A 110,790-nucleotide genomic window follows, 5' to 3' on the forward strand; every position below is an offset into this window, starting at 1 on the left:
AAGGTAAGGTGGATCTCCTAAAAACCAGACAGAGACCAGTAGAGGAAAGGGATGAAGGGATGGGAAAGGGGGAAGGAGGAGGAATGTGCTGGGGAGTGATATTGGGCAAGTCATATTGTGTGCATGTACAAATATGCAACAAAAAGATCCTATCAATATGTACAACTATCATGCAAAAGTAAAAAATGTGGAAAAAGAAGTGAACAGGCCCCATTTATATATATCTTCCATAACTTTGCCAGATCACTATAGGAAAGAGGAAAAAACCTTAAGTCTGTAGTTTTCCATATTTAACTATAGTCAAAATGAACGAGAGATGACAGTGTTAGAACTTTGGATCTAGAGCATATTTAATTATACTGTGTAAAAATGCTATCCATAATTGGTTTCTTTGGGCCAAATAAGTAACAGAGACCCTCAGGCAAACAGTCATTTCCCAAGTCCATTTATTTTATTCGCTTTGGTTTCCATAAAAATGTACTAATAAGAATGTCCTTCAACCAAAAGCATTTTTTAACAGTTATTTACTTTTTTCTTTTTTTCTTTTTTTTTTTTTGGCCTGGAACACTTCCACTTATTGATAGGAGCTTATGGCAAACCAAATACCAATTACTTTTACATCTACCTCTGACTTCTATTCTTATGCATTAGAATCTTTTCTCTGTAGAACTATTGATATGATCTTTTAAAAAATCAAATCAGATTCTATCGTTTTCCTCAATAAAATGCTTTACTGATTTCATGTTTCACTTGGAATCTTTCACTTAAACTCTTTACTATGCCTGTTAGGTCCTTCAAAATCTGGCATCTTCATACCTTCCTACCTCAAATCTAATACCTTTCCCATCCTCTTTCTTTCTGTAATGTGAGCATTTTATGCTTTTAGATTCCTCAGTGCCTTTGCACCACCTGTACCAACTGCCTAGCACTCTCTGATCCTCCTCCCCATTCATCTAAGTGATGGCTGTCTCTTTTATTGGTTATCTCTTAGTGAGAGATACCATGAGCATGCAATCTGATAGTTTCCCTCTTAACCACAACTGTCAGTCTCCATCACTTAAATTTTTGGTAGCATTTATAATAATATTATTAATTATAATAATATATAATAATATCTTGATTATTTATTTATCTTGTCTACCTCATTTATCTAGTATTTCTTCAGTGTTGAGAATAATGATTTGCACTGGCCTCTGTGAGCCAATATACTCCCTCCAACCGACTCTATTCCTAGGTCATTTTGTACTTCCATTATGACCCTTAACAGGGCCAACCTTGTTTTAGAGTTATCTTTTCATTAGATTTTAGCTTCTGGAGGACCAGGAATGTGTTTTAATTATGTTTTCTCCATTGTGTCTTACATATAGAAGGTTCTCAGTAAATGTTTCTAGAACTGAATATATGCCCAGGAGAGCTCAAAAAATAGTGTGGGATTTCATGCATGGACATTTTGCTCACTAAAGGAAAATCTCAGGTTCTCAGCAGAGCTATATTTTTATTACATTCTGGCTGGGTAGAGAGGAGGAGAAATAATTTCAGGAAACATTAGTGCCATATGAGATGCTATAAGAAAAGCTTGAAAGTGATGACAATCATAGTTTTGAATCCAATGATAGCTGTAAGAGAACGCTGTGAGTAATTTTGGAATGTTTGGACCACCCCAATGTGTATTGAGTAGAGAAGGATTAAAGGATTTTCAAGTTTTATAAAGAGCTTTTCTGCTGAGGCAGCAGTGGTTTGAATTTGAGCTGTACCTTTGGCATGTTAAGCATGACCTATTTGTCCTTTGCAATATAGTTGTGGGAAAAGGTAGAAAATTTTTCAGGAATTCATTACTTGTAAAGAACAAAATCTTCAGAAAGTTAATGGAAGGAAAAAGCGATAGAAGGAAAGAGGCATGATAAATAGCACAGCTCAGTAGGCTGAAAAGAAAGATAAAGCAGATCATCGAGGTCTAAGAGTTAGGGCAGCCTGCAGAAATATGAAAGAGACTAGGACTTCCTGCTATTCTGAATGAATGGCTACTGGTTTCATTAACTAAGGTATTTTGCAACTCAGAAAGCCATCATGAGCATAAAGGTCTTCCACTCTATGACATGGAGGCCAGGCTTCCAAATATGGTTGGCCATCAGCTTCATCTAAAAAAAATTATAAAAACACAGGTTCTTGCAATTTCACAGAAAAACAAACAAAATATTTCAAATCTCTCTTTATAGGAGATGAATACAAATGCCTAAAAAACACATGTAAAATTGTTTGACCTCATTGGGAATTCAGGAAATACACATCAAAGCACTGGTGGGTTTTTTTTTTTTTGGTTTAGCATATTAGAAAAAACATAAAAAATTGGGAATATTAAATGCTGTGGGAGACATACTCTGGTATGCTATTAGTGAGTATGTAAATTAGTAAAGCTCATTTTGTATATAACAATCTGTTGGTATCTACTACATTTTATAATGCATATACTCTTTAACCCAGCATTTCCATTTCAGTGTTATCTTCAAGTTATTCTTATACATGATAATGAAGATGCCAGCAGAATGAAATTTTACACAAGTTAAGAAAAACTTTTACTATGGAAAAAATTACAAACATGGTAAGTAAACAATATAATATAATAAAATTCCATCCACCCATCATCTAATACTATTAGTAGCAATATATAGTAAATGGTCTATGTGTCAAGCCATAGGAACCTGTTAAAAGGTAGTTAAAAGGTTCCATACTTTGAATTTTGTAATGTTATTCAGCAGTATAAAAAAGGAGAAAAGAGCTTTATAAAATATATGGGTTCCATCCATATATTTAAGCAAAAAAATAAGTGAGTTACTAAGTAATGTATGTAGTGTGATACTGATGACATTAGGAGGTTCAGAGACTATGCCTAGGAGTCAGCCCTACCACTTATAGGTTTGTACGTTGATAAGCTGTGTTCCTTCTGTCTCAGTTTCCTCATCTTTAAATACAGATGTGTGATAATATTATCTATGTTATAGGACTCTTGTGAGATATCAGTGACATACCATCTTATTTGTGCAAATACATGGGTCAAAATGAGATTAAAAACTATCTATTTTTTTTTTTTGGTTATGCTGGGAATTGAACACAGGGTCTTGTACATGTGAGGCAAACATGCTACCAACTGAGCTATATCTGCAGCCCACTATTTCTCTATTTACAGATATGCATGTAAACACTTATGGAACAATCTGAAAGCATTAACACAACTGGTATCCAGTGATTGTATCTTGGGGACACTGGAATTAAAAGGTCAGTAAAGGAGGTCACTTATTTAATGCATATCATTTAAACCTTTTAAGATGTGAAGACATTCCTCATACTGGATAATACTTAAATAATCTAAATTAAAACACAGATTCCCAGGCTCTATCTTTGGGGATATATTATAAATATATCCAAAGAACAGACATAAATGGAAGATACAAGATTAATAGCAGAAACATAGCAGAAGCTGTAGAAATAGAAATTCTTGAGTATTAGACAGAAGTGAATGTTCAAAATATCCCAAGGAAAAGATCATTAGGCACTGGGAGATGTTACTGCTGTGAAAGTAACATTACTTTCAGAACAATGTGACACGAAAGAAGGCCAGGATTAGATCTAAGATTTTTCATTTATTAACCATTGGTAACAAGACTACTTTACCATTCCAAGCAAGGGAAGAATGGAGATTAAATAAGAATATACATGTATAAAATAGAGTAACTAGTTGTACACAGATATGTGCACAAACATGATGCTTAGTAGAAAACCCATGTTGTGTAAACTTGTACTCAATTCTTATGACTTTTTTCAATTATTTTATTTCCCACTTCTGAGTTCAAGATCCATGAAAATATCTAAAAAATAAAAACACATAACTTGTGCTAACTAGATCAACCTGCCAGCAAGCATTGTCCTATGTGAACCTGCCAGACAAGTAACAAAAGTAAGGACTGAAACTGGTTGTTCCTGATTTATTATCACCTAGAAGAATTCAATCACTTTATATTTAAATTTTTCCTGGAGGCAAGAAATTTTTTATATTTTATTTTTGTTTCCAGTTTCTGGAACAGTGCTGATATACAGAAGCTGCTTTTAACAAAAGTTCATTGAATGAAGAAATGACTGAATGAATGGTGAGTGAATGTAGACAGAATTATTTTTTTTTAATCTCTGTTCAAAAAAATTCAAGGAATCTCTGGAGATTCCTTGCCTGAGTGGCTGCTTTCTGATTTGAAAAATAGTGGACCTAATTTTTAGAATGCAAGATAGTACGTGTGTGTTCTGAAACGGCACTTGAATATTTTTCTACTATTGATTTTTACAAAGAGCTTTAAGAAATTGGATAACCATCATGCATCCCTTTCTAAACCACATTATACTTACTTACGTCTTATCTCTCAGTCCTCAGACTGTGAAACCCCAGCAGGCAGGGATTATTATTCTCTGAATCCATCCATAGGATTGACCATAGTGCCATAACAGTAGACTCTTGATAAATATGACTGACTGAATGAAAACATGCTGTTTAATAATTTTTATTTAGATAATTTCTCTTTGAAGTTTCTTGTTTTCATAGTGCCTTCCTCTTCAAAGTTGTACCTTCTATTGCAATTATTCCATGGCAGCATCTTGGAGAGTTCTTGATTCTCTCTGCTCAGGGCATCAAGACAGATGAGGATGGTGTAGTCCCACAGCTGTTGCTCCTTTCACAAACAATGTTTGCTCTATCACTGTGACCTAATTAAACCACTATGCTCCCACATTTCTCTGAGGACTAAGCTGAGGGTGATTTTTCCAGGCTTCTAATCTCTTAAATTGCCTATGCGTCAAAATATCTCCCCATGGCCATTATTGGTAACACCTTGAAATAACTGAATTATACCAGAGAGGAAATGCACTTGCAAGGAAAAGCTCTTGCCTTTGGACATAAAGCAAAATAGCTCTTAATACTGAAGAAACAGATCTTTTCTGCTCTGTGAACCAGTGGAAATCTAATAAAAGTGTGTCTCCCCTGGGTGTTTTACATCATTAGCATCCTGGCTTCACACTTCACTTTAACAAATAACATATTTTAAAAATTTCTCCAGGGAGAAGATGAGAAGCCAAAAATATCCTGAAAGAAAACTTTACCTAGCAACCTGGTAAGGCTGCTTCCTAGAGTTTCTAAAATTTGACTTCACACAGCAAAATCTTCATGATTTTTTTAGTTTCTGATTTTGGTATGTATTGAAACTTCTTCATGGATAAGCAAGGAGGGAAATAAGTAATGCCTTACATGTGAGTAGCACTTTATGTTTTTCCTAGTACAGTCATCATAATGCTACTACTATAATTGATCACCTATTGAATGCCAGGACATTGTACTGTTGAACATATGAACATAGAACTTAATGTCTGCTATGTAGTATTAGGTGGTACAAAGCCCATTTTTCTAGTGGAGAAACAGATTCAGAGGAGTTAAGTAATTTGCCCAAAGTCCTACAGTTAATAAATGTCTGAACCCAGATATGTTTGATCCTAAAAGCCATGAACTTACTTCATTTGGTGAGAATCTTTAAAAATTAGTGAGTGAGTAACTCTTCCTTTTAGGTATACAAATCTCCCTGTTTGTATCCAGATTTTCCCCGCTTCCTTGTTTTTCTCCAAAAAGGCCAACCTTACTACATATACTTCATTTTCCCTTGTTGCACATGCTCTGAATTCCTCCTACTCCCTTGCTGCACAACTCCAAGAGGCGCTATTCACAAGGTGTTTTCTGTAGGGGGCACCTCCTACAGTCAGATTTCGGAACACACAAGAGTTGGTGTTCCCTGGAGTTCTGTGATCACCATCTCTGTGGATTTCTTCCTCTCTCTCACTTTATTAAGAATGTTCTCCTTCAACTCTCCCATCTCTCCTTCATCATCACTCTCTCTACTGGACCATTTCCATCAGCATACAAACATGTCTATTATCCTCTGCCAAAAAGGTGAACAAAAAGAAACCCAAGAAACAACCAATCATCCTTGACTTTACATTCCTCTCTGACTTGCTTTTTCAGCAGCAGTCAATATTTACCATTTGCAAATGGTCTCCTCTCTCAGTTTCTGTGCAATTGCTCTTTCTTTGTTCTCCTATTTCTTGAGCTACTCCTTTCCTTTATCCATTCTCTAAATATAAAATTCTTTGGGACTTAATGAAAGGGTCTTTTCTTCCCTTTCTATATTCTTAAATCACCTCATCTGTTTTTGTGATTGAAAATGCCAATACTTACGAATTTATACCTTCACCCCTGGTCTTGCCTCTGAGTCGTTTTCCTCACCTGATTTTTTTTTCTCCATAACTGCCCTTGGATATCTTACAAGCTTGCCAAACTTAACATCTACCAAACTGAACTCTTTGTTTTCAGGCTCCTTTGCAGCCTTCCCTATTGCAGAAACTATCCTCATATGGCTACTTAGGCTAGAAATCTGAAAATTATTATTGATTCCTACATTTCCCTTATTCTTGAATTCAGTCCATAAGCAAGTCCTGTCTATCCTATCTCTAAAATTCCTACCAAATCTGTTTACCTCGTCATCCTAGTCACAGCCTTTGCACATTCTGTCTAAAATTCTCTAATAGTCTCTAGCTATTTCTATTTCTTCTTTTGCCCCCTTCCCATCTATTATTCATATGGCATCCATACTTCTGCAAAATGTAAATTAGATTACATTGCTCTCTTGCTTAAACATTCTAGTGACCTTCATTACACTTCAAATAAAATCTATCCCTGGTTTAAAAGGCCCTGTTTGGTCTGGCCCATTCCTCTCTCTCCAACTTCATCACAGAAGTTGTGCTCTAACTGCAAGACCCTTGTTCAGTTCAAAAGACAGAGCAGATTTTCCTACCTTCCAATCTCTAGACATGCTCAAATCCTTCCCCACCCTTGACATGGATGCCTCCTTTCTATCCTTCGGCTCTCTTCCAAGATGCTCCTTATCAAGGTTACCATTGACCTTTATGTTGCTGATAATGGCACTGACACAGGTAGCACCTCTTCCTGTTCATGTAGCAAATTTCCAGCTTCCCTAATAGGCCTTGAGTTCTTAGAAGTCAGAGATTATATCTACAATATATCTTCACATTCCTGGAACCTAGGAAAAAGACTGACATGTAATAGATGTTTAATAAATGCTTGTAAATAAATAAAGGTGCAAATTGAGACTTCTTGGGACAGATTACTGCAGTAGTAATTCAGCCCCTCAGTTTTGTACTGGACAGAAACTGAGACATGCGTGCAACATTTTGCATTGGCAATAATTGTTGTCAAAATTCTTCTGACCTTTAGTTTCCTCGTCTACTCTGTCTATACCACCATATCTTTTATGTCCCTAACTTTAAGTCTTTTTATGATGGAAGCTGCATTTACTGGTCTGCCACCTCCAGATTTTCTGTGGGTTGCCAATTTCATTAAATAAGATTTAATTTTAAACAATTTAATTATGAAAAGCTTCAAACGTGAAACAAAGGAAATAGTATAATAAACACCCATGTACGTATCACTGGTTTAAACAATTATTGACTCAGATTTTATTTCATTCCCATCCCCACCCATTTTCCCCCTTTCATTACTTTGAAGCAAATCTCAGAAAAGTTATTATTTCATCTGGGATATTTCGGTATGTATGAAATAGAATTCTTAACTGTTAGTTGGCAGCCCTTCTGTTCCTTAATGGCTTAAAAGTGAAGCATTAATTGACCAGCATGTTGCTCTTCCCCCAAACCAGATAACTAGTATGATTTTTATTTTATTACTTAACCCAAACTGGATAAGTTCTTTAGGGAGTATGGTGACAGAAATTGATGGGATTTTATCACCTATTCAGGGCCTGGCAATCAAAAAACAATTTAAACGAAAACAGACCCAATGTATTTTAGGTTTTTTAATACAATCTTATCCACATGAATCTAGAACTTTGTTCTACCTTCCTTCTGGTACTTTACTGTAATCATTTACTGTACAGAAAATTTCAAATCATTAAGCCAGCCAGACGTTAAGGTAGGGAATACTAAATTCTTATCCTAGGAAAAAAGAGCATTCTCTAGCCTAAGGAAGAGTCATCATCAGAAGGCTGGGCCTCAGGGGCGGGGCCTTGGCGATACTCCGCCCACTATCGCTCACTGCCCTCCGCCCCTCTTGCGCTCTTCTTCCCGGCAGTCCTAGCGCCCGACCCGGCGCTCCTCAAGATGGCGGCTGACAGTGAGGTGAGTTCCCTGATTCCTATCTTATGTCACTAAGTTCGCGCCTCCACGTCATCGGTCTGGAGCTCAGTTTTTTTCTTTTCTTTCCCTTCCTTTCCCTCAGCCCGAGTCCGAAGTATTTGAAATCACAGACTTCACCACTGCCTCGGAATGGGAAAGGTGAGTCGCATCTCCGGTTGCCAGTACTCTGGGCCCTGGCCTGCCCCCGCCACTTTCCTAGCCCAAACATAACACTTGTGACGCCGCTTCTGTGAGAAAAGTAATACCCGTAGGTCCCGAGTCATCCCTTTTCTGGTTAGATACAGACCTCTTCCGCATCCCGTCTTGACAAGTCCCGGCCCGCCCCCGTCGGCCAAACCCTTGACCGTGGGGCTTTTAGAAAAAGTTTTGTTTACTTTCAGCCCACTTTGACTACACCCTTGCCCACACACAAAAATAGTTGCCGAATCTACCACTACCGTTCCTATTTTCATTCTTGTTTAACTCATTTAATCATTAGCAATAAACTTCGCAGCTGCATTTTTTTCTTCTGTGGACATCGGTATTCCATTTTCAGGATGAGGCCTTTCTCAAGTGTATTGATGGTGGTCCATCTGCTACACTCCCACCATCTCCATCCTGTCTTTCAGAATAACCTTTTTACAAAGTCTGCATATGGCTTAGGAACGTTTTGATTTAAGTTTTAACAATTCAGTGGGTGATGTGCCAGGCTTCCTGTGCCTAACAAACTCGGAACAGCTGTATGAGTGGAATTGTTATACCACTGATATTAGTGGAAAGACAGTTTTGTGGAGGAGTGATAGATTAAGGTTTCTGTTTGGTATCACAGAAACCCTTCAGTTTTGTCAGTGTTGAGGTCAGTTTTTAGATTGTTGAAATTTTGTAATCTTTCTGATTGGAAGGTAAAATTTGTGAATACGTAATTAGATGGCATAGGAAAAAATATTTTTTAAAAATCCCTATTGGAATAATGATTTGACTTGCAGTGTTCCCCTGACCCCCAGTCACACTGACAAGACTATACTCATCAGGTAGTGTGTCCAGGGTCCTGAGTCACGCCAAGGGGAACCCCTCTGCCCCCCACATAATCCTTATGTTTAAAAAAAAAAAAACCCAAACTGCAAATAGTTAAAATGTAATCCAATTGGCACTTTAACTGTAAAAATAGTAGTTTAAATAGGGATAATGTTTTGGACCTAGAATTGTTGGAGATAATTTGTAGAAAAGCTAAGAAATTAGCAGATTTGAAAATAGAAAGTGGGGGGGGGAGAAAATAGGCAGTTGAAGCTTAGTGCTGGTGCTTATGGTCCTAGTTAATGGGGAAGCTCAGGAGATTAAGACCAGGTGGGCAAGATAGCAGAGACCCTAGAAGAGACGGATTGGGAAGGGGTGGGTTAGACATGAGAAGGGCTAGACATCTGACTGACAGATGAGAATGAATCTTTCTGACTTCATGAAGAAATATTTCCTATTGACAGGAAATAATTAAGATTAATATGGAAGATGAGACCAGGTTGTGGAAAACTTCCAAAGTTAAGTGAAGGAATCTACATTCTATACTTTTGACCAGTGATTCTCAGGTTTTTGTGTGCATTAGAATCATAGATTGCTTGGATCCACCTCAGAATTTCTGATTCTTTAGGTGTGAGGTGGAATCCTAAAATTTGCTTTTAGAACATGATCCCAGGTAAAGCAGATCCTGCTGGTGAGGAGACCACACTTAGAAAAGAACCAATGCTTAAAAAAGTAGTGAGAGAATCTTGATTTTTAGAATGGCCAGGTGAGGTAAAATGAAAGTGAATATCATGACTTGATTCATAGTTAGGATGGTGATTTGAGGACTGGAGAAAAACAAAGGAGAATTGTAAGATATTTTAAAGAAGATTTAGATAAATGAATTTGATATGTATGAGAGTGGGGAAAACCAAACATGGAACTGCAGTTTCTTGCCTGAAAGAATAAGTGTCAAAGTGACAGCAGTTTTGGGCCTGTTGAATTTGAAATTGGTATCTTGAAGGTAGTTAGAAAAAAGTAATTTGAATTTAGGAGGGTGGGGTGAGAAAACAGTATTTTGAATGGAAAAATGATCACTTTTCTCTGGTTATATATTTAAAATATCCTGAAATAGAATATTAAATCCTTTAGTTCTTCATATGGAAACAATTGTATGAGAACACAAAGTAGTAAATTTGTTTCTTGGCTTTTATGCTCTTGTTTGTAGAGTGGGACAGTTTATGAGAAAAAAAGTTAAGACTTTGAACTTCTTTAAAACTTGAGCTAAACAAGATTATTTCTGCTTTTATTATATATCCATAAATTAGCCTATTAAACTTACAAGCCTTTTATAACCAAAATGTTAAAATATAGAAATTACCTTTTAAAAGAAATTATGTAATAGGAAAAAAATGTGAAGTTACATATTTAGAGAAAGCTTTTTTGTCTTCTTCCTAGGTTTATTTCTAAAGTTGAAGAAGTCTTGAATGACTGGAAACTCATTGGAAACTCTTTGGGAAGGCCACTTGAAAAGGTCAGATCTATTTGCTGCTGTCTCTAAATTAGTATTTACTTTGAAACCTCTGTTTTTAAGCCCTTTGCTATATTTGGCACATTTGAATTAAATGTTTAATTTTAAAGTTATGTATAATCTGTAGATATCAAATGGCTTTTGGAAAAATTTGAATTTGTGGCAAATGATATGTGTAAGACATTTGTGAAATGTTTTTTAAATAATAAAGCTATATCTATATATATAAAATGTCATTCTTTGTGAGTGATTTTTGTTTCATCAAAAGTTTACTTTTCTCTTGCCTTATTCCTTGTAATGTTAGAAAAAATTTTTTTCAAAGTTTTTTAGTTGGTCAAAGAAAAATTGTATTTACCAACTTCTGTGTATTTTGTTTATAAGGAAAATTTTTGGTTAATTAGATATTTTACTAAATTTTTGTGTTTTGATAACCACTTCCTCACCTATTTTAACTTGTTTTAAGAATTTTATGTAAGAATGAAAAAATTATTCAATATTGAGGTAGAACTCTAATTCTAATCAAAAGTACTGATAATTTTATTCACAAACCACACCCAAATGTTGCCTCAAGAATGAACTCTGAGGAACAAACCTAGTTTTTGTTTGATTCACTGAGGGATTTTAACAATTTTATCTTAAGTTTATGTAGGTGTTTAGTATGTTAATTTCATTTGAAGTAAAACTAGTGATTCTTTTTATCATCTATTATTAACTCAATAATAGTTCAACTGCAATTTACTCTGTAAAGAACTCAATTCTAGATATTTGTAGGGATTTTTAGCTTAGAGTGGCGATACAGAACTTGAGGCTATCAAAAAAACCCAAACATTCGGATGTTTTCTTTATCCATATGAATATGAGCAGAAAAAGTAACACCACCTATAGAAATCACACATGATATAAAGATTTTTTTGATTATGTAAATTGATTTACTATATTAAATGTTTTTTGTTTAAATTTTTTTTTCAAAGAGAGAGTGAGAGAGAGGGAGAGAGAGAGAATTTTAATATTTATTTTTTAGTTATCGGTGGACACAACATCTTTGTATGTGGTGCTGAGGATCAAACCCGGGCTGCACGCATGCCAGGCGAGCGCGCTACCGCTTGAGCCACATCCCCAGCCCTGTTTAAATTTTTTAATAAAGAGAAAATGTGAAGTTCTCAAACTGTTTGCCCTATTCCACTTGAAACAAATACATAACGATTGATAAAGATTCCAGTAAGATTAAAGGGTAGATATAGCTTGGACAGGAAAAGATTTGCATTATCAAAAAAGAGAGTTGAACCAGGTATTTATAAGCCCTAATATTCTTTAATTGTTTGATTTAGGTGCATTTACTGAGTACTGCTATATGCCTCGTGGAATAAGTAGCAAACAAAATAAGGTTCATGCTGTCATTGAAGGTAAATTCTAGTGAGGGAAAGAAGTAATAAATAGATCAGATTAAAATAGTAAATTCTAAATTCATTCTGGGATTTAAATTGTCAGTATATTTACAGAAGGTAGCATACTACTAAGCATGTAGTAGAGGCTTAAGAAATGTTAGTTCAGCTGTTTTCTCCCTACTGAATAGTAGTACATAGACGTGGAATACACAACTAGACTTCAAAGTGAGCTGTAGAAACAATTACAAATAAGATTAAAGAAAGCATAAATGGCAGGGATTATTTGTCTCGGAAAAGAAAGTTTAGATAAAGTTGTAATAAGAGACTTTATGTAATATAAAGAAGAATAATTACTAATCCTCTTCCAGCTGAAGAGGAATTAAAAGAAAAAGTTTTAAAAACTTGTGGAAATTTTCAAATAATATGTAAAGTTTACAAAATAGTATAATGAATCCACAAATCCATCACCCAGTTTTAACAGTATTCTGCCATTTCTTATGCTGTAGTATCTCTGTTCAATTCCTTAACCCTACTAGATTTTTAAATAGTTCTTAAAGATAGAATTTACATACATTGTAATATACAAAATGTGACTGCTTAGTTTTAACAAATCCGATGATGTATTCACACTACTACCAAGATGAAGGATGTTTTGTCACCATTAGAAAGATCTCTAGTGACCCTTTCCAGTTAATCCCCATGCCCCCAGGTATCTGCTGTTTTTATTATATACACCATAGATCACTTTTCTTTGTCCTAGAGTTTCATATATAGTTGTCTTCTGTTTCTATGGTTGAATGAGGTAGTAGATATCATTCATACTTTTGTTCTACTTTTGGGTTTTTCTGACTACTTTCAAGATTTTTTTTTTTTTTTTTTAAAGAAACTTTGAGCTGTCTGTCAGTGATGTACAAAGATGTGTTTTCTTTGTGTTTTTTCTACTTGGGTTTAATATGGGATAAGGTTTTCAGAACCCACATGATTTCTCAACTTTATCTTGTCTTTGGTTTCAGAAGTTTAAGTAAATATAGCATTACTTAAAGCAACTATTAAAAAAGATTTTCTAAGGTTTTAGATTTTAGTATCTTGGACTTGATAAGATAGATAATGTTTCATGACATTGGGAAAATTTAGGCTATTATTTATTCAAATATTTATTTTTTTCTGCCCCATCCTCTATTTTTCTGTGTCTTGAATTATGTTTGACCTCAATACTGCTCCCAAAGGTAGTCTATCATTCTGCTAATCTCAGACCTTTTGTCTCTCTTTTAGGTTGGATACTTTTTTTGTGATTTTGAGTTTATTTACTCTTTCTTTTGTTGTCTCCAACTGGCTATTAGGTCCATGTGATGTATTTTTCAATTCAGTTGTTGTACCTTTAGGTCTATAATTTCTATTTGGTTCTTCTAATTTCTGTTTCTCTGAGATTACTTATCTTGATTAAAGTTTATCTTGGAGATATGTTTCTTTAGTCCTTGAACATATTTATTACAGCTAGTCTAAAGCCAGTTGCATTACCTAGGTCTTCTTGGAATTGGTTTCTGTTAACTTTTTATTTTTTCAAATTAAGTCACATTTTCCAGTTTTTTATTTGCTTGGCTTTTTGTGTGTGTATGTGTATCTAGTAAATTTTAAATTTTATGCTTAGATTATGAGTGAAATGTGAAGACAACATAATCTATATTTCATTATGTAAGCATAAATTTTCATTGATAAAATTTCTGTTGTGTTCCTATGAGAATTATATAAGCATAAATTTTCATTCATAAGACTCATAACATTTCTGTTGGATTCCTCTGAAGAGTTTTTGTTTTTTTTGTTCCAGCAAACACTTATTTTAGCTCGTTTAAAATTCCATTCCACGAGACGGACATTGTTACCCTAGGTACATGTATGATTGCACAAATGATGTGACTCTACTTCATGTACAACCAGAGAAAAATTGTGCTCCATTTGTGTACTGTGAATTGAAGTGCATTCTGCTGTCATGTACAACTAATTAGACCAAATAAATAAATAAATAATTTCATTCCATTTTTAATAATGCCAGCAGTGCTCTTAATGTGCTCAAGTCTCCATTGTACCTGCATGGTTTAATAGATAGTGTTTTATACATTTTGAGGTTTACTCCCTTATTGGGGCAGTGTTTTATACATTTTGAAGTTTACTTCCTTATTGGCTTCTTTCCTTCAAGATTGTTTTCACCTCAATTTTAGAATTGCCCTGCCAGTCATGAGCTCTATTCTCTGTTGACGAAATCTAGCAAAGTTTATCATCGTGCAGACCTGAGTTGTGCATGGATTAAAATTCCCTTAGATTAGCAATTCTTAGTCTGTGATCTGAAGAATTCATCTTGGTGCCTGAGAGCTTCTGAAGGGTTGTCAAGACCCTGCCTTTTCCAACTGCTTTACTTTTGTCAGGGCAAGTTTTCTTCCTATAGTATTTCAGTTGAAACAGTAGACTGGAAATATTGAATGCAGAAGCAGATATGAGTATCCTATTGTCTTTTAAGAAAAACCTATACATTAAAAAGATTTGCAAAATGTAAAATAATGCTACTCTTATTAATTTTTTTCCTGGCAACTGGAACTTTGTTAACATATAACAAGCACATTATCATTTGAAATTAATATTTATGGGGGGTGCTGGGTTTGAACCCAGGAAAAGAATTAGAAAAGAATTTTCCTGGTTTGAACCCAGGAGAAGAATTGTACATGCAAAACACATGCTCTACCACTGGACTACACTTCCAGCCCCTTCCTTTTTAATTTGTAAACCCTGGTTCCTCAGTATATCCTTGGTTTGGTATAGAGAAATGAGCTTTGTATTCATTTACCAGTTTGTCCAGCCATTTTGCCAGTAGTTGGTATAACCAGGATTTAACCTAAGTCTCACTTGCCTTTAGAACCCACATGATTTCTCAGCTCTGTCTTGTCTTTGGTTTCAGAAGTTTAAGTAAATATAGCATTACTTAAAGCACTATTAAAAAAGATTTTCTAAGGCAGGTTTTAGATTTTAGTATCTTGGACTTGATAAGATAGATAAAAATCTTGGTGGTATAAGTATGATCCTGCTTGAAGGAAAGAGGAATTAAACTTTCAAATTCCTTTTAGCTTTGTAATTTTATGATTTTATATACCTAGCAAAAATTATAAGTACTTTTTATAAAATGTTAAGTTTAGGTATGTCATGATCTAGTGGTAATAGAATGATTTAGTCAGTGACTGGCTCTTTCCCCTCTGAAAAATTCATGGAAGAAAAACCATTAACTTTAGAAGGTATTGAAATGAGTTCAGATTTTTTATACCCACTCCACAGAATCAAATGACACTTCTGTGCTTAGAGTTCATACAACAAATTTAAAATAAATTTGGACTATAAGTTTTCTCTAGTTTGAAAACTTTTCAAGCTAAGTTATAACAATAAGTCAAATCTTGGGAATGATACAAATTTTATAACTAGTTAAGTTTCCTTTATTTGCATTTTCTCAGAACATTTGGGTATTTTATGGATCATTAAAGTGAGGAGTAGAGTAATTTTAATGCTGAAGTTTTGGGGAAAACTTCAGATAGTTCTGGGCTAGTCACTGATGGAAATACAGTGTTTCTGAAATGAATAAAATGAAAGCAACATTTAGCTGCTCACAATGTTTAAGGAATAAGACTATAATAAATTTATAGTTTGTTTTTTTCCCTCCATTTTTATTTTTTTTTTTAGTATCTATGGTGTCTTTTTCTTTGGAGATGGTACAGAAGAAAATAACTGACATTTGATTTTATTTCTTTTTTAAAGTTTGGGGAGTTTTTGGTGTTAGTGTCAAAATTTTTATTTTTGTAAGATAAAAATGGCAAGAGATACCTTCAAGAGGCAGCATAGCATGTGATGAATGAGGGCTCTAAAGCCATACTGCTTGTATGGAATTTTACCTCTGATGTTTTTTTGCTTTGTGCTCTTCCAATTAATGTTAACTCTTAGGGTTTTTTTTTTTTTTTTTTTTGAAGTGGGGAAGGGAGGGTGAGTACTTGGGATTGAACTCAGGGGCACTCAGCTACTGAGCCACATCCCCAGCCCTATTTTGTATTTTATGTAGAGATAGGGTCTCACTGAGTTGCTTAGTGCTTCACTATTGCTGAGGCTGGCTTTGAAATCAAGTTCCTCCTGTCTCAGCCTCCTGAGCCACTGGGATTACAGGTGTGCATCACCACGGCTGGCATTAACCCTTAGTTTTAACCCTCTCTCTCACATGTGTCCAGGAGCTGTAGAGGAGAATATAAACAAGTAGAATTACTTAACACCTTTTTTGCAAATAAAAATTATTCATTAATCCTTAGAGCATCTAGCAATTAAAAACCTAACACCTTGTTGGAGGGAAGGGGAAGTGCTTTATGGTATGTAAAGTATACTGGCTGAGAAGGCTTAGGTTTAGTTTTAAGATAATGAGAGAGCTCTATAGACATTTTTGGATCAACTGTTTCCTAATTCTTTTCTTTGGCACAGTTTTGAAGATTTGCTTGTTATTTAGTTACAGCATGATAACTAAATATGATTGGTAAAATTTTCAGTGTGATAAGTCTTAATACACATTATGAATTTCATGTTGAACTTAAATTTGATATGGGGCATATACCACTAAAACTAATAAATATAACTGTATAAATATTTTTCTTGAAGTCTTAGCCAAAACCATTTACTCACTTATTTTATGTAATAAATAAAATGTAATAAAATGTCTCTACAACATAATTCTAAATAGCAAACATCAGTCTTATATGTGAGCTGTTTATAAGTAATTAATTTCATTAAATGACATTCTCATTTAAATTTTACCACTTGGTTTGGTATAGATCACATTTTGTTACTGCAAATGCTACAAAAAATAAAGCTGTGATCATTTTACAATTGGCAATTACATCTCCAGTGCTGTGACCCTTTTTTAGGGAGTTTGGCATACAGAGGATATGATCTAGTAACATTGGTTATAACAGTTAATTTGCTGATTTATTTATTACTTTTACATGACACATTGCCTGGTACGTCATCAGTAATCAACCATTAGCTGATTGGTTGTCTCCTCAGAACATGTGATTAATCCTTTGAACTTGTCATGTTCCTTTTGCAAAAGATAAACAGCATAAACAGATTATATTTAGTTGCTTGGAGATTTTGTTAAAATATGGTGATGATGGCATTTCTTAAGCATTATGCAAAAGGCAGAAAGTCTTTTTTCTATGTCTGGTACATTTTAAAGTAAATAATTATGTAGTTAAATTCTTCTGTATTTAGTTTTATAAGTATTTTCTTTATGTTTTGGTTTTAGTTTTTATTTTTCCCCTTTTTGAATTAATTTTCTCCTTTTTTCCTTCTGACTTTGATTTAGTAATTTTATTTATTTATATATTTTTTTCATTTCTTTTTTTATTGGTTGTTCAAAACATTACGAAGCTCTTGACATATCATATTTCATACATTAGATTCAAGTGGGTTATGAACTCCCATTTTTACCCCAAATACAGATTGCAGAATCACATTGGTTATACATTCACATTTTTACATAATGCCATATTAGTAACTGTTGTATTCTGCTACCTTTCCTATCCTCTACTATCTCCCCTCCCCTCCCCTCCCATCTTCTCTGTCTACCCCATCTACTGTAATTCATTTCTCTCCTTGTTTATTTTCCCATTCCCCTCACAACCTCTTATATGTAATTTTGTATAACAATGAGGATCTCCTTCCATTTCCATGCAATTTCCCTTTTCTCTCCCTTTCCCTCCCACCTCATGTCTCTGTTTAATGTTAATCTTTTCCTCCTGCTCTTCCTCCCTGCTCTGTTCTTAGTTGCTCTCATTATATCAAAGAAGACATTTGGCATTTGTTTTTTAGGGATTGGCTAGCTTCACTTAGCATAGTCTGCTCTAGTGCCATCCATTTCCCTGTAAATTCCATGATTTTGTCATTTTTTAGTGCTGTGTAATACTCCATGGTGTATAAATGCCATTTTTTTCCCATTTTTTTATTGATTGTTCAAAACATTACAGAGCTCATGATATATCATCTTTCATACATTTGACTCAATTGGGTTTTGAACTCCCCAAATACATAATGCAGACTCACTTCTGTTACATACTCACATTTTTACATAATGGCATATTAGTGACTGTTGTATTCTGCTACCTTTCCTATCCCCTACTATCCCCCCTCCCCTCCCCTTCCCTCCCATCTTCCCTCTCTACCTCCTCTGCTGTTGTTCAATTCTCTCCCCTTTTTTCCCCCTCCCCCTTGCCCCTCATAACCTCTTATAATTTTGTGTATCACTGAAGGTCTCCTACCATTTCCATATGCTTTCCCTTCTCTCTCCCTTTCTCTCCCCCCATTCGTCTTAGTTTACTGTTAGTCTTTTCCTCATGCTCTTCCTTCCTGTTCTATTCTTAGTGGCTCTCTTTATATCAAAGAAGACATTTGACATTTGTTTTTTAGGGCTTGGCTAGCTTCACTTAGCATAATCTGCTCTAATGCCATCCATTTCCCTGCAAATTCTATGATTTTGTCGTTTCTTAGTGCTGCATAATACTCCATTGTGTATAGCTGCCACAATTTTTTTATCCACTCATCTATTGAAGGGCATCTAGGTTGGTTCCACAGTCTAGCTATTGTGAATTGTGCTGCTATGAACATCGATGTAGCAGTATCCCTGTAGTACGCTCTTTTAAGGTCTTCAGGGAATAGTCTGAGAAGGGCAATAGCTGGGTCAAATGGTGGTTCCATTCCCAGCTTTCCCAGGAATCTCCATACTGCTTTCCAAATTGGCCGCACAGTAATTTTATTTTTTTTCTAATTTTATATTCACTGCAAAGTTAAGTTTTATGGATGAGTCATATTCTAAAATATTGTAAAAGTGGTTGTTTAGAAGCTAGGTTGCATTTTTCCATATGGAGTAATATTTAAATGTTTTTAGGGTGGCATAAAATATTAAATTTCTTGTCCTATTTCTGGGGCCATGTTCTAAGATTGTCTTACTCTTTTAAGCTATTTCTTTTGTTCATTTATTTGTTTTATTTTTTAATGTGGTGTTGGGAATTGAACTCAGGGCCTTGTGCATGCAAGGCAAACTCTCTACCAATTGAGCTGTATCCCCAGCCCAGTCATTTATTCATTTATAAAGTGCCAACTATGTACCAGAAATTTTTTCCTTATTTTGTGTTTCTCAAAACAACATTCTCCCTTTGCATTTCCTCACTTCAAGATTGTTGAATCCTTATCCCTTTGCTCCATGGTCATTTATTCATCCGTCAGTTGTAAGTATTTCTGTTGCTCTTTCTAGGAAAGTTACAACTAGAGACTCTTAGCTGTTCAGGCAATTAATCCAAACCAGATATCTAAGAAAATTACAGTAGAAGTTAGGTTTTTATAGTACTATTAAAATTAGAGTTCTGCTGGTTTAAAGGATTTATAACTTTTGGTGGTTAGAAGGATCACCACTGTGTGTATGTGTGTGTATATATACACACACACACACACACACACACACACACACACAGTGAGCTCTTTTTTAAAAGATGGTGCATAGTATTCATCAGATACTCAAAGAAGCCTGTGACCCCAAAACAGGTTAAATAAAAGCTGTTTAAAATGACTCTTGTGCCAGGCATGGTGGCACACACCTGAAATCTCAGGGACTCTGGAGGCTGAGGCAGGAGGATTGGGAGTTCAGAGCCGGCCTTAGCAACTTGGCAAAGCACTTAGCAACTCAGCTAGACCCTGTCTAAATAAAATACAAAAAAGGGCTAGGGATGTGACCCAGTGGTTAAGTGCTCCTGGGTTCAATCCCCAGTACCAAAAAAAAAAAAAAGTTTTTGTATGTTTTTATTATTTTTAAAATTAATGTGTTTAGTTTTGGTGAGAATACCTCTGCAAAGTCTTACTTGAACTTGAAATTTTGGAACAGTTTGCATGATGGAGATTGCAAGGCTATGAAGAAGCCGTAGTTTTCTCTCATATACAGAAGTGGTAATTTTTTAGTTGATGAAATTTGTTTTTGTCTTTAGCCATTTTTACTGATTTCTGCTATCTTGACTCTGAGGCCAAAAGCTTCAAGTTTTGCTAGCCCTTAAATGTTAAATGCTCAAAATTACTTACTTCTTTCCTTAATTTCTGGTTTCTACCCCATCTTCACTCCCAAAGCCAAATGTATGCTAATCTCTATCATTAAAAAATAGTTTTGTTAATTAATTTAAAAGATTCGAAGGGCAGGGGATGCAGCACTTTCTAGCACGTATGAGGTTCTGTGTTCCATCCCCCAGCACTGGGGGAAAATTTTTTGAATGAATAATAAATATTCTCACAAAAATTATTTTTGGTTTTGTGTTTTATTAAAATACTAAAGGAAAAAGAAAAATGAAATTGACATTGTTATGCTTCTAAGCATAGAGTTCCTTATCTAAATGACTAAAATTAGTCCTCCAAACTGCTTTTGGGCTCCTGTCTCGGAATTTCTTTTCACCATTTAGTTTTCAAGTTTTTAAAAGAATGCTTTTGATATTACAGAAAAATGTAAGACAAGTAAGTTAAAACTTTTACATTGTTTGGAGAAATATTTTGGAGCAAGAGATCTATCTAAATTGTCTAGAAGGTTTTCTTTTGGAGTCAGTTTCCTAAAATTAATTCTGTTCTCGTTGTCCTTTGTTGTTGTTTCAATTTTTATTTTGGAGTCCCAAATACTTTACTTGCAAAACTTAAAATACCTTTAATTGCAAAATAATGTCACCAAACTAAATGATGTTTGTATTTTAAAAAAGTGATAATCTTTGCATTATCACTTCCTCTCATCTACTTTCTACAGCTAACAAGTTTTAACAGTTTGTTCTTTTCTGTGTACATATTACATTTTTAACGAGAAAATGATCGTATTCTTTTATTACACTTCCTTTTTAAAAAAACTTTATCTTGTTGGCACTTTTGCAACATAGGACAAAAACATCTATCATTATTTTAGTGCTTGTACTATATATAGTTCATTGAATGACTGTATCCTAATGTCTGTACATAGTCCTATTGAAGAATATTTACTTTTTAGTTTTTGCAGTTATGGTATTATGATAAGGTAGTAAGCATGACTGTGTATACCTTGCATATTTGTATGAATATTTCTGTAATAAAGAGTTCTATAAGGGCTGGGGTTGTGGCTCAGTGGTAGAGTGCTTGCCTCGCCCATGTGAGGCCCTGGGTTTGATCCTCAGCACTACATATAAATAAATAAACAAACAAATAAATAAATAAATAGGTATTGTGTCCAACTACAAATAAAAAATAAATATATTTTAAAAAGAATTCTATAAGTGAAATTACTAGATCAGAGGGGATGTGATTTTTATATTTAAGGAATATAGCCATGTTTTCTGTCAAAATGGTTAAATGTATTTACACTCTCACATGTGTGTGGGGAAAAACACCAAGAACCCCAATCCTCCAACATTATTTTCATTTTATTTTTACTAGTATGATAGAATAAAACTGCCTCATTTGTATTTATATTTCCCTGAGTACTTTTAAGCATTTCTTTGTGTTTATTAAACATTAGAATTCCCTTTCTGATGGCTTATCATGTACACTCACCAATTTTCTGCTGTCTTGTTGAATTGTAGAAGAGCTCTTAATGTTTTTATGAGTGCTAACTCTTGCAAATATTTTTCTCAGTCATTTTCTTCTTAATTTGAATGTTTTTGTTTCCCGAGAGTTTATGTATTTTTTACTATGGCAAAAATACATCACATAAAATTTACCATTTTAATTGTATATAGTTCATTGGCATTAAATACATTCATGTAGTGCAAATATGTTCACCATCCATATTCAAAACTTTTTCATCATCCCTAACAAAAATACTCATTCAAGAAAAACAAACTCATATAAGAGGAATCATACACTGTTTGCCTATTTGTGACTAGCTTATTTTATTAAGCATAATGTCCTTAAGATTCATTTGTATTGCAGCATCTGTCAGAATTTCATCCCTTTTAAAGGCTGAATAATGTTTCATGGTATGTATATACATTTTTTAGTTATTCATCTATCGATGGACATGGATTACATCTACCTTTTGACTGTTTTGAGTAACTGCTATGAACAGGGGTGTATAAATATGTGTTTGTGTTCCTGCTTCAGTTCCTTGGGGGTATAAACCAGAAATGGAATTGCTGGATCATGGGGAAATTATACATTTCATTTCTTGAGGGGCTTCTATATTATTTTCTATTGTGGCTGTATCATTTTATATTCCCACTAGCAATGCATATCCTGTACAACACACTTATTTTCTGGTGTTTTAAATAATAGTCATCTTAACAGATTTAAAGTAGTATCCCAATGTGCTTTTGAATTATTAGTGACGTTAAGCATCTTTTCCTGTGCTTATTGCTTTTCTGTGTATATACTTTGATGAAATGTCTATTCAAGTCCTTTATTTTTTGTGGGGGGGAGTACTGGGGATTGAACTCAAGGGCACTCGACCACTGAGCCACATTCCCACCCCTATTTTGTATTTTTTATGTAGAGACAGGTTCTCACTGAGTTGCTTAGTGTCTTGCTTTTGCTGAGGCTGTCTTTGAATTCATGGTCCTCTTGCCTCAACCTCCTGAGCTGCTAGGATTACAGGTGTGCACCACCATGCTTGGTCCTTTGTTTATTTTTTAATTTGTTTTTTTAGTTGCTGAGCTGTAAGAGTTCTTTAATATTCTGAATGTTAATCCCTTATCTGACATGTGATTTTCAAAGATTTTCTTCCATCCCATTGGTTGCTCTTTCGCTCTGTAGATAGTATCCTTTGTTGCACAAAACTTAATTTTGATAGACAAAAGGAAAAAAGTAGATAAATTGGACTCTGTTTTTTGTATCAGTAAATCATTGTGAAATCTAGTGTCAATGAACTTTTCCTCCATGTGTAAGAGATTTATAAAATGTTTTAGCTTGTATGTTTAAACTGGATCTTTAGTTTAATTTTTGTGTATGGTATAAAGTATCAAGTTTATATTTTTAAGTAGTTAGGCACTTTATGACTTCTAGATTTCATATCATGTGTAATCTTGTTACCTTAAGATTATAAATTTGTTGTTCTTTTTTTTAGTACTTACTCTTTTAAAGAGATTTATTTTGTTCTAAAATATAGATATCTACATAGAATTAATTTTTGTGAATAAAGTGAGTCAGTCGTCTTTTATTCCTGTAGTTAGCTGTCTTTTCCCAAACTTAATTCTATTGAGTATGTTTCTTTTATTATTTAATAAGTTCCATATATACTTGGGCCTGTTTCTGGATTTCTGGATTCTGAATATTATCTGTTCGTATAAATATGCTTTTTTTTTCCCCCTGGGGATTGAACCCAATGCCTCATGCATCTTAGGCAAATGCTGTACCACTGAGGTACTTCACCAGCTCTAGCATTTTATTTTAAGTACTGCAAATTTATTGTACATTCCATTATTTTCCAAGTTTTTCTTGCAGTTTTATTTATTTTTAAATATGTATTTATTTTAGTTGTAGGTGGACATATGTCTTTTTTTTAAGAGAGAAGAGGGAGAATTTTTTAATATTTATTTTTCAGTTTTCGGTGGACACAACATCTTTATTTTTATTTTTTTAATGTGGTGCTAAGGATCGAACCCAGCGCCCCCTGCATGCTAGGCGAGCACATTACTGCTTGAGCCACACCTGCAGCCCCATAATGTCTTTATTTTACTTTATGAGGTGCTAAGGATCTAACCCAGGGCCTGGCACATGTTAGGTGAGTGCTCTACCGCTGAGCCACAGCCATAGCCCCTCTTGCAGTTTTATTTTTGCCATATTAATTTAAAAATAGATTTTTATCCACTAGAAGCTACTCATACATGCAGAATATTTGTAAACCAAGGATTGTCTTAAGTTATATTCATTTAGTTTTAAATTGTGACTTTTTTTTTTAGCCAAATTTAACCAAATGGCGGGGGCGGGGTGGGGGACCTCCTAAAAAAAAGAAGGATATCTTCTGGCAACCGTTTTTCCAAGTTCTTGCTTTTTTTCTTCTAATAAGTACTCAGTTTTGTTGGTTCATCACTTCTGAATCTTTAAAAACTTTTTGTAGTTGTAGATGGACAGCATACCTTTATTTTATTTATTTATTTTTACGTGGTGCTAAGGATCGAACCTAGTACCTCAGTGTCAAGTGCTCTGCCACTGAGCTACAGCCCAGCCCTAACTTCTGAATTTTTGATATCAAAAAATCTAATATTTATTGAGTATTTACTGTATACAGGACACTTTCTGAGTACTTTATCATCTCAATTCTCAAATGCAATCCTAGGAAGTAGGAAATATTATTATCCCCATTTTATAGATGGAAAATTGAGGCACATAGAGAAAATCAATATGCTCAATATTAATAAGGTAGTAGGTGATAAGAAGTACTCTGAGTGCCAGATGTGTTGGAGCACTACTGTAATCCCAGTGGTTTGGGAGGTTGAAGCAGGAGGATCAGAAGTTGAAGGCCAACCTCAACAATTCAGGAGGCCCTAAGCAACTTAGCAAGAGCCTGTCTCAAAATGAAAGGAGCTGGGGATGTGGCTCAGTAGTTAAGTGCCCCTGGGTTCAAATCTTGCTGAACCAAAAAAAAAAAAGGAAGATGCTCTGTGAACCCAAGAAATCTGCCCTCAGATACAGCTTTCCTTTTATGATCACTGGGATATACTATTTTCTCACTGTCTTTTTAATTTCCTCCCCCTGCTTTCATCTTCTTTGCTTTTTCCATTTCTTCTTTCTCCTTCCAGTGTGCTTAGGGGAATTCTAATGCTGTCATCATTTTATAAACCTTCACAGAAGATTTCAGTGATTTTTCGTTGTCTATAGGGTTAAGCCTAAATTGATATTCTAGTCTTCATAGTCAGTTCTCTTTTTTGCTCTTCTGCTCCTTTAAAGGAAGCTTCAGCTAAATAGGCTATTTGTTCCTTAAATTTGGTATCCATTTTGCTACACCAGCACCCTATCTGCTCTTATTAGTTTTATCATACTTATAGGCAAACTGAAATCTGATTTTCTGTACAAACCTATTTATGACTCATTTGCTCATTTGGTGTTTACCCAACCATCTCCTTAAATTCTAATCTATTGATCTCACTGATTATCTTTTTTTTTTTTGGATATAACCCAGGGATGCTTTACCACTGAGCTATATCCCCAGCCTCATTTATTTCTTTTTTTGAGAAAAGATCTTAAGTTTCTTAGGACCGCACGAAGTTTCTGAGGCTGACCTTGAGTCTGGGATTAAAGGTGTGTGCCACTGTACCGTGCTTAACTTGTTCTTGTATGAACTATTGAATGTGTAGTATCTAAGTACTATAGAGTAAATATATATGGCTTAACCTCTAGTGAGAAGAACAGGGCCATGGCATTTCAAATTCTAGCTTTACCCCTTAGCAGTGTGGTAATGTTAGGCAAGTTTTTAAATCTCTTAACCTTTTTTTAAAATATATTTTTTAGTTGACAGTAGACCTTTATTTTTTATTTATTTGTATGCAGTGCTGGAATTGAACCCACTGCCTCACACATACTAGCAAGCACCCTACTACTGAGCCACAGTCCCAGCCCTAATCTTTTCTATAAAATGGGGTTAATACATCATAGTGTTATAAGGGTTTTTATTTGTGTGTGTGTGTGTATGCACACATGTATTATCTGGCTTAGTAGCACTTTCTTCATTTCTATCCTCAGAGGCATGGATTTGTGATCTTTTTAAAAATATTTGTAATGACTTCAGGTATATGCAATTGGATTAATTAAAATCCTTGAATACAGGGCTAGGGATATAGCTCAGTTGGTAAAGTGCTTGCCTCACATGCACAAGGCCCTGGGTTCAATCCCCAGTACCACCACCAAAAAAAAAAAAAAAAAAAAGATGTTCAGTTACAAATTTTATATTTTGAACACCTAATAAAAAAAAAGAAATTGAAAAAAAATCCTTGAATACACATATAAGATATACACACATATAGATGAGGTCATATATACAGATAAGGTCATATGAATGGAATCATACTATATGTGGTCTTTTGTATTTAGTTTTTTTCAAACAACTGTTTTCAAAGTTTGTTCATATTGTAGCATTTATCAATACTTCATTCATATTTGTTGATGAACAATTATTCCATTGTATGGATATAGATAATTTGATTTACCCATTTGTTTATTATAGGAAATTTAGGTTGCTTCTACCTTTTGGTTACTATGAATAATACTATTGTTAACTTTGTGGTAGTTTTTGTGTAGATATATGTTTTCATTTCATTTGAGTGTCTATTAGGAGTAGAATTTCTGGGTCACGTAGTAATTTTAATTTTTTGTGAAACTATTTGGCTTTTCCAAAGTGGTTGCTCTATTTTACATTTCTATCAGAAATATAATCTGGATCTGTACATTCTCACCAACACTTGTTCTTACCTTCATTATAGCTATCATGGTAGATATGAAGTGGTATCTCATTTGATTTGCACTTTCCTGATGGCTGGTGATGTTGAACACTTTTTTATGTTCTTATTTATTATTAATATATCTTCTTTGGAGAAATGTCTACCCAAATCTTTTGCCCATTTTAAATGGTGTTGTCATTTTATTATTCAGTTTTATGAATTCTTTATATATTTTGAATATAAATCCCTTATGAAATATATAATTTGCAATACTTTTTCCCCATTCTCCATGTTATAATATGTATATTCTGAGATGTCCTTTACTTTCTTAATAACATCTATAGTTTTAGCTCTTTCATTTACACCTGCAATCCAATTTGAGTTAATTTTTCTGTCTAGTTTCATTTTTTTGCACAGGGATACCCAGTTTCAGATATTCAAGGTATAGGGAATATCTTTTGGATTAGAGCATGTGCTATTCCGAGTTGTTAGACTAAGTCATAAATATATGTAATATATTAGAAACATACTGTTTACCTCCTAGCATCTTTGGAACTTACGGGAGTTATTATGAATCCTGAAAAACAAACAAACAAAAAAGGTAATTCCTAAAGTACTTACTAAGTGTGCAGGTACTGTAAGTACTGGGCTACAAAGATGCATAGAACATAGATTTTGCTTTTCAATGTGATTAAAAAGTTGACAAAAAGAATAAGGTGCAGATTTTTGTGATTTGAACAAGATCCTGAGAAACAATCACAAACTGCTTTGATAAAGCAGGAATGAACATTAGATTGAATTTTGAAAAATGAGTAAAAGTATGCTAAAAGAATAAAGTACAGAGGAGCCACAGGTATGAAAGAAAGCATACTGCTGGGGAAATACAAGACTTAAGGCATCATCGTAGCACCGAGTAGATGGGAAATAAAATTGGAAAGGGGGGCGCTGGGGATGTGGCTCAAGTGGTAGCACACTCGCCTGGCATGCGTGCGGCCCGGTTCGTTCCTCAGCACCACATACCAACAAAGATGTTGTGTATGAAACTATTTGGCTTTTCCAAAGTGGTTGCTCTATTTTACATTTCTATCAGAAATATAATCTGGATCTGTACATTCTAAAAAAAATAAATATTAAAAAAAAAATTCCCTCCCTCCCTCCCTCCCTCCCTCCCTCCCTCCCTCCCTCCCTCCCTCCCTCCCCCTCTCTCTCTCTCTCTCTCTCTCTCTCTCTCTCTCTCTCTCCCTCCCTCTCTCCTCTCACTCTCTCTTTAAAAAAAAAAAAATTGGAAAGGGGTAGACTTTGTAGTTCTACCAGTATGAATACCTGGCTTTCTTGGAGGTACTTCTGATGAAACATTTTGTTTCTTGTTACACAAATGTTAATATTACATTTTAAATCCATAAAGTTAAATATTTGTTTTATGCATAATATATATGTTTAAATATAGGAATGCACAATTTAGAAATACAAATATGCATGTATGTACTCAAAAACTTTTTTTTTCTTGGTACTGAAGATTGCGCTCAGGGGCATTCAACTACTGAGGCACACCCTCAAGTCCTTTTTTTTTTGTATTTTATTTAGAGATAGGGTCTCGCTGAGTTTCTTAGGAACTCGCTAAGTTGCTGAGACTGGCTTTGAACTCTCTATCCTCCTACCACAGCCTCCCAAGCTGCTGTGATTATAGGTGTGCACCATTGCACCTGGCAACTCAAAAAATTTTACTGATAGAATACATGATTAAAAAACCTGAGAGGCCCTTATTGTAGGTTACACAAAACCATTGAGGTATTTTTTCCCATTTTTTTGGCACATTATAATTATACATAATAGTGGGATTCATCATTACATATTTGTACATGCACATAATTTAGTAATATAATTTAGTCAGTATCATTCCTCAGTATTTCCCCTTTCCCTCCTCTGCTTGCTCTCCTGGTTCCTTTTCTGGTCTTCCTTCAATTTTCATGAGATTTCCCAACTTTTCTTTTCCTTTTCCCCTCTGTAGCTTCTAAATTCAAGAGACAGCATATGACCTTTGATTTTCTGAGTTTAAAGCCATTGAAGTTATTTTAAGTGGAGGAAGAACAAAATCAGATTTGTATTTTAGGATGTTAACCATATGGAAGAGGATGGAAAGCTGGGAAACTAGTTCAGATATTGTGAACATTTCAACTAAGGCAGTGAGTGATCTTCCATCTTGCTGAGGTCTTGGTCCTGGTTTAGAATGTATCTGAGTTACCTAAAGTTTATTGAGTAGATTGACAGATAATTAAAGGACTGTTGGGGCCAAATTTTGATGGCATTTAATACTGTTGTTCTTTCATAATTGCCATTGTCTTCTTTATTTTCTTGTGGAAAAAGTATCTTTCTTTCCCTCTTAAATTTTTCTCAGATATTAAAATCTTTTTCCCCCTTTGTTCTTACCTCTTTTTAAAGCACTGTATTACTGATTTTTTTTGTTGGATTATGATTTATTTACACACAGTTAACTATACAGAACTCTGGTATATAGTTTGTCTGACAAAAGTATATACCATCCAAATCAAAATATTCCAGAAAGATTCCTTTTTTTTTCTCCAGTCTGAGGTTTCTATAGTTTAGATTTCTTTCACTGTATAGTAATTTTGCCTTTTGAGTTTTGTATATACTTTGTGTTGTTACATATATCAGTTCTTTTTATTTTATGAGTATTCTTTAAAATATTTACCCTTTCTCCTGTTGATATTTAAATTATGTCCATTTTGGACTATTATAAAGCTTTTGTGAATGATTTTGTGAGCTAATGCTTTGATAATTTTTTGATGTATTCTTAGGAGTAGAATTGCTAATTTGGGGGGTATTTACATGTTCAGTTTTATTAGAAACTGCCAAACTGTTTTCTAACATGATTTTATCATTTTATGATCCTAGCAATGTGAGATTTCAAGTTGCTCCACATTCTTTCTGACACTTGACATTGTCAGATTTTTATTTTAGTAATTCTTTTAGGTCTGAAATGCTGTCTCATTGTGGTTTAATTAGCATTTTACTGATGACTACTGATATTGAATAATCATATAGTAATTCATCATAGTTACTGTTTATGAGTCATTCATAGTTTCTTTTGCCAAGTGTCCCAAGTCTTTTGCTCATTTACAAAATCGAATTAGTTAATTTTTAGAATTATCCTCATATATCCTGCCTGTGAATCCCTTTTCAGATGTATGTATTTTGAGTTTTTTCTTCAGTCCATGGATTCTCCAATTTTAAGTGTCTTTTGATAAGCACAAGTTTTATTTTGATGAAATTCATTTTCTCAATTTTAAATTTCATTGTTGGTGCTTTTATTATACTATTAAAGGAATCTTTGTCTATCCAGAGATTCCCAGGATCCCAAGATATTCTGTGTTTTCTTTCCTGTGAATATCTAGTTACTCAAGAACCATTTGTTGAAAAGACCATCTTTCCCCTACTGAATTCCATGACACCTCTGTTGTAAAATCAAGTATAAGTATGGATGTATTTCTGGAATTGTTTTATTGATCCATTAGTCTGTACTTATTCCAGGAATGTACTGTCTTAATTACTGTAGCCAAATAAGTCTTAAAATTAGGTGGTATACTTATTTATCAAAATTTGCTCTTCTAGGTCCTTTGGATTTTCATATTAGTTGAAGAATCATTTTGTCAATTTCCACAAAATGTCTTCTGGAAATTTTAATTAGGATTATGTTGAATTTATAGATAAACTTCAGAAGTTGATCAGATAATGATCATATAAAAACTATAATGCTGTGGCTGGGGTTGTGGCTCAGCGGTGGAGCACTTGGCTTGCATGTGTGAGGCACTGGGTTCTATCCTTAGCACCACATAAATAAATAAATAGATAAATAAAGTAAAGGTATTGTGTTACGTACAACTAAAAATAATTTTAAAAAACTATAATAGTATAATAAACAAATGCTATCAGGTATAAGATTTTTATTAAGATGTGTTTTAATAATATGTAATTTTTCCTGATTTTTAAAATTTAATCATTTTCAGTTAAAAGTAACCAGTAGAAATTCTGCTGTTGGTAAAGAGATTCTTATTTGCATGTGAAGAGGGATGGAATTTACTGTGTGTTCATGATTTTTATATAGGGGATCACAAGAAAATTATTTGAGAGTTATAGTTTTTATATGTCACTTGATAGTTAATATCCAAGGAGACTTCTTTCTGTAGTTGATTTTTAAAATTAATTTCTTATGGTTGTACATGATGGTGAGATTCACTGTGGCATATTTATATAGGTATATAGGAAAGTTATGTCAGATTTATTTCATTGTTTTTCCTTTTCCTGTCCCTTCTTCCTTCCCTTCCTTTCTCTTGTCTACTCTACTAAACTTCTATCCACCTGCCGTTGGTTAGCTTCCACATATTAGCGAAAACATTCAACCTTTGGTTTTTTGGGGGGATTGACTTTATTTTCCTTAGCATGACAGTTTCCAGATCTATCCATTTACTGGCAAAAATCTTACGGCTTATTAATATTCCACTTTGTGTATATACATTTTCTTTATCCATTAAGCTGCTGAAGGGCACCTAGGTTGGCCGTAGGAGACTTTTAAAGAGCCATTGTAGTAAATCATGTTTTTTTTCATTACGTGGAGGGTAGTCATATGATGGAACTTTTAGATTAATAGATGGGAAAAGGAAAATCACTGTGGTGATTTAATAAATATAATAGAAACTATTGAATACTTTAAGGTGAATGTTTTCCTATTTTATTATTAAATACAGGGTATATTTACTTCTGGCACATGGGAAGAAAAATCAGATGAAATTTCCTTTGCTGACTTCAAGTTCTCAGTCACTCACCACTATCTTGTACAAGAATCTGTTGATAAAGAAGGAAAGGATGAAATATTAGAAGGTAAGTTTTTACAACATATTTTTAAAATCTTGACTTTTAAGACTGGTCATAATTTTGAATTATGAATTTAGTTCTCATAATTCAGCAATCTCCTTTCAAACAATTTACAATATGCGAAGTCATTTCACATTTGAATTGAGTATGAGGTACTGTATCTGAAGTAGAGAAAGAATTACAGTGCCATTCATCCTAAAATTAACTGAATTGGCACATATTTATTGAGTACCTAATATATGCTACCTTGTTGAACCCAAACTTAAATGAAATGTACATCCCAGAAGGGGAAATAAGATATTTAATTAATAGTAATAGGAGGTAGAAAGTGATAAATAACATCCCAGGGACAGAAAAAGGTCTGCTGAAGTTCAGAGAAGAAATGGTCATTTAATCAGGAGAGATCAGAGATAGGCAAGTAAGATGGGCTTTGAAAGATTACAAGAGGAATTTGTCTATTAGATAGTATTGTGTTTTGATTATATTCTGTATTTTAGAGTCAGACTGAGTGGATTAAAAGTCTTATTTTCGTAATTGCTAGTTCTTTGACCTTTCTAAACTTTGGTTACCTCATTTTTTTTCAATGAAGAAATACTATTAGAGGGTTAATGTGAAGATTTAATTTAATTTGAATCAGTGTTTCTGAGGTGAACAGTTGAATGGTATCATGGTATAAAAGAAGACGAATGAATTTGAATCGTTAAGACATTGTTGATTGTGTATGTACTATACAGTATTTTTATTTGGTTTTGATTGAAACTAGTACAGTGGTGGAAGTTACATATCTGTGCCTTTTCTTGTGTAGGAATAACATTATATTACCTTTTCTATTTTATTCTTAGAAATAGAACAATTAGATAGGGTCTGCATTTAGATTCAAAGAACATTGACCATATCACATATATGTAAGATAATTCCACAGCAAAATAAAATAATTAAACCAGAATATAAATATGAATGCTGTAGGAGTAAGGGAAGAGAAAAATGTTTGCAATTGGCAGGAGATCTGATAATAGCCATGAGATTTTTGGGTCCAGCATTCCATAGATTAATGAAAGAAACTGTTCAAGACAGAGAAATTTTAAGTGCTGTCAATTTGAGAAAAGATCATATATTAAAGGAGAAACTGTTAGAGGAAGAAGGCTTAGAATCAGTGTTTCTAGAACACCAAACAGATGAAGGGTACCATGATATAAGAGATGAATGAATTACAGTTAATTCATTCAAATAGATGGTTAAGGCATTATTGTTTGTGTGTTTTATACAGTTTTCTTTTTATTTGTGGTTGAAATTATAATAACGGTGGAAGTTACAAGCAAATCATCAGCTCTGTTAATTTAGAGATACATAGTTTAAAACTATGTTATCAGAGGTCGGAAGTTTTGAACACGTGATTTTTTTAAATTTTGTTTTTGTTTTGGAATTGCTTATTATTTTTAGTTAGGTATAATGTCAAGTCATTAATGCTATCCCATTCTTTTAGCAATTAGCAACATATAAATTTGCTAAATAAAGATACATAGCTATCCAACAAAAGGAAATATTTGTATGAACATAGGTATTTTTTGTTTTAAATTTATTCTATGAGTATAAATAATGATAATTGATGTATCTTATTATGAATTACAATTAAGCTGCTGGAAGATGAATATGTTAGGAGTGAGACACTGAGTAGAGGTTTTACAAAAGTATTAAGAGATCAGGGTGATAGAAAAGGCTGCCTGTAAGAGGTGATGTAGAGTTGACAGGTCTCTAAGTAGAATTTTGAAGAAAAGAGAGAAGGACACATCAGGAAGAACTACTAAAATAAGATTTTCTGGAATGGGTGAGGATTTAGAAGCAAAAATGAACAAACATAGGAATGACATATCTTTTTCTATGGGCTGGCTTTGTTTGATGGGGAGAGACAGATGGACAGACAGATTTTCCTCCCCTTAAATCTTAGAGCTAGCCTAGATATAAATCTTTGAGCCATTACAAAACTACACAGGCGAATAAGACATAGTTCCTAAAAAAAAAAAAAATCATAAAATCTGCCTTAACATGAACATCCTTTTTCATTATCAAATATTTTTATAGATGCTATTCCACAGTCTATGCAAGATTTGCTATGTATGAATAATGACTTTCCTCCAAGAGCACATTGCCTGGTAAGATGGTATGTATACATTTTATTCAGATGACTTTTAGTTTGTGTCAGGGAGACAATCAAGAATGCTCTCAGGTTCAGTGATTTGTTAAAGGTACTCACATGACTCAGCATCTAGTTGTACTTACAGCTGATTTATTACAGCAACAGGGTGCAGAGCAGAATCAGGAAGGGAAAAGACATGAGGCCAAGTCTAGTGGGAAGCTTTTAAGAGTCTTTTACTAATGGAGTCATACCGGTTATGCTCAATTCCTCAGCAACAAGCCATGATGATTCGTGATAAACATCTATCAGGGAAGCTTGTTAGAGGCTTAGCTTTCAAGATTTTAAATCAGAGACTGATCAGATTATATATACTCTATGGCTGGTATATATCAAAATTCTAGATTTCCTGAAGGAAAGCAGGTGTTGAGTATAAACCACATTGTTTGCATAAACAGTTCAAGCACAGTGAATGGTGAGAATCCTTCCCAAATCCAGATTCCTGGATTCTAGCCAAGAGCCAACCTTGTAAACAGGCTTGTCTAAGAATTGCAGTCATAGGCCTCCTGATAACTTTTCCCACACAATGTTTCAAAATCTAAGGTTGTTCCAGACTATGCTTCTAATGACTAACATAGAACCCCTAAATATCATAGAAAATTTAATGTGTATTGTTGGAAGTAAAATGTTGATTTCAAACAGTTATGTGATAAAATCAACATGTCTAAACTATAAATGTGATACATTAAGAGGCACATAATGTTTACAAGGTCTCATCTTTTTTATTAGTGAGTCTCTGAACTTTAATATGTTGGTGTTAAAATATATCACAAACCATCCCGAGTATGAATGTACAGTCAAGAAAGGAAATATCTAGTTGAAGAAAGTTTATATACTCACTTAAAAATTTTTCTGTTTGGTGTGAATCGATCTTTGGACTGTATGGATTGTTTTTTCTTTTAACTAAAGAGTAATTTCTAAGGGAAGGGAAAATTGTGTTTCTTTTTTTCTTTTCATTGTAATTATAGTAGGGAATATACTTTGTAACACATAAAAAAAGAAGAAAAAAGAAAACTATTTGTAAATGCATATAAACTGGATAATATTTCTGTTTTGGTACAATCTTTTATAATTATGACTTTAAACAACTAAAAGAAGGAAATTAATAAATACAATTAATTATCCATTTAATTTAATCCTTCTAGATTCTTTTCTGATATTCTAAAATGTGAGTATGTGCGTTTAACATGATTAAATATATCAGAAGACAGCAGGGGCTTTGTGCATATATGCACACATGCCTTTGTTCACCATTAATTGATCACTTACTGTTGGGCAGGTCTGAATTAGACAAACAAGTTTGATTTCTAGCTAAGATACTTACTGTCTTTGAGACCTTAGGACATTACTTAATTTCTCTTGACTTTGTTTTCACATTGTTAAAATCAGAATAATAAATAACATAGACCCTTTTGGGTAATTGTAAGCATTAAGATATAATTTCTGTTCAACATTTTTTTTTTTTCTATTTTGGTACCAGGGATTGAACTCAGAGGCACTCAACCACTGAGTCACATCCCCAGCCCTATTTTGTATTTTATTTAGAGATAGGGTCTCACTGAGTTGTTTAGCACCTTGGTTTTGTTGAGACTGACTTTGAACTCATGATCCTCCTTGCTTCAGCCTCCCAAGCTGCTGGGATTATAGGCGTGCACCACAGTGCCTGGCTCTGTTCAACTTTTTATTAGATATTTCCCAAAGCTGTTTTTTGATTCATTGTCCATGGTGAATGAATAAATGAAATCTTTCTGTGTATTAATGAAAACCACTTATTTCGTTCTTTAAAAAGAACTTTATAATTTTATTTTTTGATTAAATTTTGTTTTTTAAATTACAGAGAAACTGACCAGTGAATATTTCTCTGAATTTTAACATATATAAATTTTTTGGGGGGGAGAGGGGAGATATTGGGGATTGAACCTAGGGGCACTTAACTGCTGAGCCATATCCCCAGCCCTTTTTATTTATTATTTTGAGATGGAGTCTCATTAAGTTGTCGAGGCTGGCTTTGAATGTGTGATCCTCTTGCCTTGGCCTCCCCGAGTAGCTGGGATTACAGGTGTGTGCCATCACACTGGTTAGATTTTTTTTTTTTTAAGTACTACCACAACTAGAATCTAGAGCAGTTCTATAACCCTCTAAGAAACACCTCTTGTCTCTTAATATTCACACCTTCCACACATTCTTGTGATTCTTGGAATCACAGATCTGTTCTTGGTCACTGGACTTAAGTTTTTTCAAGAATGTCATATAAATGGAATATAAACTTTGTAGTGTACAAGCATTTGAGATTGACTTTTTTGACTTAACATGGTACCTCTGAGAGTCTTTTTGAAATTATTCTGTGTATCAGTAGTTTATTCCTTTTTATTGTTGAGTAGTATTTTATTGTAAGCATGTACAACAATTTGTTTATTCATTGGAAGATATTAGGATTGTTTGTAGAAGTTACAAGTATGAATAGAGCTGCTATAAACATTTGCATATAAGTTTTTGGGTATACAAATACACATTTCACTTGAGTAAACATCTAAGAGTAGAATTGCTAAGTCATATACTAAGTGTATGCTTAACTTTATAAGAAAATGCCAAACCAATTTCCAGACTACCTGTACCACTTTGCATTCCCATTAATGTATGAGAGTTACAATTGTTGTACATTAAGCGATGTTTAATATTGTCAGTGTTTTTATTTTAGCCAGTCTAATAGGTATGTAGTAGTTTCTCATTCTAATTTTAATTTTGAACACCACTCATATGTTTATTTTCCATCATATGTATACTGTATGATGAAGTGTCCAAGTCTTTTGCATGCTTTTTAATTGAATTATTTGTTTTCTTCCATATTTTTTCATTGGATTATTTGTTTTCTTACTGTGGAGTTTAGAAAGCTTTTTATATATTCTGGATATAAATCCTTTTTAAGAATGTGTGATTTGCAGGTATTCTGTCTGAGACCAAAGCTTATCTTTTCTGTTTCTCTCTTCTCTCTTTCTTGGGGGGCAGGGAAGATCTGAGATTAAACCTAGGGATGTTTACTGCTGAGCTATATCCCCCGTCTTTTTTCTTTTTTCTTTTGGGACAGGGTCTTAATGAATTGCTGAGACAGGATCTCACGAAGTTGCCCAGGCTAGCCCCAAACTTGTGATTCTTCCACCTCAGCTTACTGAGTATCTGGGATTACATATTTAAATCACTGGACCTAGCTGTTCCTTAGATTTGTTAAATATAGTAATTAAAAATTATTTTTGTATATAACGAGCTTTGCATTCTAAAGATAACTATTCATTGTATAATTTGTATTTGTGCATATGTATATGTATATGCATACACATATACACATACATAGCTGGATTAGATATGCTTGTATTTTGAGAATTTTGTGTCTGTGTTCATTAGGAATATTGATCTATTATATTCTTTTCTCATACTTTGCTTTTGTTATCAGAATATGCTGGCCTTACAATGTGAGTTGGAAAGTGTTCTGTTTTCTGAAAGAGATTGTATAAAATTGATTACACAAATCGTTTGTTAGGATTTGCCACTGAAAATAACTGATCCTGGAGTTCTCTCTTTTTTAGTTGTTGATGGACATCTATCTATCTATCTATCTATCTATCTATCTATCTATTTATTTATTTATTTATTTATTTATTTATTTATTTGTGGTGCTGAGAAATGAACCCAGTGCCTCACACATACCAGGCAAGTGCACTATCACTGAGCATCACCCCAGCCCCGAGTTCTCTTTTTATTGAGGCTTGAAGTAGAAATATTACTTCCAATGTTTCAAATACACCAATCTATCTGAGGGGCTATTCAAAACATTACAAGATTTATACTGATTTGAATTGGTGAGAAGTCTTGAATACATTGAAAAGATTCAGAAGGAAGTCAAGTGTGTTTAGGTCATAGTGGAGGGATTGTTGACTTATCTAAAAGATAGGCCTAACATCATTGCCACATAAGAGATTGTAGTCCTAGATGACAATATCTGACTGATATTATGCTTCTGGAAACATAGTTTTTATATTTATTATTAGGCTGGGGCATTCTTGGACATGACCTAGCCTGGATATGTGTTAGAGATCACTTTCTCTGGGATGGGTACACCTTATCAATTTCAGAGTTATAGATTCTCATTATGACTGCTGGGCTAAAAACATGGTATTCCCAGAAATAAGCAGACCTTTCTTCTTTCATTCTCAGTCCTCCTGTTCATCACATAACATAATCAGTTTTGTAGACACCTCTGTGAATCACAGAAACATTCAGCAGCTAAAAAGCTTATCTTATAAAAAATCCCAGTTCCCAGTCCCACTTCTTAGCTGTCATGCCCTATTTCCAGAGCTGATAATCCTGAGATTCTTCAGAGTCACCTTGTGTGCTTTCTTCTGCCATTTATTTCCTCCTTTGTTTCTGTCACCCAACAATCTCCTTTTTATCCTTTGAAGTTCAGCTGTGTGTTTTAAAAATATCATTATAGGTGATCAAGTATTTTTTTTGTGTGTTTTCAGGAAGAGAGTCATGTCAGTCTGCTATATTGCTGGAAGTTACTTCTAGATTTTTCTCATTTGATCTTTCATAAAGGTTAGAAAGTCAACAAGCAAGCATTTGAGCATAATTTGAAAATTAAGTGTATTAAAATTATATGTATTTCCTTTTTTTTTCCCCCCAGAGCTGGGGATTGAACTCAGGGCCTTGTGCAAGCAAGGCAAGCACTCTACCAACTGAGCTATATCCCCAGCCCATTTATTTCCTTTTATTATTTAATAAGCATTAAATAATAGAACATTAGTAGAGGTGATGATGCCTAAGTGAACTTAAAAACTTGCAAGTAGTTAGTAAGCCTGAGTACAGTAGTAAAGGGTTGAGAATAGCAAAAAATGAGAAGGACTTCACTGTACTTGAGTATTTTAGCCTCAATGTGAACTGACATGTTAAGAAGGTTTCATAATCTTCTCTTCTGTTTTATATATATATGTGTGTGTGTGTGTGTGTGTGTATATATATATGTGTGTGTGTGTATATATATATTTTTTATTGTACTTGTTAAAAATTCAGTTTTTAACATTTTCAAGGAAACAAATTGTATCATACTTCTTAACAACAGAAATTTTCACCTATAAACATTTTCTTTTAAAATTAATGCTAGTACTATAGTAACAACAGTAAAAATTTGAAAACTGTTATGGAATAGTTTTTATTTAAAAATACTAATGTATACCATGCATCTGTAGTTAGTATAGGTTGACTTTGTCAAAATGAGACAAAACTAATATTTAATGCATTTACAGTTTTCAAATTATCTTTTTTTTTTCCCCTCCCCAGTACAGGGGATTGAACATAGGTGGCACACATGCTAACCCAGTGTTCTTCCACTGAGGTACACCCCGTCTCAAATAAAGCTTAAAATAGAATTTTGACATTTATTTCAAATGCTTAGTTTTGGTAATTGAAATTTATGTATTGACCTGTACCTATTTTGATATCTTCTAGTTTCAGTTTTTGTATCCAGGATCTCCCATATTAGCTTTAAGTTCATTTAACTTTTTAAAAAAATATTTTCAGTTGTATGGACGCAATATCTTTAAATTTATTTATTTTTATCTGGTGCTGAGGATTGAACCCCATTCCTCACATGTGCCAGACAAGTGCTCTACCACTGAGCCACAACCTAACCCAGTTTATTTTAATGTTTTTTTTTTTTTGGTTGATGGACCTTTATTTTATTTGTATATGGTACTTAAAATCAAACCCAGTGCCCCATGCATGCTAGGCAAGCATGTCACCATTGAGCCACAACCCCAGCCCAGTTTGTTTAATTTTTTAAAGGACATTTGTTTAATGGGTATTTAAAAGATATGTGGGCATCATCAGTTAAGGAAATTGATCTTAATGATGTAATTTGTTGGATACTTCTCTCCATCTCTCTTTCAATACCTTTTAAAGGTTTGTTTCCTAAAGCTATCATGAAATTCATTTTCTTGATTGGTATTCCTAATGCTAAGTAAGTAGGCTTGGAAATAACACAGACTTTAGCTATAGCAGAAATTACTTATAAATGTAAATTTATAAGATTTCTTCTGAGGGAATATTTTAACAGGAAGTTGTGGTAGAACAATGAATTCTTCCTTCCCCACTACCAGACATGTCTGTACCCTAATGTAGGTTAAGTGGCATGAATATAGGTAAAGTGGCATGGATATAGGTTAAGTGGCAAGAAGGAATCAAGGGAGCAGATGGAATTAAGGTTGCTAACAACTGACTTTGAGATAGGAAGATTTATCATGGTTTATGAGAAGACCCAGTGTAGTCACAGAATTCTTAAAAATGGGAAAGGGGGCCACAGAATAGAGTCAGTATCAGAGTGATATGAGAACTCAGCCTGGTGTTGCTGGCTTTAGATAAAAGAAAAGAGTCAGTAGCCCAGAAATGAGAGTAATCTTTAAACCTGGGAAAGGTCAGAAAATCTATCCAGGTATCAGATATAACAGAGGTGGTATATTTGAAAGATTAACAGAAATTGTCCAGTCCAAAGAAAAAAGAGAAAAAAATATTAAGAGAAATGAATAGCATTTCAGAGATCTGTGGAGTCAGTGCGAAGTGTCCCAAAGCATACATGTAATAGGACCCCCAGGTAAAGAGAAAGAAAAGGAGAGATAAAGGAATGGATTCTTTTTTGTTGCCTTCAGAAAGAATAGTCTTTCCAACACTTTGATTTTGCCTGGTATATCCATGTCAGATTTCTTACCTGTACAACTGTAAGATAATAAATCTGTATTGTTTTAAGCTACCAAGGTTATGCCAATTTGTTATAGTAGCAATACAAACTAATACAGAAAGTAGAAGCATGAAAGCTGTAGATGTCTGGGGAGACTCTAATTAGAGTAGAAAACTACATTGAAGGATGGCTGGCTTTAACAAGAGTACAGATTTTATCTTCATTGCTTTGCCTTTTCAGCCTTGTCTTTGGACCTTCAGCTTCAGTCACACAAAGAAATAATAGCAACAACTAAAGAACAATCTACAATCTTGCAAACTGTATAGCTGAATACTTATAACTTTAAAAAAAATCATGTTTAGAGTTACCATTCTGAGGACTTCTAGTAATGGTGTCATGAAGTGGTTGGTTATTCTCTGAAAAAAAAAAAAAAAAGTGTAAAACTGGACAAAATTGTCCACCCCCTCCCCCCAAAACAAAAAAACCTCAACCATTACTGATCCCTTTTCCTGGGGCTGTTTCTGTCACTGTCTCCTCCTCTTTGTTATCCATATTAGTGAACTGTAGCTTTTTAGTGTGTGCTGTCCATGAAAACCACTGGCATTGTTGCAAGGTGGGCAGACTTGATTCTAACTGGGGAGCAAGAGACTTGTGACTTTGCCAACTAAAAATGGCCAACAGGGTTAGAACAAATGAAGAAGAGCTATACCTTTGCTAGGCGAAGTTTACAGTCGCAATTCAAGTGAAGTGGTGGATTAGTGACAAATTTAATGGGGAGATCCTATGTGAGAGCTGTAGAAGGGCTTAGATATACTTCTTCACATCTCTGAATGTCAGGGAAACTACATGTGTGCATCGAGCCCCAAGAAGACCGAGCATCAAAACTGATTGTGACTTTGAATGCATTCCTTAACCCACACTAGCAAAATGAGCTCAGGTGTTGTCCCAATTATTGGCTTACCACTAAGCTAGAAAAACAAGGGATAGTTCCCATGTAAGCATATAAAAATAAGAATAAAACAACTGAATAGAGAACTCGGAGGCTGTATCCTGTTGGGGAAGCAGTTTCTGCGTTCAGGTCCAGACAGGTTACTAAATACAAAGAAATTAAAACAAACAAACAACCTAACAACTTAAGAAATGTTAAATAGAACCTTATTTTGCGACAAAATGTTATCTCAGTGTATAGTTTTCAACTACAAATTACTAAATATGCAGTGAAACTGGAAAGAGTGACCCACAGTGGAAAAAGCAGTCAATAGAAACTGACTTTGGTGGGTTTTGGGAAACTCCCTGCCAGGAACTGCAAACCATCCTCCATAAGCAGAGAGAGAGCACAGACCGAAGAAAGAAGCAGACCAGTCTTATTCAAGGAAAAATTAATGAAGCAGACTTGGGTGGCAGCAAGAACAGGTACATCTCCCCACTTACAGTGCCCACCTGTCCAGTCTTCTATCCTGTGGGGGCAAAGTAAAGGAAAGGAAAAAATCACTGATGGTGTGTTAAACCATTTGGTTGCTGACTTGGTCTACTTATTCTCTGCATAAATAAAGAGATTGTGCTCCCTATAGTCTAATCAACATTCCTTAGGGGAAGGAGGGGTAATCTGGATAGCAGAAGTTATCTTGGTCCTTCCTTTGCTGCAGTCTTGCTGACAATTGATTTTAGCCTTGTAAGATCACTTTATGGTAACATACCTAGGATACATTTTCACAATAGTGGGCCAGTATACTAGATTTAGCAATAATTTTAAAGCATTTATGATAAGTACGTTCAAAATATTAAAGAAAAAAATACTCAAATAATTGAAAATGTACTAATAATGAGTCAAATAGGAATCCTTATTAAGTAGAAACTATAATAAAGAACCAAATGGAAGTTCTAGAATTGAAAAGTGTAAGTCCCTTAACATGTTCCCCAAACTTTGAACTTATTATTGTCTTTCTTTATTAGTATTTATGATTATTTTATTATTGCTACTTATAAGTATTTTATTATGTACATATTTGTGTGCATACATATATGCATGGATACACAATATATTTTTTAAGCTTATTTGGTTTTGAATTCTATATGAAGGGCAAAGGGTCATTACCATAAACATTTTCTGAGTAAAAAAATATTTTAAAAAAGTATAACTGAAATAAACTTTCATCAATTGAGCTGAAAAACAAATGAGATGGTAGGAGTGAGAAAAAGTTGGTAGACTTGAAAGATGAACAGAAATTATTCAATCCAAAAAGAAAGAAAAAAAAGTGTAGAGAAAAATGAACTTCAAAGATCTGTGGGTCAGAGTTAAGTGTCCCAAAGCATGCAAGTAATGAGAGTTCCAGAAGAAAAAGCAAATTAGAAGACATAATGGCTTCCCAGATTTGATGGAAAACATTCCTTGAGAAATCCAGAAATCTTAGTGAATCCTAAGTAGGATAACACGAAGAAAACTACACATAGGCACAGTATAGGCCCTGCTGAATCCCAAAGACAAAATTTTAAGCAGCAAGGGAAAAATTGTTACATCCAAAAGATAATACAACTGAGTTTCCATCAGAAACAATAGAGGCTAGAGGGTGTTGCAATATTCTGAGTATTGAAAGAAAAAATTGTCAACCAAGAATTCAACATACAGCAAAACACTTTTTCAAAAATAAAGATCCAATATTGATGTCATTAAACACTGCAAGAATTTATTCCAGGTAGACCTGCCTATAGGTGGTACTAAAGGGAAAAAGATGGTAACTTGAATCCACAGGAAGGAAAAGCATTGGAAATATGTACATTCAAAAGACATATTCTCTTAATTAAAAAAAAATAAGATTCCTTAAGCAATAATTATGGCACTGTATTTTTGGGTTTCTTACATATATATAACATGTAATGCATATGACAATATTAATATTACATGAGGAAAAAGGAGAGGAAATGTAGCTGTATTTTGTAAAATGATTGATTTTACCAGAATTAACCTGAACAGATTATGTTAAAGATGCATTTTGCAATATTTAAAGAACACTCAAGATGCAATTAAAAACAGGAATTGTTTACTGAATAACTCCAACTTCCCAGGAATTTTGTAGGCTCTAGGTATTTGTGTCTAAGAGACAGGTTTTTTTTAAAAAATTGCTTTTCACCACCATTTTTGTTGATAATAGTATTTATGCATATATTCTTTGTACTATTTGAAGAGACTTTGAATATATATCTAAAGTTGAAGGTTATAAAATGGTAGCATTCAAAGTAGGTAGTATGGTGCTATGATTTGCCTGTGTGAGATTAACAACACAGATGTCAATATTGGTTAATCTTTAGTTGTTGCTTTGGGTCTTTAGTGGAGCAGGAAAAATGCATTTTCAAACAACACCAAAAATGAATGGTTATTATCTTTCTTTGTTGAAGGATAGTATACTAAGGAATGTTTATACTTAAATTTAGTATACATGTATAATTTATTATATAAAACAGTTCATTTAAAAGTATCATAGTGAGATTTTTACTTGTGGGGATACATCTGAGCTCCTAATAAATTTGAATTGCTGGGCTAGTGCTATGGTTCAACTGTGTCCCCCAAAATTCATTTGTTGGAAACAATCCCCAAATTAATACATTGATCATTATTTGGAACTAGGGTCTTTGGGAAGTAATTAAGGTCAGATGAGATCATGAAAGTAGGGCTCCTATGGTGGCGTTAGTGGATTTATTAAAAGGAGAGACTTGGACTTAAATGCTCCCTCATTCTCATCATAGGTGATGCTCTCTTCCTGTTGTGGCATAGTGGTATACCCTTGCCAGATGCTGGCACCTTGATCTTGGAATTTACAGTATCCAGAATTGTGAGAAATAAATCTCTGTTCTTTATAAAGTATCAGTCTCAAGTATTCTAGTATTCTAGTGGACTTGGACAGAAAACTGGTTCTGGCGAAGTGGAACATTACTATAAAATATATCTGAAAATGTGGAAGTAATTTTGGAATTACATAATGGGTAGAAACTATAAGAATTTGGAGAAACAAGCTATAAAGCTTCTATTGTGGTGAACAGAATGTTAATGGATTCTGATGAGGACTCCAGAAAAGACTAGAGAAAGCCTGGAATTTCTTAGAGATTACTTATGTGGTCATGAACAGTGTTGATAAAAATAAGAACACAAAGGCCATCATGATGAGGCCTCATGGAAATTATGAAGAGGGATTAGAAACTGGAATAAAAACCATCCTTGTTATATAGTTGCAAATAAGTTTGCAGAATTATTTCTGTGCCCTAGTACATTATGGAAGGCATAATTTGTGACAAAGTAGTATATCTTGTAAAAGAAATTTCTAAGCAAAGCCAAGCTGCTGCCCAGCCTCTTTTAACTGCATAGAGTAAGATGGAGGATTTGTGTGTATGTGTGTGTGTATGTATGTGTGTATTTTAGTTTTCAGCTCCTTTGGATAGATACCAAAGAACATGATCATTTGGTAAGAATGTGTAGTTTTGTAAGAAATTGCCAAACTGTCTTCCAAAGTGGCTGTACCATTTCTACCAGCAGTGAGTGAGTTCCTTTTGCTCTACATGCTTACCAACATTTTGGTGGAATTTGGGAGTTCTGGATTCTGACCATTCTGATAGGTGTGTAATTGTTTCTCTAATTGCATTTTCCTCATAACATATGATGTAGAGCATCCTTTTATGTGCTTATTTGCTATCTATATATCTTCTTTGGGAGCTGCCTGTTTAGAGTCTTTGATCTATTTTTGGGGGAGGATACTAGGGATTTAACTGAGGGGTACTCAAACACTAAGCCACATCCCCAGCCCTATTTTATATTTTATTTAGAGACAAGGTCTTACTGAGTTTCTTAGTGCCTCACTCTTGCTGAGGCTGGCTTTGAACTTGCGATTCCTGCCTCAGCCTCCCAAGCTACTGGGATTACAGACATGCGCCACTGTGCCTGGCTTTTGATATATTTTTAAGTGAATTGTTTGTTTTTTACTAAAATTTTTTTAGTTGTAGATGAACAGAGTACCTTTATTTTATTTATTTACTTTTATGTGGTGCTAAGGATCAAACCCAGTGCTTCACATGTTCTAAATAAGTGCCTGCCACTGAGCTATAACCCCAGTTCTATATTCTTTTTTTAAAATACTTTTACCTGACAGTAGAATATATTTTGAAATATTATACAGACATAGAGTAAGTGTAATTTGTTTCAATTAGGATCTTATTGTGGTTGTACATTATGTGGATTTACATTGTTTGTGTATTTATATTTCAGGATAGGAAAGATTCTGATTCATGTCTTTCCTATTCCCATCCCCTTCCCCATCCCTTCCCTTCATTCCCCTTTGTTTAGTCCAGTGAACGTCTAATCTTCTCCTCCCTTGTGGGTTAGCATCCACATATCAGAACATTCTGCCTTTGATTTTGGGGGAGACTGGCTTATTTCAATTAGCATGATACTCTCCAGTTCCATCCATTTACCAGCAAATGCCATAATTTCATTCTTCTTTATGGCTGTAGTATTCCGTTGTGTATATGTATACCACATTTTCTTTTTGCTCATTCATCTGTTGAAGGGCACCTAGGTTGGTTCCATAGTTTGACTCTTGTGAATTGAGCTGCTATATTCTTAGTTTTAGTTTTAAAGAGGACCTTTTTAAAAATTTTTATAATTTGGACAACAGTTCTTTTCTGGTATGTCTTTTGCAAATATTTCCTCTCTGACTGTGGTTGCCTTTTCATTCTCTTAACAGTGTCTTCTGCAGAGCAGAATTTTTAATTTTCCTGAAGTCCATGTTATTGATTCTTTCATGGATTTTTGTCTTTAATATTGTGTCTGAAAAACCATTGACAAAGAAAGGTCATCTAGATTTTCTTTTGTTATCTTCTGGGAGTTTTATAGTTTTGTGTTGTGCTTTTTAGTCTATGATCCACTTTGAGTTAGTTTTTTTGTAGAATGTAAGTTCTACGTCCAGATTTATTGTTTTTTGCATGTGGATGCCCAATTGTTTCAGCACCCTTTGTTGAAAAGACTTATTTTTCTCCATTGTATTGCCTTTGTACTTTTGTCAAAAATTCATTAACAATTCTGTGAGTCTGTTTCTATCTCTGTGAACTAGATTCCTTTAGATACTTCATAAAATTAGAATCATACAATATTTGTCTTCTTTGAGACTGGCCTATTTCATTAACAAAATGTCTTCATGATTCTATTATGTTGTAGCATGTATCAGAATTTCATTCTGTTCTAAGGTTAAATAATATTCCATTGGGTGGATATATTACACTTTGTTTATCCATTCATTTGTTTATGGGCATTTGGGGCATTTCTGTTTTAGCTATTGTGAACAATCCAAGCATGAGAGTGTCTGCTTTTGATTCTTTTGAATATATACCCAGAAGTGGAATTGTTAGAATAAATGATAATTCATGTTTAATTTTTAAAATAAGCTGTCATATTGTTTTCCACAGCTGTTGTACCATTTTATATTTCTACTAACAAAGTGCAAGTTACATTTTGCCAGTTCTCTTTATCATTGTCAACACTTGTTTTCTGGGTTTTTGTTGTTGTTGTTGTTGTTGTTGTTGTTACTATAGTCATCCTAATATATGTGAAGTGGTATCTTACAATGGCTTTGATTTGCATTCCCCCTAGTGATTAGTGACGTTGAACATGTTTTCATGTGCTTATTTGCCATTTTTTTTTATCTTCCTTGGAATAATGTCTATTCTAGTCCTTTGTCCATTTTAAAATCTTGCTGTTTGCTTTTTGTTAAGGGCTTTGCTTTCTTTTTTAAAAAACACCTCTACTAATGTTTGTTGATTTGATGCAAGTATACTCTTAGATCTCAAGTAGATAGACCTATGAATGAAAATTAATCAATTGCTTACCTTGACACTTTAAAGACCATAATAATAGGAAAAAGATACTAAGATTCAGAGAAGGGAGTACACATAATAAGGATGAGAGGGTAGTATTTGAGAAAAATCTTTTAAAAAGGATTTGGATTTGGATATTCAGTGGTGACAATAGAGTGTGTGTGTGGCGGGGGCGGGGCAGGGGGGCCTTACAAACAGAGGAAACAAGCACAGGGAGTAGAAGGCATATTTCAAAAAAAAAAAGTTCAGTTTGGATAGCAACAGTAATAACTGTTTGGCAGTATCGATCAATGTTAAAGATGCAAATGTTCTTATATCCATCAACTTTCCATACAGATATATTTGTGGAAATAATCCACTGCATTGTTATTGCAACAGCATAAAAATAGAAATAAAGTACTAATGAAGAAGGGATTGGTTTCTTTATGAAAAGAAGGTACAGGGCCTGGAGTTGTAGCTCAGTGGTAGAGTGCTTGCCTGGCACTTATGAGGCACTGGGTTCAATCCTTAGTACCACATAAAAATAAAAAGTAAATAAAATAAAGGAATTGAGTCCATCTACAACTAAAAAAAAATTTAAAAAGAAGATACAGATGTATGTATAGTATGATCTTACTTGGAAACAGGATGGTTGTGGGCAGATGGACTATTTCTGGAAGAATGCCAATAAACTATTGATAGTGGTTTCACACTAGTGTTGGGATGGCATGTTTTCCTCCAAGGACATTTGAAGAAATGAAAACTATTTTTAAAGACCCATAGAGCTTATAATTCACAGCTCTGGGTTCTTTCAGTTATTTATTGCTGCCTCTACATAATTTTGATGTCAGGGGTAGGAGGATGGAGGTGAACTGAGAAGATGAAAATATGTTTTTTCATCTGTATTAGTCCATTTTTCTTTACTATAATAAACACTTGAGCTAGATACTTATAAAGAGGTTTGTTTAGCTCCTGGGTCTGGGGATTGAAAGTCCAAGCAGCATAATGCCAGTTCAATGAGAGTTCCCTAGACCATATCACCTTACAGTAGATGGTACTACAATGGTAGGAGCACATGTGAGAGGGAAAGATCACACGGAGAGACAGGAAGCAGAGTAGGAAAGAGGGACCAATTTGGAATCTTCCAGTAGGCCCTACTTCATAAAGGTCCTATCACCTTTCAACAGTATCACATTGTGAACCAAGCTCCTGACATAAGAATCCTCAGGGATACCCTCAAATTATCTGAAAACCATAGTATTATCTAGTAGATTATGAATTAGACTTTAAAAATGTTGATTTACTGCCCTTTGGAGTATTTCTAAAGGAAAATATTCATTAAAATAAGCCTTTATAACTACATGTCCAGAGATTAAAATAAACCAGGCAAACAAATAATGAATTTCTTAAATTTATTTAAAAAATGATAAAACATTGAGGAATGGCTAGGAGATGAATTTTCAGTAGGCAAAACCAGTCACTAACTTGACCTTACATTTTTTTTTAAAAAAGTGTAACAGTAAATTTGTGGTTTTAAATGACTTGGCAACTAAGATGTTTTTGTTAATTTGGATGCCATAGCAAGAATAAGCTGTTTTCTGATAATTTTGTGACTCCTGGGAAATATGTGTTACCAAGTAAAAGAATACAAGAATTAGGATGCTTGGTAACTGTGTTCTCATTTTTAGACAGCACATGTACATCATAGCTGATAATTATTTTCTTTCCACATTGATGGACACAGTTGTCAGTTATTTAAAGCAAGATTTCATTGCTTGCTTTCTTCTTTTATGTTGTAAACTAAGACAAAAATGTTATTTAATGATCTTTGTGATTCTAGCAAATTGCTTCTAATTTGTAAAAATATAGGATTAGTAGATAGATGATGAAAGTGCTTCTTAAAGAAAATTCAGATTCAATTGCCCCGGGTGGGTGGGTAGAAGTGAGGTGGGTAGCTTTAGTACAAATCTGACTTCAGTTCCCTATAGGGAGAATTTTGTATGTTTTTCAGTTAATAGATTTTTGTATTTTGAAATTTTCTACTTAATGCAGTGTTTGTTTCTTTGAGGTATGGCCTACGTGAGTTTGTGGTGATTGCTCCTGCTGCACACAGTGATGCAGTTCTCAGTGAATCTAAGTGCAACCTTCTTCTGAGTTCTGTTTCTATTGCTTTGGGAAACACTGGCTGGTAGGTGAACATTTTGATAAACCTAGACAATAAGCTAAAAACTATTTTTAGTGATAATTTATGAAGATAAATGACTAAATGATACTTTTTTTATTAAAAATAGAAAACTAGTATATATACTTACATATTGTTTTAATGGAATTTGGTATATAAGGACAGAATTAATAAGACCTTCTTAAAGTTCATTTCTAAAGGGAATTATATTAAAGTATTCAACACATACTTGAAATGAAGAATAAATTATGTTAGTTTTTTGCTTTGCTTTCACAAATTTAGTTTATTAAATTGTACTTCAGTATCTAATTTTAAATTTTGAGGATAAATTGAGACAAGTTTTGGAGTAACTTTTCAGAAACTTATTTTTAAGTGCTTTTAGACTCTATTCTTAAATGGAAGTATTTAACAACATGGAACTTGCTTAATTGTATTTCATTTGCATATCAAATATACTACAAGATTCAAAATGTAAACTTGCTAGAAAAAAATGTATTAGAGTGTATATAATTCATAGTATACCCTACAGGAATAATCTAGACTTTTCTAAATGAAAGGAACGACTAAAATATTTACTAACGTAGCAATATTAACTTGGGAATGTATTTATATAGCCTGTTCTTATTATTCAAGGTAGTTATGTTTATAAAGTAATCACACTGAATTATTAAAACCTGAACCATTGCTCCTGGGAGAAATACCTTGTTTTATGTTTTTTTCTGTTTATTTTTTTAATTCATTCTTTTTAGTTATACATGACAGTAGAATCCATTTTGATAAAATTATATAAGAAGGGATTATATCTTACTCTAATTAGAAGCCCATTCTTGGTGAGATTCACTTAGATATTTTCATAGATGTACATAAGAAAATTCCATCAGATTCATTCTGCTATCTTTTCTATTCCTATTCCCTCCTTCCCATCATTCCCCTTCATCTAGTCTATTAAACTTTTCTACCCACCCTATTTTATTGTGGTTTAGCTTCCACATATCAGCAAAAACACTTGACCTTTGGTTTTTAATATTGGCTTATTTCACTTAGCATGATAGTCTCCAGATCCATTTCCTAGAAAATGTCAAAAAGTCATTCTTCTTTATGCCTGAGGAAAATTCCATTGTGTATATATATATCCTAATTTCTATATCTGTTTATCTGTTGAAGGGCATCTAGTTTGGTTCCACAGCTTAGCTATTGTAAATTGTTTTGTTATAATACAAATTATTGATTTAGTAGGATTGAACTCACAGCCAATATCCCTATATTCTCATCCAGAATGAAACTTGCCTAACACGTGATTCTGTCTATATGACATATCACTGAGCTGGGGTTGTAGCTCAGTGGTAGAGCACTTGCCTAGCACATATGAGGCACTGGGTTAGATCTTCAGCACTAATAAAAATAAATAAAATAAAGGTATTGTGTCCGTCTACAACTAAAAAAAAAATAGACATATACATATCACAATTTTCTTGTACTTAGGAACACTATACCTCCAGAACTATGCTTGGATTTTAAAGATTTGAAATCATCAACAAACACACACATGATACTAAATAGATCATGAAAAGGATACTTGTTTGCAGTCAGTTTAAACAAGAAGGCAGAACATTAACTTAAATTCAGCTGAGAATATGCATTGTTAGGTGACTAAAAATTTTGGAGTTCAGCATATGTCTATAAATTTTCTGTGAGTATTGATTTTGGAGTTACAAATAAATTTAGTAAGTAGGCAACTTTGCAATTATTGAAATCTGAATGATGAGGATCAACTCTACATGATAGTGAGAAATATTTATCACAAAGTTGATTTAATTTGAATCGTTTAATACTTGTAAATCAGGTTTTAATATGAAATTGGAAAGACTAATATGATACAATTGCTGTTACTCAAGAAATTTTTCATGCTGGTTTTTATGACTTTTACCCATTTTTAAACAGAAAAGTTTCAGACTCAAGTACCACTAGAAGATAGTTTCCATTTTATTAGCATAAAGAGAACAGGAACTATAAGTATCTTAGTGGTAAATGAGAATCTACTTTTAAATATTTGAGATTAAAATGACACAGGAAAAATTTTAAGGTTTAGGAGTTATTCAATGTTTAATGAACTTGTATTTTATTCCTATTTAATCACCTGCAGTCAAGTACCACTCTTTGTGCAAATTCATCATAAATGGCGAAGAATGTATGTTGGAGAATGTCAAGGTCCTGGTATCCGAACTGATTTTGAAATGGTTCATCTTCGAAAAGTACCAAATCAGTACACTCATTTATCAGGTTTACTGGATATCTTCAAATCAAAGATTGTAAGTTGGCATTGATGTTGTCTGTCTTACTTCAGAGCCAGATAAAAGTGGTAGTAATTTGAACTTATAGAAACATTTCTCTACACTATCAATAATGTAATTGATTAGAAGAAAACTAGAGTATGTTTAAATAAATAAAATGCCCAATTAGGAACTAATTTTGTTTGTTCAGACTGTTAATATTTATTGCCTGTGTTTCACTCCTTGTCCTCTAAGTGTTGTTGACAGTCTTCCCAGCTAAGTGGCTTCAGGTGGCTGTTTGTTTGGGGCATTGACTATGAGTGCTTCCTTTGAGTTCTGAATTATTTTTTTCAAGTCGTGATTTGATTTTTTGGTTTAATCTCTTCTATATTCTATGACTGAGACCTGCAGGGCTAACTGGGATGTGCTGAATATCTTTCGTGTTCTATAAAAGCACTGTCACAGAAATATCGAGGAGTTGCATATGCTGCTTTGGGGAAAAAATTAGGATTTTGAGGGTTAAAAGTTGACACCATCTCATATAAGTGATCAAATTTGATTAACAAATTGACATCAATAATGTTTTATGTATGTTAAAAAATTAATTAAAACAACAAACTAATATGTGTTTCCTGACATAACACTGAACAGCATACATCATAACCTGTGTCGCATTCTCTTTTTTAAAAAAAAAATTTATTTTTTAGTTGTAGTTGGACACATTACCTCCATTTTATTTGTTTTTTATATGGCGCCGACGATCGAACCCGGGGCCCCACTCATGCTAGGGGAATGCACTACCACTGAGCCACAACCCCAGCCCCCTGTGTTGCATTCTTGCCAAAATGTTTACCATTAATTGAATGAGGAAACCATGACATATTTTGAAGCGAGCCCTAAAATGTCAGTGGTAGGCAAAATAAAAGCTGAGAGCTGTTTAAAAATTAATGATGGGGCTGGGATTGTTGCTCAGCGGTGGAGCACTCGCCTAGCATGGATGGGACCCGGGTTTGATCCTCAGCATCACATAAAAATTAAAGGCATCGTGTTGTGTCCATTTACACCTAAAAAATAAATATTAAAAAAAATTAATGATGCATGACAGCTAAATGCAATGCATGATTCTTGACTGGATACTTGATCAAAATAACATAGTCATTAAGGACCTGATTTGGGATAATTGAGACAATTTTAAAATCAACACAGTCTACTAGAAAACAGTATCAATGTTAAACTTCTTGAGTTCTTGAGTGTGCTGGGTTATGTTTATGTAGGATAATGTTCTTGTTCTTAGGAATTATTGAAGTGTTTGGGGATGAACTGTCATGATGCCTTACGGCTTTACTTTAAAAAGTTTCAGCCAAAAAAAAAAAACCACACATGCATATGTGTTAATAATTGAAAAACTTGGTGAAAGTCATATGGTGTTCATTATATTGCTTTTTTGAAGGTTCTCAAATTTTTTAAAGGAAAAAAATGTGAAAAGATTACTGGAATTTCTTTTAGCAATTATTGTTTGTTAGAAAGACATTTAGAATTTGAGCTGGAGATGTGGTCAGTGTTAGAACTTACCTAGCATGCATGAGGCCCTACACACATACACACACACTCCCCCAAAAAAAGAAAGAAAAGAAAAATGTGTTTTTAGTGTAGTGGTATGATTACACCATCTAAAATGTAATGTAATCTAAAAATATGTAATGTATGTACCAAGTTAGGAAACTTAAGTAAAACTTCCTTTTACCCTCTCCCCTCTCTTCAAAAGAACTACTGTTAGTTTCTTGTGATTATCTCCAAAAAAATTATCATAGCAACATATATTTTGGAGCATGTCAGATATGTGTGTAATTTTGTTTTTAAAAACTTTCTGGGCTCTGAAGTATATAATACTGCTGAATTCTGTCTGGATTATTTTGGAAAATTTTTTGGAAAGTGAAGTATACATTAATTTCAACTCCCAGTTTTCCCTTTCTTTCATCAGATATCTTTAGTTATATTTAAACTTTTAAAGTCAAATTTCTGGTCTGATGCAAATATTACTTTATTCCTTCCTCTTAAGAAAGCATTAATGAACATTACTTTCAGGTCTTTTTTGTCACCCCTTTATATAGTTCAACTTTTTAATTTTGTTATAGGGAGTACCTTGATCTGGGGAGCATGACTCAGATTTTGACTATTTGCTGATTGTACTTTCAGAAGTGTTCCTAATTAGTTGTCACATCATCTGTCCGAATTTTAACCAAATTCACTCTTCTGATATGAAATCTTTCTCAAAATTAATTTGAGGGCTGTGGCTGTGGCTCAGCAGTAGAACACTTGAACACTTGTGGAGGCCCTGGGTTCGATCCTCAGCACCACATAAATAAAAAATAATAAATAAATAAATAAATAGATAGATAGATAGATAGATAAATAAATGTATTGTGTCCATGTTATAACTAATATATATATATATATATAATATATTATATATATATTTTTAAATTGATTTGAGACTGGGAATTTAGCTCAGTTGGTAGAGTGCTTGCCTGAAATGTATAAGGCGGTGGGTTCAATCCTCAGCACCACAGGGGGAAAAAAAATTGAGAGGAATGGAGCTTAAAATAATTGACACCTGGTTTGAGTACTTTGAAGTTTTCTATACAGTTAAAGCTACTCTGTATGTGACTTTTTTTTTTTTTACTATCTTTATAAAACTGTCTTTATGAAAAGTATTTTTCAGGTTGGAGATGTAGATCAATTATAGAACGCTTGCTTAGTTCGAATGCATAAGGCCTGGGTTCAATCCTGAGTACCATTTAAAAAAACCAAAAAACCCACTGCTTTTTAACATCTACTTACATGCCCCAGGGCAGTCATCTTCATTGGCAGTTTATTTCATTTCACAAAGATCTAATTCTTAGAAAAGGTTTCTTTTTGAGGGACCCAGTTTTTCTATTGTAGTCATATAAAGGCAAGTTTTAATCCTCTTCTACCACACTCTAGATATTAAAAACTCAAATCTTTTTCAACTTAAATACTTAGTACTTGTAGATTTCCTCATATTTCACAGTTTTATAACATGATTGTTGATTTGAATAGTTGTCTCTTAAAACTTCAATTTTTTTGCCCTATTTCTGGGGACATTTTGTAGACTCATTTTGAATGTTTTATTTAATTTTTTTTTACTTTCACTCATATCCATCTGATGATCTTATTGGTTGTTGCCTACCTACATAGTACATTTAGGAACAAAAGTGGTGTTTGGAGTCTCTTGCTCTGTAGTGATGTTGGGTGCATTTCATATATAGCATTAGAATCTTCTATTGTTTGTTCATGTGTGAAAGTGACTTTTCCCTCTCTCACACAGTAATCCACTCCCCCTCCACACACAAACACACACAGAGAAGGTCCGTAGCTTCTAATAAAGCCACAGTGCCAAGTAGGAATACCCTGCCTAGTCTCTGACTTAAGCAAAGAGGCATGCAATGCTCTTATTCTGGTTAGAGTCGTTTGGTTCCTTGCATCAATGCAGTCTGTTATCTTATGCTGTCGTCGTCTTTTATACCTCTAGCTCAGTAGGCTTGTTCTTTGAACCCCACTATCCCCTTGGGTTTTTGTACCTTTTCTAGAGTCCACAAAGACATTTATGTCATGTCTATTCCTGGCTGTTTCTTTGCTAATACCTCTCTATATTTGTCCACATTGTTTTGTGACTGGAGCAAAGGTTATTTATCAAAGTGACGTTGTTATGGTTTCTAGACAAATTATACTTTATTATGTGCTTGGGCTCTCTCGTCCAGTGAGGAGGTCCACGGAACCAGGTAGGTCAGAGTGTGACTGTATATTTGATAATCAAGACCTTTGGAGACTAAGCAGGAAGCAGGTCTGATTTTATTGTGCAGTTACCATGTATATAGACGCTGGCAGCAGCTAAGCAGATTACTGGCAGCCACCAATGCAATTTCTACTAACTGCCATTGCATCGACCAGTCAAGGAGTGGGCCTTGGAGGAAGCACAGGGACTGCAACACATGGCCTCACACCCAGGGCTGTGCCTACAGGCTAAGCGGCCTGGCGCCCACATGCCTAGCATGAGGGGAGCGGCCTGCCACTTAGACATCCTTAACATATGCCATGTATGCAGTACTCCATGCACTTGTCCCAACAATTGTGGGTCAAAGTTCATTTGATATCTGGGCCTGACTAAAAAGATGACATCTTACCCTGCTTGTCTAGGACACAGCAGCTTAAAATTGGATTCGGGTTTTTTTGGGGTTTTTTTTTTTTGGGGGGGAGTGGGGGTAGATACCTTATATTGTGACTTAAGAATGAGCTTGTATTCAGTTAAAGCTACCTGTGACTGTAGATGCTGCTGCTGAGCTAAATGTCACTTTTTACTTTGCTACTTAACTTAAAATCTCCAGACCAGAAAAATTAGCAGCACTTGTAAACTACTTAGATATTGAGAAAGGTATTCCATCTGTATTTTCACAAGATCCCTCAGTGATTGCTATACCCATTTAAGTCCAGTTCTACTAATGTATGTTAAACATTATGAAAGGAAGCTGAGATCATGGATAGTATTAATAGATAGTATTAATTTTCTATAAAAATTAATAGATAGTATTAATTTTTATGATTTTTAGTGAATTAAAGATAAATCTAAATCTTATTAACTGATTCATTGACCTATCAATTTTGCATAAATATCTATTAGTTTGTTTTAGTCTAAAATTCTGGCAAAATGTTCCAGACTGGCTTTAATTTGTGTTTATTCTCATTTAAAAGAAAGACATTATCTCCCCAAACCTAACACTTTTTAATAGTTTTACCTTATTTAAAAAACAGATCACCCCCCCAGTCAGTATGTGAAATGAATAGTAAAAAACTGTAAAAGGTATTTTGAAAGATCATTTTGCTTAATATCCTTTCCTGGTAGAAGTGTAAACAACTTTATTTTAAAGTAATTTGTTCTCTGGCTTAAAAAAAAAAAAAAACCTAGTGTGTTGTGTATGTGTGTTTTGAGATGGGTTCTCATTGAGTCCTAGATGGGCCTCAAACTACTGGACTTGAGCAATCTTCCTGCCTAAGGATCTTGAATAGCTGAGACTATAGGTGTACCCCCACATTAAAGCATTCCCCCTCTTTTTTATAGCTACACAGCCTTTTCATCAAATGAAAATATTTGTGGAAGCAGTATGAAAAAATTGTAGAAATCCTTGTATACACAAATATGTGAACAAATATACAGTGATTCATTATAAATAATAAAATAAAATTATTTATTTATTTATTTTAGTTGTAGTTGGGCACGATACCTTTATTTTATTTATTTTTATGTGGTGCTGAGGATCGAACCCAGGGCCTTGCATATACTAGGCCAACTCTGTACCACTGAGCCACAACCCCAGCCCCTATACAGTGATTCTTTGCAGAGTTTCCTTTTCCTTTTTTTTTTTTTTTTAAACCGGGTCTAACATTTGCCAGTACTGTTCCTTACATTAGGGTCTTCCTTCCCTTTTTTTTTTTTTTTTTTTTTTGAGAGTGGAAAGTAGAAGGCTTTATTAAAGGACAGCAGAAAAGACTTTTCTCCGGAGGAAGATGGAGACCTGAAAGGGGAGTCTTCTTTCTTGATTTCCTAAATTCTGCACCTTTGGTCTAATAACTTCAGTGATTTACTTTTTCATTTTAACAACTGGATTATGCACACTATTGTTTAATACTATATGCTGAAAATACTGGTTTCCAAAAGGCAGTATTTTAGCCATTCCATAAGTTTGAAATTTTGATGTTGAAGGGCCTCATCATTGACACAGTATTGTCTTTTCATGTATCTCCTAGGGATGTCCTTTAACTCCATTGCCTCCAGTTAGTATTGCTATTCGATTTACCTATGTGCTTCAGGATTGGCAGCAATACTTTTGGCCTCAGCAACCTCCAGGTGAGTTCATTTAGAACTGTATTAAATTATTGAATATAAATGGAAAAGAAAATATATTCAAAAATTAAAATTACTTAACAATGCTTCCAGTGTTTTACATGGAAATATTTGTAATTTTTTTTTTTGTACTGGGGATTGAACCTATGGACATTTTACTACATTCTTAGCCCTTTCTATTTAATTAATTAATTTATTTATTTTTATGTTGAGACAGGGTCTGGCTGATTTGCTTAGGGCCTCACTAAGTTGCCAAGATTGGCCTTGAACTAGCGATCCTGTTGCCTTAGCCACCAGAGTCACTGAGATAATAAGCGTGTACCATTGTACCTGGCTTGTAATTAATTTTAAATATTGCTGATTTCATTGCTTTTATGATTTTTTTCTTTCAATAATTTTTTTCTTTTAATGCTCTATAGATTTTCTAGTTAGCATTACTCTGTATTTGACAGTTTGTCTTCAAAAGCTGTTATTTATAAAGCACCCCATGTGCTGTTAATTACTGTGTAGTGAATGATTTTTAAAAATGTCTGTTTTAGAGTATAATGAGAGAAACCATCCTTGTAAACCAGCAGGCAGAAAACCTTAAAGAGTATAGTTTGAAGAGTGCTAAATAAAGAAAGGAGAGAAGAAAAATATGTATGTATATACACACATTTGTGAGGAAAATAAAATTTTACTTGCATTTTATAAAAATATAATCAGTCAACTTGCTTACTCATTGATGAAGTTAATTCACTCAATAATCATTCATTATTAGCCTTTAATAGGCCAAGCTGTATCAATGATACAAATATAAATAAGACATTGTCTAAGTGTTAGCAAAGCTCAGCCTGATGGACATACATCTTAATGAAGTTAGTCTTTGATTCCTGGGTATGTATTTCATCTGAGTTTAATTATATTCAAGCTCATCTAATAAAAAATTTAATATAAACTTATAAGTAATCATAACGTCTTCACTAGCTTAAAAACATTTTTCAGTCTGCTTTCCCCAAAGAGAAATAATATTCTTTCCTGTTTATTGTTTTCTCAAGTAGTTGGTTACTTATAGGAATAAAAGTAATATTTGATAGGGATAATGTGAAAGAACTGCATCTAAACTATAGCAAAGGGAAATAAAAGCTAAGCTTTAGAATTATATTAGTCTTAAGACTAATTACTTAAGACTAAATTACCAACTGTGTATGTTGGTAATTTTAGTTCCCAGACAATACCCACTGGACAAATTGTAGTCAATTGCTTGATGGAAGTTTCCGTTCCAGCTTTCCTTTCCCTTTTTTTCCAAGGTCATTCTGTTATTAAGCATTTTTAAAGATTTCCCAAGGTAGAGGCTGGGGGGGAGGGGCGTATCTCAGTGGTGGAGTGTGTGCTTGGCATGCATGTACAAGAACCTGAATTTATTCTCTAGTGCCTGCATGCGTTTGCACACTGGCACATACACACAGACACTTGCATCTTGCTGGAAAAAGACAAAGTTTTGGGGAGGTGGTGTATCTGATGCTGATCTAAGAAGTCCAAGGGCTAAAATCTTAGCATTATAATTCTGATTCAGTAAGGTCTTTGTTAATATTCTGTTGCCAAAATTTTTAAAATTGGGAATAAAAATAATAATCTCCCTCAGAGGATTAAAGGCCATATAAATTCTTAATATTTACTTTCTAAGGGGAAGGCTGACATGTAATGTGGGCTAGATGCTGCGCTTGGCATTTTATATAATGTTTTATATAATTCTCATTTAATTATGGAATTATGTTTCTTAGAGGTTGTCAAGAACAGTGAGTTAATAACCTAATGTCTTATGGTCACAAGATCATAAAGTTTGCATTGACCCACTAGTCAAACTCAAATTCCCTTGTATTTTTTTACTCTCAATCTGTAATTTGGTTAATACTTTCGTGCAGTTATATTTTAGTAATATTTTTAACTCACTAGTTTATAAAAATGCTTCTTGTCACTTTTTTTCTTTTTATAATTTTGAAGCTCTTAAAAATTCATATCTTACAATAAAGCTAGTCATTGTGATTTGTATTATTGTAAGCATTCTTTAGTTGGGAAAAATGGAATGAATTGGCTTAAAAAAATGTACTGAAGCAAGTAATTAAACCATATTAATGACTAATTTTTAGTAATTTAGGGTATAGAAATTGTCAAAGATAAATTAAGCAAATCTGGGAAGTGTTCATAACTCAATCAAAGACTTTAATTTAGGAATTTGTAGTGTAATGTAAATAATGAAAAACCATCACCTGCGTTATTTCAAAGAGAATTAAATCCTTTTAATGTCTTTTTTTAAAAAAAAAATCTGTTTTATTTATTTATTTTTGTATGTGGTGCTGAGGATCAAACCCAGTGCCTCACGCATGTGAGGCGAGCGCTCAGCCACTGAGCTACAGCCCCAGGCCCATATTAATGTCTTTTAAAGAAGCATTTATTAGTTCTTCAGGAGGAACAGAACTGAGAAGGGTGATTTACCCTCAGTTTTCCCCAGTGTCAAGGAGCATTCATAGTGGGAAGAAGGTTCTTTTCTGAACTTCAAATATTTCTGTCAACCAAAATATTTTGTTAATAATGACAGGTTTGCTAATTTCTTATTCAGAAATTATTGATAACAAAACTGACAAATGTACTTTGGTGATTACATTTTTTAATACTCAGATAATCTTTTTAGATTATGTAAATCGCATTCTTAGAATGTGTAAAAGAGTATAGGAATAATATTCTCTTGAGTAATAGTTAAAGAATATTTCAAATGGGCAAAATTGAGAATGCATGGATTGAATGAAACACTGAATAGGAAATAAGTGTATCTTTTTACTTGTTCTCAGGGAGATTCTTTAATACTTGACTGTATGTGTTGTAACATGCTTTAACTTGCAAACAACATATTCTGTGTATTCTTTTATAGGTACTTTTAAAGCTGTCAAAAGGCTTCTTCCAAAGGGCTTAGCCTAACTAGATTAAATCATTGTTACTCTATTTTTTGCCAAATAAGGGAAAATACTTATTTTGTTTAGATATAGATGCACTTGTAGGAGGAGAAGTTGGAGGCCTGGAGTTTGGCAAGTTACCATTTGGTGCCTGTGAAGATCCTATTAGGTGAGAATTTCAGATTATAATTTGAATTATTGTAATTTGAATTATTTTTAAATTTATATTGGTATTAATTTTACCATGCTTTATGATATTGTAGCCTTCTGGAATTAATATAGTACTGGAAATTGGGAACTACCCCTGTTTTCTTTAATTGATAATATTACATGAAAACTTTCTGTTTTGTTTTTTTTTTTTTTCTAGTGATGCTAAGGATTGAACCCAGGGCCCTGTGCATGCAAGGCAAGCAGTCTACCAACTGAGCTATATCTCCAGCCCCTGGTATTTTTAAGAGATATAAAGGGAAAAAAGTCAAAAGAACATACTGGAGACTGTACCTGGCTAATATTTACTCTCTAGAGTAGAAAAGGATTTCCAACTCCTGACTATAACATGATTTTTCAAAATTGAGAGAGAATTCACCTACCAAATTCACCAAATGATGAATTTTAATTCATCATTTTAGGGGTTGTGGTTTGTAGCTCAGTGGTAGAGTACTTGCCTAGCATATGTGAGGCCCTGGGTTCAATCTTCAACACCACACACACACACACACACAAAAAAAATAATAATAATAATAAAATAAAGGTGTGTCCATCTACAGATAAAATTTTTTTAATTCATCATTTTAAAGTGTTTTTGATATCTATAAGAATTTTGCAACTGTTATCACTGATTAATCAGAATATTTTCATTATCACAAAATTTAAAAAAAAATTTAGTTATCATCTGCTCTTCAACCATTCACCCACTCTAGCTCTTAGCAAATACTAATCTATTCTGTCTCTACGGATTTACCTATTCTGGATATTTCATATAAATGGAGTCATACATTGTGTGACCTTTTATATCTGGCTTCTTTTACTTAATATGATGTTTTTGAGGTACATCTATGTTGTAGCTTGAATCAGTACTTGGTTGTTCTTATAGCCATAAATATGCCATTGTATGGTTATACTGTGTACCACAACCATTCATCAGTTGGTAGATGTTTGGGTTATGTGTACTTTTTGGTTATTTTGTATATATAAGATGATTTTTATATCTGGAAAATATTAACTTCATATGGATGTGCTACCATTGTGCTACCATTTGTTTTTAGTTTATTATACATAACATCACTTTTAACATAAGTATACCTTTGGTTATTTCTAGAAGTATGATTGCTGAGTCAGAGGACATTTCTATAAATATCAAAGCTTTTGATATGTTTTCTTTATTTTAAGTGAACTCCATTTAGCAACTACGTGGCCTCATTTGACTGAAGGAATCATTGTGGATAATGATGTTTATTCGTAAGTATATTTTAAAAATTTCAGTAGAATAAATCAACTACCAAGTGGTTAGTTATTTTCCATTTTTGTTTATACTAGTTTCTAATAAAGTTGAAGTTTTTCAAATTCTTAATAGTCGCTTTTTTAGACCTGTTAATATGGATTAGAGAAGCATTTTATGTTGCTGATTTTCCTTAAATTAAGAATAATGAAGCCAGGCATAGTGGCGCATGCCTATAATCCCAGTGGCTCAGGAGGCTTAGGGAGGAGATCTCGAGTTCAAAGCCAGCCCAGCAATGGCGAAGCTCTAAGCGACTCATTGAGACCCTGTCTCTAAATAAAATACAAAATGGGGCTAGAGATGTGGCTCAGTGGTTGAGTGCCCCATAGTTCGGTACCATAGTTGGTACCGAAAAAATAACGATAATAATGAACTTGAATCTTACTGTGTTTTAGCAAAGATGTCTCTAAGTTTAAGATTAAGCATATAATTCTTTTGAATTTTTCTTATAAGAAGCATTTCATAAGTTTGAAGAGATGATGATCATCAGAATGTGTGGGAATAATATTTGATCATTAAATGTTTTTAATAATAAATCATCCATGCCCTAATTTCTGTGTGTGCAATAATTTGAAAATTATAGCAAATATTCTCCAGGAAGAATGTAGCCAAAGACGGAGGCAGTCTTAGTATCTTCTCATTTTAGATGCAAAACAGTAAGAGATAGGACACTTTGTTTTCATGAAGTACATTTATTTGTATATTTGCTGATGGTCAAAGTAATATGCAAGCTCTTAATTAGGTTATTTAGGTGGTAAAAAAAGTGAAACTACTACAGTGCTACTATTTAAATTAGACAATATCTGAATGTTTATATTTTTAAAGTTTATATCCTTTATGCCAATTTTTTATGGCTGCATAGTATGCCATTAGATGGATCCACCCTATCAACTTTAGAAAACAGGGTACTTTTGATTTTGTACAGGTTTTTGTAACCTCTCTCTTTGTGTGTGTGTGTGAACAGTGATAATGATAAACAGGTTGATACAATTCTGCATACTTGTTTTATTCTCCTTCCTTTTTTTATTCTTTTAAAAATGTGTTTATCTCGGGGCTGGGGTTGTGGCTTAGTGGTAAAGCACTCGCCTAGAACTTGCAAGGCTCTGGGTTCTGTCCTAAGCACCACATAAAAATAAATAAGTAAAAATAAATAAGTATTGTGTCCAACTACGCTAAAAAATTAAATTTTTTAAAAAGTATTTATCTCATTAGGCTATTAGTGTAAATTGCTTATTCAGAACCGTTTTTATATATTTTAATATTTTGATTTTTGGTATTCTATTTATTGGAATTTTTGTTTTGGTCTAAGAACTTGATTTATTAAGATTTTACTTTAAAAAAACTTATTCAAATGGCCATAGTCTGAATAACAGTAAGGTTGAGAAGCAAAATGAACTGCTTTTCCTTCTATAGAATATTTTTATTAGACTGTATTTTGATAATTTCATGATTCTTGCAGATTGTCATAATTAGGATTTGCTTATTGTTTTGCATTTTAGTGATTTGGATCCTATTCAAGCACCGCATTGGTCTGTTAGAGTTCGAAAAGCTGATAATCCTCAGTGTTTGCTAGGTAAGATGTAATATGTTCCTTTTCTGAAATGCCATCAATCTACCTATTTTCCAAATTTGGAATACTGAATACATTCTTTATACTTTATTTCACTTATCAAAAAATGTTTTAACATTATGACCTTCTCAGTTAATACCATGTAGAAAAAAAATCTTTGCTGACATCAGTAGCAGGATTTTTATATTGTCTTTCAGTTTTAATGCATCTATACCTCAGAATTTTTCATTACTTTATCACTGTTTTAATTTTTCTTATGCCTTCATATTATTTCCTTACCTTTCTCTGTGGCTTAGTCTGCATCTCCTAGTTAGTAAATCCCTTTTTGTCTTTTGTTATCCTTCTGGACCTGTGGTGTGTGATGATGATAGGGCATTGATAACAGCCTGCAATTTTATAGAATTGTATCACATCTACAAACCTGTATTTTTTTTAAAGGAAAAGAGTTGTAAATATACCTTTTATACCTCATGGGGTTATTTGAAAAATTAAGTGAAATAAAATAAGTTTGGGTACTTTGAAAAGTAGTAATTGCTCTTCAGGTTTCATGTCTGGAATTGTCTATTCCTTCTCTTTTTATTGGTGCATCTCTTTTGTGAAGACTTCTTAACCTTGCTCATCCATGTACCTTTCCGAGTTTCCCCCTTATATTTGTGCACATAAAAATATTCTGTGTCAAAAAAAATAAAAAAAAATATTCTATGTCTTCTTTTTGGTCATGCTGCCTTAACTACATATTATCTTATATATTACCATTCAACTGATAGAATTACTAAATATTTATTTATTTATGACAGTTATGATGCATTTCTCTAAAGCATTCTTTTTTGAGCTCTTTATCATTTATCATATGGTGTTCATCAGATATTAATTAGCAATTGTCATTTCACTAATAGTGAAGAAAATTGCTTGCCCGTGGTGAGTTTGGAGACTTAGAGTTGAAATGAAGAGTTTCAGAGTTAGATAGACTCAGGTTTACAACCTGGACCCACCAGTTTGGCCAACTTTTTAAATCTTTTTAAGTCTCAGTAGCCTCATCAATAAAATAGGGAACAGAAATGCACATTTATAGGATTATTGGGAGAATCAAATGAGATTGTGTGTGTGTGTGTGTGTATCCCAGGTAACACAGTGCTTGTCGTATAATAACAGTACAATAAATGGTTTCTATTGTTTAATCATTGAATTAATTTTATTATTAAATTTACTTACTAAATTATTTCCTTATATTTTATTATTTCTCATCTACTGACTTGCATAATTACAGTAGACCTTAGAATTTAAAGTATTCTCATTTCAAATTACTGTTCCATGATTTCATCCTACCTTTTTAAGTAACTTTTATGACTAGATAATAAAATTTTTCTACCCTTCTGAAGAAATCTGGAAAATGTTCTAGATTTATTCAGACCTAGTTGATAAATTCTGAAACTTAGATATATACCTTATTTTAGTATTAAAGCTTGTTGTTAAGCTTTAATTTTTGGTGTAAACATACCTCATTGCAGCTCTTTAAAATTTTTCAAACCTCTTTCGACCATCTTATATAAAGGACACATAAAACATCATTAATATGCAACAGAAGCGAAAATATTTTTATCCCACGTGATTTCTTAATCCTCTAGAAATATCATTGTTTGGGGACGTTGGGGATTGAACCCAGAGGCAGTTTACCACATCCCCAGCCCTTTTTTTATTTTCTATTCAGGGTCTCACTAAATTGTTTAGAGCCTCATTTAGTTGCTGAGGCTGTCCTCAAATTTGTGATCTTCCTGCTTCAGCCTCCCAAGGCAGTGGGATTACAGGGATGTACCACCATGCCTTGCTAGAAACATATCTTTTTGAAAGTTTCTTTTTAATGTATAATTTTTAATGGATTCATAGTTCTTATAGGATACAAAGAAGACTACGCACATACATATATTGGTACTGCACATACATATATTGGTACTTATACAATTAAGATAATAGATACTGTTTGTCTCATTGAAGCATATAGAAAGTACTTAATATTGTTTGGTACATTTTTTTCCCCCTTTCATTCTAGAAGTAATTCTAAGGAAAAACTTTTTTCAGTATCCTGGTGAGGAGACAGGAAGGAAGAATAAGACTACTTTTGAAATAGTATTAATTTTTTTTTTCTTCAGGAAGAAAACAGACGGGTTTCTTTTCTAGTAAATAGCTAGTTTTCTAGTTAATAGCTTTTATGAGAAGACATGTACTTTAATTTATATGACTAGTTTCTTTCAGTTAAGTGTCAGACATGAGTAACATTTTTTTCTAAATAGGTGATTTTGTCACTGAATTTTTTAAAATTTGTCGTCGAAAGGAGTCAACTGATGAGATTCTTGGACGATCCACATTTGAGGAAGAAGGACGAGGTGACCTACTTTTCTTTTTAAAACATAATTTCAAATATCTTGCGCTATTTTTTTGGCACATTCTCTGGATTTTCATCTATTTTTCTTATTTGGAATTAAGTTGGAAAAGTAAGTTTTGATGGACTAGACAGCTGTCATTTCTTTCTAGACTATACCTAGAGCTTCTTAATACATTTAGGGCATTTAATAAATTCTTTTCATCCAAAAACATAAGCTATTTTGAAAAGCAGGGTTTCAAATATTAAGTCTCCTAGGGAGAAATAAATTGTGTGACATTTTTTCCATTCGTGCTTCCATACAAAGCTGTGTGGACTAAAATATTATAATTCTGAGACCATGTAATGCTAGAATAAAGAATGGTTAAAATACTCTATACTCTGACCAATTTACTCATTGCTCTAACCTGCTAAGGTTGGTAATGTATGCATTTCTACTCTTTTTAGAAATTGCTGATATAACTCATGCATTGTCAAAGTTGACAGAGCCAACACCAGTTCCAATTCATAAATTATCAGTTTCAAATATGGTACACACAGCAAAGAAGAAAATACGAAAACACAGAGGTTTAGAAGAGTCACCATTGAACAATGATGTCCTCAATACTATTCTTTTGGTAACGAAATGTCTTATTTTTATATGTCTCTATGTATAACATTTATTCATTATATATTCAGTCGCTTCTATGTGACAAGCACTAGATTGGAAATGTAACATGAATAAAACAAAGTCCCTGGAGAATTATCACTTATTATTGGGAAGAAAGAAAGTAAATAATGGTTGTAATCCCATGTTGTATGTGAAAAGTCAGGCAAAGGGGCAGTGACAAGATAACAGAAGATTCATCTCTGTCTCTGGGCAATGGGAATTAAGGAATGCTTCATGAAGAGAATTGAAGGCGGCTTTTAAAGCAGAGCAATAGCAGAGGCCTGAGAGCATGTTCAAAAGTTGGTATTTTGTAGAGTGCTTCCTTGGGAGTGATCAGGGATGAGGCTGGAGAGATAGCAGGTAACCTGCCATGCTAAAGTGCTGCACTTTATCTTCCATTTTATTATTATTTTAAGTAGATGATCGGCATGATCAGAACTGTGTTTTTGCAAGGCTACTTTGACAACAATCTAGGGAAATCTTTATAGTGAGGATTGAAGGAAGGTAGAGGGCTAAGGTGGCTCCTACTGCAGTTGGAATGGGCTCAGCTTGGAAGCCACATAGAGGTTAATTCTAACTTACTGCATGACTTGGAATAGTCACTTTAGTTACTTCATATCAAATAAGGCTAGCAAAACCTTGTGAGATTGTCATGAAAATTAAAGGACTTTCGACTGCCTGGCATTTAATAGTTCTTAGATAAATTATAGCTGTGCTTATTGTAATTATAATTATACTTCTGGCAGTTTGTGCATTAAGATAATCTTGGGAAAAACTTTAAAAAGTAATGAGAATACCGGACTTTGGAACATCATGTTAATCTTGGTAGACATCTTGCCATTTACCTCAACAAGACTCTTTAGCCAAATTTTTAGTTCTTGTACATTATAAAATATAGGCAGTGATATTTAGTTCACAGTGGTATGAGAATAGGATAATGTTTTAAGTGTGCCTAGTATTGGCATTAAGCACATTAGTAGTTCTTCAAATCTTCAAAATTCTGTTGAGTATCAGTTTTTAAAAATGAACTCTGATAAAAGGAGTGAAAACAAAAAGGCTTCCTGAAGATTATATTCTTAGAGATTTTATTCAAATTATAAAACTCAGATGTCATATACACTGAATTTTTTTAATACTTGGTTTCTTTTTTATGTATATATTTCTTTTTTATGTATATATGACAGCAGAATGCATTATTACACATATAGAGCACAATTTTTCACATCTCTGGTTGTATACGAAGTATATTCACAGCAATTCATGTCTTCATTACCTGTACTTTGGATAATAATGATCATCACATTCCACCATCATTAATAACTCCATGTCCCCTTCCTTCCCCCTCCAACTCCTCTATCCCACTATGAATCAGCCTCCTTATATCAAAGAAAACATTCAGCATTTGGTTTTTTGGGATTGGCTAACTTCACTTAGCATTATCTTCTCTAACTCCATCCATTTACTTTTTTTTTTTTTTTTTACCACCTACCTACACACACACACATACACATGAAACCATGTAAGAAAAAATAACACTGATCATTACAATTGTGGCTGCTTTTCATTTTCTACAGATATCTCCTAAATTAAAGTTATAGGTCTTTAATATACTTTACTTAATATACTTTATTATTTCACATATAAAAACCTGTGGATAATTCTATATTTCCTCATGAATAGATAGATATCTTTAAATTCTTTTATAGTTTTGTTTGCATTTAATAGTACTAATACTTCTAAATTTTTTAATAGCATTGGATAAGTATGAAATCACAGTGAAATGTTTTGCTTTTTCATTGTCCTTCCCACAGAATCAGGTGGTTATTTTTGTGGAAAGATACCTGATTGCTAAAGTTGGCTAGTCATGGAAATTTGGTGTATTGTTGTAGAAAAATATAAAAAATTTTTGAGACCATAGAACCAAGTGACTAGTACAATAAGAACATTTCCATTTTAAAATAGCAAAGCCCCTAAAAAGTCAGATAGTATTTATATGAATTATAAAAATCAACAAAATGGGAAATATGGTCTCATGTAATTATATCCTCTCCTTCCCCTGGCCCCAGTTCTTATTTCCAGATGCTGCTTCTGAAAAAACATTAGATGGAACTACTTCAATAGATAACAGTAATCTTCCATCAGAGAGTGAAGACTATGTAAGTTGGAGTTCAATATTAAAACATTTTAACTGCATTGAATTAACTGGGGTTGGATATATTTCTAGTTTAATAGCCTAAATATCTTTTTATTTTAAAAAATCATCTTTGGGAAATTGAACGGAGAGCAGAGTTTCCTGTAGAACATTGGTATAGATACATATTTGGAGTAGCAAGAATTTCAGGAAATATTATGGAAAAAAAGCATAAACATACTGTGCCTAACTGTAGGATTTCCCTCATTTTAGAGTTTTTGTGAAATTGTTAAATTTGTTTTACAACAGATTCTTGTATATATTTCAAAACTGGACAGTGAGATGGAAACTAATGAAGTAAAATTTTCATATTGTACTTATCTGAGAAATGAGAACATTTAAATGACAGATGTAGAGATAGATCAAACTATTTAAATAGTTATTGTTGAAAAGTAGATTTCATAGAGTGGAAAAACAGAGCCTTTTATATTTTCAGTTTATTCAGTTCTACTTTGTGTTTTTGTTTTGACAAGTATGTATTCATTTTATAATTAAAAGATTTTTTGAACAGCACATGAAATTTGAAATGCATCTTAAAGATTCCAAAGAAGAAAATGAAAGCTGTAATTTTAACTTCACTTAAACTATAGCTTTACTTTTGGATCTTAGTAGAAATCTTGTAAATATGGATCTGCTTAAGAACAGTGTAGGCAGTAATGTATGAGACATATTGATAAAGCTAGTTTTTGTAAAGTTAATTTTAATATTAAAATCTCTTAACTTTTTGATTATGCACATAAATATGTTGTTAATAAGTTTTGCTTTGTTTCCATTTTGTTAAATTTAGAATCTCTACAATCAGTTCAAATCTGCACCATCCGACAGTTTAACCTATAAATTGGCTTTGTGTCTTTGTATGATCAATTTCTACCATGGAGGGTTAAAAGGAGTGGCACACCTCTGGCAGGAATTTGTTCTTGAAATGCGCTTCAGATGGGAAAACAACTTTTTGATTCCAGGGTAATAATTTCAGTTTCTAGTTGTTTGGTACATTTTTTGCTTGTTAGCCAACACTTGACTTTTGACTATTAAGTTTTCTCCTTTTAGGAAATCTGCCCAGAAAAAATGGTAAGAGACTTGGACATGACTTATGTTCATAGGTGTTTACTGCAACACATTTATAATAGGGAAAAAGTAAAACAACATAAATGTCCACATATAAAAGAAGAAATAATTCTCTATCTCTACAATAGAAAAATAGAAAGTTATTGATCCATTACAAATTTTGCTTTAAGAATCTTTGCCGGGCTCACGCTTATAATCCTAGCAACTTGAGGCTGAGACAGGAGGATCACAAGTTCAAAGCAATGGCAAGACACTAAGTGACTCAGTGAGACCATGTCTCTAAATAAAATAAAAAATAGGTCTGGGAATGTGACTCAGTGGTCAAGTTCCTTGAGTTCAATCCCCAGTACCTGCCCCCCCCAAATAACTCCCAAAGAATCTTTAATAAAGTATTATAATATTTGTAATCAGGTATAGTATTAAATATACAGAATGCATTTGATTATGCCCATATGTGTTTATAAAAAAAGGATTGGAAAGAAATACTTTCAAATGTTATTAGTAGTTTTCCCAGGTATGAAATTGTTTTTATTTTATTTTTCATACTTCTTTTGTATTTCCTAAGTTTTCTATAATGAACATATTTATTACTGAATAGAAAACATCTTTAAAGTTCATTATAAGTTCAGACATCAAACATTACCTGTAAATTGACATTTAATCAAATTAATTTTAGTTAGTATGTGTGTGAGTTAGTGCTCAGATATCCATGCTAGGGAAGAGGAATAGTGATGTGATATGTAATGGTGATTAATCCAAAAATGTTGATTATTAAGTCATCTGTCATTCTCTATTTAGCTGGATTCTCTCTTGCTTCTGTTTCACTCTGGAACTCATTACAGATCCAGAGGCATACTGAATATAAGGGAGTATCTCTGGCTGATTGCCAAGAACCTAGTGGTTTAGAACTAGAGGGAATCTAGAATCGCACTGGCAAAATGGAGATCTTTTATAGTGAGAATTCACCATAGTATTTGAGAACTGACTACACAGATTGATTTACTTTATATGGTGCAAAACCCTGTATGCTAGAGACTTTTTCTCATTTTAAGTTTCTAATTAACCTGAAAGCTATTAGTAGTTTGCTGTTGGTGATTTGTGGATTAAGAGTATAAAATAAATTTGATCTTTTAATCATATGTGCTCGCCTTCTGGAACTTGGTTTCCTTACCTGTAGAAATTTAGTTTTGACTTCTTATCAATATAGCTAAAAATTATGGTAATATAAAAATAGGCAGATCTGAAGCAATTTTACTGAAATTAAACTTTCTTTTCTCACTGTTTGGTAGGTTAACAGGTGGACCCCCAGATCTAAGATGTTGTTTACTGCATCAGAAACTACAGGTAAAGATTTCCCAATAGCAGTATATAAATGTGGTCTTGGTATAATTGGATTTTATTCTAATACTGGATAAAATAGTGGGTCATAGGCTGTTTTCATCATGTTGCTATAGGTTGCTTATAGTCAGTGCAGTTCACAAAAAGGTCCTGAGAAGTAGAGAATGAAAAAGGAAATATACAAGCAGTGGTTAGATTTTAATTTTTCTGTAACTAATTCAACTATAAATGTTATTTCTGTTTTCTTAAGATGTTAAATTGTTGTATTGAAAGAAAGAAGGCACGTGATGAGGGGAAAAAGACCTCTGATAATATAACTAATACATATCCAGGGGATGTTGGAAAAGCTGCAGACCTGTTGGGGCCAGACCATCGTAAAGATACAGATAAGGAAAAGGGAGAGGTGGGGAAATCTTGGGATTCCTGGAGTGATAGTGATGAAGAATTTTTTGAGTGCCTAAGTGATACTGAAGAACTTAAGGGAAATGGACAAGAGAGTGGCAAGAAAGGAGGACCTAAGGAAATGGTAAATTTAAAGCCAGAAGGACGTCTTCATCAGCATGGCAGGCTTACACTGCTACATAATGGAGAACCTCTCTACATTCCAGTCACTCAGGTAGGATGTGCTGGCTCTGCCAGTTTCTCTTTGTTGTTATTTTTTAACTTCATTCTAGAAGGGAATGATTGCTTTGGGTAGGAGAATTTTTTTTAAAGTCTGTTAAAAGATGTGAGGTTTGAAATCTAAATTATCTTCTGGAGGCTTTTAGGTCTACCATTTCTGAAAATGAAAAATGTTTTGAAGTTTAAAGATAGTAGCTTATCATGCATAAGGCAGTATGTTAAATTGAATATTGGGTATTCACGTGTTTAAAGACAAAACCCCAAAACATAAAAAAATAAAAGTAACAGTTCTTCAATTATACAACTAGTTTTTATTGTTCAAACATGCAATTTGAAGCCATTTTATACCATTAGGATGTAGAATAGCAACATCTAAGAAAGAAGAATATTTTCTCTTGGTTTGTTTTTGTATAAGTAATATGTGAAATAAATTTTGTGAAACATTCAGTTTAGAAAAAGTGGAAGCCACCACCAATTCAACTTCCAACCATGAAAGTAACTGCTGTTAATGATTTTTATATATATTCATGTACATATATGTTTACATATTAATGTGTAGTTCTATGGATTGTTTTTAAACATGTTCATTAGTGTGTACATTTTTGTTTAACATGTCTTGAAGATTTTTCCATGTAGATCTATTTCATTAATTTTTAATTGCCACATAATATTCCATGACATAGAAGAGTGATAGTTTATTTAATGATTTCATTCTTGATCACGGTGTGTTATTTGAAAATGTTACTGTGTAGTTTTTGTATGTTGTGTATATTTTCACGTATAAATTCCACTGAGAAATAGAATAGCTAGTTAAATAGATATACAAATTACCAAGTTCTTTAAAAAGATATACCCATTGTGTACTGGAGTAATGTAGCACCTGTTCCCTTCCCAACTTTCCTTCCTCACTTTTTTCCCTTCATAAATATGTATACCAACCACGATTCTAGACCTTGAGAATTTAGTAGCAAATTAGATAATGAAATTCTTAGACTCATATTTTAAAAAAAAATAAGTTTTGGCCAATATTGATGATCAAAAGTAGTATACTAAGGTTTTAAATTTTATTTCTCTGATTTTTAATAAAACTAAATATCTTTCACTGTATTTTTTGGCCATCCTTTCTTCTGAATTACCTATTATGTTTTAGCTTTAGTAAATATTTCTAAACAGCCTCTTAAAGCGACTGAATTAATTTATATCCCCACCAACAATGTGTAGTAGTGTGGTTATTCTATATCCTTTCTGCTTGATGTGTCAGGGTGTAAGAACAATCCCAAGTTGCTAGTTAAATAGATACATATGTTACCAAATTTTTTAAAAAGGCGTACTCGTGGTGCAATTTGCTGGGGGGACTTATAGGGCTCAGCATGTAGTCATGGCTATCATTGACTACAACAAAAGGATACAAAGCACAATTAGCAAAGGGAAAAGGCACATGAGATGAAAATTGGAGGAAATCCAAGCACAAGCTTCCAAGAATCTTTTGGCCGTGTAGTCACATAGATGTGCTTATTTCCTCCAACAATGAGCTGTGACTATGTATGTGAAATGTTGTCTACCAGAGAAGCTTTTAGAGATACAGTGGACAGGAGCTGGTCACTTAGGGACCCTTTGCTTAGTACATACCAAAATTCAATACTCTTGGAAGAAAGCAGTGTTCAACATGAACCATCTTGTTTGCACAAATCATGTAGGTATAGTAAGCCACTTTTATGAGTTCTGGGAATAGTGGGGACCCTCCCCAAATCCAAGTTCCCAGATGGTAGTGAAGGGCCAACTTTGCAAAAAGCCCTTTCTGAGAATAGTGGTCTCAGGCTTGCTGTTAACTCTTTTCTACACACTTGATATTTAAAATCTTTTTAATTTTATATTTCTGGTGAGAATGAGATAGTATTTCATGTTTTTACATTTCGCTGATGAATATTACTGTGGAACACATTTTTTCATGTTCTTATTTCCTATTTAGATGTCTTCTTGATATAGTACCCACTCAAGGCTTTTGTGTAGTTTATTGATTTTTTCCCCCTTATTCCTTTGTAGCAATTCTTCATATGTTCTGAGTCCTTAGATATTTATATTACAAATATTTCCTCGTAGTCTGTTACTTTTCACTTTTTTGATGCTTTTTGTTGGAATAGATGTTAATTTTAATGAAGTCTGGTCTGCCAGTGTTTTTCATGTGTGTAGAGTACTTTTGGGATTCCATTTAAATCTTTACCTACCCCAAGACCCTAAAAATATTCTCATGTTTTCTTCTGGAAACTTTATAGTTTTCCCTATTTCATTTATGTTTGATTCACTTCAAGTTAGTTCTTTCTATTGGTATGAGGAAGAGGTTAAGATTGTTTTAAATTATTCCATCACCATTATTGAAAAGATCTATCTTTTCCCAATGGGTGGCTAGTGGTGTTTTGTTTAAAGTCAAGTGACTATATGTGTTCATCTGTTTCTTGACTATTATATTTCGTTAGTTTTTCTGTGCTTGTGCTGATAATATACTATCATTATCACTGCAGCTTGATAATAGGCCTTTCTATCTGAGAGTATCAATCTCCTTTGTTCTTCAAGACTATATTGGCTATTAAAGATTTTGTATTTTTATGTCAGTTTCCCTGTACAGGTACATTTCAAAATCCCAGCATAAATTTTCTTATTGCATTGAGTTTATGGATCCATTTATAGAGAATTGACATCTTAGCAATATTAAGGCCTTGAAATACTCTTTGGTCTTACTAAAGTATTTATTTCCACTGTAAAAGTCTTACATTCTTTTCATTAGATGTCCTGCAAGCATTTAAGTTCTTAAATGTTATAAGTAGTAAAAATTTTTCATTTTCTAATTTTTTCCCCTTGATATACATATAGATATACATGCACACAGAGAGAGAGAGCAATAGACAGAGACAAACATAGGCAGAGAAAGAGACAGACATATATCTACCAAGTTTTCTACATTTCCTTATTATTTCTAGTAGTTTCAGCAGCATATGGGATTTTCTGCATATACAATCGTGTTTGAAGACAGTTCAATTCTGATTTGCTAGTCTTTGTACTTTTTACACTGGCTAGCACTTCCAGTATTAGGGTTGAATACTAGGTATCGTTTTCTTGCTTCCAACCTTAGAAGGAAAGTGTATGATAATTCATATTATAGAAGTTATATTCCTAGTTTGCCTAGAGTTCATGAATAAGTATTTCATTTTATCTAACACTTTTCCTGTATATTAAGGTACTCATATTCTGTTCTCATTTATGCTCTTAATGCAAATTGCAGCAATTGGTTTTTGATGATTAAAACATCCTTACATCCCTGGAAGAAGTCCCACTTGGGCGTTGCCCATTTTTATATAGCTGGACTTTTTTTTTTTAAGTTGCTTGGGGCCTCTCTGAATTGCTGAGGCTGACCTTGAGATCTTCCTGACTCATTGGGATTACAGGTGTGTCCCACCATGCCAAGCTCAATTTTATTTTTTTAAAAGGATTTTTATACCCATATATGAGAGATACTAGCCTTTAAATTTTCTTTCTTATAATGTCCTTGTCATTTTGTATTTCCTCTTTTTCTGTTTTCTAGACAAACATGACTATTAGTTGCTCACTGCCCAAAATAATACTAGACTTCATATAGGTCCTTGCTTTATTAAAAAAAATTTAATATTTTACTGTATTCCATTTATGTAGACTTAGATCGACCTAAAATGTATGGCTGGGAAAGTAAAGATTTTACCTAATATTCTAGAGACAGAGCTAAAAGAAGAGTCTTTAGTAGTTCTTAAAGTCATTGTCACATGGATGATTCTCTCTTCAATTTGCGACTTGAGCAAGGCCTTTTTCACTACACTCAGTCTGATTCCCTCATTGATCACATTCAGTCATGTATATGAGAAAACTTTGAACATATTCACAAATAGTATATGAAAATGTGTATTCCCCATGCTGCGTGCTGCTAATTCTCGTTATCCCCTCTGGTTGTACTAGGCTGAGATTTCCAGATAGGAAGAGATAGTCAGTACCCTTTCACCACCTGCTTCCCTCCCATTCTCTTATTTAGGGCTATTAAAAGTAGCCCCTTCTTAAGAACAGAGACCGTCATTCCTTCTATTAAGTGTAGTGATTAATCAGAAATCCATGTAATTTGTGAATTTAACTAAGTATTTTTCCTTTTAAAAAAATTTAGGTATTTTAATAAGCATAATTCTCCTTTGTCAAAGAGAAAGGGGATGAAGTTTATAAGTATTTTAATTGGTAGTGTTTGAGCATGTGCCAGGATTTTATTATTTACAGCCCAGTCTCCAAAAAGTTGAGGATTACCCAACGTCACAGAGCTAGAATTTGGGGATGGGCATGTTATCTCTGAAGCCCAGGCTTCTAACACTGTGCCACATATGTGGTCCTTACTGATTACCCTGAGTATCAGTGTGATATTCTTGCTTGGTACTTGATATATTCATTATACAGCAAAGAAAATAAGAATTCACATTCCATAACCAGAGATGAATCACTGTAGAGCAATTTATTCCCATTTTTCTATTACTTAAAAACATTGTTGCAACTAGTTGATGACATATATAATATCAGTAGAACTTCATTTCTGTATCATAGTCATGAAAATATGCAATAGACCCAGATTTCTCTTTTAGCTCTCAATACTTGTCATGGGAAAACTGGTGATCTTGGGTGGGGGCATGAAAGTCATATTTATCCTTTTTACCTTTTTTATGTAGGTTCTGAAAAATGTTGTGTGTTTCTCTGAATTCTTTCAAATACATGTCTTGTGACTACTAGGGCAGAAGTAATTGTCTTTATTCTATTTTTATAGTTCTTCTTTGTCTAAATAGGGCTGTTCACGAGCTTTGTCCTTTTATACTTCACAGGAACCAGCACCTATGACAGAAGATCTGCTAGAAGAGCAATCTGAGGTCTTAGCTAAATTAGGTACATCGGCAGAAGGGGCTCACCTCAGAGCACGCATGCAGAGTGCCTGTCTGCTCTCGGATATGGAGTCTTTTAAGGTGAGGCAGACTTTCAAAGCTCTAGGGTCTATTTTGAGCTATTCTGGGCTGAAACTGTGAAAGTCACTCTACAAAGTGGTGTGAAGGCCTAATGTCTTTTTTTTTTTAATGTTTGGATTTCAATAGTTATAACACCCTACCTCCATTCCCCCAAGGACATAGTCAAACTTGTCTCAAGTTTAAAAAAAAAAAAACTGTTATTAATAGTTGAGAATTAAATCATTTCTGTGTATTGAGATGCTTTCTTCCTCTGTGTATATTCAGCCAATTTAATTCAAGGCTTTTAAGAAGCCCTTAGGATTCAATGTAGGTCACTGCACTCAACACATCTTTTTGAGTACTTACTGTGTGCCTCAAACTATGATTAGATAAGAAAATAGTGTTTACCCTCAGTTATAGTCTGAGGGAGAAGATGTGTAAATGATTATATGATGAGTTTTCAAAGGAGGCAAGAGCAAAAAGGTGACTGCTGAGTGGGTAAGGAAAGGTTTCTCAGAGAAGTCCACATTTTAGATGAGTATGTATTTGCTACCTGGAAAAGAATATTTTAGGCTGAGGTCTGTATATAGAACACATAGGATTCAGGTCATAGTGACATTTGGCTTACTAATATAAAAATCCAGGAATAAAGAAAGGACTTTTTGAGTTATGTGAAAGCAAGTCCACCACAAGTGAAAAGTTTTACACAATGGAATGCAGTTATTTAAAATAGAGGCTGGAATTGTGTGGTGAAGTACTTGCTTTCCATGCATGGGGCACTGGGTTCAATCCTCAGCACCACATAAAGAAATAAAATAAAGGTATTGTCTATCTTAAAAAAAATCCAAACACTTCTGGTATTTCAGATAAGAGATACTGAATCTGTATTTTATAAAAAGGCCACAAATGGGTAGCCCACTGGGCTATTACTTGTATTCTAAACTGTACCCCAGGTCCGGACTTTGCTTCTTAACATGTAATGACCTGTGTCTCACCCTGTTAAGTCCTGTATCTGTGCAGACCAGCTCAAATTTGATTTTCGTCTGAAATACTTTTAAAACAGACACACCATGAATAGCTCTGCCACTTTTATTCTTCTCTGGTAGCAGATTTAAGTAAAAATAAAAGGGAGCCTTTTACTTCTGCATCTTTACTAAAAGGAAAAAAAAATACTTCAGTAAACACCTCTTAAGAGCTGTATGTTTTCCTTGGAGACTAAAATGATTCAGAAAATCTTTTATTCTGCCAAGAGGGGAAAAAAAAAGGTTGATACAGTGGATAAAGAGAAGCCAGCAGGCTATCAGGGCAGATAGAAAACCAGAAAGGTAAAAGAAGGTAATTGACCAGGCATGATGGCACACACCTGCAATCCTAGCTACTTGGGAGACTGAAGCAGGAGGATCTCAAGGCCAGCCTGGGCAACTTAGCATGATCCTATGTCAAAAAGGTCTGGGGTTAGCTCAGTGGTAGAATGCTTGGCTTGTCTAGCATGTCGGAGGCCCTGGGTTCAATCCTCAGTACAGGATTTCAAAAGGAGGTGGGTGGAACTGGCTGAGAGTTTGTGCACAGAGCAGGAAATACTAACCTACACAACAGTTGTTTTCCATCTGTCCTTGCAGAGGCAAGTATAGGAAGGGATTCTACATTGGAACCATAAGAGTTTTCCCCCCTTGAAACACACTAGTTCTTCATGGTAAGATTCTGTACAGATCCTTTAGCACCATTTATGACCAAAACTATGGTTCATTAAACTCTTTTGGGCACCAGCAAATCTGTTATAACATTGAAATATCTATTTTCTGATAAAAACAAATAGCCAACCTATCAATGTGCCTCATGTGGAAAGCACATAATTTAAGGAAAAATTTTCATAGGAATGACTTAGGGTCCTTGGGAGAGTCTTCAGAGTGTTAGATGAATACTGACATGTGCCTAAGGCACCTCATAGTTCCAGAAGGCCAGGGTCTATTTTGGAGCCTGGCCCTTTTAGAACATACCTATAAACTAAGTCATAGCTACTAAAAGAGGGTGAAGGCTCACTTTAACTATGTAGTAAGTCAGCTTGATATAGTAAGGACAAGCAGAAAGAAGCATTCTGGGGTAAAATATCTTAATCTTTAATGCAGGAATTGAATATCATTTTCTTATTAATCTTGTTCATTCAATCAAATGGGTACAGTGTTGCCTGGTTAAGATCCAAGTCTTTGTACAGGAATCCTGAGTCACTATTATGAAATAATCTTGACCCACTACAGCTCCCAGCAATTCTTTGCTGCCGTAGATTGTGATATAGCCCTTAGGAGTTTGTTGACCTTCCTCTGATTTTTCAGGGGCATCCCTTGAGGTAGTAGGAATTGTCAGACTGGTAGCCATTGAGCCCAATGAGAAAAATCAACAGTTTGGTCTGGGCTAAATATGTAGAACAATTATCATGTTGGTTTTCATGCATATCCTTAGTGTTCTAGTACATGACGGTAATTTGTTATATAAGTCACAGGAGTTTGATGTCTGCATAGAATTTGTTTGAGGTTAGGTGATATGTATTGCAGCACTAGTATTTATTGAGGAAAAGAGCAGAACTTTTATATTTTTTGATCACATTGTGTATTACAGAATATGATTAATAAAATTATTTTCACTTCAGATGAAGATTTTTTAAGATAGTAAAAAATGCCTTTGGCACTTTAACATCTAATCTCTCTTAAAAGTGACAGTTTAAAGCTTAGCAGTGTGTATGTACATGAAAGTATGATTTTGCACACTAAATGCTGAATTTGTTGCCTCATTTTAGGCAGCCAATCCAGGATGTATTCTGGAAGATTTTGTGAGATGGTATTCACCCCGGGACTATATTGAAGAGGAGGTGATTGATGAAAAAGGTGATGTGATTCTAAAAGGAGAGCTGAGTGCCCGAATGAAAATTCCAAGCAATATGTGGGTAGAAGCCTGGGAAACAGCTAAACCAATTCCTGCTAGAAGGCAAAGAAGGCTCTTTGATGATACACGTGAAGCAGAAAAGGTAATTTAGTATTGGGTCTCCAATACTAGCATGCTCATTATTATTCTTAAACCTTAGAAACTATTAGAAGAGCTTTGGGCACATGTGACAAGCAAAGCATTGAAATTTAATGAGCCTTTTTATATACCTAGTATTCACATTTAAGTTTAAAACTAGTTGCAAGTAGGACAGTGAAAAGACATTCATAGTTTATATGAAATGCTTACCATTATACAAGATTAAAAATGGGCATGTCATTTATTAGTGAGAAATAAACTTTGTCAAACAGCATTTATAGACATAGATCTTTTAATGAAACGACTGAAGTTTCTAAAAATAGGGGTTTCAATAAATTATGTATAACATAATCTTATGGGGCCAAAAAACATCTATTACTTAGTGTTATAACCATCAGAACATTTTAGTGCAGGGCATTTATTACTCACATGTGTGGTGTTAATACCAAACCAATTGTGCTGCACCTGTATACAATGTATAGCACCTAAATTATAAGCAGTATGTAATGCTTTATAAATAGATCACTGTGTTGGAGATGTATGTACTTTACAACTATCCTATTTTTTCTCATGAATTTACTTTTTAATAGATAATGAAGCAGTACAACTATACTATTTTTTTAAAAAAAGTTACTGCAAACAGCCATATTACACAGGTAGGAACCTCATATATATCATGTTTACTGTGTCTCTTGATTGCAATACCATTGAGGTTTGTGTAAGTCTGTAATGTTCATACACAATGAGAGACTAATGATGCATTTCTCCTAACATCCCTGTCATTAAGGGACGCATGACTGTATACAGAGAAGGAATGATGTCCATTGAAAATAAGAAGGCAAAATTAAGGATAGTGCAGAAATTTAAGAACAAGAGGACTAGCTTCTCCTACCTAACCCCTTTCCATTAAAGAAGCCATGCCAAAGAGGGCACTGTGACATTACCAGGAATATAAAAAGACCCCATTCATACAAAATATGCAAAGCAGATCATTTTAGCAGTCACAAAGCAAAAGAAAATTGTAACATACTCCAAACAAATATGGAGGATGTTTAATAAGAAATACTAAATCCAAGAGTAGAATGGACCCAGTGAAACAGACTAACTTAACTCATGGTTGTCTTTTTTCTTCTACCCTATCAAAAATGACTAAATTACAGGAGATTCTAGAGAATAGATTCATTTGATCAAAGGCACTGAGGAAAAGCTAGAAAATAGCCCAGGGTGAATCAAAGTGAGATAAAGAGAAGGAGTTGGAGTGAAAGAAGTGGAATGAAAGGCAAGAAAATAACAATTTTTATTAGTTTCCTTGAAGAAAAAAATCACAACCCTAAGAACTAATATTTATAACTGCTTTCCCAGAAAATCTGAATTTACATATTAAAAGGGTTCACTAGGAAGAGGGAAAAATAAACCAGAAGCAATAAACTCAAAGATAAAATCTTCAGGACCTCCAGGCAAAAAAATTTTAAAAGGGCATTAGATTTCTCAAAGAAAGGTAATATGGAACAACATTTCCAAGAAATATAAGGAAAAATGTGAAATAAGGATTTTATATCCAGCCAAAATATCAAAAAACATTTTCTGTACTACATACATGTGCCCTTCCTAAGGAATCCCCTAGAGTTGTACAGTCATATATAGAATCTCTATATTAGAAATGTTACATCTATGCTGTCCAAAATGGTAGCCACTAGCCATGTGGCTTCCATGAGTACAGGAACTTTTAAATGACTGTATGTGTCCACTGACAACCTTATTGAGTAATATAGTATAGAAGGATGAACCTTGTTCAATTAAGAGATGTCTGGGAATTAAAAAAGAATAAAATCATGGCATTGCAGGTAAATGGATGGAGTTAGAGAAGATAATGCTAAGTGAAGTAAGCCAGTCTCAAAAAACCAAAGGCCAAATGTCTTCTCTGATATGGAGATGGGGCCAAACATGAAGTAATAGATGAACTTTAGATAGAGGAGGGAGGGGTAATGAGATGGACTTTATTATCTTAAGTACATGTATAAAAACAGGAATGGTCTGACCATTCCTGTTTGTGTTCAATCAGAGACACGAAAAATTATGCTCTATTTGTGTAATATGAATTGAATTACATTCTGCTGTCATATATAACTAATTAGAATAAATTTTTAAAAGATGGCTGGGAAAACTTTGGCGAAGGACTGATGGTGAACATGTCATTTATTTAGAGCTAAGACTTAAGGTGAGGATGTAGAATATAACTTAAAAAATTGGTACTAAGGGCTGGGGCTATAGCTCAGTGGGAGAGTGCTTGCCTTCCAGGTGGGAGGCACTGGGTTCAATCTTCAGCACCACATAAAAAAAATAAAGGCATGCTGTCCATCTACAAAAAAAAATTTTTAAAAATTGGTACTAAAGGAGGGGGTAAATAGAAAAATCATTGAGTCTTACATAGAAAGTAGATTACAGGATACCATTTAAAATTGCTAGACACGGGCTGGGGTCGTGGCTTAGCCGTAGAATGCTCGCCTAGCACATGCAAGGCCCTGGGTTCAATCCTCAGCACCACATAAAGACAAAATAAAGATTGTGTACAACTAAAAAATAAAATTGTTAGACTATATTACAAAGGGGTTAAAGATACAAAGGAATTAATAGCACCATAAAAGTTATTAAGGCAAGGATATTCTTTAGAATAAAAATGTAAACCTTTCTAAATATCCAAATTTTTTTTCAGAAAGCAAAGAGAAATAATTCTTTACTAATAAAAGAAAGAGGGCTGGTATATAGCTCAGAGGTGCAACACTTGCTTAACATGTGCAAGGCCAAGTTTTATTCCCCCTGCACCATGTAGCAAATAACTAAAAAGAATGAAAATAAATGAATTCCTAACTCAAAAGTCTAGGAAAAGAACAAAGTAAAACCTAAAGAAAACAGAAAAGCAGATTTAACAAACCTAGTTCTTTAAGAAAAAAAGAGAACCATTAGCTTTTGAATCAAGAAGAGCACATGCACAAAATGAATGACAAAAAGGACAAATAACTGATAAAGAACAATTTTTTAAAGCTACTTTGTAATATCTGTGTATACAAATTTGAAAACCAAGTCAAACTGGGTGATTTCCTAGGAAAATATAGTATACCAGAACTAACCCCAGCAAAGATGGCATGTAAAGATACCAATTTTCGTAGAAGAAATAGAGAACAGTTATCAACTACCACATAAAATAGAAGCAACATGGGGCTAGTGCTAAGAGAAATTGAACTAAATATTGAAAATCCACATGTAGTCCCAACGCTGCATAGATTGTTTAAACATAGCAAGTGGAAGAAAAATTCAATTTTTTTTTAAATCAACTTCTAACACTGGTAGCTAACCAACCTGATTCAGGGTAGCATATTAAAAGAATAGACTAGTAATACTTAAGAAATTTGATTCAAAAATCTCAAGTGGACAGATTCTCAATAGAACTTTTAGAAGATAATACATATTGGCTGAATGTAAGGATGATCATTTGGAAGTCTATTTACATAATTTATTTCACTAATAGGTCTTTATATCATTATCTTCATATGTGCCAAAAAAGCCTTTTATAAAATATATATGAATTTTAGTCCTTAATCCAGATCTGATATAGGGGAGGCCCCAGAGATCACTAAGGAATGAAACAAAGATGCCTATTATCTCCACTGCCACTAAACATTATTCTAAAGGTAATGGCCAATTTAATTAGATAGGAGAAGGCAAAGATAGAATTACAAAGAAGAATGCTGTAAATGATGTTGACAGTGTGTGTACCTAAAAAAATGTATAACATCAATAATTCAAACAAAAGAATTTGTCAAGATAGCAAGATATAAAATTAATATACAGCACTCACTAGATTGACAGGCATAAATAATCATCCGGAAAATTTCATTATAAGAGGGCATAAAGGGTTTGAAATCTGAAGGAAAATAAAACAGTACTCAAATATATCTGAACAAATAGATACCTGTTGATTTTAGGAAGCCTCAACATCATTAAGGTCAATTCTCCCTAAGTTATAAATTTAGTGCACTCCTAATTAAAAAAATGCCAAGAGACTTTATTATGGAGCCAGGCAAGTTTATAATAATGTTCATTTGGAAAAATATATAAGAATAGTGACTGCTAATGAGTTTCTTTTTGGAGTAATGAAAATATCCTAAAGTTAATTATGGTTGTGGTTGTACAACTCTAAATATACCTTAAACCATTTAATTATATGCTTTAGATGAGTGAATTATTATTTTTAGAAAACATGCAAGAATATCTGAGAATAGATTGCAAAGGAAGAATTATGTGGAGGGTGGGGGAGATACTAGTCCTACCAGATATTAAAGCATACATTATGTTTAAATTATGTGATAGTGGTATATAAATAGTCCACTAAACCAGACTAGAAGGTCTAAAAATACATATGGAAATCTAGTACATGATAAAGATGGCATCTCAAGTCACTGGAGCAAAAGTCACCTTCTTAATAAATGATGTTGATAAAGGTAAAATTCAATCTCTTATCCCACACACAAGAATGGACTGAAGATGAAACCATGTGAGTACTAGAAGAAAACATGGATGAAATCTAATCCGAGTCCAGGGAAAGGTTTTCTAATCAGAACTTAAAATCCATACTGCAGTTTAAAATTTGGGTAAAAATAAACTCTTGATGACAAAGAAAAACAAGTCAAATAGCAAATGATAAACAGATATTTGTGAACTGGGAGAAATTTGCATATCACAAAGAGCCAAAATAAATTAAAACTAGGAGGTTTTAATGCAGACTTATAGGTTTCTAAAATATGGATAGATAATGTAGGTATGCAAATATGTAAGTAGGTATATGTAGAAGTAGAAGCATTGGCACCACATTAATAGTGGACACATATGTTGTTGTCTAAAACACATGCTTTTCCTCAAATAACTGGCCAAGCCAGGTACAGTGGCATAAACCTGTAATTCCAGCTACTCAGGCTAAAGCAGGAAGATTACAAGTCTGAGACCAGCCTGGGCAATTTAGCAAGACCCTGTCTCAAGATAAATATAAAAACCAGGGATATTGCTCAATGGTGGAGTGCTTGCCTAGCATGCAAGAGGCCATGGGTTCAATCCCCAGTAATGAAGGGGTCAGGGGGTTTTGTGGAGAAAGACCGCTGGTTTTATGGCTGGAGCAAGGAAGGTATAAGATGAGCCTGGAACATAATATTGCTAGAAAGTAAGGAAGTACTCTAAAAATGAGAGAGGAAGGTATTTCATGAGGACCTAGATTGAAGGGACTCTGATTGGCTCATCTGGGGCAGTTTGCCAAATAAAAAAATGGACAAAAATGAATTGGATATATTAAAAAATGAGGAAGAAGGGAGGGCATTTCTTATAGAACAAAGATAACTGGTAAAGGTGGAGGATATGTTGGATTGGAAACTCTTCATTTTACAACTATATGCATAATGAAGATTGGTTTAGGCAAGAGTCATCATTAGCTTTTAAGTCTAAGTGAAAGTTTGGGTGAAGAGCACCATACTTGCATGGTTTTAAAGTGTTTTCCTAAAGATTGTTTCTTCATTGCAAGGCAGTAGTGACTATATCATGGCAAAATGGAATGATATTTTCAAAGGATGGATCACACTTAACATCAACAGTAAAGACCAGATGGAGATTACTTACATGAGAGGTGTGATACTCTGAAAGACACAACACTACTTAGAGTACTGTTTGATCCATGAATGTGTATCATAAATCTAGTTATGAGGAAACATTAGATAAACCCAAAATGAGAAACATTCTATTTTTAAAAGAGCTTTAAAAAAAGACTCCATATAATTTTGAGGGTATGTTAAAGGGACACAGGAGCCAACTAACAGAGCTCCCAGTGGCCATCACAGAAGCAATGTGAGCAACAAATACAGTGGTAATTACATTATAACTCAAAGTAAAAAAATAAATATTCTTGAGTTCATACTGATATAAACTGAATAAGCCTGGCACAGTGGTATACTCCTATAATCCCAGAGGCTGAGGCAGGAGAATCGGATTCAAAGCCAGCCTTAGCAAGAGTGAGACACTAAGCAATTCAGTGAGACCCTGTCTCTAAATAAAACACAAAATAGGTCCGAGGATGTGGCTCAGTGGTTTGAGTGTCTCTGAGTTCAATCCCCAGTACTTCCCCCACCAAAAAAAAATAATAATAATGAATAAATAAATGGGTCAGAAGAGACAGATCTGTGCAGAGTTAACTACTTCAAGTATGAGCTTTACAAAGTAACTTATAAGGAATTCAGGTATAAAGAAGAAAGTTTCAGTGCAGAAACCTGTTAGAACATTATCTTAGCCAGGTAATGAAGATTATTAACAACAAGGATAAATCACATTGACTTGCATTCTTGATACAATGTGAAAAGAATGGTACTTTCTGGTCTTCCTCCCCAAAATACATAACTCATCATGAGAGAAGCAGATAAAACACAACTGAGGGACTTTTTACAAAGTAGCCAACTTGAACTCCTCAAAACTGTCAGGGTCAATAATAAGGAAAGTCTAAGAAACTGTCATAGCCAAGAGGAGCCCAGGAAAATGACTATTAAATGTAACATGATACCCTAGATGGGATCCTAGAATAGGAAAAGGACAGATAAAGTTGAATATATGAATGTTGGCAATATTATTTATAATGGCTAAAAGATGAAACAAATGCAAGTGTCTATCAGCTGATGAATGGAGAAGGAAAATGTAGTCTCTCTAAACAATGGAATCTTCAACCTCAAACATAAAGTATTGATATATGTTGCAACAATGGAAGAACCTCAAACATCATGCTAAGTGAAGGAAGCCAAGAAAAAAGTCAGATAGCATACAAATGGAATCATGTGGTATCAGAGAGGTAGAAAGTTAGATTTAAGTAGTTGCCAGGGGATGGGCAGAAGGGAATGGCTACTACTTCCAGAATGAACTTAGATAATGAAATTATCTAATGGAACTATCTGGATTTAGATAATAGTGATAATTAATCAATCTTATAAATATGCTAAAAAACAACTACATGCTATACACGTAGCATATAAACCTATGAGTATGCTAAATCCCATGTGCATCTATATTTCTGTTTAAATTGGCATAGAAACATACCTGAAGAAAATCACAAAAGATGTGTTGGTCTTTGGGGAAGGAGAATGTCTGCATTATACTTCCCTATATTTGTTTATATTTGAAATCTTTGCTTTTATTGTTGAATAAGGTAGAGTACATGTGTTGAACATACTTCTCTGTGTTTTTATAATAAAAAGAATTAAAGCGGGCTGGGGATGTGGCTCTGTGGTAGAGCCCTTGCCTAGCATGTCTGAGGCACTGGGTTCGATTCTCAGCACCACATAAAAATTAATGAAAAAAATAAAGATACTATGTCCATCTACTACTTTTTTTTTTTTATATAGCGTTTGCATCTTGGGAAAAAACTCAGTACCAAAACAACTAAAACACTTTGTAGAAGGTCAATACTAATGTTTAGAGATATTGAGAAAAACATTTTACAAAATAGTATTGTACATATTTAATGCTAGTGTCCTTTATATATTCTGTGTCTTTAAAAATTCTTAGAATGAAAATGCTGTGCCCTTTTCTTTGTATTTTCCTAATTTACATGTATGACATGGAAACAGGAAAAAATGAAAATATTTTGATTTTATTACAGTTGAAGTTCTTTACTGTTTTCAGTGATAACATGCTTACCTTTGGGAGTGGTAGCTACTTACCTGGGTGAGTAGGGATAGGTAGCAAGAGAAGAGATCCATTCTCTCCTGCCAGGATGTGGTTGAGGTAGAAGATTCTGTACTTTGATAGGTGGCTGCTTCATGCTTTGGCACCTGTAGTGATCATCATGTAATGTTGGGTCTCCTGCAGGTGTTACACTATCTAGCATTCCAGAAACCTGCAGACCTTGCTCGGCACCTATTACCTTGTGTGATTCATGCAGCTGTACTCAAGGTAAAGGAAGAAGGTAAATATCTTATTTGATTAGTAATTAATTCATTTCTAAAATGGAAGTGTATAAGGCTTAATTTATTTAACAATGGATTTGATCTTTTTAAAAACCAGAAAGTCTGGAAAATATTTCTTCTGTTAAGAAGATTATAAAGCAGATCATATCTCATTCCAGTAAAGTTTTGCACTTCCCCAATCCAGAAGACAAGAAATTGGAAGTAAGTTTGGTATAGTTTCAGAATCTTGCCAAATGTTCATCCCACTTGGCAATAATTATTTTAAAGAAATGTTTTTAAATGGCTTTGCTTTTTGCTGTTTTTCAGTGTACTTCTCCCTTTTCCTGTTTTAGGAGATCATCCATCAAATTACTAATGTTGAAGCTATAATTGCTAGAGCCCGGTCCCTGAAAGCCAAGTTTGGAACTGAGAAATGTGAACAAGAGGAGGAAAAGGAAGATCTTGAAAGGTAATCACAATTTAATTATCTGTTTTGTCCTTTTAACCACCATTCTCTTTAGAAAATTTATTTTGTGGTATTCATACATTATTTGAAACAAGCATTCACTAGAGAGAGAATTAATTATCCTAGGATTTGACCTTTGCTCTCAACTTTTACTGGGTGTTTCCTTTTCTTCCATTTTCAGAAACTGTCTAGCAGAGCCTCTTTTTCTAGGGTCCTTTGCTCCTGGAGATGTGGTGCCTGAGGTTTCCTATAGCAGAACTGTTAACTCCATTATTTGTAGTGTCCCATATGTGGCTCTCAGCAGTCCCTGTTCCTTGACCATAGCACAGTGTTCTGGAACTATACATCTACTCACTATTCCTAGTTATTTTAAACAATATTTGAAATAGCAAAGGCACGTATCTTACAAATATGTTTTGGAAGAGTGACCTTATGGCTTGTCCCAAATAAGGCAAATGATTGGGGCAGCCTCTGCCTCTTTATGAGACAACATTTTTACCAGTAGAGTCTGTCACTGTGAGCTTCTGTCCATTTTTGCCCCTGTTACTTGAAAGTACAGTGTTTTGATATGACACAAGGTTTCCCAGTTTTTCATAAGAAATCATTGATGTTAAATAAAAGCTATTGCAAATGCTTTGTCATATATTATCAAGTTCTTGTTTGAATTTGTATCTTTTGTTGAGTGAAGATTTCTCTCAGCCTACTTTACTCTTGAAAATGTCTACCTTTTAAATGAGCAGAACAAGCTCTAATCAAGGGAATCATTCCTGAAATAGCAGTATGAATTAGTGAGCAGGTGGTGTTGCTTGGTGGCTATGTGCCTTCGACTGTTAGTTCCACTGTACACTGTGACATGCTTTGAAATTCAGTGTTTCTAGCACATCGTGGCACAGCTTACAACTGCAGCTATGCCCAGTAAAAACAGATTTTTAAGCACACACACACACACACTTTAAAAAAAAAAAGAAATATGGATCATTGCTTTGCTAGATAAATAAAATTTGGTTTCTATGGTCTAAAAATCCTTATTCTGATCTTCAATATAGCATTTCCCAAATTTCTAGTATGAAACAAATAGACTGAATATTTCTTACATTGACAGAGATAGGCTTTTTAGAACTTGTAGGAAAACAAAAGCAGTAAGATTGTCAGTTAATTTTAATTCTAAATGTCCTGTCTAGCCTATGAAATTTCTACTCCGGCATTAGTAAGTTTAACCAATACTAAATTTTATTGATAAGTCCTCAAATTATCTGAGACAATGCAAACAGTGTCCTGAGCAGCTGCTCCCCATCCATTCACCACTTTTCTCTCCTAGGTTTGTGAGTTGCCTGTTGGAGCAGCCCGAAGTGTTAGTCACCGGGGCAGGAAGAGGACACGCTGGAAGGATCATTCACAAGTTGTTTGTGACTGCTCAGAGGGTATGTGAGACTCCTTACTGACTATGGTGATCTCACCAGACCTCCGGGAAGATGTCATTTTGAGCTGCTAGGAGACAATGACTCTGACTTCTGAGCCTGAACTCAGAAGTTTCCTACATATTTAAGATAAGTACATCTTAGGAACTAAATTTCAGAAACTAGAAGTTGAAATCCATTGTTATAGAAACTGAACATAACTATGTTATGGAAAACAAAAGCCTCCTACTTTCAAATTACAGTTCAGTTTTAGACTGATGGAACTTTAATTAGAGTTCCATCTTTAAACCCTACATACTTCAAAACAAATTCATAATTCAGTCTGAATTGTAACTCTAGTCTAATAACAGTGAAGAGATCTAAATTTAGAGATTTCCTAGAAGATTTCCTTTCTGGAAGACAATGATTTCAAGTTTTTTAGTACTATGGAAATTTAGGCTTCAGCACGGAAAGAAAGCCCAACTGAAAAATTGTCATCATTACCTACTAGTGAAAGAAAGTTTTTATTCTTACGTAGTACCTTGGTTACTGTTAACCAGGTACTGGCTTCCCACAAATAATAATTATTTCAGGGCGCATTACTATTAAAGTATTATGATGTGCACTAAATACAGGTTCTCGTGACGACACTGGAAACCAAACCGGTTCAGTGTTGAGAGTGTAATTCTTGTAAGCAAAGATTTTCTTTGGTCTACACATGGAACAATCCCTGCTGAGTCGGTCTGGAGTACTTCTAGTTAGAATATTCAAAATTATGGTCAAATATTTTGATCCAAATTGTTTGCAAGTGCTAACAGATTATTTGTGGAGTAGCTCCCTAAATTTAATAATTTCAAGTTAAAAACCAAATATTTTGTTTCCTCTTAAAAGTCTCGAAAACAATAGATGCTTGCTTTGTTTTGTTTTCTGGCATGAAAATGAGTGGAATTGGTTTTCACATCCTTCATCAGCTTCCTAAGCAGAATTTTACAGGCCTGTGTCCTTATTAATCATTACTATGAATTTTCCTCAGCAAAACTTTTTTTTTTTAATTTTGTGTTAAGACTAAAATTTAATGTGTTTATACTTTGTGTTGGAGAATTACTTGTTGAAAATAATTTTGCTTTAGTATACAAAACATGAAAATAATCTCCTTTCTCCCTCCTAACTATGCATAGGCTGCATTTTTATTAAATTTTTGACAATGCAGAAAATTACAAAGAAAAAAATGAAACATCATTGGGTAGGAAAACTTAACATTTAAACATAGTCTTGCTTTCAAAATTAGTAAACAAAGCAATGTGTTTTCAGTGTCTGATTGTATAACTAATGCCCTTTAATGGACACTGCAATTATAAATTCAGCCCACATTGTGTAATTTTTTTAAAAAGATTTCAATTTTTCAGACCCTGCAGTGAGTATGTTTAAAGAATTTGTAGACTTGTATAATTCATATAACAAGCATCTGGTTGGTACATTTTTAAACTTGGCTCAAATATCTGGCTAAACTGTTGAAGTTTATTCATGTGAATTCTTCATAACTGACACTTCATATCAATTTTACAAATAAATCAAGATTTTAACATTTTTAAAAAGTTGTAATATTTCACTGAGAATTCTACAGCCTATAACATGTATTTAAAACTTCTTTAAAATTACAATTTTTATAAACTTAATTATAGGTATGTACATCTTTAAATGGAATTCAGCACAAAATGATGATTTTTGCTTTACTTTTGCCAAGTCCTAGACATTTATTCACATTCACTGGAACATCTATTTTTCAAGCAGTACACACTTTAGGCAATATATTCAGAAAGAGCTAGGCTTTTGTTAAGATCATTTGCTCATTAAATGACACCCTATCTGTCACCTGTTGAACCATCAGATGCATGAGTAGTGGGATGTCTGTTCTTATTTGACAGCTAGGTGTGTTATGTGGTGTGACTTTATTCATCTTAAAATATTCTTTTGATAGGATCATGTTTCTTAATGTAGTGCATGCTGTCTTGGAAATAATCTTGAAACCTCTTGTCTAGCTCTTTTTAAACCATCTTGCTTGTTCCCTTTCATCACTGTTTCTTTTCTCACTCTTTCTCAAGCTGACTGAATCTTCTGATGAGGTAACAAAATAGCTTTTGTCCCTCATAGTTCCTTGTTCCTTCCCATCCCTCTAACTTCATAAGGTCATTTAAACTAACCACCTAACAGTCTGGATTTGGCATAACTTTCTTGCTGGTGTTTAGCTTAACATGATTCATGTTTCCATTGACGAACCAATTACTCTTTTTTTCACAAAGCAATGGTACCATGAAAGTATAGTGACCAGAGTTTTTAAAAAGGCTCTTATTTTGTGCAATGATAATGAAAAAATTGATGCCTTTGAGATCATCTACTCTTTTGTGGCCATTGCTATGTGGACCTCTGTCACTTCTGTAGTGCATTAACTGCCCAGCAAACAAGACCAATGTCCCCGGTTTTCATTTGGTAAGTTAACCTTACAAAGAATTGATTGAAAGGGTAGAGATAAAAATCTTTCCAGACTCTGGAGAGAAGATAGCTCCATACCAACTTGGAACTCTGACTTGGACTTGGGTCATTGCTTCAAGAAACAGAAACCGGCACAGCTCCATGATTCCTTTTCATAAGACGTCTGAACATATCCCTCACTTTTCAAAGCAGATTGCCTGGCGGTCGTTTCCTTTCTGCCTATGACCAATCTACTGGCTCATGCAGTGTTTCAAGCTTCTGGCATTTTCTGTTTTATTTATTTTGAGCAATCATAACATAGCTAACTGCATTACTGAGTAATGTAGGACATTTTTATGTATATATCACATTCATCTGTCCTCAAAAGTATCCGAGTCTAACATTCGACTTGTTCTTGAGTTTATCCTTTGATTCTATTCAAGGCTGCAGCCATGGCTCCACCAGAGGAGGAACTGAAGAGAGTGGGCTGCCCAGAGGAAAGAAGGCACAACCCAGTATCCGACTTCCCTGCTCCTGCTGGCCGGGAACTCATCTTACGTACCACCGTCCCGCGCCCTGCACCCTACTCCAAAGCTCTGCCTCAGCGGATGTACAGCGTTCTCACCAAAGAGGACTTTAGACTTGCAGGTGCCTTCTCGTCAGATACCTCCTTCTTCTGAGTCTCCTAAGCATTACCTCAGTGGGGCTTCAGAGGCACTGCCACCTGCTTCCACAGGAACAAGTGCCAGGAAAACCTGAGAGGCCCCACATAGGTGGCCCTGCACAGCTGAGCGATCAAGAGTCACACCAGCATCCGAAGGACTTTGCAGCACCAAGCTTAGGCTCTCCTGTACCTTGATGGGGGCAGAGGGAATGGGCTTCAGTTGTTGAAAAGATTTCTGACTCAAAGAAATGGACTTTGAGTATGGGGGTAAACCAAAAATCAGGAGAAGCTCTGTCCTCACTCATCTGAGATACTTTTTATTGCATTCTCCTCTGGGCCACTACCTTGCACTCATAGTCTGTAAACAGTTAATGGTTGTATTTATTAGGATCAAGAATATCTGTTAACTCAAATTTCTGGATATTTTGGTGGTAGCTTCTAGTCCCAGAATCTGTTTTTAATTCACTACATACATGTCCATATTCTGTTTATTCAATCATCTGGTGGTCATCTGTATTATACTAATTAACTTTTGATGAACATTTAGAATATTCTAGGAGAAAGCCTAGAACTTCACTTCGTTTTTCCATGTAACTGTAACCTAAATGTACTCCTTCTGGTGAAACAGTAAATGTCACTGTACATTAGTTCTGCATATATTGTGAAAGATTTGTTTTGTCATTGGTTCTCCTTTGGGTTGCCCAAGTTACCAGCCTGTAAAGTTCTCCCTTCTCTTGCCATGCAGCATGCTGTCTTTTTTGGTGGTTGCTGCTGGGTACTGTATTTAATGATGTAGAGATGAGCACATGCTAAAAATAGAGCCTTGTTACAGAGACGATCATGCAGTTAGTATAATTTGGTATATGTGCTAATGTAATGAGTAGAGGATTACTTTAATGCACTATTTTGCTTTTGCATTTTAGTTAAAATGAAAATAATCTCTGGGGATGTATAGCACCCAGGTTAAGGATAACACCACTGTATTTCTAGTTTTGTGAGGACTAGGATGTATTAAGTCTATGATGCTATATGGCCTCTTGTTTAGCAATCTTATTTTTAGGCCTAAAATTTCCACTTTAATCCAAAGTAAAAATAAATATACTGAAGCCTAATTGTTCCTGTATACCTTTAAAGGATTGCTATAGTTGTGCAAATTGTTATTTTTGTTTAAAAAAGTCTATACACACAAAAATATATAGTATATATTGCATACATGTGTCTGTATGTGAACAGGACAGAAGAATGGCATGGTTGGTGACCTCCCAACCTTTACAGTGCTTTCCCGAGATGCTAGATTTTGTTGCTACCGCCAAACAGATTTAGGACTGAGGACTGGACCAAGTACAAGACATTTCTCTTAAAGACAAATTGTCTACTTTCAAAGAATGTTAAAAACTCTTATGGAGAGATGGATTTTAAAACAGTATCGTGAAACTAATAAAAGGAGAATGTTGTTTCTATGGCTAATTTTTGTTTCTCCCTTCTGAGGAACATTTCAGTCTTATTTTATTTAGCTTTGTGCCATGTCAAGCCTTTCATTAAGATTTGCATCCTGGGGTTGTGGCTCAGTGATAGACCACTTGCCCTGCACGTGTGAGGCACTGGGTTTGATCCTCAGCACTACATAAAAATAAGCAAAAGAAAGATATTGTGTCCATCTACAACTGAAAAAAAAAAGATTTGCATCCTCTTGCTATCTGCAGTGGGACATACCTGTAATCCCAGCAGCTCAGGAAGATCGCAAGTTTGAGGCCAGCCTTAGCAACTTAGTGAGATCCTGTGTTAAAATAAAAAGGGCTGGGGATGTGGCTCAGCAGGAAAGCACCTGGGTTCAATCCCCAGTATCCCACCCCCAAAATAAAACGCAGCCTGTTGAGTGTTACCCAGCAATGGTCTCAGAACATTATGCCTTTCTAAAAGGTGATTACCTTGTTTTCATTATGTGTCTCTTTATTTCAGGCATTTTAAAGGATCAGGCACCATACTCTGCATTAAGGCAAAAACTACAAAACCCTCTTTTCTATGACCTTCCTGTTATATAGGGAAGACATTGCCATAGAATGGAGAACATAGGGTGTGAGTGAGAGTTTCAATGTGTATTAAATCCATTTGTATGTTCATTAGAGACATGCCATGATTAGTATAAGGTATTCTGAGAAATAATTTTCACTCAGGCTCTGAGAATCAGGAAAATCCTCCCAGAGAATGTGATTTCTGGATTAAAATCAGAAGTAGGAGTTGCAAAGGAGTGGGAAGCACAGAAAGCTTTGCTAAGAATCTTACCACAGTAATTCTCCCATCTGGTGTGCTTGCCCCACTTCGCTGTGATTATGCTGCTGCTCCCATCAGAAGTAAAGATTATGTCTCCACCCCTTCCATCTCTACTTAGCCATGTCTCTCTTTGGGCAGTGGGACATCAGCAAGTGTGATCATGCGGACATTTAAGTAGTACTTGTACGTGTGGCTTGCCTTCCCATTGAGAACCTGAGACCACCAGCTTAAAGAGCCCCCCATGAAGGATGAGAGCCAGGAGATGTGTTAAGCAGCACAGTGAACTGACAGGAGAGCTGGGGGTGGCAGAGACAGAGGAAGCAGCCTGGGCAGAAACCCTAAAACAAGAGAAAGTACATGTTTAGGAAGCAGCCAGCATTTCAGTGGAGAGTACTGTCAGAGCAGGAAGGGGCGAGAAATGAAAATGGTAAACTGAGGCAACACCAAGAAGTTCCAGGGTAACCCCTAGCAAGAAATTCAGGCTTTATCTTCAGGGCAGTGTTGAGTCCCTGAAGGGTTTTCAAGCAGGGGAGTAGTGGTAGATTTTAACACTTTAGCAAGCAAATGGAGTGGAAAGGTTAAATATATACATACTCCAGATCTTTTTGCTAAATTGTAAACTTGGAAAGAGGACAGCAATTATATGTTTTGTTAACTTCCTATATACTTTGTACTGTGCCCCAAAGAGATGCACAAATGCTTGTGGGACCAACATGGATTGGTCTCACTTTGGGGCTCTCCTCCACCCAAGGATCCCTATACCACCAAAATAATTCAGGTTGGAATTACTAAACCCTAAACCTTTATATTTCATTCATTAGTCCAGCAAATACTGAATGCCTCCTATGTGCCAGATACTGCTATAGGTACTGGGGAGACTGGCATGAGCAGAACACATGAAAGGCCTTGCCCTCATGGGGGTGACTATGAGAGATGCCAAGAATAAACCCTGTGAAAGAGAGGAGAGGGCACTCTTCAGATTGAGGGGTTGGCTTGTGAGGTGGAAATGTTTGAGCAGAGACCTGAATAAAGTGAGGCAGCAGGCCTTATGAAAAGATATCAGGGAGCGGCTTTCAGCGAAAACGGCAGTGTAAAACCTTGAGCAGGGAGGATAGGTGGTGTCTTGCAGGCACAGCAGAGAGGCCAATGCAGCAGGCGCAAACTCTGAAGGGAACCAGTGGAGGAAAGAAGGCTGGACAGGTGCACAAGGTCCAGTTACATCATACCTTAGGAGTTTGGGTCTGTTTTCTTAGCTGAAAGGGGCAGCCAACCAAAGGTCTGAATGGGGCTAGTGAATTTTTAAAACCTGCTCTTTGGCTACTGTGTGGAGAATATGCTGCTTGGGTGGGATGGAAGCAGTAAGCAAATTAGGAGAGGTGATGGCTTGGGCTGGAGTGGTAGCAGTGGGAGGGGTCGGAGTACTCAGATGTGGGATGTGTCTTGACGGCAAAATGCACAGAATTTGTTTATGGGTTCAACAAGGGCAATAGTCAAAGATGACTTGGAGGTTTGGGTCCTAAACCACAGAGTTACTGTCATTTACTGAGATAAAGATGGGGAAGAGCAAGTTTGGAGCTGATCTGAGATTGTGAGTTAGGACATGTTAATTATGAGATATCAACTAGACCCCTGTGGTACCCATTCTCTGCAGTGACTCAGTGGTCCCTGCCTCCTGCCTCTGCAATACCCCTGCACCCTCCATTGTCCCAGGATTGTTCTGTGACCAACAGAATATGTAATAAATGTGGGCATATCACTTCAAGATCAGATTATAAAAGACACTGCCACTTCTGTTTTAGTCTCTCCCTCACCTGGCAGGAGTCAACTGCCTTGTCACAAGCAACCCTAGGGAGGGGCCCATCATGTGGGAAATCAAGGACTCCTGTGAGAGCCTTGTGCATAAGCTTGGAAGTGGTTCTCCTCTGGATGATTGCTGCCTGCTGGCCAGAGCCACGCGACTAGACTGTTCCCAGATTGCCAACTCTCAGAAATTGTGGGATATCAATTCCAAGCTGCTAGACTTGGGAGTAATTTGTTGCAGAGCACTAAACTATTACCCAAGCGGTTAGTTATGTAATGTAAGTTTGGAGTTTAAGGAAAAGGTTATGGCTGGTTATAAATCATGCAAGAGACAGTCTAAGACCACCTAAAAAGTGATATCACGGGGAAGAGTGCAGGGGTTTGAGTCAGAGACAAGAGGACCAGCAGAGGGAGTGGCTACTGGGGTAGGAAACCATAAGTGTGCCGTTCTGGAAGCCAAGAGAAAAATACTTCAAGAAGTGGGAGCCGATCAACTGTGTCAAACGCACTGGGGACATCAAGATGAAGACCGACAGTTGCATATCTGTAACACAGTAAGAAATCCAGAGCGGTAAACTGAAGTTCTTACTGGGAAAGGATAGAGAAGTGGCCGCCAAGGGGCAAGTTTGGCATGCCCTAGGCCCTCTCCAGGCTCTGGCAGGTGCACTTGAAGCTTACGCCTTGCTTTTGTTTGTTGTGCACTGTTCCCTGTCAGGAATGGTGGGGAGGATATGCAAGAGGGGAAGCCACTGTCCACTCTATTTCAAACTCATACATAACCTACTACTGCCCCTATTCTGGCTGCCAGCTCCTTTTTTCTGGGCACACTGTAATGGATGCCTCTGTGGAAAAAGAAGCCCCCTGCTGTGTTTGAATCTCCTAGCCCCTTTAATTTGGGGCCACTGGGCACCAAGGAACTAGAACACTTCAGAATATCAGCTCCTTAAATACAAAGAGCTGCTGTGGCCCTTCTCCAGCTTTGGGGAGTGGGACTTGGCCACTTGGAACATACACTAAATCTGGGTCATGTGAGCACAAACCTCTTTGCAGCACCCTTCCCCTAGCACTTGGGAGGTCTGACAGGCGCTGCAGGGAGTGTTCCCAGGCTAGCTCATCAGCCAAGGCAGGCAGCCAACAGGCAGACCCATACTTGGGCTCTGGTTCCTCAGGGTCAGGGCCCAGCAGCACAGGGCCTCGGACCCCACTTGGCCAAGACCTCACCAACTCAGGGGCTCCCTGCTGCTGCCAGCTGAATGAGCCTATAAGGGAGGCTTTAAAAAAAAATTATACACACACACACACACACACACACACACACACACACACTTACTTCTGTCAGGCTGGGTCCAGATGGGTTTTATCTTATACAAAACCAGATGGGAATCTTTGGGTTTTCTTCAGTTTACAGGTCTATCCTCATCTTGACCCAGAACAAGGTGGGGATGGGAGTGGGTGAGGTGTTCAGAGATGGGACTGGGCTAGATCATACCAGAGGATCTGCCAGCTGGGCTGGAGCAGGTGAGCTGGTTCTTGTCTGTGGTGCTTAGACTGTGAGAAGAGGCATTTCCTAAGAGAACAAATTTCAGCTGTGGTATTAGGTTCCTAGGGCTGCCCTGATGGAATGTTACAAACTGGCCCACTCAACCCCTGGTTCTGAGGCTTCCAGTGTGGGATGAAGGCGTCCACTGGGCTCCCTGCTACCTGGAGGGAGAGCCCTCTGCCTCCTATCTTCTGCTGGTCACCCACATGGAGCTGCAGGTGCTGCAGGCTCCGCTCTGTCATTAAGGATCTCTCCTCCTGTGACTCCAGTCATGTTGGCCTCAGGACCCAACCTGCCCCACTAGGACCTCACCTTAACCACTGATGTCTGCAGTGACCCCATTTCCAAACAAGGTCACATCCCGAAGTACTAAGGGTTAGGATTTTGTTTGTTTAAATGGATGCAGGGCAGCCACTGGCCAGACAGATGCCCATCTTTGGCTGGTGTAAACCATGAGCCTGCTGTATGCCATGAGCCTGCTGTATAAAAACATGGGCCCTGGTTCTAGAAAGTTCAGGTTCAGACCCCAGCCCTCCTTACCAGCCAGCCACAGGTGCCAGGCTTTTATGTACTTCTCTAATTCTCTGTTTTCTCCTCTGCCAAATGGGGACAACAATACATACCCAACAAGCTGTTATAAAAATTACTGTCAAACACAATGGCGTGTGCCTGTAGCCCCTATTCCCCAGGAGACCAAGGCAGGAGGATGGATCACTTAGACCCTAGGAGCTCAGGGTCAGCCTGCGTAACACAGCAAGAGCCCATCTCAAAAAAAAAAATTATGATTAGATGATATGTTTAAAAAGTACTCAACAGGGTACTTAATTGCTTAATAAACAAATTGTTTAAATTGTACAAAGTAGCAGTTATAGATGAATGATTAGTTGTCAGATGTATGTTCTGTTTAACGTGAAGACACATGGATGAATCCAGCATTCAGAGACTCTGGTTCCAAACCTCCTGCCACCTCAAATGGGCTGCCTTCTATCCCCCACCCCGCCTTCTCCTTCTTGGGTCACAAAGGCTTCAGGAAAGAAGTGACACCCAAGGCAAGGGGCTTTGGAGAGGCGGAGGGAGGGTGGGGCTTCCGGGAAGAGCGTCTGCCCTCCAGACTGGAGTTACCTGCAGGGCTGGGGCAGTGCAGCTGGAGGGGAGGGGGTGGGCACCAGGGTGCTGGGCGGCCCGGCTCTGTGGGAGCCTTACCTGCCTGGTGAGAGAGTCCAGACCTTGTTCCCAGAAAGCAGAGGCATTTTGGAAGGTTTTCAGCAGGGGAAAGGTCAGGACTGCACTGACCATTAGCCACCAGCCTCCCAGTGAGAGGCAGTGGCCTCTCCCCCCTTAACAATTCTAGGGAGAGACGGAGTGAGCAAGTGACAGGGGCAGGACTCTCTGAAGGACTGGAGGTGGGCGATGAGAAATGACGTCCTGAGTGCCCAGCGGCTCCATCTGCATTCCGAAGGACTCACACCCTGTTCAGTGTATGACGCACAAGATGGTGGTGACACCCATCCAGTGTAGCTAGGGTGCCATAGCCGGACAACGGGAGGAGCCCTCTGCGCCTGCCTGCCCTTGGGCCATGGCCCCTACACCTCTGCTCATGATCAATCTTTGTCAGGAGAGGGACATGGGCCTGTCAGTGGCCAGTCAGACCTGAGGAATAACTGATAGGACTCTGAACAAAGAAGTTCTCCAGGCCTTTGGCACTTTGAGTAAATAATGACTTGTTGGAGCTATTTATTCACATTCCTTTCTCAGCCCTATTTTGGGATGAGAAGGCTTTCTCCCCCCGTTACATAAGGCAGAACACGTTCTTAGCAAACCTCTGTCACTCCCGTGTTATCTTGCCTACGTGAAGAAAGGAAATATTTTTAGAGCATGAATTTCCCAAACGTTCCCAACTATTCTGGGACTGAAGCCCTAACTTCACAGAGCAGCCTGGTGGTGGGGGAGGCCCAGCCCTCTGGCTGTGCTGAGGCCTGACCCGTCCCTGCAGGCCCTGTCCATGGGAATAGGCTCCTCTCTGCTAGGCCTTTCACATTACCAGTGGCCGATTCCAGAGCCTAGAGATATTTCTGCCTTTCAAAAGACAGTCTTGAAAGATACATGAAAACAAACAAGGAGATGGAGTCCAGCTATATTGCCCCAGCTCCTGGCCTCAAGCAATGCTCCTGCCTCAGCCTCCCAAGAAACTGAGGCTACAGGTATGAGCCCCTGAACCAGGCTTCACCGCCTCTCTTTACTCCTACGGTTTCTTTGGGGGGTGGGGGTGGTGACTACAAGCAATGACCTCTCAGATGCTCTCAACTAAGAGGCCAAACCCCCCGTAGGAAGCTCAAACCCAGAAGAGCAGGGCAGATGCAGGGACCGTCACGCTTCTGTTCAAGGGCTCGCCCAGGATGCAGCACATGGTAGCTGTGACATGGAGTCATTTGCCATCTGGCTGACTTGAGTTGAGATCATGCCTGGAGGTGGGAGTGAATCTAGCTGACCACCCAACATCTGCCTGTGGTAGGCGCTCTAGGTTCTTCATGAAAACTTGGTCTTGTAAAGAAAGCTAGAGAAGGGAGAGGAGATTTAATAAAGGGATGGTTTAAAATGAAAGAACGGTTTTTCCAATCTTTGGTTGGTTAGCAACACAGTTATACAGCAAATATCCCTAGTACTTAGTGGCAGAACTTTATGAATGACTTTAGGTATATATTTACAAAATCATTAAAGATCACACATAGCTTCCAGTTTTATAAGGAAATTATTGGTTTTAGGAAGAAATCTTTTTTTTTTTTTTTAAACACACACACACACCCCGGGGACTGAACCTAGGACTTTGTGCATACCAGGCAAACACTCTACCACTGAGCTACATCCCCATTCCTTTCTATTTTATTTTGAGAGAGTCTTGCCTTTTATGTTGCCTTCAACTTCCAATCCTCCTGCCTTATTCTCCCAAGAAGCTGGAACTGTAGGCATGAACAACCAGGCCTGGCTTAGTTGGTGACTTGATGGTGCGGAATGAAGACCCACTAGTTTGGTGAGGATTCATGGGGAGCATTGAGGGCCATGAAAGATAACTGTTATGGAGCCTGACCTCAAGACGTCTAGAGGCTGGAGGTGATTTGGGACTTGATCAGCTCAAGAGAACCCAAGCTCCAGGAATCCATGGGTCTCACCCAGCATATGAATGCAAATGTGGCTTGGCTCTAGGCCCCTAGTTTCTGTGCCAGTAGGCTTCCTCTGCTTGCTCTTGGTTTATGCCTCTGCACCTGCACTGTGCTCAGGGCCCACGAGGCCGCTCCTCCTGCCTCCCAGATCACTACCTCCCAATACCAGCCTCTGCCATTTGTCCAGCCCTGTTGGTTGTGAGTGGTGGGCTGCTGGCGGCCAACGCATTCACTTTCTCAGGTCACCCCACCAACTGTGGCTGGGAAATAGTCATGGATGTGACATGTTCCTGAGCAGGAAGGAATCCTTTAGAAGGTGAGGCAGCCATCTGCATGTGGTGTCCATGACTTGAGTCATTCCTGAAGATTTAGCTTTTTCTTTGGAAGTTATTTCAGATTTAGAGTGAAGGAATTACAAGGAAGTTCTGAAAAGTTCTGTCCATTCCTTTCCCAGATTCAACCATTATTGATATTTGCTTTTCTAGGCCTAGATTTTTAGTAAATCTACATAAAATAAAAATTGAATGACTCTACTTTTGCTTCCTCCCTTTTGTTTTGACAAGGAAGGGGAAGCTATATTGGGCCAATTCTCAGGAAAAAAAAATTGTCAAAATGATCATAAAACTGATTTAGGAAATTTATTTTCAAATTTGAATTGACATGGTAGAGACTTACTGATACTTCATTGTCTCTGTCATGCAAAGTTTTGCAGTAAAGAAAATGGCCTCCTAGATACCAAATAAAATAAAACCCATAGTAACTAAAATAGTGTATAAAATATTTAAAAGATTTATAAATGTATACTGCAGGGGCTGGGGTTGTGGCTCCGCAGTAGAGTGCTCACCTAGCACGTGTAAGGCCCTAGGTTTGATCCTCAGCATCACATAAAAGTAAAATAAAGGTATTGGGTCCAACTACAACTAAATAAAAAAATTTTTAAAAATATATATGGCACATATTTTAATTAAAAATAATTTGTAACAGCAAAACAAGTAAATTTGGCTAAAGATATGCAAGAGTCTTTAAAGGAGAAAAAAAATCACAAAACTTTATTGAAAATTAAGACAAACTGAAATATGTGCCCGTTACCATTGTCCTTACATAGTTGAGGGATCATGAGAATGCCCATTCTCCCAACAATCTGCATAATCCAAACAAATCCAAAGGCTGTGATGTGTTTCATGGGACTAGAGTAGTTGAATCTGAAATGTGTATGGAGAAGTGAAAGTTCATGAACAATCAAGCTCTTCCTAAAGAAGAGTAAGGCAGAGGTGTTACTCTAAGTTATTAAGGCAGCACAATGCTATGCTAATTGGTAGAATGTTCTATTAGACCACTTTAAGTAGAAACAAACTCATACCAGTAAGAAAAGTTTTGATAGAGACAGCAAGTAGAATATCCAAAAGTGCTTGACAAGAGTTTATCCTTGTATCATGAGATGGAAAATAAGTGAAATTGGATCTTGATATCACTCCTACTCAAAAACCAATTTCTTAAAAGGCAAGTACGTTAACATTTAGAATACTGTGTGGGAAAGTCACTTTAAAATTTCAGAGTGGGAAAGTCTTGAAGACACAAAGCATGAATCATAAAGGAAATGCTGATAAGCCTGGTTGCGTCAGTGTTGAGGACTTCTGTTCACAAGCATCCTATAGAATGAAAAAAAAAAAAAAAACCAAGCTACAGACCAGAAAGCACATGCCTAGCCAACACAGACCAGTGCTCAGGACAGATTTTAAAGATTCTTCCCTCGACTCAGTAAGACTAGACACCTAATAGCAAAAGGGCCGTGAATAGGTCTATCACAGAAGAGGATATCGAAATGAACACTTAGATGTTCAACCTCATTCAGAATTTGATAAATGCAAATTAAACTCATAACAAGATACCATTTCTCACATACAAGGTGGGTGGCAATGTTAAACAATATCTGGGTATTAGCAAGGATTTCAAGCAAAAGGAACACTTCATTGCTGGCAGGAGTATAAATTGGTACAACTTTGGAAAATAATTGTGCATTACCTGATAGAGCTTGAACAAGCACATACACTACATCCCAGTAAATGTTCCCAGGATAGTGGCATTCAAAGGGCAGTCCCTAGACCAGCAGCATTCGTCACCTGGATACTTGTTAGAAACAAATTCTCCAGCCATCCAGACCCACCCACTGAGCCACTGAGCCAGAATCTAGGGCAGGGTCCAGCAATCTGTTCAGTAAGCCTCTCAGGTGATGCACATTCAAGTTTGAGAGAAGCACTCATACCTGTGGCCACAGGAGACACCAACATCCCTGATCACACAACACTGTACAAAAACCCACAGACTGGAAACCTTGATGCCATTCAACAGTAGAAGAGATCATTTGGCAAATCCAGGGCACAATGAAAATAGGTGAAACAAACATGAGCGGAAGAACCTTGTCATGGGGACGTATATGCCGTGTCAGTTCATTCACCTCCCTGGGGACAGGCCACTCTCAACAATAGATTGTTTAGAGAGATTAAAAGTGAAAATGCCTTCAACCAATTAGGTTATCTGAGCAAAACAAAACCAAATAGCAAATCTGGCAACTTCCAGAACCAGAGCAGATTCTGGAAATCCCAACATGATGAGAAAGAATTAATAGAAGACAGGTGGGAGAATGATGTCACCGGCTATAGCCTAGTCACCCAGGTTGTCCATTGATGACAGCTTAACTAGCTGCAGGGCCTTCTGCAACCAAGCAAAGTTCAGTAACTGAGACTAAACTCTACACTGGTTTGGTATGTTGGGCCCAGTGTAGGTAGGAACCTGGTCCAAATCCATGGCCTTCTAAAAATACTATCTAACAATCCCCACCCCACCCCCTTCAGTCATGTTCTCATCTAGTGGGAGTTTGACCAAAACCCGGGGCATCAGCACCACCATCTGGGGTGACGCATCATCCACGGGTTACTGTGTCCTCATGACTCATTTGAGTTCTTCATTCTAGCTGGAGACACACCACTTAGCATTTAGCAGATGTCTGTGCCCTGGCTTTGAAGCCTCAGAGAATACTGCACACTTGGAAGATTGCTGTTATGACTACTACCAGGGGTCTGGAGCATGTGCCTTAGCCAGGGTCCTCATGCACCAAGCCAACCAAAACCCAGTTGTCATAGAATGAGCTAGATGAGGAGTCTGCTTTACCTAAATAACCAGTTTTTAAAACCAACTCTCCATAGTACTTAATGTCTTTACCCATGTGTAACAAAAATTACTGACAACTGCACAGAGCCCTACCTATTTAGCAAGTAAGTAATCTAGCATCGTATAACTGGGTTAAATTAAAGCCTGGGGTGAGAATGCATCTTGTTGCTAGTCTAGTCCCGTCAAGGAAAAAAATAAATAAAAACAGGTCTACAAGTCTCATTACGAGAAGCCTACTTTCAATGTCTGAGGAAAGCTGTCCACATCTTAAGATGTTATCTGCTTCTGAGGAAGTTTTTCCTGGGTGAACTTTACCTTAAATTCTCCAACAGGTGTACAGTTCCAGGAATCCAGAGAAGTTCCTTTATATTCTAAGATACTGAACCAACATTCAAGATCACAAAGCTTCTGCAGTGTGAATAGGGAGAACTTGTTCCAGTCCCTTCCAATAGGGTAAAAGAGCCCATTCTGAGTACTGTCCATTAAACAGGCCACCATGGGCACTCTGATTTGAATCAAGCTTAAGGAATCTCATTGGCACATCTCCCCTATTTTAGCCTTGGCTAACCCAGCACAAAACTCTGAGAATGCATTTTCCTGGTATTCAATCAATTCCTGTTCTGCCTGATGTTGGATTAGCAGTCTTATGAACAATCAATCTCTCCTTTAGAGTTCTAAGAATTCTTACCTACTCCAGTGATATGATCTCCAAGTTATTAAAAAAAAAAACCTCATACTTGTCAGAGTCCTTCCCATTAACTGTCTCCAAGAAAACAACAAAAAAATCTCTTGGACTGTATCTCACTCCAAGTGCTTTTAGAAAAAAAGCTAAACTGACAAAGCTTTCTTTCCTTGCATAAGGAACTATTTCTAATTACTATATAATTATTTTAATTATTAGTAACTTTATTTTGTAGGGAAAACAGTTCAAAATTGCTTGCTTTCTGACAGGACATTGTAGACAAACATCTTGTAACCTTTAGAAACATGTTTCCTCTTAATACAACTCCATTTTCTGGAGACCCTGATACAACTAGCTTTCTATACTGCATGAACACAGACATCTCTACTTGCAGAATTTATTCACTATTGAACATCAAATGGAGACCAGCACTATGTTTGGTACTAAATAAACAGTAACAAAAAAAATGGCTGTCAGGAGTTCAAGCCAACCATCCATCTATGTGGAGACGGGACCCAGTGTGTGGGTAAGCCTCTTGGTAGTGCTCAACAGAGTTAATTCCTTCTACTTTCTTATATTGTTGCTAAGTGTCTGTTTGTCCTATGACACTCCATGAGGGAGGGAACCACATCTGCATTTGATCGTCATATCCTGGCCCTTTTAGAATATTCTATACAAAGATGGCCAAATATCTGCTAAGTGCCCGGCACTATCATCAGCTTCAGTCAACCTGCGTCATTACTCAAGGATAGTCAGGATACATTCCATATTTTCCTAAATAAAAATAATGGATAGTTTTCTTCAGAAGTTTCTAGATTTCCGTGATTTCCTAATTAACCCAATTGACAAAGGTAATCAGGAAATCCACTATTAGTCAGAATCATGTAGATTCTACAAGTTTTAGCATTTTAATTCTCTTAAAAGTGATTCAGACATTTTATAAATATCTACCACTTAATTCAACATAAGTTTAAAACCTCGAGTTACTGAAAAAGATGCCTGATCTACAAATATCCATGATTTACATTCACCTGACTTACTTGTTCTTAATTGTATTCTAATTGCACATTTTAAAAGTTAACCATGGGGCTGGGGGTGTAGCTGAGGGGTAGAAGACCCGCTGAGCACAAGCAAGGCCCTGGGTTTGATTATCAACACATGTGCGCATACACGCACACTGAAGGATAAAGGGAAATATCACTTCAAAATATATTGGGTTAATTGTAATGATTACTCGAGATTAAAGGCACTTGAAAAAACACCAAAATACAAGGCTTCGAGTTCCCCTGCATTCTCTTGCAGAGGGTCTCAGGTACTGTCAATCCTCTGAAGATAAACTCCTCTCACAGGAATGGAGAGTCCACCACCAGACGGATCTTGTTACAAACCATCTGTTTTTCCTTAGGGCCTGTTTATCTTTCTCAAAAACCATTTGCTCCGAGAATATTTTCTTTACCATTGACCATTTACTCATTTCAAGAAAGGGGTTTGAGTCAAAAGTCCGTGCCTTTTCTTACCTAATTGTTACTCTAAATGAGATTTCAGGCCTGAACACCATTACCTGCCAAGACAAGAAAAGCCCAGGTAGGAAGCCTGGCCGGGACAGAAGGGTCAAAGGAGGGGCCCCTCGTACACCTGAGCCCCCGCCTCTCACTCTCCTCCAGGTGCAGAGGGAGACGACCTTGCAAAGGGAGACTTTCTCCACGGGTAAAGTTTACTTCACTCAAGACACAGCTCACAATAACTAAAACAGGCAGCTCCCAGCCCAGCCAATATTACCCAACTTGGCAAGTTCAAGGTAGGGCTGCCAACGACAGGGCACTCGAAGCACTTCCAATGCCAGACAAAGATGCCTCTCCTTATCATTCCAAGCTTAAGATCTGAAGAGTAGAGCCAGAGGAATGAGAAGTTGTGCTTCATTTGTGTGTGGTGTGTCAAGGGGCATTCTACTGTCATGTATACCCAATTAGAACAAATTTTAAAATAATAAAAATTTTATTAAATAAATTTTAATAAAAGATCTTAACCAGGGCCTAAAGGTGGTTAAAGAAGCAAACCCAATGGCCTAAGAGCTCACCTTCTAAAAGCGATTCCTCCTCCACAAGGCTGCCCATTCTGGCTTCTAAAAGCCTGTGTGTGATCATTTGAAAATGCATCCCAGCTGTGCCCCATGCACACACCTGTAATCATAGCTACTTGGCAGGCTGGGGCAGGAGGTTGGCAAGTTCAAGGCTAGCCTGGGCAATGTAGTGAGACCTTGTCTCAAAAGAAATAAAAAGGACTAGGGGTATAGTTTAGTGGTAGAGCCCCCCTGGATTTCACCAGTACCACAAGAAAAAAAAATGCATCCCATTATTTCTGTGAATAGCATAAAACTCAAGTGATCCTCTTGCCTCAGCCTCTCCAGTACCTGGGACTATAGGCAGAAGCCACAATGCCCAGCTTCTGTAGAATTTTTGGTCCTTCCTTTTCTAATGTACCCTTAAAAAAAATGCACTCATTGTGGCCACTGTATTTCTGAAATATTTCTAGATAGCATGCCCAAGACCCCGAGTTTTATCCCCAGCACCAACAAAGAAAATGCTCCAAATTATTTCTGGTAAGGTTTACCCATTTTTCTAAAATAACACAGCTTCTGGCAATTTTTTTTTTTTTTTTGGTACTGGGGATTGAACCCAGGGGTGCTTAATCACCGAGTCACATTCCAGTCCTTTTTATGTTTTTATTTTGAGACAGGGCCTTGCTAAATTTCTAAGGCTGGCTTTGAAATTGTGATCCTCCTGCCTCCAACTCCAGAGCTACTGGCATTACAGGAGTGGACCATTGTGCCTGGCTCTGGGAATTCTTATGCATGTAACTGGGCAGAGTTTCAAATGGAAGCATTCGAAGGCCTAAATGAGAGCAGTTCCCGACTCTGCAACCATCATGAACCCTCAGAAGGTCACATGCCCTCTCCTCCACAAACCAATCCTTGGTGCTACCCAAGGATAGGCACTCTCACACCATAAGCTAACCCTGGGTAGAGCTCCAGAATTCAGAGTTCTAAACTCCCTGGATCCAGATGAGCCACGACTCCCGTTTTCCAGCAAACTTTCCTTCCTATTGAGGCCAGTCAGACACACAAAGCCTCTTCAAAAGACCCAGTATTGTTCCTAATGAACACAGTTCCTTTGCTATCTGACATAGACACCTGAGACTTCCCTACAGGATCCGGCCCTGTCTCTCTCACAAATTTCCAACCCGTCCAGACCAAGAAGTTTGCTCAAACAAATCCAGACAGCTCAGAAAATGAATCCAGGGGAAAACTTACCCACCATTCCCAGATGCAGCAAGAAGACAGTGCTCTGGGCCCAGAGGGATCGACTCCTGGTTCCTTGGTGCTACTGGGAGTCACTGCCACTCTGTTTTGGATCCTGCTGATTACATACCTGTTGAGGGACGATTCCTGAAACCAATTACATTTACAATTTATCCAAGCAAAACAAAAAATGACCCACAAACCAAACCACTTCCTGAGCGATCCTGAGAACTCCAACCCACACGGTGATCAGATAGCATTTATAGAGAAAGAGAGGAGAGACTTTGATAACAACTTAATTGGCTGCAGGCTTGTCAATCAACCAGCAAGATGGTTATGGCTTAACTAGTCAGTGCTTTACAACTTAATGAGTTAATTAGCTACAGGACCTTCTATAACCAACTAAAATGCAGTTACTATGATTAAGCTACATTGGTTTTGTCTGTTGTACCCAGTACAGGTGCTCAGTCCAAGTTTATGGCCTCCTACAAAATGTAATTTATAGGAATATGTACAAATGCAGGACTGCTCTGGGGAGAAGCAAGGGGAAACTTTGCATGTAATTCAGGAGAGTGGCTGTGTTCATGCAGAAGGAGAGAAGATGTAATTAGAATGTACAGGACTTAAAGATAGGGGGTATCCTATTTTTTTAAACTAGGTAATAGGTATATTTCTGTTGATTTTGATTTTTTTAAGTACATTTTCACACAACTAAGCCCAGCAGAAGTTTCTATCCTGGCTAAGGTAGGACGGCATCATCAAGTCATGGCCTTAACTTCAGCAAAGCTGCTCAGCAGGCCCAGCCCAGCCCAGGGCTCTGGCCATGAGATCCAACTGAGAAATGGATTGGGACAATTCTGGATCTTATGACAGACTGGGAAAAGCAGAGGCCTACCTTCTGCCTCTCACCCTGAGAGACCACCCTGTCTACCATTTTGCCACTTGCCCTCCGTGTTTCCTCTTCTCCCACCCAGGATAAGAGCTTCCACCAGGTGTGGGTGGAGCCTAAAGTTATTGGAACTTCTGTCACAGTGCAATGCATTATCGTGAAGTCTTACTGAATACGTCTTATATACACATACACATATGTATCCCAACAAAGACAGGATGTTTATTATTGTGAACAGTAGTTTTTAAAGACTTAGTTCATTAATGTGAGACATTTAGGAAAGTCATCTCTCTATATATGTTTAAAAAAAAAAACCTTTAAACATTTCCCTAAAATGATGAGAGAAGATGAATAGGTCATTCAGTCATAGGACAGAGGAGATTTAGCCTCTCGGCAAAAGGTATTACCACCCCCTCATAGTGAACATGGGGTGTTTCCAGCCCCATGCACTGAAACTGAGAGCACCTGAGGGTGCTTCCCCAGAGCCGATGGATCAGGTGGTATTTCCCAAAAGTTACAAAGACTTTCATACTAAAATAAATGTGGATGTAACCAGGAGCAGGGTGCAAAGTCTGAGCTGTTGAGTACTTTTTAAGAAAGGGTGGCCTTGATGAACCCCCTTTGGGATAGTCCTGCAGACATTCTGGGGGTAAACTGCCTTTATATTTCTCTGCCATGAGAGGTGCTGAACTTGGGTAGAAAATTTTGCAAAACACTTCCACTGCCCCCTAGCTACATGGCGTTATAGACCAATGGACTGCAAGTAAAAGTGACAAAGTGGTCAAAGGCCATTGTTTCCCTCCGTGACAGACCTGGAGGAACACATTCCTTCCATGTGATATAGGTAGTAGATGGAGAAGGGTTTTCCATGAAGGAGAAATAAACTTATATCTTAAGGTGTGGAGAACTGGCATTTCTCCCAATGTGGCAACTGGTCTTGAGTATCCTAATGATATTAATAATGGAAGAACAGGGCCATACTCACCTGATGTTTTATAATGACCACTCAGGCGGCTGTATGGTAGGCAGGTTAGAGGAAGGCAAGGTGGATTTGTGGCCCCTGAGAGCACATTACCTGGGGCTGCTACTGTTCCTGAGAGTCACTGGTAGATAAGTGCTGGGGGAAAACTCTGGCATCCATAGCTTGTTTCTCATTTGGCTTTTGAATTGCTTGTGCCCAGGTTACAACTGC

The 110,790-nt window shown here is 35.5% G+C and overlaps 1 protein-coding gene and 1 non-coding gene across 7 annotated transcripts; both read left to right on the plus strand.

Moving 5' to 3' along the window:
• The first annotated feature begins 8,144 nt into the window (after nucleotides 1-8,144).
• On the plus strand, nucleotides 8,145-94,259 carry Rab3gap1 (RAB3 GTPase activating protein catalytic subunit 1). 6 transcript variants are annotated; one of them, XM_078017303.1, is made up of 25 exons: nucleotides 8,145-8,235; nucleotides 8,336-8,391; nucleotides 10,684-10,759; nucleotides 31,334-31,466; nucleotides 33,540-33,618; nucleotides 49,278-49,397; nucleotides 51,535-51,700; nucleotides 57,485-57,584; nucleotides 60,599-60,680; nucleotides 61,901-61,969; nucleotides 63,509-63,582; nucleotides 65,868-66,068; nucleotides 66,404-66,573; nucleotides 68,672-68,761; nucleotides 69,584-69,756; nucleotides 71,151-71,205; nucleotides 71,450-71,815; nucleotides 76,698-76,835; nucleotides 79,606-79,833; nucleotides 87,720-87,816; nucleotides 87,915-88,018; nucleotides 88,150-88,265; nucleotides 89,581-89,683; nucleotides 91,762-91,782; nucleotides 92,572-94,259. In XM_078017303.1, exons 1-25 carry the CDS (start codon nucleotides 8,218-8,220, stop codon nucleotides 92,806-92,808), a joined length of 3,072 nt encoding a protein of 1,023 aa, XP_077873429.1. In that variant the 5' UTR covers nucleotides 8,145-8,217; the 3' UTR covers nucleotides 92,809-94,259. The 6 variants fall into 6 exon arrangements, with proteins under 6 accessions (XP_077873429.1, XP_021577052.2, XP_077873430.1 ...); XM_021721377.3 differs by having other exon boundaries at nucleotides 65,868-65,960; XM_078017304.1 differs by lacking the exon at nucleotides 91,762-91,782.
• On the plus strand, nucleotides 25,965-26,036 carry Trnav-cac (transfer RNA valine (anticodon CAC)). Its single transcript has one exon. It is a non-coding gene; the product is annotated as a tRNA-Val (tRNA).
• Nucleotides 94,260-110,790: the final 16,531 nt, after the last annotated feature.

This window comes from Ictidomys tridecemlineatus, chromosome 7, assembly GCF_052094955.1.
Source record: "Ictidomys tridecemlineatus isolate mIctTri1 chromosome 7, mIctTri1.hap1, whole genome shotgun sequence".
In the NCBI taxonomy this organism is placed as follows: domain Eukaryota; kingdom Metazoa; phylum Chordata; class Mammalia; order Rodentia; family Sciuridae; genus Ictidomys; species Ictidomys tridecemlineatus.

Bases quoted from the DNA above. Each gene is read 5' to 3' on its own strand.
- Rab3gap1 (XM_078017303.1), top strand. The intron at 33,619-49,277 runs GTATGTATACAT...TGTTTCTTTGAG, and splicing joins GCACATTGCCTGGTAAGATG to GTATGGCCTACGTGAGTTTG. The intron at 60,681-61,900 runs GTGAGAATTTCA...CTTTATTTTAAG, and splicing joins GCCTGTGAAGATCCTATTAG to TGAACTCCATTTAGCAACTA.